Below are 144,179 nucleotides of genomic sequence, written 5' to 3' on the forward strand. Positions count from 1 at the left end.
CCAACAAGAAAGGACCTGGTCCTTGGAAATGAGGTGGGCCAAGTGAATTGAAGTGTCAGTGGGGAAACATTTAGGAGACAGTGATCATTGTATGATAAGGATGATGGTGGAGAATGATATGCAACAATTCAGAGTAAGAAAAATCAAATTGTGGAGACCTGAGTTAATGGGGCAAAAACAGAATTGAACAGGCTTGATGGGAATGTAACGCTGGAGCGATGATCAGTAATCGAACAATGGACCACTTCGAAGGAGCAAATGGTTCAAATACAGTTTAGTTATACTTCCACAGATGGAAAACATAGGGTTAAACAAATCCAGAGTTCCCCAGATGACCAGGGAGGCAAAAATTAATATTAGAGAGAAAACATGTCCTTACAACAGATGTAAGGCAAAAATTTCAATTGCGAATCAACAGGAATTTTAAAAAAAATTTATTCACAGATGTGGATGTCACTGGCCAGGTCAGTGTATTGCTCATACCTAACTGGCCAGTGAGCAGTGAAGAGTCAATCGCATTTCTATGGTTTGGAGGCAAATGTAGGCTATACCAAGAAAAGACAGCAGTTTAGTTCCCTAAAGGACATTAGTTGAGCCAGATGGGTTTTTCCTGATGATCAACAATAGTTTCCTGGTCATCATTAGACTCTTAATGACAGATTTTTAAAAATTAAACTTCTAGACTGGAAATAGAAGGCTGAGAGTTGTAAAGTTTATGCGTTGTTCAAGAATGGTTGTGAGGATAAACCCAATAATTATAGACCTGTCAGTTTAACTTCTGTGGTGGGAAAACTTCTAGAAACAACTATTCACAATAGAATTAATAAGTTAAATGGAAAAAAAATGTGGGTTGATTAGGAAGATTTCTAAAAGGGAAATATTTCACCAATTCACTGGAGTGTTTTTTGAAACAGTAATAGAAAGAGTCATTGCGGGGGTGGGTAATGCCATGGATGTAGTGTACATGGACTTCCAGAAGGTGTTTGCTACAGTGCCACACAACAGACCCATGAGGAATATGGTAGGTCATAGTATAAAAGGAACAGTAATAACATAGATCCAAAATTGACTGAAGGATAGAAACAGAGAAATGGTTCATGGATGTTTTCAGGCTGGAGGAAGGCTTGTAGTGGAGTTCCACAAGGCTCAGTATTGGGACCCTTGCTTTTCCTGCTGCCAGTTCATGACCTGGATCTCAGGGTGGGGGAGCAATTTCAAAGTTTGCAGAGGACAGGAAACCTGGGAGAATTGTAAACTGTGAGGAGGGCAGTGTGGTACATTCAGAGTAATGGCAGCAGCAGCAGTGGGAGCAATGTAAAGTGAACCTGGCAGCCCACTGGGGGGAGGAATAGACCAGATACCAGAGTTCAGAAAGTGATGTGGAACAAATGGGAGCATTTGATTGGTGAGTAAGTTCTTGTGGGTATTTCCAATCTACATTAAATTATTGGTCATTGGTAGGGACTTATTTGGTTTATTTAGAAAAATATTCTAAAGTTTTTAAACTTTAAAGGGTTTAGTTGTGGCAGGAGAGCTTGAAGCCATGGTTGCTCCTGGTGCTCCATGTGGGAGACTGGCCATATTTCCAGTATCTGGGACTAGCATGCAGAATGTGGGTCCAGCTGCAGGTCCTGAAAGCTCAGGTTTCAGAGCAGGAAAAGTGACTGGGGACACTGTGGAACGTTGTGGGTAGCTCATTTAGAGAGGTGGTCACACTACAGATGAAGGGACTTGAGAAGGAAGGGAACGAGTGACCTCTAGGCAGTCAAGAAGAAATGGGCAGGAAGTTCAGGAGTCCCTTGTGGACTGGCTCACCACTTGGGGATTCTGTAGAGAAGGGGACAAATAGGCACTATCTGGCTGTCAAGGTGACTCCAGGACGCTGTGTAACCTCCCTGATTACTAGGGTCTGGGATGTCGCTGAATGGCTGCAGAGCATCCTGAAGGGAAAGCATGATAAGGCAAGGGTCGTGTTACATGTTGGTACCAATAACATTGGTAGAAAGAGGGAATGCATCAAGAATTCATGGAGCTAGGTAGTAGACTTCTTTATTTCTTCATTTTTCTGCCTTTGTATTCTATATTTTGGTTTACTTTTCTGTGTTGTAAGATGGCATTGGAGAGTGGTTACACTATACAACACTTTTCATTGTATTTTGTGACAAGATACATGTGACAATTAACAAATCAAATCAAATAAAAAACAGGACCTCTCAGATTGTAATCTCTGGATTACTCCTTGTGCCACATGGAATTGAACACAGAAATAGAACAGTTCAGAAGAATGCATAGTTTAACAGTTGGTGGAGGAGGGAGCACTTCAGATTCCTGGATCACTGGGACCATTTCTGGGGAAGGTGGGACCTGTACAAGAGGGATGGTCTATGTTTGAACCACAGTGAGTCAAACATTCTTGCGGAATGGTTTCCAATGGTTTTGGGAGGAGTTTGAACTAATTCAGCAGGGTGAGGGGACACAGATTGTTAGCAGAATAAGGACACAGAATCAAACAGTAAAACAATCAAGGAGGAGAGTGTGCAGTTGTATTAATTTTCAAGGGAGTAAGGCAATTCTGGATGGGCTTTACCTTAACACCAGGAATATCACAGGCAAAATGGATGAGCTAAGGATGATAATTGACACATAAAAGCGTGATATAATAACCATCACAGAGATGTGGTTGAGGGAAGGGCAGGATTGGGAACTCAACTCATGTCAGGATATAGAATCTTCAGGTGAGAAAGAGGAGGGGGTAAAAGAGGAGGAGGCATTGTGTTATTAGTTAAGGAGTCACTTACTTCAGAAAGGAGAAATAATATCTTGGAAGGGACATCCATTGCAGTTTTGTCAGAAGAGCTGAGGAATAAAAAAAGGGCAGCCACATTATTATAGACCCCCAGAGAGTTAGCAGGAAATTGAGACACAAACTTTTCACAATTCGCAGAGATGTGTAAAAATAATAATAAAAAGGAATTATTCTAAGTGATTTCAACCTTCCCAACATTAACTGGGATAAACAATGTTAAGGGCTTCAATTGAGTGGATTTCTTGAAATGTGTATTGGAGAACTTTGGAGGTCACGATGTATAAAATCCAACAAAGGATGGAGCTGTTCTGGACTTGGTTCTGGGGAACGAACCCAAACAGGAGTTTAAGGTGATGGTGGGTAAGAATTTTAGTGACAGTGATCACAACATGGTACAATTTAAATTTCTTAAGGACAAAGAAATGGACAAGTTGCAAACAAATGGTTTTGGGTTGGGGAGAATGGATTTTAGTGAAATGGGGCAGGATCTGGCCAAGATAGACTAAGAACAGCTTCTAGTGGGAAAATTTACAGAATAGCAGTCGAGGGCTTTCAAAAAGGAAATGGGGAGGGTACCAACTCAATATGTTCTCTCTCCAGTACGAGGAAAGAGTAACAAGCCCAGAGAATCATGGATGACTGGAAATATTCAGGATTCATTGAGAAGCAAAAGAGAGACTTTTAGCCAGTACAAAGGGAACCAATCATCAAGTGGCATGATTGGAGTGCAGTAAGTGAAGGGTGGTGTTTAAGAAAGCAATTGGAAAAGGAAAGAGGGGATATGAGAAAGCTCTGACAGGTAAAAGTAGGGAAAACTGCAAGATATTCAATGAGTATAACAAGGAGGAGAGAATACCCAGGGTAAGATAAGTAAGCTTATTAGGGATCCAGGGGACAATCTATGGGTGGAGCCAGAGGACATTGATTGAGTGTTGAACCAATCCTTCACATCCGTCTTCACCCCAGAGAATGACGATGAAGGTATGAAACCCAGGAGGAGAGACTGTAAGGTGTTTTAGTAAATTGACAGACAGGAAGGTAAGGGAGGTGGTGTAGCTCTGATATTCAAGGACGACATCAGGGTGTTGCTGAGAGATGATATCGGTTCTCTGGAGAATAAAGTTGAATCCATTTGGTTGGAAATGAGAAATTCTAAGAAGAAAATGTCACTGATAGTAGTAGTCTATAAGCCACCAAATAATAACATCCTATCGGGATGGTGAATAAACAAAGAAATAACTAATGCCTGTAAAAATAATATGGCAATTTTCATGGGCGAGTTTAATCTGCATGTCATTTGGACAAGCCAGCTCGGTCAGGGTAGCCTTGAGGAGGAGTTTGTTGAGTATATCTGCAAAAGTTTTTTTGAACACTACGTAATGGAACTGACAAGGGATGAAGCTATCCTAAATCTGATCCTGTGTAATGAGACAGGAATAATTAATGACCTCATTGTTAGGGATCCTCTTGGAAGGACCAACCACAGTATGGTTGAATTTAGAATACAAATGGAAAGGGTGAAGATAGAATCCAATTACAGGATCCTGTGCTTAAACAAAGGAAACTACAATAGGGTGAGGGAGGAGTTGGCTAAAGTAGACTGGAAACAAAGACTTTATGGTGGGACAGTTGATGAGCAGTGGAGGACTTCCAAAGCAATTTTTCAAAGTGCTCAGCAAACGTATATTCTAGTGAAAAGGAAGAACTGTAAGAAAAGGGGTAATCTGCCATGGGTGTCAAAGGAAATAAGGCAGGTTATCAAATTGAAAGAGAAGGCGGTGTCAAAACGTGTGGTGGTGGAAAAGCACTCTGTCAGACAGCATCCAAGGAGCAGGAAAGTCGATGTTTCGAGTCTAAGCTTTTCATCAGGAATGAGGGGTGTGCCCATGGGGGCTGAGAGATCATTTGGAGGGGGGTTGAGGCTGGGGGGATAGGTATCTGGGAATGCAATATGTAGATGGAGGTGGGGGGTGATGGTGATAGAATATAGAACATAGAATATTACAGCGCAGTACAGGCCCTTTGGCACTCGATGTTGTGCCAACCTGTCATACCAATCTGAAGCTCATCTAACCTACATCATTCCATGTACGTCCATATGTTTGTCCAATGACAACCTAAATGTACTTAAAGTTGCAGGCAATGCATTCCATACCCTTACTATTCTCTCAGCAAAGAAACTACCTCTAACATCTGTCCTATATCTATCACCCCTCAATTTAAAGCTATGCCCCTTCGTGCTCGCCACCACCATACTTGGAAAAAAGGCTCTCCCTGTCCACCCTATCTAACCCTCTAATTATCTTATATGTCTCTATTAAGTCACCTCTCAACCTTCTTCACTCTAACGAAAACAGCCTCAAGTTCCTCAACCTTCCCTCCATACCAGGCAACATCCTAGTAAATCTCCTTTGCACCCTTTCCAAAGCTTCCACATCCTTCTTATAAAGTGGTGGCCGTAACTGTACACAGTACTCTAAGTGTGGCCGCACCAGAGTTTTGTACAGCTGTAGCATAACCTCATGGTTCCGAAACTCAATCACTCTGTTAATAAAAGCTAAAACACTGTATGCCTTCTTAACAACCCTGTCAACCTCTCAAGGATCTGTGTACCTGGACACCGAGATCTCTCTGCTCATCTACACTACCAAGAATCTTACCATTAACCCAGTACTTTGCATTCCAGTTACTCCGACCAAAGTGAATCACTTCACCCTTGTCCGCATTAAACTCTATTTGCCACCTCTCAGCCCAGCTCTGCAGCTTATCTACGTCTCTCTGTAACCTACAACATCCTTCGTCACTATCCACAATTCCACTGACCTTAGTGTTATCTGCAAATTTACTAATCCACCCTTCTACGCCCTCACCCAGGTCATTTATAAAAATGACAAACAGCAATGGACCCAACACCGACCCTTGCGGTACGCTGCTAGTAACTGGACTCCAGGATGAACATTTCCCATCAACCACCACCTTCTGTCTTCTTTCAGCAAGCCAATTACTGATCCAAACTGCTATATCTCCCACAATCCCATTCTTCCGCATTTTGTACAATAGCCTACTGTGGGGAGCCTTATCGAACACCTTGCTGAAATTAGATCGGAGAGGAGGTTGGAGCATGTAGGTGGGAAGGAAGATGGTCAGGTAGGACAGTTCAAGAGGGCGGTGCTGAGTTGGAGGTTTGGATCTGGGATAAGGTGGGGAGGGGGAAGATGAGGAAACTGGTGAAACCGAAAATGATCCCGTGTGGTTGGAGGGTCCCAAGGTGGAAGATGAGGTGTTCTTCCTCCAGGCATCAGGTGGCTAGTATTTGGCGGTGGAGGAGACCCAGGAGTTGCATGTCCTTAGTGGAGTGGGAGGGGGAGCTGAAATTTTTGGCCGTACAGCGGTGGGGTTGTTTAGTATGTGTGTCCCAGAGATGTTCTCTGAAACATTCCACAAATTAGCGTCCTATCTCTGCAAAGTAGAGGAGACCACATCGAGAGCAACGGACATAGTAAATGAGGTGTTTGGAGGTGCAGGAAAGTCTCTGCCAGATGTGGAAGGATCCTTTGAGGCCTTGGACAGAGGTGAGGGAGAGGTGTTGGTGCAGGTTTTACACCTCTTGGACTGGCAAGGTAAGGTGCCGGGAGTGAAGGATGAGTTGGTGGGAGGGCATAGACTTAACAAGAGAAAGAGGAGGCATACAAAGTGGTCAAGATCAGCAGGAAACTAGAAGATTGAGAAAGCTTTAAAGGTCAACAGAAAGCCACAAAAAGAGCTATAAAAAAAGTAAGATAGAACATGAGAAAAAAACTAGCACAGAATATAAAGACAGATCGCAAAAGTTTCTTTAAATATATGTGTGGGAAAAGATCTGCCAACCCATGATAGACCCACAAAAGCAAAATTGGCCAAACTGTACCAAAAACACACAGAATTCCCAAGCAGGCTCACAAGCCAAATCAGACAGCTCATGCAGACAAGGGAATACACTTTAAGCTCACTAACAATGACAGAGCACCACAGATATCTCAAAACCCTAAGGGCAGTTTCACAACCCAGCAATACCAAAGCCACACAAAGAGCAGGTCAGACAGAGAGGCATCAGTAAGGACATGGTCCAGGCATAGGACAATGGGAGCACCTCACCACTTCAGAGGTGACATTAACCCCTATCTGTGAAGAGGAATGGAATGATCGATACTGTCAGGATGTGCATTGTGTGAAGGAATAGGACATTCATCCGATAACTGTTTTCCAATTAGCATCTTTGTAACTACTCCATTTCCAGATACACTGTATTTTCCCCATTTCTTAACCTGCCTTATTATGAAGCATTATTATAAAACTGGTCTCATCCTCAGCTCTGGGAAGAGAAATTCTGATCTCCCTGTACAGACTGTCAGTTCTGTGTCAGCCTAGTCAGTTCCTCTTCCAGCGACATCATTTGTAAAAAACTGTCAATTTCACTTCGAGCTGTGTTTTTGTGATCTCGTACCTATTAGGCAAATTTCTCCGACAATATAAAATGAGAAAGAGTGGCTAAAATAAACATTCATCCTTTTGAGGATGAGAAGGGGCATTTAGTAATGACATATGATGAAATGACCGAGGCATCGGACAGGTATTTTATGTCCGTCTTCACAATGGAGGACACGAATAACATGCCAATGATTGACAAGGAGACAAAAGTAGGTGAGGACCTGGAAGCAATCATTATCACAGAAGAGGTAGTGTTGGGCAAGCTAATGGAGCTAAGGATAGACTAGTCTCCTGGCCCTGATGGAATGCATCCCAGGGAACTGAAAGAGATGGCGGGAGAAATTGCAAGTGCATTTGTGGTAAATTTCCATAACTTGTTGGACTCAGGGGCAGTTCTAGCAGATTGGAAAACAGCAAATGTGATGCAATTGTTTAAAAAGGCCAGCAGACAGAAGTTGGGGCATTATAGACTGGTTAGCTTAACCTCTATAGCGGGGAAGATGCTTGAGTCTATTTTCAAGGAAGAAATAGCAAGGCATCTAGGTAGTAATTGTCCCATTGGGCAGAAGGAGCATGGGCTCATGAAGGGCAAGTCATACTTAACTTATTTTTTGGACAATGGAGACCCAGTCGATGTGGTGTACTTAGATATCCAAAAGGCCTTTGACAAAGTGCTGCACAAGAGGTTGCTGCTTAAGATAAATATGCATGGCCTTACAGGTAAAGTATTAGTTGGTTAACTAACAGGAAGCAAAGAGTGGGGATAAATGAGTGCTATTCTGGTTGGCAGTCAGTAACTACTGGTGTGCCTCAGAGATCAGTGTTGGGACCACAATTACTCACAATTTACATGGATGATTTGGAATTGGGGACCACGTGTAGTGTGTCAAAATTTGCAGATGACACTAAGATGAAAGGTAGAGCAAAGTATGCAGAGGACTGTGAAATTTTGTAGAGGAATATAGATACTTTGAATGAGTGGGCAAAGGCCTGGCAGACGGAATAGAATGTTAATAAATGTTAAGTCATCCAATTCGATAGGAGTAACAGTAAAATGACTATTATTTGAGTGGTAAACATTTACAGCATGCAGCTGTGCAGAGGGACCTGGGTGTCCTTATGCATGAATCACAGAAGGTTGGTCTGCAGTTTTAACAGGTAATTAGGAAGGCAAATGGAATTTTGTCCTTCATTGCTAAAAGTTTGAGTTCAAAAGCAGGGAGGTTATGTTGCAGCTGTATAGGTTACTGGTGAGGACACATCTGGAGTACTGTGTGCAGATTTGGTCTCCTTACTTGAGAAAGGATATACTGGCACTGGAGGAGTGCAGAGGAGGTTCACTGGGTTGGTTCCAGGATTGAGGGAGTTGGCTTATGAGGAGAAACTGAGTAGATTGGGACTATGCTCATTGGAATTTAGTAGAATGAGGGGGGATCTTATAGAAACATATAAAATTATGAAGGGAATAGATGAGATAGATGTAGAGAGGAAGTTTCCATTCGGACGTGAAACTAGGACGAGAGGACATCACCTCAAAATTAGGGAGATCAGATTTAGGACTGACTTGAGAAGGAACCTCTTCATACAGAGGGTTCGGAATCTATGGAATTCCCTGCCTAATGAAGTAGTTGATGCTATTTCAATAAATGTTTTTAAAACTAAGACAGATATTTATTTGAACAATAAAGGAATTAAGGGATACAGTGAGAGGCCAGCAAGTGGAGCTGAGGTCATGAAAAGATCAGGCATAACCTTATCGAAGCGGGGAGAAGGCTCGAAGGGCCAGATGGCCTACTCCTGCTCCTAGTTCTTATGTTCTTATATTCTTATGACATAGGGAATCAGAAGGTATCGGAGGTTTTGGCAGGCGTAAAGGTGGACAAATCTCCAGGTGCAGATGAATTGTGTCCCAAGCCTCTGTGGGATGCAAGGAAAGAGATTGCAGGAGTACTGACACCAATGTTTAGTTCCTCTGTCCCACAGGAGAGGTGTTTAATTCCACTCTGTCCCTAAGGGGAGGTGTTTAATTCCTCTCTGTCCCACAGGGGAGGTGTTTAATTCCACTCTGTCCCTCAGGGGAGGTGCTTAATTTATCTCTGTCCACAAGGCACGTGCTAGAGGACTAGGGTACAGCCAGTGTGGTTCCAATATTTAAGAAGGTATGTTGAACCAGGGAACTACAGACCAGTGAGTTTCATATCAGCAGTGGGGAAACTATTGGAGAAAATTGTGAAGGAGAGCATCACTTTCTACTTGGACAGACAAGGTTTGAACAGAGATAGGCAGCATGGCTTTGTCAGAGGGAGGTCATGCCTAACTAATTTGTTTGAACTTTTTGAGGAGGTGACCAGGTGCATAGATTAAGGTAGTGCAGTTTGAAATAGTTTGTATGGATTTCATTAAAGCCTTTGACAATATCCCACATCAGAGACCTATCAAGAAGGCAAATGAACATGAGATACAGGATATTTTGATATGAAGTTGTATGAAGTGGAGAGTCTTGACAGAGGCTGAAGACAAAGCTTTAGTGACTGGAAGCCAGTGTCCAGGGTATGTCCCAGGGATCTGTACTGTATCTCCTATCATTTGCCATTCATATAAATTACATAGATGGCTGTGTGGGGGTTAGATTAATCAGTTTTGCAGATGTCACAAAGATTGATTGGTGGTTAACAGTGAGGCTGAGTGACTTGGGCTACAAGAAAGTTTCGATTTGAAATGAGTGGATACGTTGCAGATGGAATTGAACCCTGAAAAGGGTAAGGCAATACATTTTGGAAGAAGTAATTTGACAAGGAAATATTCAATTAATGGCATAACACTAGGAAGTTCTGTGGAACAAAGGGACCTTAGAGTGTTTGTCCATAGATCTCTGAAGGCAGAAGGGCATGTTAGAAGTATGGGGGGGAAGGCATATGGGACACTTGCTTTTATCAATTAAGGCATAAATTGCAAAAGTAGGGAAGCAATGATGGGATTGTAAAGGACTTTGGTGAGACCACAGCTAATGTGCAGTCTGGTTACTACATTAGAGGAAGGATACAATTGCACTGGATGGGGTACAGAGGAGACACACACACACAGGATGCTGACTGGGATGGAAAATTTAAGTTATGGGCATAAGTTGGATAGGCTTGGGTTGTTTTCATTGGAGCATAGATTATTGAAGGGCAGTCTGGTTGAGGTGTAAATTATGTGGGGCATGGATGGAGAGAATAAAGAGCAGCTATTCTCTTTAGTTTAAGGGTCAGTCACAAGGGTTTCAAGGTTAGGGGCAGGAAGTTTAGGGGAATGAGAGGAAAAATGTTTTTACCCAAAGTGTGATAATGGTCTGGAATGCCCTGCCTGGGATGGTGGTAGAGGTGAGTTGCCTCACATCTTTTAAAAAATATCTGGATGAGCAATAGGCACATTATAGCATTCAAGGTTATGGGCCAAGTGCTGGTAAAGATGAGTGGACTGAAGGTAAGGAGTTTCTCATGTGTCAGTTCAGACTTAATGGGTTGAAAGTCTTCTTTTGCACTATGTGATTCTATGATTGTATAACTCTCAGTTGACAAGTTGCTGGAGGGGGTGAATAGGTGGTAGATGAGGATCAATGCAGAGAAGTGTGAGGTGATGCATTTTGATGGCATTGAGCATTGGACAATATCAAATAAAGGATACAATTCTAAATGAGGTGCATTAGCAGAAGGACCTGCAGGTATATGTACTGTGAAGGTAGCAGAACAAGGGTTTGTAATAAAGCATTCAATGTACTTGACTTTATGATTTAGTGAGTTTTGAGAAGATTTGTAGCTCAGGTTGAGGTTTTGGATGTAGGTTTGCTCGCTGAGCTGCAAGGTTCATTTCCAGATGTTTCATCACCCTATTAGGTAACATCTTCAGTGGGCCTCAGGTGAAGCAATGCTGAAAATTCCTGCTTTCTATTTATATGCTTGGGTTGGTGATGTCATGCCCTGTGGTGATGTTATTTCCTGTGGTGAAGTCAATTCCTGTTCCTTTTTTCAAGGGGTGGTAGATGGGGTCTAACTCGATGTGTGTGTTGATAGAGTTCTGGTTGGAATGCCATGCTTCTAGGAATTCTCATGTGTGTCATTGTTTGGCTTGTCCTAGGATGGATGTGTTGTCCCAGTCGAAGTGGTGTCCTTCCTCCTCTGTATGTGAGGCTACTTGTGAGAGAGGGTTATGTCTTTTTGTGGCTAGTTGGTATTCATGTATCCTGGTGGCTAGTTTTCTGCCTGTTTGTCCAATGTAGTGTTTGTTCCAGTCTTTGCATGGTATTTTGTAAATGACATTAATTTTGCTTGTTGTCTGTGTAGGGTCTTTCAAGTTTATTAGCTGCTGTTTTAGTGTGTTGGTGGGTAGTTGTAGAAAACTAGCCACCAGGATATATGAACACCAACTAGCCACAAAAAGACATAACCCTCTCTCACTAGTAGCCTCACACACGGAGGAGGAAGGACACAACTTCGACTGGGACAACACGTCCATCCTAGGACAAGCCAAACAAAAGACATACATGAGAATTCCTAAAAGCATGGCATTCCAACCAGAACTAAATCAACAAGCATATCAAGTTAGACTCCATCTACCACCCCCTAAGAAAAGGAACAGGAAGTGACTTCACCACAGAAAATAACATCACCACAGGAAATGACATCACCAACCCAAAGAAACCCAAACATATAAACAGAAAGCAGGAATATTCAGCATTGCTTCAGCTGAGGCCCACTGAAGTTGTCACCTAATAGGGTAACAAAACATCTGGAAATGCACTTTGCAGCTCAGTGAGCAAACCTATATCCATGACTTTATGTTTATTGTTGCTGGAGATTTTAACCATGTGAATCTCAAGTCTGTGCTCCCTAAATTCTATCAGCATGTGGACATTCTGACAAGAGAGGAGAACACACTGGATCTGGTTTACACAAACATTCCCAACACATACAGGGCAGAGCCGAGCCCAGACCACATCTCTGTTGTGCTAATCCCAGCATACAGACCACTTGTCAGATGTGTCAAACCGCTTCTGAAGCAGGTGCAAACCTGGCCGGCAGGAGCCATTTCTGCTCTCAAACTGGTTTGAGCACACTGACTGACACATATTCTGGGAGGTGGCAACTGATGGCAACTCCATCAACTTAGAGGAGTACACGGCGTCGGTGATTTGCTACATTAGCAAGTGTATTGACGATGTCACCGTGTCTAAGACCATCATTTCTCGCCCCAACCAGAAGCCATGGATGACAGCAAAGGTGTGTGCACAGCTGAAGCCCCATGATTCAACCTTCAGAGCAGATGACAAGGCGGCCCTAACAACAGCGAGGGTCAACCTGACCCAGGCCATTAAAGAGGCAAAGTGTGCATCCTCACAGAGAATACACAGCCCCTTTCAGGACAGCAGCGATACATGGAGCATGTGGAAGGGCTTCCAGGCCATCACCAATCACAGAACAGCAATGCCTGCTTGTGCTGGGGGTGCCTCCCTCCCGGATGAGTTAACAACTTCTATGTACGATTTGAGGCATGAAATGTTGCGGCAGCAAGGAAGACCATTCCCCCCTCCCAATGATCAGGTGTTGTGTCTTACAAAACTCTATGGAGAGTCAATCCATGTAAGGCTGCTGGACCAGATAACAACCCTGTCAGAGTACCTTGAGGGTGCTCTGATGTCTGGCAGATGTTCTCACGGACATTTCTAACATCTCCCTGAGTTGTGCCATAGTTCCAATGTACTTCAAGTCCGCTACCATTGTCCCCATACAGAATAAGTCTTCAGTGTCCTGCCTCAATGCATATTGCCCTGCTGTGTTTCCATCCATCATCATGAAGCGTTTCGAGAGGCTCGTGCTGAGGCATATCAAGATCCTGCTGCCCTCCTCACTGGACACCTTGCAGTTCACGTATTGTCCCAACTGCTCAACAGATGATGCCATCTCCACCACCCTCCATCTAGCCCTCACCCCCCTGGACAAGGACACCTACGTCAGATTATTGTTCATAGACTTCGGTTCTGCATTTCAAAGCTGAGTCTGCTAGACTTGAATACCTCCCTGTGTAACTGGATCCTGGGCTTTTTGCCTGGGAGACATCAGTCAGTCCAGATTGGGACCTGCACCTCCAACGCCATCACACTGAGCATGGGGTACCCCCAGGACTGTGTGCTCAGTCCACTGCTGTTCACCCTGCTGACGCAGCTTGAATTATATTATTAAGTTCGCTGATGACTCAACAGTAGTGGGTCTCATTAGCAGGAACGACAATTCAGCATACAAAAAAGAGGTGCAGCAGCTAACAGACTGGTGCAGAGCCAACAACCTGTCTCTGAACATGGACAAAACAAAAGAGATGGTTGTTGACTTCAAGATGGCACAGAGCGATCACTCTCTGCTGGACATCGACGGCTCTCCAATGGAGATCATGAAGAGCACCAAATATTTTGGTGTCCACCTGGTGGAGAATCTCACCTGGTCCCTCAACACCAGCTCCACAGCCAGGAAAGCCCAGCAGTGCCCCTGCTTTCTGCGTAGGTTGAGGAAAGTCCAACTCCCACAGCTGCATCACTGCCTGGTTCGGGAATTGCACCGTTTCAGATCGTAAGACCCTATAACGGATAGTGAGGACAGCTGAGAAGATCAGGGTCTGATTTCCCTCCATTACAGACATTTACACCACATGCTGCATCCACAAGGCTTATTGCATTATGGAAGACCCCACACGTCTTTCATTCAAATTCTTCTCCCTCCTGTCATCTGGCAGAAGATACCAGAGCATTTGGTCTCTCATGACCAGACTGTGCAACAGTTTCTTCCCCCAAGCCATCAGGCTCCTTAACACAGTATGATTACACTTTATTCCATTTGTAATTTTTGGACAACTTTTTTGAATTGCTGCTAAAACAATGTTTATTTATGAACATTCATTGTTACATTGTAATTTGTCCACCACTGTGCCTATTGTCATGTCAGGAATTATTGTGCTGTCTTGCATGTTTTGAACTTTTCTATGCACTTCATACTGCCCTGTGTATGACTGTACTCTCGTGTAGTCTGTGTGTTCCCGTAGCACATGAACTGGAACTGGAGGAACACTGTCTTGTTTTTATTGTACCAGCTGTAAATGGTAGAAACCACAAATAAAGCTTCTCTACTCTACTAGGGGCAGAGAGCTCAAGAACAAGGAGGTGATGTTGAACTTGTACAAGACACTTGTTAGACATTGGCTGGAGTAATGTATACAATTGTAGGCACCACATTATTGGAAATATGTGAATGCACTGGAGAGTGCAGAAACAATTTACAAGAATAACAAGAATGAATCTTCAGTTATGAAGATATTGGTCATTCTGCTATAAATCGTTTCGTTAATGCGAATTCACAATAACATGATTGGCAAACTGGGGATAATGTTTCAATAACGTGAACTTTTAAAACATGTATTGGTTATAATGCGATTCCGGCCCCATAAGTTTAAATGGTGCTGCCATTATGCGATGTTTTTATAACGTGGGATTATATTAGAAAAGAACTATAGCGTTATAGCAGAACTGACTGTAAATTGATTACATTGGGACTGTTCTTCTTGGAGTGAAAAAGGCTGAGAGGATGTTTAATTGAGGTTTTCAAAATCATGAGGGGACTGGATAGCGTAGGTAAGAAGAATTTGTTCTGCTTGTAAAAGAAAAAAGAAAAAAGATTTAAAGTGATGTGCAAACAGAGCAAGCATGATGTGATTAACATTTTTCACTCTGCCAATATTTCAGGTCTGGAGTGCACTGCTTGGAAATATGGTAGAAACAGGTTAAATTGAGGCTTTTAAGAAAGTATGGGATGATTATTTTCACAGAAATGATGTGTGGGATATAGCCAAAAAGCAGGAGATTGGCACTAGGCATTACAATCCATGTTGGCATGATGGGCTGAATGGCCTTGGTGTGTGCAGTAGAAATTCTGTGATTCTACTAGGAGGAGTGTACCACTTCTCTGAGAGGTGAACCAAAAGTGGGAATGTTTATTTAATCATAAAAATTGTCAATTTGTTTCTCTTTTTTCACTATTATACTGAACAAATGAGACTTTAAACAGGTGTCTTCAATCAGTTCTAAAATCTTTGTTTACTAAATGCAAAATTTGCTTTGAACACATAGCCAAATGACTATCAACTGTTACTATGCAGAGCTAAACTATGTTTCTATAATCTCAAACAATACACATTTATACACACACAGAATGAGACGACACAGCTCTTCACAGCAATGAATGGAAATTAGGCAAAAAAACAAATTTTGAGAGTGCAAACTGCAGGAGTAGAATAAGGTGACTTTCTCGCAGTTCCTTGTTGATGAGATCACATTGATTTCTGCTGCTGAGCAATGAAAAATCCTCAGTTTGAACAGCAGGTCAGTTAGACTCTAACAGTCTCTACCTGACCTGCTCTAACAGCTGTAACAATGAACTTTTCAAAGTTTGTGAGAATTTCAGAAATATTTATTCATGGAGATTTCTCTGATTCTTAGGAAATAGTTCACTGAGAAGTTTCGTCAAGTTTTTTTTAAGGTTTGTAACGTTACTCACAGAAACAGCAAGGGAAGATTTTTCCCTCTTATTAGTTTATTCCAATAGGATAGTAATTTATTGCTACTTGTATTTAGGAAAGTGCAGTAAAAACTGTTTAAGTTACCATTGTGTCACTGTAGTCTTACCAGACCATAGGGGCTGCTCTCTCATTAAAGAGAGAAGCGACTGGTGGTGATTTAACCTGAGGGTCACCAGACCTCAGGCGAAGGAAGAGATTGAGAAGGAGAATCCTTCAAGGTAACCTCAAACTGGTGATGGGAACTGAACCACTGGAGCCTATGATGCCTTTCTGTGTCTGCATCTGCTTGAGCATGCTAGCCTTAAGTTACCATACTCCAGCGTCATTTTAATTACAGTAAATATAAAAGAAGATAATTAAGACAAAGTTCATCTTTTGTTCCCTTCATGTCTCCTGGGTTTCTGAAGGGGCTCTGGGATACTGACGCTAAGGCTGCCACAGCAGGGATTCCCATGCCTTATCCATCCTCCCCTGCTGCTAAAGCCGCCACATTTTCACCATTGCAAGGCGCAATGGAATGAGCAGACCAGACCGAACCAGACCTCCCAATCTACAATAATTCTACATAATTTCACAACTCTATTTTAATTGGTTCTGATTTGGATGTTGCTAAGCAATTTAACTGTTCCAACCCACATGTAGGTGGACTTCCCAAGGTGTGTACTTTCCTGGATACTGGCCTATGAGTTCTTTTACTCAATTTAGGTTTTGTGAGAGTCTTGAATCCACAAACCGGCATTAACTACAATGGTTTGCTAGCTCGGAATCTGAAGAAAATGTTAACTGATCAGTCAAGGCTTGTCTTTGTTTTGGGGTTTTGCTGTAAGCTGACCTCAAGTCCATTTGTTCAGGATATATCCTGAGTGAAGCTACACAGTTGCCTTCACTCAAGTAGTGTTCCCCAAGCTTAGTTGGACTGGCATTCCATTGGAATATCCTGTAATTTATGTGCTCCACTTGCTGCATTGTCCGAAGATAAAGCCAGTTATAGTGCCTGTTTGAAGTCCAGTTTGGTTTCAGCTGGTAGGCACTTTTGCATAGTTATATTATTAAGCCTATTGTCGTCACCATTAAAATATCTCCACAGAGACTGGTATTGCATCACCAAGTCACCCTTTAATTACACTGATCCAGCTTCTTCAGAGCCACCTCTCAGAGTAAGCAGGATATCTGACACTCCTGATTTTATGTCAGAGCTGAAAATGTGTTGCTGGTTAAAGCGCAGCAGGTCAGGCAGCATCCAAGGAACAGGAAATTCGACGTTTCGGGCAAAAGCCCTTCATCAAGATTCCTGATGAAGGGCTTTTGCCTGAAACGTTGAATTTCCTGCTCCTTGGATGCTGCCTGACCTGCTGCGCTTTAACCAGCAACACATTTTCAGCTCTGATCTCCAGCATCTGCAGACCTCACTTTTTACTCTGATTTTATGTCAGCCAGGGCTCCCTGATTGGACCAGATTAACAACCCCAAACAGGGAACATGTATTCTGTGAGGTCTATCTGCATGACCTTGTTACAACTGCTACACTCACATTTATTCCAATTGAATTCCATTTGCTACTATTTAGGCCATCTGACCAGTCTGTCTATACCTTCCTTTAACCTCAGGCTATCCTTCACACTATTCACCACCTGTCGGAGAAATTAGCCCAATAAATTACAAATCACAAAGCACAGTTCGAAGTGAAACTGACAAAAGTTTATTAGTATGGCGACACCGCGGAAGAGAAATTGACGAAGCTAAAACAGCACAGGTAGTCTGTCCAGGTAGCCAAGAATTCTCTTCCTCAAGCTGAGGATGAAGCCAGGTTTTATAGAAATCGTGTGCAATAAGATTAATTCAAATGGGGAAAGGTACAATGTATTTGGAAATGGAGTAATCCAGTTACAATAATGACAATTGAAAAACAGTTATTGGATGAATGCCCTGGTTCTTGATACAATGCAACATCCTGACAGTGTCAATGGGTCAGGGGATTCCAGTTCTCTTTGCAGGTAGGTGAGAATGTCTCTTTTGAAACAGTAGAGTCCATTGTCCTGTCCTGGGAGCGATGTCCCTGGTGGTGCCTCTCCATCTGACCTGTTCTTTGTGTGGCTTTGGTATTGCTATGTTATGAGACAGCCCTCAGGCTTTGGGACAGCTGTGTTGACCGGGTATTGTTAGTGTGTTTTTGGGAAGTGTACTCCCTTGTCTGCAAGTGCTGTCTGGTTTTGCTTGTCAGCCTGTTTGGTCACTGCTGAGGCATTCTGGGTGTTTTTGGTATAGTTTGGCCAAGCTTGCTTTCCTATGTTCTGTGTGGGTGGTAGGTCTTTTCCCACACCACCTCACCAATTTTGTTATGATCTGTGAATTTACTGATCAACCCTCTAATATTCAAGTCTAAATCATTTATACAACACTGACCTCTGTGGGACCCCAATGGATAGACCTTCAGTCAGTAAAAGAGATCTCAACCATCACCCTCTACGTCCTGCCACACAGCCAAATCTTATCCAATTTGCCAAATTTCCATGGTTATTACCTTTGCTATCAATCTCCCATTCCAAGTAAACTACATTAAAAGCATTGTCCTCAGCTACACACCTTATCACCTCTTTGGAAAATTCAAACAAGCTGATCATATATGATGACCTCTGAACAAAACCACGCTGACTGTTCTTGTTCCAATAGTTTCCCCACCACCCAGATTAGACTAATTGGCTTGTAGTTTCCTGATTTATCCCTTAATCCCTTCTGGAATAATAGTTCCATGTTGGCTGTCCTTCAGTCCTCTGGCACCTCTCCCGTGGCCAGACATAATTTTTGCTAGTGCTCCTATTTCCTCCCTTGCCTCACTCAACAACCTTGGATATATTTCATCCAGCCCTTTTCCTACTTTTAAACCGGCCGGAGAACACAGAACTCCTCTCTGTCTGTGCTAATGCTTTTAATTGTGTCATAGATCTTACCCCGTAATTTCAATACCCACATAGATTCTTTCCCCAGTCAACACCAGCACAAAATATTTATTTAGAATCCTACGTACATGCACAAATTACTGCTCTTTTCCTCATTATCTATTTATCCTAAATGAACCTGTAAAAGTTCTGCATGTTTATTAAACTTAAGGGAAACACCCTTAGCTAAGAGAGAGAAACTTTAGTTTCACTTTTGACTTTGAGTGGGTCAGTCCTGTGAATCCTTGGAACTGGACGGCTCTGTACAGCAGTGCTTCTGAGAAGTGAATGATAGATACAGTGAATTAGGTTAGCTCGGAGTAAAGAGCTAATCTTAGTCCCAGAACAGAAAGTGTACTTAAAGCAAGTATTCAATCCTCCCACTTCCTCCAAACTAAAGGAGTTGCCATGGGCACCCGCATGGGCCCCAGCTATGCCTGCCTCTTCGTAGGATATGTGGAACAGTCCATCTTCCGCAACTACACTGGCACCACCCCCCACCTTTTCCTCCGCTACATCGATGACTGTATCGGCGCTGCCTCGTGCTCCCACGAGGAGGTTGAACAGTTCATCAACTTTACTAACACCTTCCATCCCGACCTGAAATTCACCTGGACTGTCTCAGACTCCTCCCTCCCCTTCCTAGACCTTTCCATTTCTATCTCGGGCGACCGACTCAACACAGACATCTATTATAAACCGACTGACTCCCACAGCTACCTGGACTACACCTCCTCCCACCCTGCCCCCTGTAAAAACGCCATCCCATATTCCCAATTCCTTCGTCTCCGCCGCATCTGCTCCCAGGAGGACCAATTCCAACACCGCACAGCCCAGATGGCCTCCTTCTTCAAGGACCGCAGATTCCCCCCAGACGTGATCGACGATGCCCTCCACCGCATCTCCTCCACTTCCCGCTCCTCCGCCCTTGAGCCCCGCTCCTCCAACCGCCACCAAGACAGAACCCCACTGGTTCTCACCTACCACCCCACCAACCTGCGCATACAACGTATCATCCGCCGCCATTTCCGCCACCTCCAAACGGACCCCACCACCAAGGATATATTTCCCTCCCCTCCCCTATCAGCGTTCCGCAAGGACCACTCCCTTCGTGACTCCCTTGTCAGATCCACACCCCCCACCAACCCAACCTCCACCCCCGGCACCTTCCCCTGCAACCGCAGGAAATGTAAAACTTGCGCCCACACCTCCACACTCACTTCCCTCCAAGGCCCCAAGGGATCCTTCCATATCCGCCACAAGTTCACCTGTACCTCCACACACATCATCTATTGCATCCGCTGCACCCGATGTGGCCTCCTCTATATTGGTGAGACAGGCCGCTTACTTGCGGAACGCTTCAGAGAACACCTCTGGGCCGCCCGAACCAACCAACCCAATCACCCCGTGGCTCAACACTTTAACTCCCCCTCCCACTCCACCGAGGACATGCAGGTCCTTGGACTCCTCCACCGGCAGAACACAACTACACGACGGCTGGAGGAGGAGCGCCTCATCTTCCGCCTGGGAACCCTCCAACCACAAGGTATAAATTCAGATTTCTCCAGCTTCCTAATTTCCCTTCCCCCCACCTTGTCTCAGTCGGTTCCCTCAACTCAGCACCGCCCTCCTAACCTGCAATCCTCTTCCTGACCTCTCCGCCCCCACCCCACTCCGGCCTATCACCCTCACCTTGACCTCCTTCCACCTATCCCACCTCCATCGCCCCTCCCCCTAGTCCCTCCTCCCTACCTTTTATCTTAGCCTGCTTGGCTCTCTCTCTCTCATTCCTGATGAAGGGCTTATGCTCGAAACGTCGAATTCTCTATTCCTGAGATGCTGCCTGGCCTGCTGTGCTTTGACCAGCAACACATTTTCAGCTGTGATCTCCAGCATCTGCAGACCTCATTTTTTACTTAAAGCAAGTATAATAAATCTCCAGATGTTTGGTAGCTCCAGAAAGAAGCTATTATTCCAGTTGAAGTTGCAAGTGAATTAAATTACTGAGGTGCAAAATACAGCGACTCTGGTGTTGTATGAGTGATATTCTGAAAATTGTGAAGAAAGTTATTAACTACTCTAATACCCTTTTTGCCTTGATACTCCGTAATGGAATTGCCTCTGGAACTCTGGTAGACACATCCATTAAGGTTAACAAGTACTGGTTCCCACTTTTAGTTCTTGGGAGGGGACCTACACAATCAATTATAACTAGTGTGAAAGGTTCTTCAAATGCAGGAATTGGCAACAAAGGTGCCGGTTTTATAAATGCCTGTGGCTTACCTACTGTTTGGCATGTATGACACATAAGGCAAAAGTTAACCACATCCTTGTGCATTCCTTTTGTACCTTAGCCTGAGTCTTTCGTACCATTTTGTGACCTTCTACAGGTAGTTCATGTGCTACCCGTATTATCTCCTGTCTGTATGCTACCGGCAACACAATCTGGTGCACCTCGTCCCAATTCTCCTCTGGAACTCTCCAGTGTTCAAACAAGTAAGATTTTACATTTGCCTTTGCTGTATTCAGAGAATCCCTACAGTATGGAAACAGGCCCTTTGGCCCAACAAATCCACATCAACCCTCCAAAGAGTAACCCACCCACACCCATTCGGCTACCCTATTATCCTGCATTTACCCCTGCCTATTGCATCTAACTGACACATCCCTGAACACTATGGGCAACTTAGGATGGCCAATCTACCTTAACCTGCACATTTTGGATTGTGGGAGGAAACCCATGCAGACATGGGGAGAATGTGCAAACTCCACACAGACAGTCGTCCCACAGCATTGTAGTGAAGCAGTCTGTGAAGAGTGTTAAGAAGTGACACGATAAGAGGAAACAACTGATTGGTCAGACATAGAGAAGCTTCTCCCTCAAAAGAAAGAAGGCAGCTTACATAAGGTGGAGGAAGCAAGGGTCTTGCTCAGCTCTAGAGGATTACAGGCAGGCGAGGAGGGAACTCAAAAATGGTCTGAGGAGAGCCAGGAGGGGGCACGAAAAAGGCTTGGCAGGAAGGATTCGGGAGAATCCAAAGGCATTTTACACGTATGTGAGGAATAAGAGAATGATCAAGGAAAGAGTAGGGCCGATCAGGGATAGCATAGGGAACATGTGTATAGAGTCTGAGGTGGTAAGGGAAGCCCTAAATGAGTTTTTTGCTTTTGTCTTTACTAAAGGAAAGGACTTTTAGTGAATGAAACCATTGAGGAGCAGGTAAGCATGCTGGAACAGATAGAGATTGAGGAAGCTGATGTGCTGAAAATTTTGACAAACATTAAGATTGGCAAGTTGCCAGGGCCAGACCAGATTTGTCCTCGGTTGCTTTGGGAAGCGAGAAATGTGATTGCTTCACCGCTTGCGAAGATCTTTGCATCCTCACTCTCCACCAGAGTCGTACCTGAGGACTGCAGGGAGGCAAATGTAATCCCTCTCTTCAAGAAAGGAAATAGGGAAATCCCTGGCATTTACAGACCAGTCAGTCTCACGTCTGTCATCTGCAAGGTGTTAGAGAGGATTCTGAGGGATAGGATTTATGACCATCTGGAAGAGCATGGCTTAATTAAATGCAGTCAGCATGGATTTGTGAGGGTCAGGTCATGCCTCACAAATCTTACTGAGTTCTTTGAGGATGTTACTCGACAAGTTGATGAGGGCTGAGCAGTTGAAGTTGTATATGTGGACTTCAGTAAGGCATTTGATAAGGTTTCCCAGGGTAGGCTCATTCAGAAGGTCAGGAGGAATGGGAAACAGGGAAATTTAGCTGTCTGGATACAGAATTGGCTGGTTGACAGAAGACAGCGAGTGGTAGTGGAAGGAAAATATTCTGCCTGGAAGTCTGTGGTGAGTGGTGTTCCACTAGGGTCTGTTCTTGGGCCTCTACTCTTTGTAATTTTTATTAATGACTTGGATGAGGAGATTGAAGGATGGGTTAGCAAGTTTGCAGACGACACAAAGGTTGGAGGTGTCGTTGACAGTATAGAGGACTGTTGTAGGCTGCTGCGTGACATTGACAGGATGCAAAGATGGGCTGAGAGGTGGCAGATGGAATTCAACCTTGATAAATGTGAAGTGATGCATTTTGGAAGGTCAAACTTGAAAGTTGAGTACAGGATTAAAGGCAGGATTCTTGGCAGTGTGGAGGGACAGCGGGATCTTGGTGTGCAGGTACATAGATCCCTTAAAATTGCCACCCAGGTGGACAGGGTTGTTAAGAAAGCATATGGTGTTTTGGCTTTCATTAACAGGGGAATTGAGTTTAAGAGCCATGAGATCTTGTTGCAGCTCTATAAAACTTTGGTTAGATCACATTTGGAATACTGTGTCCAATTCTGGTCGCCCTATTATAGGAAAGACGTGGATGCTTTGGAGAGGGTTCAGAGAAGGTTTACCAGGATGCTGCCTGGAATGGAGGGTTTATCTTACGAAGAGAGGTTGACTGAGCTCGGACTTTTTCCATTGGAAAAAAAAAGGAAGAGAGGGGTCTTAATTGAGGTGTACAAGATAATGAGAGGAATAGATAGAGTTGATAGCCAGAAGCTTTTTCCCAGGGCAGAAATTGTTAACATGAGGGGTCGTAGTTTTAAGCTGTTTGGCGGAATGTATAGAGGGGATGTCAGAGGCGGGTTCTTTACGCAGAGAGCATGGAATGCGTTGCCAGCAGCAGTTGTGGAAGCGAAGTCATTGGGGATATTTAAGAGACTGCTGGACATGCATGTGGTCACAGAAATTTGAGGGTTCGTACATTAGGTTTACCTTACATGAGGATCAATGGTCGGCAACATCGTGGGTTGAAGGGCCTGTTCTGTGCTGTACTGTTCTATGTTCTATATTTATTCTATTTTTAACACATATAGTTTGTAAAGGCAAAAATGCATCCAAGAAGCAGGAGAATCAACTTTTCAGGTACAAGCCCTCCACCACTATCATAACCAGTTTCAGCCTAACTTCGATCACATCGTCCCAAACTTCAGCTACTAATTTTGTTCAAATCCCAATGAGGATCTGTAAAGCAAAATCACCAACTTTACCAAACAATGTTAAATTAAAAATTTATCAACAGGATTTCAGTTCTTGGAATCTTTAGACTCATGCTGTACATCTCTATGACTCTATGAGAATAAACAAATTACATATGAATTATTAGGCAAATCAAGGTTGTAATAAACTATACATCATGCATGGAATAACACTAGAACAAAGGATGCCTTGTGAATGTGGTGAGCACAGAAACATAGAAAATAGGAGCCGAAACAGGTTGTTCAGCTCTTCAAGCCTGCTCAGCCATTCATTATAATCATGGCTGGTCATCCAAATTAATTCCCTGTTCCCACCTTCTCCCCATACCCTTTGATTCCTTTAGCTGTAAGAATTATATTTAACTCCTTCCTGAAAGCATTCAATATTTTGGCCTCAGCTGCTTTCTGTGACAGAAAATTCTACAGGCTCAAGACACTCTGGGTGAAGAGATTTCTTACCTCAGTCCAAATTGGCCTACCTAGTATCCTTAGACTGTGACCCCTGATTTTGCACTTCTGGGTCATCGAGAACATACTTCCTGCATTTACCCTGTCTTGTCCTGTTCCAATTTTATAGGTTTTACAGGTTCTATGTTGAAAGTGTAGTTAAAGGAAAAGTAGGATTGATTATAGACCAAAAAGGGGATTTGCACTTGGAGGCAGGGTATGTGGCTGAGTGCTAAATGAATACTTTGCATTTGTATTTCAAACAAGGAGGATGCTGCCCAGGCCATGGTGACAGGGGAGAAACTCTGGCACGAGAAAAGTTAAAAATTATTAAAGAAGACGTCTTGGAGTGATAGTTGGCATTTGAAATTCACAAAGTACCAAGATGGGATAAAACGCATCCAAGTATTTTGAATGGAGTAGAAACTGTGGCAGCACTGACCACAATCTTTCGCTCTTTCCCTTTCTCCACTTCACTGGAGGTGCCAGAAGACTGGAGAATTACAAACCACGCCGGGTTCAAGAAAGGTTGTAATCCCAATAATTACAGACTAGTCAGTTTAATTTCAGTGGTGGGCAAACCTCTAAAAACAATTATGTATAATACAATCATAGTCATAGAGATGCACAGCATGGAAACAGACCCTTCGGTCCAAATTCTCCATGCCGACTAGATATCCCAACCCACTATAGTCCCACTTGCCATCACCTGACCCATATCCCTCCAAACCCTTCCTATTAATATACCCATCCAGATGCCTTTTAAATGTTGCAATTGTACTAGCTTCCACCACTTCCTCTGGCAACTCATTCCATACACCCTCTGAGTGAAAAAGTTACCCCTTAAGTCTCTTTTATATCTTTCCCCTCTCACCTATTCCTTCTAATTCTGGAGTCCCCCACTCCAGGGAAAAAAACCTTGTCTATTTATCCTATCCATGCCCTCATGATTTTATAAACCTTTGTAGTCACCCCTCAGCTCGAGAGAAAACAGCCCCAGCCTGTTCAGCCTCTCCCTATAGCTCATATCCTCCAACCCTGACAACATTCTTGTAAATCTTTTCTGAACCCTTTCAAGTTTCACAACATCTTTCCAATAGGAAGGAGACCAGAATTGCACGCAATATTCCAACAGTGGCCACAACATGACCTCCCAACTCCTGTACTCAATATTCTGACCAATAAAGGAAAGCAAATGCCTTCTACACTATCCTGTCTACCTGCAACCCCATGGGAAAAGGAGGGGTTCACTAGAAAGAGTTAGCAAATATTTCTCAAGGAAATGTTTCACTAACTTACTGAAGTTTTTAGAAGAGGTATCAGAAAAAGTTGATGGGGTTAACAGTATTAACGTGGAATTTGAGGAAAAGTTGATGGGGTTAATGGTATCAACATGGAATTTCACAAGTCATTCGATAAAATGCCTCCCAACAGAAATAAAAACAGAAATCACTGGAAAAGCTCAGCAGGTCTGGCAGCATCTGTGGAGAGATATGAGAGTTAACATTTCGAGTTGAGTGACCCTTCCTCAGATCAGAGGTCAATTGTAGGTCGTGGTATAAAAGGGACAGCAGCAATATGGATATAAAATTGGCAGAGCAATAGGAAATAGAGAGTAATGGTCAATGGATTTTTTTTCAAACTGGAGGTATATTTGTCACGGAGTTCCCCAGGGGTCAGTATTATAATCCTTGCTTTACCTAATATATTAATAATCTGGATCTTAAGAGTATGTGGGACAATTTCCAAGTTTGCAGAGGACACTAAACTTGGAAGAATTCTGAACTGAGGAAAATAGTTGGATCTCCACAAGGACACTGACAAGTTGGTGGAGTGGGCAGAATGGTGGCAGATGCAATTCAATACTCAGAAATATGGGATGATGAACTTTGGTCAGAATAACATTGAAAGAGGTTATAAAATAGGTGGTACAATTGTAGAGGGGGTGCTGGAGTGAAAAGAACTGAGCATAGAGTATAAAAATTGTCAAGTCATATTGCAGATGTACAGGACCTTACTCAGGTCACACTTGGAATATTGCATGCAGTTCTGGTCACCAAACTACCAGAAAGATATGGGTGCTTTGGAGAGGGTACAGAAACAGTTTATCAGGATATTGCCTGGTTTGGAGGGTATTAGCTACAAGGAGAGATTGGATGAACTCATTGTGTTCTCACTTGTTTAAAATCACACAACACCAGGTTATAGTCCAACAGGTTTATTTAAAAGCACTAGCTTTTGGAGCGCTGCTCCTTCATCAGGTGGCACCTCCAAATTTTGTTTTCACTTTAATGCTGGAGGCTGAGGGGCAACCTAATAGAAGTTTATTAAATTATAAGATACATTGATAGAATGGATAGTCTGAGACTTTTTTCCCTGGGTAGAAATGCTAATTACTAGGGAACATAGGTTTAAGGTAAAAGGAACAAAATTTAAAGGAAGTATGAGTGGCAGATATTTTTTACACAAGTCTGGTAAATCCCTGGAAGGCGTTGGCAGAGGAGGTGGTCGTACTTAATCAAAATGTTGAGTCAGCCAGCACAGATAGGCTGAATGGTGACAGATGTCAGGCTCAGCCTCAGATCGCATGTCGAAAAGTGTGGCGCTAGAAAAGCACAGAAGGCAGCATCCGAGGAGCAGAAGAGTTGACGTTTCAGGCATAAGCCATTCATCAGGGATGGGGACAGGGTGCTGAGAGATAAATAGATGTGGTGGGCTGGGGCTGAGGTGAAGGTAGCTTGGAAGATGATAGGTAGATGCAGGTGGGGGTGATGGTGATAAGTCAGAATGGAGGGTGGAGCAGATGGTTGGGAAGGATGATGGACAAGTGAGGTGTTCCACTATATTGATCACTGTATCGGAGCAACCTCATGTTCCCATGAGGAGATTGATCAGTTCATCAACTTCACAAACACCTTCCACCATGACCTCAAGTTCATCCGGACCAACTTGGACACCTACCTCCCCTTCCTGGACCTCTCCGTCCATCTCCGGCAACGGACATCTACTTCAAAACCACTAACTCCCTGGACTACACGTCCTTCCATGCCCCCTTTTGTAAAAACGCTATCCCTTACTCCCAATTCCTCCACTGCTTCTGCTCCCAGGAGGAGCAATTCCACTCTAGAACAGCCCAGGTGGCCTCCTACTTTATGGACCGCAATTTCTCATTTCACATCGTGAACAATGCCGTCCAGCGCATCTCCTCCACTTCCCATACCTCCTCCATCCTTGAACCCCACCCCTCGAACCACAACAAGGATAGAATTCCCTCAGTCCTCACCTTCCATCCCACCAATCTTTGGATATAATCCTCCATCATATCTGCCACCTACAGTCAGACCCAACCACCAGAGAGCTATATTTCCTTCCTCACCCCATCAACATTCCGTAGAAACCATTCCCTCTGCGACTAATTCATTAAGTTCATGCCCCTCACCAGCCCGCCCTCCACTCCCGGCACCTTCCCTTGACGCTACAAGAGGTGTAAAATCTGCACTTACACCTCCCCCTTCAACTCCATCCAAGGCCCCAACGGATCCTTCCACTTCCTGCAGAGATTTTCCTGCACATCCAAACACGTCAACTACTCTGTCCGTTGCTCTCAATGTGGTCTCCCCTACACTGGGGAGACAGGACACCAACTCGTGGAATGTTTCAAGGAACATCTCTGGGACAAACGCACCAAACACCCTCATAACCCTGTGGCTGAACACTTCAACTCCCCCTCCGACTCTGCTAAGGACATGCAAGTCCTGGGTCTCCTCCACCACCAAATCCTAGCCACACTATGCCTGTTATCTTCCAGCATGAGACCTCCAACTGCATGGGATAAGACCATAAGACCTAGGAGTGGAAGTAAGGCCATTCGGCCTATCGAGTCCACTCCACCATTCAATCATGGCTGATGGGCATTTCAACTCCACTTACCCGCATTCTCCCCATAGCCCTTAATTCCTTGTGACATCAAGAATTTATCAATCTCTGCCTTGAAGACATTTAGCTTCCCAGCCTCCACTGCACTCCGTGGCAATGAATTCCAGGCCCACCACTCTCTGGCTGAAGAAACGTCTCCGCATTTCTGTTCTGAATTGACCCCCTCTAATTCTAAGGCCGTGTCCACGGGTCCTAGTCTTCTCGCCTAACGGAAACAATTTCCTAGCATCCACCCTTTCCAAGCCATGTATTATCTTGTAAGTTTCTATTAAATCTCCCCTTAATCTTCTAAACTCCAATGAATACAATCCCAGGATCCTCAGCTGTTCCTCATATGTTCGACCTACCATTCCAGGGATCATCCTTGTGAATCTCCCCTTGACACGCTCCAGTGCCAGTATGTCCTTCCTGAGGTGTGGGGACCAAAACTGGACACAGTACTCCAAATTGGGCCTAACCAGAGCTTTATAAAGTCGCAGTAGCACAACGGTGCTTTTATATTCCAACCCTCTTGAGATAAATGACAACATTGCATTTGCACTCTTAATCACGGACTCAACCTGAATGTTTACCTTTAGAGAATCCTCGACTAGTACTCCCAGATCCCTTTGTACTTTGGCTTTATGAATTTCTCACCATTGAGAAAGTAGTCCATGCTTGTATTCTTTTTTCCAAAGTGCAAGACCTTGCATTTGCTCACATTGAATTCCATCAGCCATTTCCTGAACCACTCTCCCAAACTGTCTAGATCCTTCTGCAGCCTCCCCACTTCCTCAGTACTACCTGCCTGTCCACCTAACTTCGTATCTTCGGCAAACTTCGCGAGAATGCCCCCAGTCCCTTCATCCAGATCATTAATATATAACGTGAACAGCTGTGTCCCCAACACTGAAATATGCGGGACACCGCTTGTCACCGGCTGCCATTCCGAAAAAGAACCTTTTATCCCAACTCTCTGCCTTCTGTCAGACAGCCAATCCTCAGTCCATACCAGTAGCTCACCTCGAACACCATGGGCCCTCACCTTGCTCAGCAGCCTCCCGTGTGGCAGCTTATCAAAGGCCTTTTGGAAGTCTAGACAGACCACATCCACTGGGTTTCCCTGGTCTAACCTACTTGTCACCTCTTCAAAGAATTCTAACAGCTTTGTCAGGCATGACCTCCCCTTACTAAATCCATGTTGGCTTGTTCTAATCCGAGTAAAAAGTGAGGTCTGTAGATGCTGGAGATCAGAGCCGCAAATGTGTTCCTGATGAAGGGCTTATGCCCGAAACGTTGAATTTCCTGTTCCTTGGATGCTGCTTGTTCTAATCAGACTCTGCTCTTCCAAGAATTTAGAAACCTCATCCTTAATGATGGATTCTAGAATTTTACCAACAACCAAGGTTAGGCTAAATGGCCTATAATTTTCCATCTTTTGTCTTGATCCTTTCTTGAACAAGGGGGGTTACAACAGCGATTTTCCAATCATCCGGGACTTTCCCTGACTCCAGTGACTTTTGAAAGATCTCAACCAATGCCTCCGCTATTTCCTCAGCCACCTCCCTCAGAACTCTAGGGTGTATCCCATCGGGGCCAGGAGATTTATCAACTTCAAGACCTTTTAGCTTTTCTAGCACTTTTTCTTTTGTAATGAGGATCAATGCGGACCTCACCAGTTTCATCTTCCCTTGCCCCACTTCATCCCAGATCCAACACTCTAACTCTGCACTGCCCTCTTGAACTGTCCTACATGTCCATCTTCCTTCCCACCTATCTGCTTCACCCTCCGCTCCAACCTATCACTATTACCCCTCACTTGCACCTACCTATCACCTTCCCAGCTACCTTCCCCCCCAGCCTCACCCCAACAACCTCCTATTTATCTCTTAGCACCCTTGCCCCCTATTCCGAATGAAGGGTTTATGCCCAAAACATTGACCCTCCTGCCCCTCAGATGCTGCCTGACCTGCTGTGTTGTTCCAGCAGTACACTCCTCACTATCTCCTGATGTGAAGGAGCCAGGGGTGGGCTGGGGTACAGGGTGTGGTGCTGGAAAAGCACAGCGGGTCAGGGGGCATCCGAGGGCCTGGGGAATCCAAATTTCAGGCAAAAGCCCTTCATCAGGAATGGCCAAGTTAAAAACCACACGACACCAGGTTATAGTCCGACAGGTTCATGCGGAAGAACGAGCTTTTAGAGCGCAGCGCCTTCATCACGTGGTTGGTCTATTACCTTGGGTTGTCTGATCTTAAACTAACGCACCACCGCAGACCACGTGACCCAACCCTGCCGTTAGGCCCCGCCCCTGACCGTTAGCGCGGTCTGCGCATGTGTGTTTGTCGACGTCTCCCGGAAACAGCACAATCCGCGCGAGAGGCTCCAACCCCCGGGACAGGCCCCGGCCCCGGCCCCAGCCCCAGCCTCGAAACCGAAACCCCCGGGACAGGCCCCGGCCTCGAAACCGAAACCCCCCGGGACAGGCCCCGACACCGAGCCTCCGCTGCTCCTGAGAGAGGCCCAGGCCGCGGGCTCCGGGAGACGGTTAGTCCCGCCGTGGGCCGAGGCCATGGCCCCGCTGTGGTTCCTGTTGCCGATCCCGCTGCTGCTGCCGCTGCTGTGGTTGCTGAGCTCCGGCTTCCGTTATTACTGTAAAATGGGATTTTATTATTCCTGGATCATGGCGCTCGCTGTCCCGGTCATCCCACTCTGTCTGTTTCGGGGCCGCGACGTGGAGAACATGAAGTGAGTGGGGGAAGGGAGGGTTTGGATATGGCTACTGCCCCACCCCCCACCACCATCTCCCGATCCCCACCCCCCACCACCATCCCCCCACCACCATCTCCCCATCCCCACCCCCCACCACCATCTCCCCATCCCCACCCCCCACCACCATCTCCCCATCCCCACCCCCCACCACCATCTCCCGATCCCCACCCCCACCCCCATCTCCATCTCCCCACCCCCACCTCCCACCACCATCTCCCCACCCCCCACCTCCCCACCCCCCACCACCATCTCCTCACCCTCACCCCTGCCACCATCTCTCACCCCCCCGCCACCATCTCCCCACCACCATCTCCCCACCCCCCCACCACCATCTCCCCACCCCCCACCGCCATCTCCCCACTCTCACCCCCACCCCCCCACCACCATCTCCCCACCACCATCTCCCCACCCCCCACCACCATCTCCCCACTCCCACCTCCTCACCCTCACCCCCCGCCACCATCTCCCCACCACCATCTCCCCACCCCCCACCATCTCCCCACCCTCACCCCCCACCACCATCTCCCCACCCTCACCCCCCACCACCATCTCCTCACCCCCCACCACCATCTCCCCACCCCCCACCACCATCTCCCCACCCCCACCCCCCACCACCATCTCCCCACCCCCACCCCCCACCACCATCTCCCCACCCCTCAACACCATCTCCCCACCCCCCAGCACCATCTCCCCACTCCCCAGCACCATCTCCCCACTCCCGCCTCCATCTCCCCACCCTCACCCCCCACCACCATCTCCCCACCCCCTCCTCCATCTCCCCACCCCCACCCCCATCTCCATCTCCCCACCCCCACCTCCCACCACCATCTCCCCACCCCCCACCTCCCCACCCCCCACCACCATCTCCTCACCCTCACCCCTGCCACCATCTCTCACCCCCCCGCCACCATCTCCCCACCACCATCTCCCCAGCCCCCACCACCATCTCCCCACCCCCCCACCACCATCTCCCCACCCCCCACCGCCATCTCCCCACTCCCACCCCCACCCCCCCACCACCATCTCCCCACCACCATCTCCCCACCCCCCACCACCATCTCCCCACTCCCACCTCCTCACCCTCACCCCCCGCCACCATCTCCCCACCACCATCTCCCCACCCCCCACCATCTCCCCACCCTCACCCCCCACCACCATCTCCTCACCCCCCACCACCATCTCCCCACCCCCCACCACCATCTCCCCACCCCCACCCCCCACCACCATCTCCCCACCCCCACCCCCCACCACCATCTCCCCACCCCTCAACACCATCTCCCCACCCCCCAGCACCATCTCCCCACTCCCCAGCACCATCTCCCCACTCCCGCCTCCATCTCCCCACCCTCACCCCCCACCACCATCTCCTCACCCCCCACCACCATCTCCTCACCCCCCACCACCATCTCCTCACCCCCCACCACCATCTCCTCACCCCCCACCACCATCTCCCCACCCCCTCCTCCATCTCCCCACCCCCACCCCCATCTCCATCTCCCCACCCCCACCTCCCACCACCATCTCCCCACCCCCCCACCACCATCTCCCCACCCCCCCACACCATCTCCCCACTCCCACCTCCATCTCCCCACCCTCACCCCGCATCACCATCTCCCCCCACCACCATCTCCCCGCCCCTGCCCCCACCGCCACCATCTCCCCGCCCCTGCCCCCACCGCCACCATCTCCCCACCCCTGCCCCCACCGCCACCATCTCCCCACCCACCCCACCACCGCCACCATCTCCTCTCCACCCCCCCACCATCTTCCCACCCCCTGGCCACCACCCCCCCCAATTCCCCACCATCTTCCCACCCCCAACCACCATCTCTCCACCCCCACCTCTCGCCCCCACCTCCCCAACTCCTGTTCTTTGCACCGAGAAGGTCTCTTTCCCTCCCTTGCCTCCCCCTATCCCCACCTTGTGGGAGCTGGGATGGTCAGTTATTGCTGATTAATGTTTAGTAATGTGTTGTGTAAATTGTACCTCCTGTGAGTCTTGCATAATCTCATTGATATTTCATTTTGTTTTACTGTGCTGACATATTTGGCCAGTACTGGAAATCCAGCTGTTTATTTGACTGTTAAAGGTGGTGGGTACGTTTGCTGACATCAGAGCATTTATGCCAAGGCATGTGTTGTACCCATCCAAACAGTTTTGTGGAGATGCAGGTCAGACGGGGTGATCCAAAAGTGGCAGCGTGGAAGAAGGGAGATTGGGCCAAAGTGTTTTCTGCTTGCTGGGCCTCCTGGCCCCCACGTGCTGCTGCCCCAAATCGAGCTTACATGTGCTTCCTTGTGCATGTAAACCCTGCCACTGAGTGATTGCTGATTTAAAATTAGATTCCTACAGTGTGGACACAGGGTCTTCAGCCCCGCAAGTCCCTGCTAACCCTCCGAAGAGTAACCATCCAGACCCATTTCCCTCTGACTAATGCACCTTTCACTATGGGCAATTTAGCATGACCAATTCACCTGACTTGCACATCTTTGGACTGTGGGATGAAGCCCACAGAGACGTGGGGAGAACGTGCAAACTGCACACAGTCAGTCACCCAAGGCAGGGATCAAACCCAGTGAGGCAACAGTGCTAACCACTGAGCCACCGTGCCGCCCCAAAGTCCAGCTCTTCCAGACTGTTCTCCACATTGAATGCAGCAAGGATTTTAAATTGTTTAAAATCTGATTGAAGATTTGTAGCTCGGGTTGGAGTTTGGGGATGAATGCCATGCTTCTAGGAATTCTCTGGCTGTTCTCTGTCTGGCTTGTCCTATGATAGTGGTGTTTTCCCAGTCAAATTCATGTTGCTGGTTGTCTGAGTGTATGGCTACTAGAGATAGCTGGTCGTGTCGTTTTGTGTTTGGGTTGGATTTGTGGTATGGCTGTATGTTCTAACCTTTGCATAACTGCCTCTGCTATGAGTCCCGAGATTGGTGATCCCATGGGTGTTCTGTTGATTTGTACTATGGAACGAGGACATGCCACAACCAAAAGGACTAGCCAGTCTACCATACGTCAGGAGCGTCTCAGAACTGACAGCCAGACTACTGCGACCCTTAGGACTCATAACAGCACACAAGCCAACATCCACGCTCAGACAACAACTCACTAGAACAAAGGACCCAATACCCAGCATGAGCCAAACTAACGTAGTTTACAAAATACCATGCAAGGACTGCACAAAACACTATATAGGACAAACAGGAAGACAGCTAACAATCCGCATCCATGAACATCAGCTAGCCACAAAACGACACGACCAGCTATCCCTAGTAGCCATACACTCAGACAACCAGCAACATGAATTTGACTGGGAAAACACCACTATCATAGGACAAGCCAGACAGAGAACAGCCAGAGAATTCCTAGAAGCATGGCATTCATCCCCAAACTCCATCAACAGACACACATTGACCTGGACACCATATACAAACCACTACAGCTGAAACTGACACCCGGAAACGGCAAGAACATCCATCAACAGACACATCGACCTGGACCCCACATACAAATCACTGCAGCTGAAACTGACACCCGGAAGCAGCAAGAACAAACCACTATAAATACCGGAAGAAACATCAAAGCAGCGCTTCACACGAGGCTCCAACAGCACTGATGATGTTCCCTAGCCAGGGAACGAAACGTTTGCAGCAAAAACTTCCAGCTCGGCGAGCAGAACCACAACGATTTTAAATTGATTTTGTTGCTTTGAAAAACAAGATCAGAAACAGCATGAAGATCTAGGAAATGCAAAGCAAAGCTACTTTGACCTGCCTTAGTGAATGGTGGGGTTGGTGTGAAGGCATCCACCCACAGACCTATGGGTGCAGGTGCATTGTTCCTTGAAAGTAGAATCACAGGTAGACAGGGTGGTGAAGAAGGTGTTGCTTGCCTTCCTCGGTCCAACCTTTGAATATAAGAGTTGGGATGTCATGTTGTGGCTGTTCAGGACATTGGTGAGGCAATTATTACAACTTTGGTTACCCTTCTGTAGGAAAGATGTTGCTAAACTTGTGATGGTTCAGAAAAGATTTGCAAGGATGTTGCCAGGACGGGAGGTTTAAGCTAAAGGGAGAGGCTGAAAAGGATGGGGTTTTTCCCCCTGGAATGTGGGAGACTGAGGGGTGACCTTAGAGGTTTACAAGATCATAAGGGGCATGGATAGGGTACATAGTCAAGTCCTTTTCCTGGTTTGGGGGAAGTCGAGAACAAGAGGGCATAGGTTTAAGGTAAGAGGGGAAAAACTTAAAAAGGATCTATGAGGCAACTTTCACATGCAAGGGGTGGTGCGAGTATTGATTGAGCTGCCAAAGGAAGTAGAGGAAGCAGATATAATTACAACATTTAAAAGGCATCTGGATGGGTATAGGAATGTTTTAAAGGAATATGGGACAAATACTGGCAAACGGAGATTAGTATGGAGCATGCTAGGACATTTTGAGATCAAGAAAGAAGCAGTGTTAGATCTCTTGAAGAACATTAAGATGGATAAGTCCCCAGGGCTTCATGGTATCTACCCCAGATTATTAAGAATGAAGATTGCTTGGGTCTTGACCAAGATCTTTGTATCCTTGCTAGCCTTTGGAGAGGGCCTGGAAGTCTGGCGAGTTAGCTAATATTGTTCTGTTCAAGAAGGGAAATAAGGATAATCCAGGAAACTATAGGCCTGTGAGTCTCACTTCAGTCGTAGGGAAGCTATTGCAGCGAATTATTAGTGATAGGATTTATACGCATTTGGAAAGGTTTGGCCTAATTAGGAACAGTCAGCGTGACTTTATGTGGGGAATATTATGTCTTACTCGTTTGATTAAATCTTTCAAGCTGGTGACAAAGGTGATCAATAAGGGTACAGCAGCGAATGTTGTTTACATGGATTTTAGTAAGGCTTTCAACAATGTTCCTCATGGTAAGCTCACCGAGAAGATTAAGATGCATAGGACCCATGGTGACTTGGCTGTTTGGATTCAGAATTGGCTTGCCCATGGAAGGCAGAGAGGAGTGGTAGAAGAATGGTACTTTTTGGCAGGAGGTCCATGACTAGTGGTGTTCCGCAGGGATCGGTTCTTGGACCTCTGCTGCTTAAGATATACTTAAATGACCTGGATGAAAGCATAGATGGGTTATGTAGTAAGTTTGCAGCTGATAAAAAGATCGGTGGAGTTGTGGATAGTGTAAAAAGTTGTCAAAGGATACAATGGAATATAGATCAGTTGCAGATGTGAGCAGAGAAATGGCAGATGGAGTTTAATCCAGGCAAGTATGAGATGCTGCACTTTGGGAGATTGTGTTAAGGAAAAGTATCTAGTTAATGGCAGGGCACTGCATAGCATCGATGTGCGGAGGAATTTTGCAGTTCCATGCCACGCAGGCAGACAGAGTGGTAAAGAAGGCAAATTGCATACTTGCCTTTATTGTTTCGTGCATTGAATACAAGAGTCAGGATGTCATGTTGCAGCTTTGTATGACACTTAAGGGTTGTTTTCTCTAGAGTAGCAATGGCTGAGGGGAGATTTGATAGAAGTTAAGAAGAGTCCATAGGACTGACTGGATTGATGTTAGAGCAAGTCAGTATAGATTTGTGCTCTACTCTTCAATGATACTGTCAGCGTCACTTTTTGTTCTTGTCTGCACTAAACCACCTCTACAACACTGGATGACTTGTTCTGCTGCCTGCTGTTGGTTGTTTGATCTGTATCTGTGCTTTTGCATTTTGTATTGTGCTTGTACATCATTCTTCTGCTCTACTTTTAACATTTCTTCAAACTTTATTGTGTTTAGTTGACTTTTCCATCCAACTAGTCTCATTGTTCTCCTGCAAAGTAAAGTGTTTTAAGAAGTTTTCCTGCATATGAGCAACTACTGTAGAGAAATGCTAGAAGCACATTACTTTGTCTTGGGTTTAGAGATAAAAACAAAAAAAGTGATTAAACGGCATACACTCTGTGTTTGAAGCTAATTCATATGTTTCCCATCCTTTAAGGCTCTTAAAAGTGCTGTATGTCTCGAATTTGTTAGCAATACTAGCAGCTTTTGGACAATCGTGCTGGTCAGTTAAGTCATGGTCCTCACCTCAAGAACATAGATCATAAGGAGTAGGCTATACAACCCCACAAGCTTTAAATGCCATTCTAGATCAGGGCCTCACACCACTTTACCTATTCCCATGAGCCTTGATTCCTCAATAGTTAAAGAATACAATGAACATAATTCAAGAATGTTAATTATCGGTGAAAGTATTAGTGTTTTAATTTAATTATCCTGAAATATTGCTGGTCACTTTTTGTTCATTCATAGGGTGAAGATGCCACTAACTAGGCCAGCATTTCTTGCTCTTTGGAAGGGTGAGCTGCTGCCTTGACCTGTTTTAATGCATGATTGAGTAGAGTGAAAGCATTCATTAGGATCTCTTCTGCAACAGAAAAGACCTATTCAAAAAAGATGGGTTTCACCTGCTTGGAAGGGGACCAAATCCTCATGGGGAGATTTGCTAGTTCTATTTTGGCAGCCTGTAAACGTTTTTAGAGGGTGAGGGCTTCCCAAGTAACAGTGAAAATAGAAAGATGAGGATTGTTCTGAATAGAAAAGAGAATGTTAATTAGAAAAGACAAGCATGTGGGTGAACTAAATAACTCTGTAGAATTAACCTGCATTTATTTCAATGCAAGAGGCCTTACAGGTAAGGCTGATGAATTCAGAGCATGCTTAGGAACATGGGACTGTGATGTCATGGCTATTAAGGAACTTCGCTGAGGGGTAGACAGGCCTAGTATCTCAAATGTTCCAAGTTTTAGATACTATGGGAAAGATGGAAAGCGAGGAGTGGGAGTGGCATTTTTGCTTAAGGAAAATATTAGAGAAGATACTTACGAGAGATCATTTAGTGAAAATATATGGGTTGAAATTAGAAATAAGAAAGGGGGATGATCATCTTGGTGGAATTGTACTGTAGGCGCCCCAATAGTCAGAGGGAAATTGAGAAGCAAGTACAGTCGATTCTATTACAACGCCAAAGTTATGTTGTGCAATCCCGAGTTATAAGGAAATCCCACGATAGCCTTGCCATTTAAACTAATGGGGTCGGAATCATGTTATAGTCAATACGGGTAAGGAAAGTTCGAATTCTGCAAATAATTCTATAAATTCTTCAGTCATGTTAAAACCAATTTGCATTGAAGAAACACGTGTCGTAGTAGAACCGACTGTATGTAGAGAGATCTCTGATATATGTAAGAATAAAAAGACTATCACAGGGGATTTTAATTTTCCAAGCATTGACTGAGACTGCCATAGTTTTAAAGGCTTGGATGGTGAAGAATTTGTTAAATGTGTTCAAGAAGATTTTCTTTCAATATGTAAATCTTCCTACAAGAGAAGAAGCAAAACTTGACCTTCTCTTCAGGTAATAAGGCAGGGCAAATGACTGAAGTGTTAGAAGTAGAACACTTTGGAACAAGTGATCCTAACAGTATTAGTTTTAAAATAGTGATGTAAAAGGGTAAGGCTATAAAAGTGCAAGTTCTTAATTGGGGTTAGGCAAATTTTAATGGCATGAAATAAGAACTTTCAAAAGCTGATTGATCAGTGCAAGACTCCTATTATGTTCCTGTTAGAGTGAAGGGTCAGGCTTTAAGTGTAAATGGATGAATAAAGATATTGAGGTTCTAGTCAAGAGTAAAAAAAAATCATATATTAGATGTAGACAACTGGCAACAACTGAATCTCAGAATATAAAGTGTAGGAGCATTCTTAAGGAAATCAGGAAGGCAAAGAGACAACTTGAGAGAGGTTTGACGGATAAGGTTAATGATAATCCAAAAGATCTTACAAATACATTCAGAGCGAGACAGCAACCAGACAGAGAGTATGACTCCTTAATGATCAACGCGGTCATATTTGTTGAATCTCCGGAGATGGGAAGGTTATTTAACGAACATTTTGTGTTGGTTTTTACTGTGGAGAATGTCGTAGAGATTGGAGAACTTGGGGAAATAAACATTGATGTTTTCCTTTTCAGTAACGTGAACTATTTTTAAGTGCTGGAGGCCTTAGAAAGCATAAAGGTAGATAAATCTCCAGGACCTGATCAAGTGTATCCCAGGATATTGTGGGATATTAGGAAGAAATTTAGAGGACACTGAGCAAAGATATTTGTATAATCTAAAACCAGCTGGTGAGGACTCGTGTTATGGACCAGACCAGACTGCCTCCAAATATTTTAAGAAGGTAGCCTAGACCCTAACCTTTTCTTATTTTAAAGATAAATGTGAAGTGCCATGTTCCAGATGTGATGCGACTGGTCAAACTATTCTATATGAAGCAAAATGCATATTACCTAAACACTGCAGTTAAAATACAAGGAAAAGAAAGAAGTTAGAATAACTTAACGATTAGAAAACTTAACCAAATAATAGATACAGTACCTATTACTAATTAAGTTGGCAGATACGATCAAGGAAAACCCTAAAGCTTTATATATCAGGAATAAAAGAATGATTAGAGTAAGATTAGGGCCAGCTGAAAATGTGTTGCTGGTTAAAGCACAGCAGGTTAGGCAGCATCCAAGGAACAGGAAATTCGACGTTTCGGGCATAAGCCCTTCATCAGAAATGAGAGAGAGTAGCCAAGCAGGCTAAGATAAAAGGTAGGGAGGAGGGACTTGGGGGAGGGGCGATGGAGGTGGGATAGATGGAAGGAGGTCAAGGTGAGGGTGATAGGCCGGAGTGGGGTGGGGGCGGAGAGGTCAGGAAGAAGATTGCAGGTTAGGAGGGCAGTGCTGAGTTGAGGGAACCGACTGAGACAAGGTGGGGGGGGGGGGGGGGGAAATGAGGAAACTGGAGAAATCTGAGTTCATTCCTTGTGGTTGGAGGGTTCCCAGGCGGAAGATGGTGTTATGTTCTGCCGGTGGAGGAGTCCAAGGACCTGCATGTCCTCGGTGGAGTGGGAGGGAGAGTTAAAGTGTTGAGCCACGGGGTGGTTGGGTTGATTGGTCCCTGCGTCCCAGAGGTGTTCTCTGAAGCGTTCCGCAAGTAAGCGGCCCGTCTCCCCAATATAGAGGAGGCCACATCAGGTGCAGCGGATGCAATAGATGATGTGTGTGGAGGTACGGGTGAACTTGTGGCGGATATGGAAGGATCCCTTGGGGCCTTGGAGGGAAGTGAGGGAGGAGGTGTGGGCGCAAGTTTTACATTTCCTGCGGTTGCAAGGGAAGGTGCCGGGAATGGAGGTTGGGTTGGTGGGGGGTGTGGACCTGACGAGGGAGTCATGAAGGGAGTGGTCTTTGCGGAACACTGATAGGGGAGGGGAGGGAAATATGTCCCTGGTGGTGGGATCCGTTTGGAGGTGGCGGAAATGACGGTGGATGATACGTTGTATACAGAGGTTGGTGGGGTGGTAGGTGAGAACCAGTGGGGTTCTGTCTTGGTGGCAGTTGGAGGGGCAGGGCTCAAGGGCGGAGGAGCGGGAAGTGGAGGAGATGCGGTGGAGGGCATCGTCGTTCACGTCTGGGGGGAATCTGCGGTCCTTGAAGAAGGAGGCCATCTGGGCTGTGCAGTGTTGGAACTGGTCCTCCTGGGAGCAAATGCGACAGAGACGAAGGAATTGGGAATATGGGATGGCGTTTTTACAGGGAGCAGGGTGGGAGGTGGTGTAGTCCAAGTAGCTGTGGGAGTCAGTCGGTTTATAGTAGATGTCTGTGTTGAGTCGGTCGCCCGAGATAGAAATGGAAAGGTTTAGGAAGGGGAGGAAGGAGTCTGAGACAGTCCAGGTGAATTTGAGGTTGGGATGGAAGGTGTTAGTAAAGTTGATGAACTGTTCAACCTCCTCGTGGGAGCACGAGTCAGCGCCGATACAGTCATCGATGTAGCGGAGGAAAAGGTGGGGGGTGGTGCCAGTGTAGTTGCGGAAGATGGACTGTTCCACATATCCTACGAAGAGACAGGCATAGCTGGGGCCCATGCGGGTGCCCATGGCAACTCCTTTAGTGTGGAGGAAGTGGGAGGATTGAAGAGAGAAGTTATTCAGGGTGAGGACCAGTTCAGTCAGTCGAAGGAGGGTGTCAGTGGAAGGGTACTGGTTGGTGCGGTGGGAAAGGAAGAAGCGGAGGGCTTTGAGTCCTTCGTGATGGGGGATGGAGGTGTACAGGGACTGGATGTCCATCGTGAAAATAAGGCATTGGGGACCGGGGAAGCGCAAATCCTGGAGGAGGTGGAGGGCGTGGGTGGTGTCCTGAACGTAGGTGGGGAGTTCTTGGACTAAAGGGGACAGAACCGTGTCGAGGTATTGGGAGATGAGTTCGGTGGGGCAGGAGCAGGCTGAGACAATGGGTCGGCCGGGGCAGTCAGGTTTGTGGATTTTGGGCAGGAGGTAGAAAAGGGCGGTGCGGGGTTGTGGGACTATGAGGTTGGAGGCGGTGGATGGGAGATCCCCGAGGTGATGAGGTTATGGATGGTCTGGGAGATGCCCGGACCAATCAACCCAACCACCCCGTGGCTCAACACTTTAACTCTCCCTCCCACTCCACCGAGGACATATAGGTCCTTGGACTCCTCCACCGGCAGAACATAACAACACGACGGCTGGAGGAGGAGCGCCTCATCTTGCGCCTGGGAACCCTCCAACCACAAGGAATGAACTCAGATTTCTCCAGTTTCCTCATTCCACCCCCCCCCCCCCCCCCCCCCCACCTTGTCTCAGTCGGTTCCCTCAACTCAGCACTGCCCTCCTAACCTGCAATCTTCTTCCTGACCTCTCCGGCCTATCACCCTCACCTTGACCTCCTTCCACCTATCAATATCCATCGCCCCTCCCACAAGTCCCTCCGCCCTACCTCTTATCTTAGCCTGCTTGGCACACTCTCCTCATTCCTGATGAAGGGCTTATGCCCGAAACGTCAAATTTCCTGTTCCTTGGATGCTACCTAACCTGCTGTGCTTTAACCAGCAACACATTTTCAGCTGTGATCTCCAGCATCTGCAGACCTCATTTTTTACCCTAAGATTAGGGCCAGTCAAGGATAGTAGTGGGAAGTTGTGCATGGAGTCCAAGAAGATTGGGGAAGCACTAAATGAATGTTCTTCATCAGTATTCACAATGGAAAAAGACAATGTTGTTGAGAATACTGAGATACAGGCTACTAGACTAGACAGGATTGCAGTTCACAAGGATGAGGTGTTGGCAGTTCTGGGAAGTGTGAAAATAGGTAAGTCCCCTGGGCCGGATAGGATTTGTCCTAGAATTCTCTGGGGTGCAGAGAGGCAGATTTCAGAGCCTTTGGCTTTGATCTTTGTCGTCATTGTCTACAGGAATAGTGCCAGAATAGTGTCCCCTTGTTCAAGAAGGGGAGTAGAGACAACCCTTGTAATTATAGACCAGTGAGCCTTCCTTCGTTGTGGGTAAAGTATTGGAAAAGGTTAGAAGAGAAAGGATTGATGATGATCCAGAGAGGAGTACAAAGTTAAAAATCACACAACACTAGGTTGTAGTCTAGGTGATGAAGGAGCATCGCTCCGAAAGCTAGTGTGCTTCCCATTAAACCTGTTGGACTATAACCTGGTGTTGTGTGATTTTTAACTTTGTACACTCCAGTTCCAACACCGGCATCTCCAAATCATGACTACTAGAGAGGAGTAAGTTGATTAGGGATAGTCAACATGGTTTTGTCAAGGGTGAGTTGTGCCTAAGAAACTGAGTTCTTTAAGAACGTGCAAAGAGATGGATGAGGATAAAATGGTTGATGTGTATGTAGATTTCAGTAAGGCGTTTGATAAGATTCCCCATGGTAGGCTGTTGTACAAAATATGGAGGCATGGGGGGTGATTCAGTAGTTTGGATCAGAAATTGGCTAGCTGAAAGAAGACAGAGGGTGGTGGTTGATGAGAAATGTTCACCCTGGAGTTCAGTTACTAGTGGTGTACCACAAGGATCTGTTTTGGAGCCACTGCTGTTTGTCATTGTTATAAATGACTTGGATGAGGGTGTAGAAGGAGGAGTTGGTAAATTTGCGGATGACGCTAAGGTCAGTGGTGTGGTGGATAGTGCAGAAGGATGTTACAGGTTACAGAGGGAAGTAGAGAAGCAGGAGAGCTGGGTTAAGAGGTGGCAAGTGGAGTTTAATGTGGGAAAAGTGTGAGGTGATTCACTTTGAAAGGAGTAACAGGAATAGAGTACTGGGCTACTGGTAAGATTCTTGGTAGTATAGATGAGTAGAGAGATCTTGATGTCCATGTACATAGATCCCTGAAAGTTGGCACCCAGGTTGATACGGTTGTTAAGAAGACATACGGTGTGTTAGGTTTTATTGGTAGAGGGATTGGGTTTCGGAGCCATGAGGTCATGCTGCAGCTGTAGACAACTCGAGTGCGACTGCACTTGGAGTATTACATATAGTTCTGGTGACCGCATTATAGGAAGGATGTGGTAGCGTTGGAAAGGGTTCAGAGGAAGGTTACTAGAATGCTGCCTGGTACGGTGGGAAGGTCTTATGACGAAAGGCTGAGGGATGTGAGGCTGTTTTCATGAGAGAGAAGAAAGTTGAGAGGTGACTTAATTGAGACATCATCAGAGGGTTAGACAGGGTGGACAGTGAGAGCCTTTTCCCTCGGACGGTGATGGGCGACATAGCTTTAAATTGAGGGGTGGTAGATCCAGAGCAGATGTCAGAGGCAGTTTCTTTACTCAGTAGGGGCGTGGAATGCCCTGCCTGCAACAGTAGTAGATTTGCCAACTTTAAGGGCATTTAAATGATTTTTGGATAAACACATGGATGTAAATGGAATAGTGTAGGGTAGATAGGCTTCAGATTGGTTTCACAGAGCGGCATAACATGGAGGGCCGAAGGGCTGTACTGCGCTGTACTATTCTATGTTAACTGTCCCTATATAGTAACATCCCATAAACATTCCTTGGCTAAAAGGCAAATTCAGACACAGATTCTTACATGCAGTTTTCCAATCCAGGAAGAAAGAAAATCAAGAGAACATTCAGTGTAACAGCCAAGAGGTATTCATTGAAGCTTCCAACTCTTTTGAGACCTCCAAACAGTAGCTGAGCTACTGAAAAAAAAAAGCCCTTCCTGATGAAGGGCTTATGCCCGAAATGTCGAATTTCCTGTTCCTTGGATGCTGCCTGACCTGCTGTGCTTTTCCAGCAACACATTTTCAGCTACTGAAAAAAAACCAAAGTCCAGTAATCTGGATCTGAGAGAGCTGGCCACACTGTTTCCATTGTTCCAACTTTACAAAAAAACCATAAAGGCCTTGCAAGTTATTTACTTAAATCATTTTCAAGTACCCAGTTTGGCAGCTATTCCTTAAACCTCTCTTTAAAAGGTTATTTTGTCCTGGATTTTGTTTTTGAAGTGACAGCATCATCACACTGACGGGTGTCTAATGTTGTGCTTTTGTTTAAGAAAGGCTGTAATGGAGAAGCCTGGAAAGCCTAAAAGTTAAAGGGGAGGACCTCAAAAGTAGTGATCTTGGGATTACTACCAGTGCCACATGCTAGCCAGTGTAGAAATGAAAAAATAGGCAGGATTAACACGTGGCTTGAGCGATCATGTAGGAGGGAGGGGTTCAGGTTTGTTGGACATTGGGACCTGTTCTGGGAAAGGTGGGACTATTTCAAAAGGGACAGTCTACATCTGAACCAGACCGGAACCAATGTCCTTGGGGGAGTTTTTGCTACTGCTGTTGGGGAGGTTTTAAACTAATGTGGCAGAGGACTGGGAACCAGAAGAGAAAACAATTAGGCAGCGAGGTGGAGACTGTAAGAATCATGAAGATAGCATTAATAAAGGGAAGAATAGGCAGAGAACAGATGAGCACAAAAGAACTGGTGGCCTGAAACGCATCTATTTTAATGCAAGGAGTATAGTGTGTAAGGCAGATGAACTTAGGGCTTAGATTGGTGCCTGGGAGTATGACATTGCCATCACGGAGGTTGAAGGAAGGGCATGATGATTGGCAGCTAAATGTTCATAGGGAGGGAAGTAAAAGAGGGGGTGGAGTTCCATTGCTGGTTACGGACGATATCACGGCTTGGGTAGTGAGGCATTATGGGTGGAGCTGAGAAATCGGAAGGGTGCAATCACATTGTTGAGGCTGTATTACAGACGTCCCAACAGTGAGCGTGAGGTAGAAGAACAAATAGGTAAACAGATTATGAATAAATGTAGTGGTGATGGGAGATTTTAATTTTCCCAACATTGACTGGGATACACTTAGTGTCAGAGGTCTGGATGGAGTAGAATTTGTACGAAGCGTCCAGGAGAATTTTCCAGAGCAGTATGTCAATAGTCCGATGAGGGAAGGGGCCATATTGGACCTGGTACTGGGGAATGAACCAGGACAAGTGGTAGAAGTTGCTGTGGGGGATTTCTTTGGGAACTGTGACCACAATTCTGTAAGTTTTTGAATACTCGTAGACAAAGAAGAAAGTGGTCCTAAGGGAAGAGTACTAAACTGGGCCAAGGCCAATTATATCAAAATTAGGCAGGAACTGGGAAATGTGGATTGGATACAGCTATTTGGAGGAAAGTCCACATTTGAGATGTGGGAGGCTTATGAAGATAGGTTAATGGGAGTGCAGGATAGGCATGTTCCGTTGAAGGCAAAGAATTGGAAGGGCAAGATTCATGAACCGTGGATGACAGGAGAAATTGTACGACTAGCCAAGAGGAAAAGGGAAGCGTACATAAGGCCTAGGCAGCTAAGAACAGAATGGGCCCTGGAGGAATATTGGAAAAGTAGGACAAGTCTTAAACAAGGAAACAAGTGGGCTAAAAGGGATCATGAAATAGCTTTAGCAAGCAGAATTAAGGAATCCCAAAGCATTTTATTCTTATAAGCAGGTGGGTAACTAGAGAAAGGATTGGTCCACTAAAAGATAATGAAGGAAGGTTGTGTGTCGAACCTGAGAGAATGGGTGAGATTCTGAATGATTACTTTGCGTCACTGTTTGCTGAGGAGAGGAACGTGATGAATCTTGAGATTAGAGACAGAAGTTTGATTGGTCTGGACCACATAGGCATAAGTAGGGAAGATGTGTTGGGTATGCTAGAGGTTAAGGTGGACAAATCCCCAGGACCTGATGGGATCTATCCCAGGTTACTGAGGGAGGCGAGAGAGGAAATAGCTGGGGCCCTGACAGATATCTTTGTGGCAATGTTAAATACAGGTGAGTTGCCGGAGGACTGGAAGGTTGCTCATGTTGTTCCCCTGTACAAGAAGGGTAGTAGGGATATTCTGGGTAACTAGAGACCAGTGAGCCTGACGTCAGTGGTGGGGAAGTTGTTGGAGAGGGTACTGAGGGATAGGATCTATTTATATTTAGAAAAGAATGAGCTTATCAGTGATAGGCAACATGGTTTTGGGCGGGGGGGGGGGGGAGCGGGGGGAGATCGTGCCTTACCAACTTAACAGAGTTCTTTGAGGAAGTGACCAAGTTGTTAGATGAAGGAAGGGCTGTTGATGTCATATACATGGACTTCAGTAAGGCGTTTGCTAAGGTTCTCCATTGTAGACTAATGGAGAAAGTGAAGTCACATGGTGTGCAGGGTGTTCTAGCTAGGTGGATAAAGAACTGGTTGAGCAACAGGAGACGGTAGTAGTTGAAGGGAGTTTCTTGAAATGGAGAATGGTGACCAGTGGTGTTCCACAGGGGTCAGTGTTGGGGCCACTGTTGTATGTGATATACATAAACGATCTAGAAGAGGGCCCTGTTGGTATGATCAGCAAGTTTGCAGATGACACCAAGATTGGTGGAGTAGCAGAAAGCTTAAGGGACTGTCAGAATAAAGGAGGATGGAGAGTTGGGCAGAAAAGTGGCAGATGGCTTTCAATCCAGACAAATGTGAGGTGATGCATTTAGGCAAGACTAATTCTAGAGGGAATATACAATGAATGGAAGAGCCTTGGGAAAAGTTTTTGGGCAGAGAGATCTGGGAGTGCAGGTCCATTGTACCCTGAAGGTTGCTACACAGGTGGGTAGAGTGGTCAAGAAGGCATATAGTATGCTTGCCTTCATTGGACAGGGTATTGAGTATAAGAGCTGGCAAGTCATGTTAAAATTGTACAAGACATTGGTTCAACCGCATTTAGAATACTGCCTACAGTTCTGGGCGCCACATTACCAAAAGGATGTGGATGCTTTGGAGAGGGTGCAGAGAAGGTTTACGAGGATGTTGCCTGGTATGGAAGGTGCTAGCTATGAAGAGAGGTTGAGTAGGTTAGGTTTATTTTCATTAGAAAAAAGGAGATTGGGGGGACCTGATTGAGGTTTACATATTCATGAGGGGTATAGACAGGGTGGATCGAAACAAGCTTTTTCCCAGGGTGAAGGATTCAATAACACAAGGTCATGCTTTCAACATGAGAGGTGGAAAGTTGAAGGGGGATACACGCGACAAGTACTTTACATAGAGGGTGGTGGGTGTTTGGAAAGCGTTGCCAGCAGAGGTACCCTCAGTGCTTGGGAGCCTCCTGTGAAGCGCTTCTGTGATGTTTCCTCTGGCATTTATAGTGATTTGTATCTGCCACTTCCGGTTGTCAGTTCCAGCTGTCCCCTGCAGTGGCCAGTATATTGGGTCCAGGTCAATGTGCTTATTGATTGAATCTGTGGATGAGTGCCATGCCTCTAGGAATTCCCTGGCTGTTCTGTTTGGCTTGTCCTATAATAGTAGTGCGAAAGGACTTTTGTATTGTACAAAATCCCATGCAAGGACTGCACAAAACACTACATAGGACAAACAGGAAGACAGCTAACGATCCGCATCCTTGAACATCAAATAGCCACGAAACGATACGACCAGCTATCCTTAGGAGCCACACACGCAGATGACAAGCAACATGAGTTCGACTGGGACAACACTACTATTATAGAGGTAAAAACAATGACTGCAGATGCTGGAAACCAGATTCTGGATTAGTGGTGCTGGAAGAGCACAGCAGTTCAGGCAGCATCCGAGGAGCAACGAAATCGACGTTTCGGGCAAAAACCTTCAGGAATAAAGGCAGAGAGCCTGAAGCGTTCCACAAGTAGGCGGCCTGTCTCCCCAATATAGAGGAGCCTGAAGGTGGAGAGATAAGTGATAGGGTGGGTAGGGAGAAAGTAGCATAGAGTAGAATAGGTGAGTGGGGAAGGGGATGAAGGTGATAGGTTGGGGGGAGGGTGGAGTGGATAGTTGGAAAAGAAGGTAGGCAGGTAAGACAAGTCATGGGGACAGTGCTGAGCTGGAAGCTTGGAACTGGGGTGAGGTGGGAGAAGGGGAAATGAGGAAAATGAGTCCACATTGATACCCTGGGATTGAAGTGTTCCGAAGCGGAAGATGAGGTGTTCTTCCTCCAGGCGTCTGGTGGTGAGGGAGTGGTGGTGAAGGAGGCCCAGCTCTGCTGTCTCTTTGGCTACGTAGAACAGTTGATCTTCCGTAATTACACCGGCATCACTCCCCACCTCTTCCTCTGCTACATTGATGACTGCATTGGCTCCACCTCATGCTCCCGCGAGGAGGTTGAGCAATTCACAACTTCACCAACACATTCCACCCTGACCTTAAATTTACCTGGACCATCTCTGACACCTCCCTCCCCTTCCTGGACCCCTCCATCTCTATTAATAACGACCAACTTGACACTGACTTTTTTTTACAAACCCACTGACACCCACAGCTACCTGGATTACACCTCTTCCCACCCTACCTCTTGCAAAAATGCATCCCATATTACCAATTCCTCCGCCTCCGCCGTATCTGCTCCCAGGAGGACCAGTTCCACCACAGAATACACCAGATGGCCTCCTCCTTTAGAGATCGCAAATTCCCTTCCCACGTGGTTAAAGATGTCCTCCAACGCATCTCGTCCACATCCCGCACCTCCGCCCTCAGACCCCACCCCTCCAACCATAACAAGGACAGAACACCCCTGGTGCTCACCTTCCACCCTACAAACCTTTGCATAAACCAAATCATCCACCGACATTTCCGCCACCTCCAAAAAGACCCCACCACCAGGGATATATTTCCCTCCCCATCCCTTTCCGCCTTCCGCAAAGACCGTTCCCTCCGTGACTACCTGGTCAGGTCCACGCCCCCCTGCAATCCACCCTCCCACCCTGGCACCTTCCCCTGCCATCGCAGGAACTGTAAAACCTGCACCCACACCACCTCCCTCACCTCTATTCAAGGCCCTAAAGGAGCCTTCCACATCCATCAAAGTTTTGCCTGCACATCCACTAATATCATTTATTGTATCCGTTGCTCCCGATGCGGTCTCCTCTACATTGGGGAGACTGGGCGCCTCCTAGCAGAGCGCTTTAGGGAACATCTCCGGGACACCTGCACCAATCAACCACACCGCCCCGTGGCCCAAAATTTCAACTCCCCCTCCCACTCTGCCGAGGACATGGAGCTCCTGGGCCTCCTTCATCACCGCTCCCTCACCACCAGACACCTGGAGAAAGAACACCTCATCTTCCGCCTCAGAACACTTCAACCCCAGGGCATCAATGTGGACTTCAACAGTTTCCTCATTTCCCCTTCCCCCATCTCACCCTAGTTCCAAAACTTCCAGCTCAGCACTGTCCCCATGACTTGTCCTACCTGCCTACCTTTTTCCACCTATCCACTCCACCGTCCCCCCATCCCCTTCATCCCCTCCCCCACTGCCTATTGTACTCTATGCTACTTTCTCCCCACCCCCAGCCTCCTCTCACTTATCTCTCCACCCTTCAGGCTCCTTTATGTTGGGGAGACAGGCTGCCTACTTGTGAAACGTTTCAGAGAACACCTCTGGGACACCCGGACCAACCACCCCGTGGCTCAACACTTCAACTCCCCCTTCCCACTCCACCAAGGACATGCAGGTCCTTGGACTCCTCCATCGCCAGACCATAGCAACACGGCGGCTGGAGGAAGAGCGCCTCATCTTCCACCTAGGAGCCCTCCAACCACAAGGGATGAACCTAGATTTCTCCAGTTTCCTCATTTTCCCCCCCCCCCCCATGTCTCACTCAAATCCCTCGAACTCAGCACCTGCAATCTTCTTCCTGACCTCTCTGCCCTCACCCCCACTCCGGCCTATCACCATCACCTTGACCTCCTTCCACCTATCGCATTTCCAACGCCTCTCCCCCAAGTCCCTCCTCCCTACCTTTTATCTTAGCCTGCTGGACACACATTACTCATTCCTGAAGAAGGGCTCATGCCCGAAACATCGAATCTCCTGCTCCTTGGATGCTGCCTGGCCTTCTGCGCTTTTCCAACAACACATTTTCAGATCTGATCTCCAGCATCTGCAGTCCTCGCTTTCTGTCGAGGTTCTTAGCCAAGCTGCTATTGAAAAGGGAAATATTAAGGTAGGGAAGGCCCCAGGGTTCTGATGGGATCTATCCCAGAATATTGGAGGCAAGAGTGCAAATTGCTGGAACATTGACAAATATCTTTGTATGCTCTTTAGCCACAAGGGAGGTCACAGAGGACTAGAATTGCCAATGTTGTCCCATTGTTTAAGAAAGGTAGCAGGGATAATCCTGGAAAATACAGGCCTCTGAACATATGTCGGTGGTGGATAAGTTATTGGAAAAGAGCCTCGGGACAAGATCTACATGCATTTAGAAATGGATTTAATAACGATAGACATCATGATTTTGCAGGGGAAGGTGTGCTTCACTAACTTGATTGAAGTTTTTGAGGAGGTGAAGAAGATGACGAAGGGAAAAGCAGTTGGTGTCTACATGGACTTCAGTAAAGCTTTTTGACAAGGTCCCTCATGGCAGACTGGTACAAAAGGTGAAGTCACATGGTACTGGGGTGAGTTGGCAAAATGAATACAAAACTGGCTTAGTTATAGGAGAAAGTGGGTAGGAAGGATGCTATTTAGAATGGAGGATTGTGACTAGTGGTGTTGCACAGGGATTAGTGCTGGGACCTCTGATGTTTGTGATCTGCATAAATGATCTGGAGGAAAATGTAGCTGGTCTAGTAAGTTTGTGGATGATACAAAGATTAGTAGAATTGCAGATAGTGAGGAGGATTGTCAGAGCAGGATATGAATTAGTTGGAGGCATGGGCAGAAAAATGGCAGGGTTTAATATGGGCAGATGTGATGTGATGCATTTTGGGAGGTCAAGTACATCGGAAATTACTGTATATAGTGAATGGCAGAACCTTTAGGTGTATTGACATGCAGAGGGATCTGGGTATGCAGATCCACAGATCACTAAAAGTGGCAGCTCATGTAGATAAGGGAGTGAAATAGGCCAATGGCATGTCTGCCTTCATTGGACAGGGCATTGAGTATAAGGATAGGCAGGTAATGCTGCCGCTTTGTAGAACTTTAGTTAGGCCACAGATGGAATATTGCGTACAGTTCTGGTCACCACATTACCAGAAGCTGAGTAGCCCTGGCAAAACCCAATTTGGGCGTCACTGAGCAGGCTGTTTGTGATAGCATTGTTGTTGATATCTTCCATCACTGTGACTTTACTGATAATCAAGAATATACTGATTAGATGACAGTTTGCTGAGTTGGATTTGTCCTGTTCTGTGTACAAGACATGCCTGGGTAAATTTTAACATTGCTAGGTAACTGTCAGTGCTGTAGTTGTACTGAAGCTTCTAGACTCGGGGCTTAGTTGTGGAGCAAAGGTTTCCAATGATATTATGATTATTACAATTGTAATGTTGTCAGGGCTTGGAAACTCTGCAGTACTCAGTGCTTTTAAGTTGGTGATATAGTGTGTGGCTAATAAGTGCCCTTCTGGTGACAGTGGGTGCGGATGTTTCAGCCTTGTGATTTTTGCATGGATGTGCCCACCTGCATACTGCTGCAGTTGCTTTTGGTTATTTAGTGGTCCACTGCCATTCACAGCAGAGCATGTCAGGTCTGTGGATGTTGGAACTGATATGTTAGTTCTGTGATTGCTTGGCTTCATTTGTCCCATGCCATTTCTGCTGTTTGGAATGCAAGTTGCAACTTTGGGATGTCCCTTCAGTTTGTCTGTACTTGTTTGTCCAAGTTCTGTTTCTGTTAACCAGATTTCTTTTGATTTTTCTAGATTAGTCCGTAGTGTTTTGCAACACATCAAGAATTTGTATGGAATTAAACTTGAAGTGAAGGGGTTGGAAAATCTGGATGTCAAAGGTCCCTATGTCATTATCTCCAATCACCAGAGCTCACTGGATCTGATGGGTAAGGATGGACATTGCCAATAAGTAGCATTGTGGAGCAGTATTGCTTAATGTCAAGTGTGTTTGGCAGTTGGATTTTTAGTGGTTCATGTAATTCAAAAAGACAGCTTTCAATAGATCACAATGGCCTTTTACTGCCAAATACATTCTCTCCAGCTTTCTTTGGTGTCTCAGTTAGTTGGCATTCAGCCATAAGATTACACTTGCAGGTTATTCAGCTGGAGATGGCACCATCTCCAGCTGAAATTAATTCTTTCCTCATTGGACAGAAGTTATGAGCAGCGTCGAGAGTGTGGTGCTGGAAAAGAACAGCAGCATCTGAGGAGCAGGCGAATCGATGTTTTGGACATAAACCCTTCATCAGGAATCAGCATTGTCGGCTCTGATCTCCAGCATCTGCAATCCTCACTTTCTCTGGAAGTTATGACCTAGAGTCTATAGAACTACAAAAAGTTTGTGCTTAGTGTTAACTCAGTCATAACATTGGTCTTTAAATAGTTATTTAGTCTGTTATGTTGTGAATTTGACGACATAACATGTTTGAAGCAGATTTCCTCTTCCATGGTCTGCATGCCCCACATGTGCATGTTGCATTTTGTGGTGTTCCCCCTTCATTCTAGGGCTTCCACTTCCAAGAATCTGGTGTCTGCTGTTTCCAGTTTTGGAAGTCACTGTAGCACACGAGCCTCAGAAACAAAATTAGAAGCAATGCTGTAGCTGCTCATTAAGCTTTGATTTGTGTACTAGGTCATCTATATCTGTCTGTGTCTAAGCTCTGTGGTGAATCACCACTTAAATAGTGTGCTGCTTTTTAATTTTTTCTGAAGTTGTTGTGGTTCTGTTCACCGAGCTGGAAGTTTTTGCTGCAAACGTTTCGTTTCCTGGCTAGGGAACATCATCAGTGCTATTGGAGCCTCCTGTGAAGCGCTGCTTTGATGTTTCTTCCGGTATTTATAGTGGTTTGTTCTTGCTGCTTCCGGGTGTCAGTTTCAGCTGTAGTAGTTTGTATGTGGGGTCCAGGTCCATGTGTCTGTTAATGGATGTTCTTGCCGCTTCCGGGTATCAGTTTCAGCTGTAGTGGTTTGTATATGGGGTCCAGGTCCATGTGTCTGTTAATGGAGTTTGTGGATGACTGCCATGCCTCTAGGAATTCCCTGGCTGTTCTCTGTCTGGCTTGTCCTATGATGGTAGTGTTTTCCCAGTCAAATTCATGTTCCTGGTTGTCGGAGTGTGTGGCTACTAGGGATAGCTGGTCGTGTCGTTTTGTGGCTAGCTGATGTTCATGGATGCGGATTGTTAGCTGTCTTCCTGTTTGTCCTATATAGTGTTTTGTGCAGTCCTTGCATGGTATTTTGTAAACTACGTTAGTTTGGCTCGTGCTGGCTATTGGATCCTTTGTTCTAGTGAGTTGTTGTCTGAGTGTGGAAGTTGGCTTGTGTGCTGTTATGAGTCCTAAGGGTCGCAGTAGTCTGGCTGTCAGTTCTGAGACGCTCCTGACATATGGTAGTGTGGCTAGTCCTTTTGGTTGTGGCATGTCCTCGTTCCGTGGTCTATCTCTTAGGCATCTGGTGATACCATGGAACGAGGACATGCCACAACCAAAAGGACTAGCCACACTACCATACGTCAGGAGCGTCTCAGAACTGACAGCCAGACTACTGCGACCCTTAGGACTCATAACAGCACACAAGCCAACTTCCACACTCAGACAACAACTCACTAGAACAAAGGATCCAATAGCCAGCACGAGCCAAACTAACGTAGTTTACAAAATACTATGCAAGGACTGCACAAAACACTATATAGGACAAACAGGAAGACAGCTAACAATCCGCATCCATGAACATCAGCTAGCCACAAAACGACACGACCAGCTATCCCTAGTAGCCATACACTCAGACAACCAGGAACATGAATTTGACTGGGAAAACACTACCATCATAGGACAAGCCAGACAGAGAACAGCCAGGGAATTCCTAGAGGCATGGCATTCATCCACAAACTCCATTAACAGACACATCGACCTGGACCCCACATACAAACTACTACAGCTGAAACTGACACCCGGAAGCGGCAAGAACAAACCACTATAAATACCGGAAGAAACATCAAAGCAGCGCTTCACAGGAGGCTCCAATAGCACTGATGATGTTCCCTAGCCAGGGAACGAAACGTTTGCAGCAAAAACTTCCAGCTCAGCGAACAGAACCACAACAACGGACACCCGAGCTACAAATCTTCAACCAGACTTTTTCTGAAGTGCATGGTTTCACATTTCCTCATAATATAATCCATTTGCCAGATTTTAGCCCATTCACTTTACATATTTGTATCTCCCTCATTGTGTTCCATATGTCTGCTGACTCCAGTGATACACCATTTGCTACAACTTAAGACTTCAAAAAGACCAATTTATACCTGATCTGTTAACCAGCCAATCATCTTTTCCCATCCTATGTCCCACCCTAAGTGCCAGCTGGTGGACTACACCCCCAGAGTTATAAGGGAGATAGCTGAAGAGATCGTGGAGATGTTAGTGATGATCTTTCAGAAACCATTCGAATCAGGGAAAACCCCAGAGGATTGGAAAATTGCTAACATGATACCCCTGTTTAAAAAGGGAGTAAGGCAAAAGACAGAATATTACAAACCGATGAGCCTAACCTCATTCGTGGGTAAGACCCTGAAATCCATTGTGAAGGAAGAGATTTCTGAATACTTGAAAGTGTACGATAAATAGGGCAAAGTCAGCATGATTTCATCAAGGGGAGATCATGCCTCACAAATTTGCTAGAATTCTTTGAAGAAGTAATGAATAGGTTAGACCAAGGAGAGCCGATGTATGTTACCTACCTGACTTCAAGAAGGCCTTTGACAAGGTCCTGCACAGGAGGCTACTGAGTAAAATAAGGGCCCATGGTATCAGAGGCAAGGTGCTAGCATGGATAGAAGCTTGGCTGTCTGGCAGAAAGCAGAGAGTAGGGGTCCTTCTCAGGATGGCAGCCGGTGACCAATGGTGTTCCACAAGGCTCCGTTTTGGGCCCACAACTTTTCATTTTGTATGTTAACAATCTAGGCAAAGGAACTGAGCATTCTGGCTAGGTTTGCAAATGATGCAAAGATTGGTAGAGGGACAAGTAACATTGAGGAGGCGGGGAAGCTGCAGAAGGACTTGAGCAGATTAGGAGATAGGACAAAGAACTGGCAGATAGAGTACAACATGGGAAAGTGAGAGGTCATGCACTTTTTAGTAGGAAGAAAAGAGACATGGGCTATTTTCTAAGTGGGGAGAAAATTCGCAAGTCTGAAGTGCAAAGAGACTTGGGAGTTCTGGTCCAGGGTTCTCTCACGGTAAGCTTGCAGGTTGAGTCAATAGCTAGGAAGGTAAATGCAGTGATGGCACTTATTTTGAGAGGACTTGAATATAAAAGCAGGGATGTACTTCTGAGACTCAAAAGCTGTGGTCAGATCACATTTGGAGTAGTGACGCTGGAGCATGTTCAGAGGAGGTTCACGAGAATGGTCCCAGGAATGAAAAGCTTAACATATGAGGAACGTTTGAGGACTCTGGGTTTGTACTATAGGGAGTTTAGAAAAATGACGGGGTAATTTGCTTAAAACATACAGAATACTGAAAGGCCTAGGTAGAGTAGAATTTGGCTTGACCCCAATGGCCTTAGGGAATTCCAGGATTTTGACCCAGCAACAGTGAAGGAACAGCGATATATTTCCAAGTCAGGATGGTGAGTGGTTTGGAGTGGAACTTGAAGATGGTGTTCCACCTGTTGCCCTTGTCCTAGATGGAAGTGTCCATGAGTTTGGAAGGTGCTATCTGAGGATCTTTGAATTTCTGCAGTGCCTGTTGTAGATGGGGCACACTGCTGCTCCTGAGGGTATTGGAGGGAGTGGATGTTTGCAGTGCCAGTCAAGTGGGCTGCTTTGTCCTGGATAGTGTCAAGTCTCTTGAGTGTTGTTGGGGCTGCACTAATCCAGGCAAGTGCACACTCCTGACTTGTGCCTTGTTGTGGACAGGCTTTGGGGAGTCAGGAGGTGAGATACTTGCAGAATTTCTCAGCATCTATGGAGAGAAATCAGACTTAAAATTTCAGGTCAGGTGACCCTTCCAGAGACCCAGGCACTGGTCTGTCTGCATTCTAACAAATTTGCTCAGTACCACTTTAATTGTGATTTTTCTGGTTTTCCCTTCCTCTTCTGTTTTTAGATTTATAGCTACTGCTGAGATATTGCCTGTATCCTCTGTAGTGAAGATTGATGTGAAATACTTGTTCACCTGCTATCTCATTATTTTCCATTAGCTCACAGAGAGAGCTTACTTTGTGATCTTTCTTTCAAAATACTTTAGAAACCCCCAATTTCAGTTTTTATATTTCAAGCCTGTTTTCTCTTATCTATTTTCTCCCTACATTTAATGTTTTTTAGATTAATTGATGGGATGTGGACTTTTTTGGCTGGGCCAGCATTTATGGACCATCTCAAATTGCCCTGGGGATGGTGGAAGTTACCTTTATGCCTTGAATCTCTGCCGTCCATATTTGTAGGTACACCATATTGCTGTTAGGGAGGAAATATTAGGATTTTGACAGTGTTTGTAAAGGGACAGCAAAATATTTCCAAGTAGATATAATAAGTTTGAACTTGAAATGATGGTGTTCCTGTGAATTTGCTGCCTTTGTCCTTCTAGATTGAAGTAGCGATAGGATTAGAAAGTGATGCCTAAGGAGCCTTGGTGAGTGCCACTGGTGGAGGGAGTGGATGCTTGTGGATGTGGTGCAAATCAAGTTTGTTCTGAGTGGTGTCAAACTCTTGAGTCTTGTTGGAGCTGCACTCATTCAAGCAAGTGGAAAGTACTCAATCACACTCCTGACTTTTGCATTGTAGATGGTGGACAGACTCTGGGGAGTCAGGAGATGAGTTCATGCTCCTGAATTTCTAGCCACTGGCCTGTTCTTGTAGCCACAATGTTTACATGGTTGGTTCAGGTCGGCTTCTGGTCAATGATAACTTTTTCATTCACTGATGAGATGTAGACATCACCAATTGAGCCAGTATTTATTGCCCAGAGGGCAGTTAAAAAGCCCTGGGTCTGGAGACTCGTGATTTGGATGAGGGAATAAAATGCAGCATCTCAGTTTGCAGGTAATACCATGTTGGATGGGAGGGTGAACTGTGACTACAATACCGAGATCCTTCATCTTGATCAGGACAGCTTGGGCAAGTGGGCACATCAATGGCAGATACAGAATAATTTGAATAAATGAGGTTATTCACTTTGGCAGCAAAAACAAGAAGGCCGATTACTACCTAAATGGCTGTAAATTGGGAGAGGGGGGTGTGCAGCAGGACCTGGGTGTCCTTGTGCACCAGTTGCTGAAGGTGCAGCAGATCATGCAAGTTCAAGGTTGGATCTCTCAAACTTCTAATTTTTTCAGAAGTCTAATAACAGCGGGGAAGAAGCTGTGCTTGAACCTGTTGGTATGTGTGTTTAAACTTCTTTGTATCTTCTGCTTGAAGGAAGAGTTTGGAACAGATTCTAACTGGGGTGGGAGGGGTCTTTTGTTGCTGCAGAAAGGCAGCCAGAAGCGTAAATGAGTTAATGGATGGAAGATTGGCTTGTGTGATGGTCTGGGCTGTGTTCACAACTTTCTGTAGTTTCTTACGGTCCCGGGCAGAGCAGTTGCCATACCAAGCCGTGATGCATCCAGATGGGAAGTATTCTGTGTTGCTTCTATAAAAGTTGGTGAAGGTCTTATGGATATGCCGCATTTCCTTAACCTTCTGAGGAAGAAACAGCATTATTGTGCCTCCTTGACCATTGCATCGACGTGGTTGGTCTAGGACAGATTGGTTATCGTCACTCCTAGGAACTTGACTCTCTCGGTCATCTCCACCTCTGCTCCATTGTGGATAGAGGTGCGTCCTCGTGTTGATCGGTTCTTCAGTTTTGCTAACATTGAGAGAGATGTTGTTATCTTTGTACCACATCACTAAGCATTCTATCTCATCATTGTTTGATATCCAGCATACAACGGTGGTGTCGTCAGCAAACTTGTGGATGGAGTTTGGATGAAATTTGGTCATTGTCATTAGTGTACAGAGTACAGTATGCAGCTGAGTACGCAGCCTTATGTTGAGGATTGTTGTGGAGGAGGTGCTATTGCCTATCTTCACTGATTGCAGTCTGTAGGTCAAGAAGTTGAGGGTGCAGTTGCAGAAGGCAGAGCCGAGGCCTAGGTCTTGGAGTTTGGAGGTTAGTTTTGTTAGGATTGTCGTGTTGAAGGCGGAACTGTAGTCAATAAGTAGAAGCCTGACGTATCCTTATTATCCAGATGCACCAAGGCAAGTGTAGGGTGAGGGCAATGGTGTCGACGTGGATTTGTTGCTCTGGTAGGCAAATTGCAAGAGATTGAGGCAGATTAAGAGGCTAGAGTTGATGTGAGCCATGACTAACTTCACGAAGTACTTCATAATTATGGAGCTCAGACCCATTAGGTGGTAGTCATTGAGGCATGTTGCATGTGTTTTCTTTGGTACCAGATTGATGGTGGTCCTCTTGAGGCAGATGGACACTTCAGGTTGTAGCAAGGGGAAGTTAAAAAAAAATCAAAGCAATGGCCCTTTTAAAAAGGAGGAAGACAGACAAAGGTAGTGACCACGTGGGAAATGATTCAAACAGGGAAAGAAACCTACGCTACTGTCTGACCCAGCTTTGAACCTGCACATCTAATTCTGCTTGATTTTCAAGTATCTCTGGACATCAGAGTTTATCAAAGAAAAATTAACAAATAGCAAATTCACGGCTGACCTTGGAGAAACCTGTGTGGGGGAGGTCACAGCAGGGGAGCAGCTAAATGGTTTTTTAGACTGTAACCTTAATGTTTATTTCATAAAGCTACAATAGTAAGTAGAGTGGTTTTTGATTATGTATTTTATTGAGATCAGTGTCTTGTTGTGGTTCTGTTCACCGAGCTGGGAATTTGTGTTGCAGACGTTTCGTCTCCCGTCTAGGTGACATCCTCAGTGCTTGGGAGCCTCCTGTGAAGCGCTGCTGTGATCTTTCCTCCGACATTTGTAGTGGTTTGAATCTGCTGCTTCCGGTTGTCAGTTCCAGCTGTCCGCTGCAGTGGTCGGTATATTGGGTCCAGGTCGATGTGCACATCCACAGATGTGCACTCATCCACAGATTCAACCAATAAGCACATCGACCTGGACCCAATGTACCGGCCACTGCAACGGACAGCTGGAACTGACAACCGGAAGTGGCAGATTCAAACCACTACAAATGTTGGAGGAAAGATCACAAGTGCTTCACAGGAGGCTCCCAAGCACTGAGGATGTCACCTAGACGGGGGACGAAACGTCTGCAACACAAATTCCCAACTCGGTGAACAGAACCACAACATTTAAGAAAGGTGGTAAGGAAAAGCCAGGGAACTATAGACCAGTGAGCCTGACATCAGTGATGGGCACATTGTTGAAGGAAACCCTGAGGGACAGGGTTTATGTGTTTTGGAAAAAGTAGGGATGGATTAGAGGTAGTCAACATGGCTTTATGTGGGGAAATCATGTTTCACGAACGTGATTGAGGTTTTGAAGAAACAAAGATGATTGAGGAGGCAGAGCAGTGGACGTGATCCATATGGGGTAAGGTGTTCTGTGAGGTTTCTCATGGTAGACTGGTTAGCAAGGTTAGATCACATGGAATACAGGGAGAACTAGCCATTTGGATACAGAACTGGCTCAAAGGTAGAAGACAGAGGGCGGTGGTGGAGGAATGCCACCAACCAGGAGGTCTGTGACCAGCAGTGTGTCACAATCTGTGCTGGGTCCACTGCTTTTTGTTTTCATAAGTGCCTTAGATGTGAACAAAAAAAGTATGGTTAGTAAGTTTGCAGATGATCCCAAAATTGGAGGTTTAGTGGACAGTGAAGAAAATTACCTCAGTACAATGGGATCTTAAGCAGATGGGTCAGTGGGTTGAGGAGTGGCAGATGGAATTTAATTTTGAAAATTTGTGAGGTGCTGCATTTTGGAAAGGCAAATCAGGCAGGAGTTATACACTTAACGGTAAGGTCCTGGGAGTGTTGCTGAACAAAGAGACCTTGGACTGCAACTACCTTGAAAGTGTAGTTGCAGATAGATAGGATAGTGAAGATGTTTGATATGCTTGCCTTTTTTGGTCAATGCGTTGAATATAAGAGTTGAGGGTCATGTTGCGGCTGTGCAGGACATTGGTTGGGCCACTTTTGGAATATTGGGTGCAATTCTGGCCTTCCTGCTATAGGAAGGATGTTGTGAAACTTGAAAGGGTTCAGAAAAGATTTTCAAGGATGTTGCCAGAGTTGGAGTTTTGAGCAACGGGGAGAGGTCGAATAGGTTGGGACTGTTTTTCTGGAGGCAAAGGGGTGAAACATAGAAGAAAGATGGAGGCCATTCGGCCCTTCAGGCCTGTTCTGCCATTCATCACAATCATGGCTGATCATCCAACTCGATTGCCTAATCCTGCTTTCTCCCCATAACCTTTGATCCCATTTGTCTCACTGCCTCTTGAATGCATTCAATGTCTTGGCATCAACTATTTCCTGTGGGAATGAATTCCACAGCCTCAGCACACTTTGGGTGAAGAAATATCGTCTTATCTTCGTCCTAAATGCTCTACCCCGAATCTTCAGACTATGACCTCTAATCCTAGATACACATCCTCCCTGCATCTCCCTCTGTCGTCCTGTTTGAATTTTGTAAGTCTCTGAGATTTCCTTTCTTTTAATTAGAGTCTAATGATGATCATTCTTCTGAAGTCCAGTGAAAACAACCCTAACCTAGTCAATCTCTTGTCCTATGTCAGTCCTGCCATCTCTGAAATCAGCCTGGTAAATCTTCGCTACACTCCCTTGAGAGCAAGAACATCCTTCACCAGAAAAGGAGACTTGAAGCCTTGAGGGGCATGGATAGGGTGAATAGACAAGGTCTTTTTCCTGGTGTAGGGGAGTCCAGAACTCAAAGGCATAACTTTAGGGTGAGAAGGGAAAGATATAAGAGACATAAGAGCCAATCTTTTCGCTATGAGGGTGGTGCATGGAATAATCTGCCAGAGGAAGTGGTGGAGGCTGATACAATTACAGCACTTAAAAGGCATCTGGATGGGTATATGAATAGGAAGGGTTTAGAGGGATATGGGCCAAACAATGCCAAATGGGGCTTGATTTATCCAGGATATCTGGTCAAAATGGGCAAGTTGGACCAAGGGGTTTATTCCATGTTGTTCATCTCTGATTCTGTGACTCTGCCAGCTAATACTACCATTGGCTGGTCTGCACAAAATCAAAGTGCATGGGAGGGACTCCATCTGGGCTCGTCACTTTGTGGGTTCACTGTCAAGAAGGCTGCGCTGCAGCAGTTGCTGAGGAAACGAGTATGTCCAGGGCTGCCTGAGCAAGTGACACCATTTCATTGACTGTCTGTTTGAACTGAATGTAAAAAGGATATAACCCATCAGTGAGGGATATATTGTTATCTGCTGCTCTGTTCTGCTTCATTTTGTGATCTTAAATCATGCATGAATTTGACTGTGGTTTCATGATCATCATTAGACTCTAATTGAAAGAAAGGCATTGATGAAACTGCTGAAGATGGTTGGGCCTTGGACACTACCCTGAGGAACTCTTGTAGAGAGTTGTTTGGGAGATGAGATGATTGACCCTCAACAGCCTGATGTTTAATCCTACCTTGTTGCACAATGCCAGGTCCAATGTAGTCTGCATTTTTGACTCTGGAGCATGACCTGAGAAACAATCCTGAAAACATTCAGGTACAGAACTCATGTTCTCTGTTGATTCAATTTTAGATTTTAATTCACTATCCCTTCTTGTTCTGGTCTGTTTTTAGTTCCTAAATTAATATCTTTGTCCTTGGTCATAATGCTACTCTTTGATTTACCAGATCTTTGCAAATTTGATCCTTTGCTCTTACTGTTTAGTTTAAATCCTCTCTGCTTTCCTAATTATGGTTTCAACCAGAACTCTGACCCCAGCATGATTCAGACGAGGACAGATCCCATTTTTCCTTGTACTGGTGTAAGTGTCCTATGAGCCAGAAATCACTTCTGCGCACAGAAACATACCTTTAATGTGCGACCAGACATCCCAATCTGACCTAGTCTCATTTGCCAGCATTTGACCCATATCCCTCTAAACTATTATTTATATACCCATGCAGATGCCTTTTAAATGTTGTAATTGTATTTACCTCCACATGCACTACCCTCTGTGTGGAAAAAATGATTGTTTAGACCTTTTTAAAATCTTTCCCCCCTCGCTTTAAACCTTTGAACTCTTCCCTCTCCCTCAGAAAAAGACCTTGGCTATTCACCTATTCTGTGTCCGTCATGATTTTTTTTAGATTAGATTAGTGTGGAAACAGGCCCTTCAGCCCAACAAGTCCACACCGACCCACCGAGGCGCAACCCACCCAGACCCATTGCCCTACATTTACCCCTTCACCTAACACTACGGGCAATTTAGCATGGCCAATTCATCTAACCTGCATATTTCTGGACTGTGGGAGGAAACCGGAGCACCCGGAGGAAACTCATGCAGACACGGGGAGAATGTGCAAACTCCACACAGTCAGTCACCTGAGGTGAGAATTGAACCCGGGTCTCTGGCGCTGTGCCACTATGCCGCCCATTTATAAAGCTCTACAGTGTTACCCATCAACCTCTACTCAAGGGGAAAAAAGCCCTAGCCTATTTGGCCTCTACCTAGAGCTTAAACCATCCAGTCCTGGCAACATCCTTGTAAATCTTTCCTGCACCCACAACTTTTAACAACATTCTCCCTATAGGAGGGCAACCACAACTGTATTCAGTATTCTAAAAGTGGTCTCATTAATGTACTGTGCAGTCACAACATGATGTCCCAACTCCTATATTCAGTGTTCTGACCAATAAAGGCAAGCATACCAAACATCTATTTTTGTGAGTATTCTGTCCAGTTCTGAGTGTTGTACTTTGGGAAGAATGTGAAGGCATTGGAGAGAGTAAGTTTATAATCATTGTTCCATGTCTGAAGATTTTCGGTAATGTAAAATTTGGGACTATAATTCTTCAGACAAAGGAAAAAGAAGATGGATTTCTCTCTGTAGAGATGCACTTTTTAAAAAAAAAACTGCTGGCCAGTGGTAATTCTTGAAGGCAAAGATTGAATGTTGTCAAGTCTGTCAATCTAGTGTTCTTGCCCGTGCAAACAAGTCACTAAACACTTGGCTGTTTCTGCAGTTTTGGTTGGTGTTGTTTGCTCAGGAAATACCATATTGAGATGTTCTTTCAGTCCATCTTCCAGAAGAACTAGCAGGTCTCAGCAAAGGTGTTTGAGGTGCGTGCTGAGGAGCTTATTCTGTAAGAAGCTTTCCTTAATTCTTCAAGCGCCACACTGTTAAAACAGAACAGCTATAAAACCCGTCATAAATATTATTCCCTGACGTGAGTTCAAGCAAGATGAGTAATTATCTGGAAATGTGATTTCCCAGAAATTAGTAATACTAACAAAAGAAGCAAAGTGACATGCACGAAAGTTTTTCCATGTAAGTGAATGGTTAATGACATACACTGCCAGAGGTAGGTTCAGTCCTGACATTCAAGAGAGAATTAGGTTGTTCCTTTTCATAAAACCATGTGAAGGGGAAAGGCAGAGTAATGGTACTGAGATGCCCATTTGTAGTGCCAACCCAGACACCAGGCTGAAGGGCCATGTGCTGTACCAGTCTAACTGGTCAGTGCAGTAAACAACTAATGTCTGTCATTAGATAAAGCCAAGCAGTTAATAAATGTTTGACATTATGCATTTTTATATTTGTAAAGATGCTTTAAATAAAATTTCATTTACAGATGTAGGAATGTAAAGTGTTTCAATGTTTATGATAAAGTCTTTGAATTTTTTTCTGAGGGCATTAAATGTCTAGAACTCTGTGCCTTGGAGATTTGTGGAAAGTAGATTACTGAAAGTATTTAAATAGGCAGTAGAAACATCTTTGAAGTATGTGGGAGTCTATCTCTTTCTTTATTTGAATAATGGAACAACATTAACCATTCTACAGTTCACTAGCACCTCCCATTTGGCCAGTGGATTTGACAATTACTGCGATTAGGGCCTCTTATCTGATCCCTATCCTTCCTCAATAGTCTAGGATACATTTCTTTCAAGCTTGTAGATTTATCTATCCCCTTTTAGGCTGCAAAACTGTTAGTACCTCTGAACTCTTAATTTATTTGAATATTTCGGTCCTCCACCCTGATGACAATATAGAAATGTGCACCATGGAAACAACTCATCCTTGCTGACAGGATATCCTAACGTAATCTAGTCCCATTTGCCAGCATTTGGCCCATATCCCCCTCAACCCTTCCTGTTCATATACCCATCCAAATGCTATTTAAATATTATAATTGTACCAGTCTCCTCCACTTTCTCTGGCAGCTTATTCCATGCACACACCGTCCTATGTGAAAATGTTGCCCCTCACGTCCCTTTTATATCTTCCCCCCCCCCCCTCACCCTAAGCCTATGCCCTCTAGTTCTGGACTCCCCTACCCCAGGGAAAAAACCTTGTCTATTTATCATATCCATGCCCCTCATGATTTTATAAATCTCTGTACAGTCACCCTTCGGTCTCTGATGCTCCAGGGAAAACAGCCCCAGCCTATTCAGCCTCTCTCTTTAGCTCAAATACTCTAACCCTGGCAATATCCTTTCTAAATCTTTTCCAAACCCTTTCAAGTTTCACAACATCCTTCTGATAGGAAGGAGACCAGAATTGCATGCAATATTCTAAAAGTGACCAAACCAATGACCTGTACAGTCACAACAAGACCTCCCAACTCCTGTACTCAATACTCTGACCAATAAAAGAAAGCGTACCAAATGTCGCCTTCGTTATCCTATCTACCTGCGACTCTACTTTCAAGGAGCCATGAACCTGCACTCCAAGGTCTCTTTGTTCAGCAACACTCCCTAGGACCTTATCATTAAGTGTATAAGTCCTGCTAAGATTTCCCAAAATGCAGTACCTCACAATTATCTGAATTAAACTCCATCTGCCACTTCTCAGCCCATTGGCCCATCCTATTGTAATATGTAATATTGTAGCTTCTTTGCTGTCCACTACACCTCCAATTTTGGTGTCATCTGCAAACTTACGTACTGGACTTCCTATGTTCACATCCAAATCATTTATATAAATGACGAAAAGCAGTGGAACCAGCACCGATCCTTGCGGCACACCGCTGGTCATAGGCCTCCAGTCTGGTGGCATTCCTGCCACCACCATCCTCTGCTTTCCACCTTTCAGCCAGTTCTGTATCCAAATGGCTAGTTCTCCCTGTATTCCATGAGATCTAGTCTTGCTACTCAGTCTCCCATGGGGAACCTTGTCGAATGCCTTACTGAAGTCCATATAGATCACATCTACTGCTTTGCCCTTATCAATCATCTTTGTTACTTTAAAAAGCTCAATCAAGTTTGTGAGACATGATTTCCCACACACAAAGCCATGCTGACTATTCCTAATCAATCCTTTTCTTTCCAAATACATGTATTTCCTGTCCCTCAGGATTCCCTCCATCAATTTGCCCACCACCTTGGTCAGGCTCACTGGTCTATAGTTCCCTGGCTTTTCCTCACCACCTTAAATAATGGCACCACGTTATCCAGCCTCCAGTCTTTCAACACCTCACCTGTGACTATCGATGGTACCAATATCTCGGCAAGCGGCCCAGCAATCACTTCTGTAGCTTCCTACAGAGATCTAGGTTGCATCTGATCAGCTCCTGGAGATTTATCCACACATGTGCATTTCAGGTCATTCAGAACCACCGCCTCTGTAATTTGGACATTTTTCAAGATGTCACCATCTACAGAAGAACCTCGATTATCCAAACGAGATGGGCGGGCACTATTTTGTTCGGACAATTGATTATTCGGTTAATTGATTTCCTCTGGGGCTCAGAGTTTTGTGTTAAGTCTGCTCCTTGTTCAGGAGACTAAGCAGCAGCACACCACACATGAGCCCTGTCCACCCCCCAACTACGTCTGCCCCTGCTTTGCTTCTCTGCCTGACCTCCAACCCCCCCAAACTGGGGCAGCTGGACTAGACACCAACAGTCAGACTGCTGCTACTTTGTAGGGTAAGTCTCCAAATAGCACGCGCGTGCACTCATGTACACAGTTTTGAGGGGTTCCACCTTTGCCCTGTACAGGTCAGTGTTGGAGAGATTATCTGGGGAAAGGGGGTTTTGAGTTCACCCCTGTGTAGAACTCCAGAGAAAGTGTGGAGGGAGAAAGAGAGGGCGGGAGGGCAGTCATTTGGAGACGGTGCCTGGACTGTCCTCAGCAGCATTTCAGTGAGCCAAATTCATTGTACCTGTAAACAAAAGACATGATCAGGGTTGAAACAGCTCTTTGATGTAATGTTTCTACCAGAACCTCAAGATCTCCTTCGGATAATCCAATATTCGGATAATAGAGGTTCCTTTGTATTTCCCCACATTCTATACCTTCCATGTCCTTCTCTACATTAAACACTGATGCAAAATACTCATTTAATGTCTCCCTCCTCTCTTGTGGTTCAGCATATAGACTGCTTTGCTGATCTTTGTGAGACCCTATTCTCTCCCTAGTTACCCGTTAGTCCTTGATGTATTGAAAAAAATCCCTTTGGATTCTCTTTAACCCGATTTGCCAAAGCTATCTCATGTCCCCTTTTTGCCCTCATGATTTCCCTCTTAAGTATACTCCTATTGCTTTATACTCTTCTAATGATTCATTCGATCTCTCTTGTCTATACCTAACATATCCTTTTTCTTAACCAAATGTCAATTTCTCTCATCATCCAGTTTTCCATATACCTACCAGCCTTTCCTTTCATCTGAACAGGAATATACTGTCTCTGGACTCTTGTTATCTCATTTCTGGAAGTTTCCTTTGCCTGCGATCATGCCCCCAATCAGCTTTTGAAAGTTCTTGCCTAATACCATCAAAATTGGCCTTCCTCCAATTTAGGATTGCAACTTTTAGATCTAGTCTATCCTTTTCCATCACTATTTTAAAACAAATATAATTATGGTCACTGGCCTCAATGTGCTCCCTCACTGACACCTCAGTCATCTGACCTGCCTTATTTCCCAAGAGTAAGTCAAGTTTTGCTCCTTCTCCAATAGTTACATCCACATAATGAATCAGAAGATGTTCTTGTACATACACAACAAATTCCTCTCCAGCTAAACCCTTATCACTGAAGTCCATATAGGTCATGCCTACCACTTTGCCGTGATCAATCCTCTTTGTTACTACTTCAAAAAACACAATCAAGTTTGAGAGACACGATTTCCCACACACATGCTGACTATTCCTAATCAGTCCTTTCCTTTCCGAATACACGTATATCCTGTCCCTCAGGATTCCCTCCATCAACTTGCCCACCACCTTGGTCAGGCTCACTGGTCTATAGTTCCCTGGTTTTTCCTTACCACCTTTTTTAAATGGTGGCATCACTGATGAGGGGTTTATGCCCACAACATCAATTCTCTTACTCCTTGGATGCTGATACCCGTCCTGCTGTGCTTTTCCTGCAATCCCAGTCTGTGTTTGGAAAGTTAAAATCCCCTACCATAACCACCCTATTATTCTTACAGATAACTGAAATCTCCTTACAAATTTGTTTCTCAATTTCCCGCTGACTATTAGGAGTCTACAGTACAATAAAGTGATTATCCCTTTATTTCTCAATTGCATCCAAATAACTTCCTTGGATGTATTCCCAGGAACATCCTCCGTAAGTACAGCTGAAATGCTATCCCTTATCAAAAATGCCACTCCACCACCTCTCTATCCTTCATGTAGCATTTGCGTCCTGGAACATTAAGCTGCTAGTCCTGTCCATCACTGAACCACTTTTCAGTAATCCCAGTCCCATGTTCCCAACCATGCCCTGAGTTCATCTGCCCTCCGTGTTAGGCCTTTTACATTGAAGTAAATGCAATTTAATTTACCAGTCCTACCTTGTTCTCTGCTTTGTTCCTGCCTGCCCTGACTGTTTGACTCACTCCTTTTCCCCAAATGTACCAGTCTCAGATTAATCTCTTTCCTCACTATCTCCATGGGTCCCACCCCCAACCGTACTAGTTTAAATCCTCCTGAGCAGCTCTAGCAAATCCCTCTGCCAGTATATTAGTCCCCTTTCAATTTAGGTGCTATCTGTCCTTTTTCTGCAGGTCACTTCTACTCCAAAAGAGATTCCAATGATCCAAAAATGTGAGCCCTTCTCCCCTTCATCAGCTCTTCAGCCACACATTCATCTGCTCTATCCTCCTATTCCTACCCTCACTAGCTCGTAGCACCAGGAGTAATTCGGATATTACTACTCTCTCTGACCTTTTCAAATTCATGCCTAACTTTCTATAGTCTCCCTTCAGAATCTCATCATTTTCCTTCCCTGTGTTGTTAGTTCGAATTGTACAAAGACCTCCTGCTGGTCCCTCTCCCCCTTGGGAGCATTCTACACCCTCTGAGATATCCTTGGTCCAGGCACCAGGTAGGCAGCACACAACTTTGGCTGCTGACCGCAGAAAAGTCTGTTTGTGCCCCTGACTAGAGAGTCCCCTATCACAGTCAGTCGCTTGGAACCTGATGTACCCCTCATTACATTAGAGCCAGTCTCGATACCAGAAACTTGGCTGTTCATGCTACATTCCCCTAAGAGTCTATCACCCCTACATTTTCCAAAACAGTATGCTTGCTTGAAATGGGGATAGCTACAGGAAACGTCTGCACTACCTGCCTACCCTTCCTACCTTTTCTGGAGTTAACCCAGACTCCATAGACTGTATCTATGGCCTTTCTCCCTTCCTAAAACTGCCATCCATCACACCCCCTAGCTCTTGTAAATTCCTATTCCATGCAATCTGATAGGATTCTCAACCAAAGACACTTCCTGCAGACATAATCATCAGTAACATGGAAACTCTCTGTAAACTCTTACATCTGACAGGAAGAGCATATCATTCTTTGCTTCTTTATGATCTACAGACCCAGAAAATAGCACTGTCATTTTGTTCCAAAACAGTGCTTCAGGCTAACTTAGTACTTTTGATTAAATTTTAAAAATATAAACCATGAGACAGATCCCAATAAAACATAATCAAGGAAGAACTTGCTCCACCCACTCACAGCAAAGTTACAATTAAAACTATGCACTTATCTGTTTCTGTGCTGTGAACTCTCCCATGCAGGTTCCTCCAAGGTCAGTCGTGCGTTTCACTGTTTAATTTTTCCTGGACATACACTGATGTCCAGAGATACATGAACTCAAACAGCAGAGACAGTAACTACAGATTCACTGTTGTGCCAGTTGGCAGTGTCAGAATCGTTGTCTCTCTCCCTCACTGACCATGTGGTCGCTGCCTTTTTCTGTCGTCTTCCTTTTAAAGGGCCGTTGTTTTGATCCTTTTCCCCCCGAAGTTCCAAAACAATGCAGCAACATATAAAACAGTATTGCTGCTCCTGGAATTTGAGGAAATCACCTCCAACACCAAAATACCTCAAAAGGAGCAGCTCCAACAATCGCAATCTTTCCTGTCCTCCTGCAGCATTTTTCCCATTGTGAAGACTCTGCCCACATTTTCCAGTTTCCTCCACACAATGCTTTTGTGGTCTCAAATGAGCCCTACTCATTCCCTAACTAGTTTCTTGCTCTTAATATATCTTTTAAAAACTCTTTGGTTTTTATTTGCCTTTTATTCTATTTGTCAGTGCTTTTTCATTCACTCTCTTACTTTCCTAATTTCCTTTTCAAGATTCTCCTGCACTTTTTATGCTCCTCTAGGGACTCTGCCATATTAGACCTCAATAGCCATCATGTCCCTTGATATCCAGGGTTCTCTGTTCTTTGTTCCGCTCTTTCTTTATGGGAGCATATTTGCCCTAAACACTAACCTGAACACTAACTATTTCTTCCTGAATGCCTCCCTCTCCTTTGATATGATTTTACCTTGAGAATACCCGCTTCAAGTCCATCTGGGCCAGATTGTGACTTAATAAAATTATCGAGGAGAAAGTGAGGACTGCAGATGCTTGAGATCAGAGCTGAAAATGTGTTGCTGGAAAAGCGCAGCAGGTCAGGCAGCATCCAAGGAACAGGCGAATCGACGTTTCGGGCATAAGGCCTTCAGGAATAAAATTATCCTTTCTTGTTTCGAACTTTTATCCTCAGTCCATCCTTCTCCTTTTCTGCAGCTGTCCTAAATCTAAATGAGTTATGGTCACTACCTCCAGTATGTTCCTCTACTGAAAGATATTCCTCCATCTGCCTGGATTCATTTTCAAATATTAGGTCCAAAATCCCCCTCCCTTGATGGGCTTTTTATACATGCTGGCTAAAAATATTTCCCAAATGCAATTTAAGAATTTTGTTTCCTTCCTTGCACACTGAAACTATCCCATTTGATATTGAGTACTTAAAATCCCTGAATACTACTGCTAATTTTTCGTTCTTCTGAGATTTGATTTTGTTGTTGGAGAAATTGGAATGGGCAGTGTTTAAAGGTAAATCCACATCTGAAAAAGATCTAGAGAAGGGTCACTGGACCAGAAATGTTAACTCTGCTTTCTGACCACTGATGCTTCCAGTCCTGCTGAGTTTTTCCAGCAGTTTCTTTTTGTTTCTGACATTTTGGGAGGCTTTTAAAACCCAGTTGACCAGAGTTCAGGGCCAATGTGTTCCTGAGAAGATGAAAGAGAAGGATGGCAAAATTAAGGAACCTTGGATGAAGAGAAATACTGAGTTTAGTTAAGGGAAAGCATATGCAAGGTTTAGGAAGCAGAAATCAAACAAGGTCCTTGAGGATTGTAGGGGAAGTCGAAAATAACTTAAAGAAATTAGGATGGCTAGAAAGTGACATGAAATTTTCTTGATAAGTAGGATTAAGGTGAATCACAAGGGATGAACTTAGATTTCTCCAGTTTCCTCATTTCCCCTCCCCCCACCTTGTCTCAGTCAAATCCCTCGAACTCAGCACTGCCTTCCTAACCTGCAATCTTCTTCCTGACCTCTCCGCCCCCACCCCCACTCCAGCCTATCACCCTCACCTTGACCTCCTTCCACCTAGCGCATTTCCAATGCCCCTTCCCCAAGTCCCTCCTCCCTGCCTTTTATCTTAGCCTGCTGGACAGACTTTCCTCATTCCTGAAGAAGAGCTCATGCCTGAAACGTCGATTCTCCTCCTTGGATGCTGCCTGACTTTCTGCGCTTTTCCAGCAACACATTTTCAGCTCTGATCTCCAGCATTTGCCGTCCTCCCTTTCTCCTCAGTGGGGCAGGAACATGCTGAGAAAATGGGTTGGCCAGGGTGGCCAGGCTTGTGGATCTTCGGAAGGAGGTAGAACCGGGCAGTGCACGGTTCCCAGACTGAGGTTGGAAGCTATGGGTGGGAGATCTCCTGACCTGATGAGGTTCTGTATGGACTGGGAGATGATGGTTTGGTGATGGGGGATAGGGTCATGGTCAAGGGGGCAGTAGGAAAAGGTTGGCGTTTGGCGTTTGGCTTCAGCGGTGCAGAGGTCACTGTGCCCCCTTTATCTGCTGGCTTAATGGTGAGGTTGAGATTGAAGCAGAGAGATTGCAGGGCTGTGCGTTGAGCGGTTGGAGTCGGGCAGGGGGGTAGACAAGTTGAGGCGGTTAATATCCCGGCGGCAGTTGGAAATGAAGAGATCGAGGGCGGGTAATAGGCCAGCAAGGGGTGTCCAGATGGATGCAGTGTGTTGGAGTTGGGCGAAAGGGTCCTCGGAAGGTGGACGGGAATCCTGATTGTGGAAGTAAGCTCGGAGGCGGCTGAAGAAATCTTGTCTGGGATCGTCATATTCTCTTTAGTCACAGGTGAGGTCCCAAAAAAAACGGAAGATCAGGCAAAGTTATTCTTTTGTTGAAGAAGGGAAATGGAGATAATCTGGGAAATTACAGATTGGTGAGCCTGACATTAGTGGTAAGAAATTTATTGGAGAAGATCCTTAGGGATAGGATTAACTTGCACTTGGAGAATAGACTTTAGTAGTGGATGTCTTTAGTGGTGCAGGGGATGTCTTGTCTCACTAACGTGACTGAGCTTTTTGCCGTGATAATGATTTAGAGTGAAGCAGTGGATTTTAAGTACAAGAGCTTTTAGTAAGGCATTTGACAAGGTCCTTCAAAGTAGGCTGGCACAGAAGATCAAATTGTGTGGAATCCATGGCGAGTTGGCAAGTTGGATCAAAAATTGGCTCAGTTAGAGAAAATTTTCAAGGAGAAAGTGAGGTCTGCAGATGCTGGAGATCAGAGCTGAAAATGTGTTGCTGGAAAAGCGCAGCAGGTCAGGCAGCATCCAAGGAACAGGAAATTCGACGTTTCGGGCATAAGCCCTTCTTCAGGAATGAGGAAAGTGTGTCCAGCAGGATAAGATAAAAGGTAGGCAGGAGGGACTTGGGGGAGGGGCGATGGATATGTGGTAGGTGGAAGGAGGTCAAGGTGAGGGTGATAGGCCGGAGTGGGGGTGGGGGCGGAGAGGTCAGGAAGAAGATTGTAGATTAGGAAGGCGGTGCTGAGTTTGAGGGATTCCACTGAGACAAGGTGGAGGGAGGGGAAATGAGGAAACTGGAGAAATCTGAGTTCATCCCTTGTGGTTGGAGGGTTCCCAGGCGGAAGATGAGGCGCTCTTCCTCCAACCATGTTGTTATGGTCTGGCGATGGAGGAGTCCAAGGACCTGCATGGAGTGGGAGGGGGAGTTAGTGTTGAGCCGTGGGGTGGTTGGGTTGGTTGGTGCGGGTGTCCCAGAGGTGTCCACACCCCCCACCAACCCAACCTCCACTCCCGGCATCTTCCCCTGTAACCGTAAGAAATGCAAAACTTGCGCCCACACCAACTCCCTTACTTCTCTCCAAGGCCCCAAGAGATCCTTCCATATCCGCCACAAATTCACCTGCACCTCCACACACATCATCTATTGCATCCGCTGCACCCAATGTGGCCTCCTCTATATTGGGGAGACAGGCTGCCTCCTTGTGGAACGTTTCAGAGAACACCTGTGGGATACCCGCACCAACCAACCCAAGCACCCCGTGGCTCAACACTTCAACTCCACCTCCCACTCCACCAAGGACATGCAGGTACTTGGACTCCTCCATCGCCAGACCATAACAACACGAAGAACGCCTCATCTTCCGCCCGGGAACCCTCCAACCACAAGGGATGAACTCAGATTTCTCCAGTTTCCTCATTTCCCCTCCACCCACCTTGTCTCAGTGGAATCCCTCGAACTCAGCACCGCCTTCCTAACCTGCAATCTTCTTCCTGACCTCTCCGCCCCCACCCCATTCCGGCCTATCACCCCCACCTTGACCTCCTTCCACCTATCGCATCTCCATCGCCCCTCCCCCAAGTCCCTCCTCCGTACCTTTTATCTTAGCCTACTGGACACACTTTCCTCATTCCTGAAGAAGGGCTTATGCCCGAAACGTCAGATTTTCTGTTCCTTGGATGCTGCCTGACCTGCGCTTTTCCAGCAACAAATTTTCAGCTCAGCTCAGAGAAAACAGTAGTTGTGGAGAGAGGTTTTTCTAACTGGAGATCTGTGACCAGTAATGTTCTGCCAAGATCAGTGCCAGGGCCTCTGTTTGTGGTAGATGTAAATGATTTGGATGAAAATGTCAGTGGTCAGATTAGTAAGTTTGCAGCTGACATGAAAACTTGAATGAAAAGAGAAAATGCTGGAAAATCTCAGCAGGTCTGGCAGCATCTGTAAGGAGAGAAAAGAGCAGACGTTTCGAGTCTAACTGACCCTTTGTCAAAGCAGCTTTGACAAAGGGTCAGTTAGACTCGAAACGTCTGTTCTTTTCTCTCCTTACAGATGCTGCCAGACCTGCTGAGATTTTCCAGCATTTTCTCTTTTGGTTTCAGATTCCAGCATCTGCGGTAATTTGCTTTTATGAAAACTTGAATTGTGGGTGGTGAGGAAGTTGTCACAGGATATAGGTTGGTTGGAAAGTTGCACAGGAAATGATAGATGAAGTTTAAGTTGAACAAGTGTGAGATAATGCATTTGGGAGAATGTTTGTTTTTCTTTATCCATTCGTAGGATGAGGGTGTCACTGGCTGGGCTAGCATTTTTTCCCAACCCTAATTGGCCAAAGAAGCAATTAACAGTCAATCACATTACTGTAGGTCTGGAATCACATGTAGGTCAGGATGGCAGGATATTAATAATCCAGATGGGTTTTTCTGACAATCGACAATTGATTCATGGTTGTTCATTAGACTCTTATGTCGGAATTTTAAAAATTTAATTCAAATTCCATCATCTGCCATGGTGGGATGTGAACCTGTGTCCCCAGAACATTACCTGGGTCACTAGATTAATAATCCACCAATAATACCACTGGGCCATACCTCCCAGGCAGTGCAAGAGGAAAATGTACATGGAGGACCCTTAGGAATATTGATAGATGCAGAGTGATCTTGGAATGCAAGTCCATGCCTCCCTGAAAGTGGCACGACAAGTCGTTAAGGTGGTAAAGAAGACATATGATATGCTTGCCTTCATCAGTTGGGGCATTAAGTATAAAAGTTTGCAAGTCATTTTGCAACTGTATAAGACTTTAGTCAGACCATATTTGGTAGTGTGCGCTGTTCTGGTAACCACAGTTTATGAAGCTTTGAAGAGGGAGCAGAAGAGATTTACCAGGATGATGTCTGGATTGGAGTGTAGTAGCTATAAGGTTGGGCAAACTTGGATTGTTTTTGTGAGCATCAGAGGCTGAGGTGACCTGATAGTATATAAGATTGAGAGGCATGTATAGGATGGGGAGTCTGAGTCTCTTTTTTTTCCCCAGGGTGGGAATGTTAAATACTAAGGGGGTTAGATTTAAGGTGAGGGGGAAATGTTTAAATTTGTGTGAGGAAAGACTTTTGTTTACATATAGGGAGGTAGGTGTCTGGAACGTGCTGCCAGGGGCGGTGGTAGAAGCAGATATGAAAGCAATGTTTAAGAGGCATTTAGACACATGAACAGGCAGAGAATATAGAGATATGGATCTTGTGCAGACAGTTGGGTTTAGTTTAGAGTAACATCATAGCCGATAAAGATATGGTGGATCTCGGGGCCTTTTTTCCTGTGCTGCACTTTCATGTTATAGGTTTTAGTTGATCTGTATTTTTCCCTAACTGAGACTCGAGCCCAATAGCATGTTTGCTCTTGCTGTGTCATGGCCTCTAAACATACATCCATGCTACTATCCCTCTTCACTGCTATAGTTGATTCCTTGATCAATATTGCAACAATTCCACTACCCCTCCATCAACCCCCTCTATCTTTGTCTGAATACCCTATAAACAGAAGTGTGGAGCTGCCAGTCTTTCCCATATTTCAGCTAAGTCTTGGGTATGGCTGTAGTTGTACTCCCACATGTTTCTTTGTGCCCCCAGCTCATCTGTCTGTCTTCTCTGGTTTCTTGCATTAATATCCCTCTCTACTTTCTTGACTAGGACAGAGTGAGGACTGCAGATGCTGAGGAGTCAGTCAAAGTGTGGCGTTGGAAAAGCACAGCAGGTCAAGCAGCATTTGAGGAGCAGGAGAATCGACTTTCAGGCATATGCTCTTCATCAGCCTCAGCAGTACATCTCTGCTGTTGTAATTTAGCCCTCTTGAAATGAGTGCTGACATTGTATTTACCTTCCTAAGTGCCAATCAAACCTGCATGTTAACGTTAAGAGAATTCCAAACTAGGACTTCCAAGTCCCTTTGTTATTCAGATTTCCGAAGGCTTTCTGCTGTTGGAAAAAAATTTGTGCGTGCCTCTATTCTTTCTATCACAGTGCATAACTTCAAGTTCCTACACTATTCCATCTGTCACTTCTTTGTTCACTCTGCTAGTCTGTCAAAGTCCTTCTGCAGCCTCCCCACTCCTCAACAGTACCTGTCTGTCCACCTGTCTGTCAACTCAAACTTAGTTGCCCTCAGTTCATTTGTCCAGATTGATAATCTATAACTCTCCTCCACCAGTCTAATTTAAATCCACTCCAACATTAGCAAACTTTCCTGTGAGGATGTTTGTCCTGTTGCTGTTCTGATATAACCTGAACTCTTCAAGGAATGGTCCCACTGTTTTGGGAATCTGATGTCCTCTCTTCAGGGTGTAATGGTGATCGTTCAGAGAGGCGGATGGAGCAGATAGGTGGGAAGGAAGATGGACAGGTCATGACGGCCAAGTTGGAAGGTTGGAACTGGGGTAAGGTGGGGGAAGGGGAAATGAGGAAACTGGTGAAATCCACCTTGATGATGTATGGTTGGAGTGTCCTAAGGCAGAAGATGAGACATTCTTCCTCCAGGCATCGGGTGATGAGGGTGTGGCGATGGTGGAGGCCCAGGAACTGCACGTTCTTGATGGAGTAAGGGGGGGATTGAAGTGTTCGATCATGGGGCGTTGGTGTGGGTGTCCTGGTAATGTTCTCTGAAGCGCTCTGCAAGTAGGCATCTTGTCTCCCCAATGTAGAGGAGACCACATTGGGAGCAACAGATAAAGTAAATGATGTGTGGAAGTGCAGGTAAAACAGAATCGCAGCTGTCTGATTGAGGCTTAACTGCCCTCTGAACAGTTAAGAATAGGCAATAAATGCTGGTCTAGTCAGTGATGCCCACACCTTGTGAATAAGCAAAGAGAAAAAAACCTGTCTAATACCCCATGATGACACACTCCTCCAAGCAGGACACAGTGATCAGTGAAAAAGCACTTTCCCCGAATATATTTAAAAATCAAACAGCACCAGGTTATAGTTGAACAGATTTATTTGGAAGTACAAGCTTTCGAAGTGCTGCTGCTTTGTCAGATTGCTAGTTCCAAAAGCTTGTACTTCCAAGTAAACTGTTGGACTATAACCTGGTGTGGTGTGATTTTAAACTTATGTCCACCCCTGTCCAACACCAGCACCTTTCCATCATGGCTGAATATACTTAAAGGAAAGAGGGGTCATAGCTGAGGTATTAGCATTAGTCTGTCCCACAGATGATGCCACCCAGACCTTGGTAAAAAGGATGCAGTCCAGATACTGCAAGTTTTACCATTGAAAAGGAGACCTGGATAGGTTGATAAAGCACCAGGAGCTGCTAAGGTAGACCCAAAAATAGTAAGGAAAATAAGAGTGGGCATTGTGGAGACATTGATACAATTTTCAGTTTTCCTTACACACAGATGGCGCCAGAGGACTGTAGATTTGCAAATGTTACAACCTTGTTCAAATAAAAGGCTATAAATACAAGCCCTGTAACGACATGTTGTCAGGTCAACCTCAATGAATCAGAATTTTTGAGAATCGGGATCAAGTGGTTATGGGAATTATTATATAAAAAAGGAGAGTTGTGATTTTCCTACAAACGCTAAGAACCACCTAAATATTTTATTACAAGTGGCTGTGGTCATGGCTTCACTGAAATTTGCAATAATGCAGAGAAAGCAGGGAATGGGGTGAGAATACAGAGTAGCAGCTGGTGATAACGTGCGTTGATAACGTGCATGGCCTACTGTGTTGCAACTTCTATAATGCTTATTTAGATCTTGCTGTTCAATAAAATGTTATCTTTGCATCAGTTGATTGTCATTGTCATTCTCTTGAGGCAAGGAAATCATTGTGCTAAGTTTTGTTTCTCAGGCATGATGGAGATCCTTCCTGATCGTTGTGTTGCGATTGCAAAGAAGGAGCTGATGTATGCTGGCACTGTGGGGTTGGTATGCTGGCTTGCAGGCATCATCTTCATCAACCGACAGAAAAAAACAGATGCTAAAAGTGTGATGACTGAGGCTGCTCAGACCATGCTGAAAGAAAATGTAAGTAAATAAAACAGCTTGTTATTAAAGAGCTTCAATCTTGCATTCATTTTTTTCTGATTTGAGAACCAGCACAAGCATATTAAACAGTTAACAATATTTTACGAACAGTCTGAAGATATAATCTAACATTTTGGACTTCAAGCAGGCTGTCAACACAATGATCACAGTAGAATAAATAAATAGCTCAATTACAATAAGAATTAAATAACTTAAAGAAAAAAACAGCCATTAAAATACAAAAAAATGGCTTGTCTGCAATTTGTTTCACTGCCATTAATATAATAGCTGTCTAGCGCAGTTTCCACAATCTTATAAGGAATTGTTCTATTGCCCATTTTCACATACTTCCTCTTTTCCTATGCTGCCAAATTAATTACAAAGGAAAATTCATATTTTTGGGGGGAGTTTTAAAGTTAGTATTTACAAGCACTTTGACTGGCATGAGATTTCCTCCTATCTTCTTCTCTTTTGAAAACTGGTCAGTGTTTTGGTAGTGATAGGAGTTTGTTTACATTGGGAAAGTTTGATTGCTCAAAGTAAAAGTGCATTGCATTCAGTTTTCAGAGTATTGTGAATTTGTTTTGAGCTTGGAAAACAGCTTTTTTGTTTGAGTTAGTTCTGCAGAGTTCATTGTTTTGCACATCCAACTTCAGAGTTGCTTCTGAGAAAGGAGAGGATCATTTAGAATTGTTAAAAATAGGTTACCTCAGTTCAGTTTGTGTTCCAGAACAGAAGTGTTTAACTGTAGCCCAGAGAAGCTGTGGGCATTTACATTATGTGACAAAGCAAGGAAGAAGCTGCCCAATTCTCTCAACCCTGGAGTCAAAGTTTAGTCATACCTATCATGCCTATGTATGATAGAGAAGGGCAATCTTTCTGGCAATTCATTACTGAAATGGATGCTGTTTTGATTAATTAGATTATATTCTTACTGTGTTTAAAAATTGTGTGTAATGTGTAAATAATCTGATTATTCTATTTCTTCATTTCTTTGGCATAATTTGCTATTTTCTTCTAGTTAAACTTGAGACAAATGATGGGAAAATCTAATAATGGGTAAAACAACTGAAAAACAGTGGAGAATGTTAGTCTTTTTTAAATAAAAGCATTTAACATGATACAAACCTTGTTTATAAATCTGAGGGAAAAGCTCTACTTCACAGAAAAAAAAGTCATAAACAGCCAAAGAAACAAGAGATGGCACAAAAGTAAAAGAGGAAGCTTATAAAAGTGCAAAAAACAGCACAGTTCCTGCTGAATGGGAAAGATACAAAGACCGGTGGCTCAGTGGTTAGCACTGCTGCCTCACAGCACCAGGGGCCTAGGTTCAATTCCAACCCCTGTCTGTGTGGGTTTCCTCCAGTGCTCTGGTTTCCTCCCACAATCCAAAAATGTGCGGGTTAGGTGAATTGGCCATGCTAAATTGCCCGTAGTGTTCAGGGGTATGTGGGTTAGGAACATTAGTCATGTGGTAGGGCAATGGGTCTGGGTGGGTTACTCTGAGGAGGGTTACTGTGTATTTGTTGGGCCGAAGGGCACTGTAGGGATTCTAATTCAAATTCATAAACCAACAAAGGCTGGAAAGCAACTTATGGAAGCTTTTAAAAGTAATTATGGACAAAAAAAAAACTTGCAATGAACATTAAAATCAATAAGAACTGTTATGGTAAAAGGAAAGCGTGTGGTCAGGAGCAGTGCTGACCCACTACAGATTGAAAGTGGGGATATTGTCAGTGAATATGGGAAAATGGCAGATATGTTGGATAATCATTTTGCCTCTAGTTACAATTGAAAAAGAGATGGTTTGCTGGAAGGTTCGAGGAAATTAGTAGATCAGGGCAGGGGCTGTATAAAATTAACATGAACATTAAATTCTAAGAATGGCAAATGTTACGACATGGTGATGAACTCTTCTGCTAATTAAACCAAACACCCAGAAAAGCTCACTTTGCCTTTATAGTCTGTTAAAATATGAGTGACAGGGAACCTGGACTGTAGCTTTAGGGTACAGGACCTTGAGTGTAGGGAGGTTATGAATAATGCAGCGATCTCGAAGGAGGGTGCCTGTAAACAGAAGGGTGGATTGAAGTGTGTATACTTCAATGCCAGAAGTATAAGAAATAAGGTAGGTGAACTTGCAGCGTGGGTTGGTACCTGGGACTTCGATGTTGTGGCCATTACAGAGACGTGGGTAGAACAGGGACAAGAATGGCTGTTGCAGGTTCCAGGGTTTAAATGTTTTAGTAGGATCAGACGTGGGGGTAAAAAAGGGGGAGGTGTGGCATTACTTGTCAAAGATAGTATTACAGCAGTGGAATGGACGATGGAAGAGGACTTGCCATCTGAGGTAGTTTGGGCTGAGGTTAGAAATAGGAAAGGTGAGGTCACCCTGTTAGGTGTTTTCTACAGGCCTCCTAATAGTCCGAGAGAAGTAGAGGATAATATTGCCAGCATGATTCAGGAAAAGAGTGAAGGTAGCAGGGTGCTTGTTATGGGGGACTTTAACTTCCCAGATATTGACTGGGGAGAGCTATAGCTTGAGTTCATTAGATGGGTCGGTGTTTGTCCAATGTGTGCAGGAGGGTTTCCTGACACAATATGTAGACAGGCCAACAAGAGGTGAGGCTATACTGGATTTGGTTCTAGGTAATGAACCAGGCCAGGTGTTAGACTTGGAGGTAGGTGAGCACTTCGGGGACAGTGACCACAACTCGGTGACTCTTACTTTAGTGATGGAGAGGGATAAGTGTGCGCCGCAGGGCAAGAGTTATAGCTGGGGGCAGGGAAATTATGATGCAGTGAGGCATGACTTAGGATGTGTGGATTGGAAAAACAGGCTTCAAGAGAAGAACACTAATGAGATGTGGGGATTGTTCAAGGAGCAGCTACTACGTGTCCTCGATAAGTATGTACCAGTCAGGCATGGTGTAAAGGGCCTTGTGAGGCAGCTGTGGTTTAGTAAGGAATTGGAATCCCTTGTGAAAGGGAAGAAGGCGGCATATGTAAAGATGAGGCGTGAAGGTTCAGTTGGGGCGATAGAGAGTTATAAGGTAGCCAGGAAGGATCTAAAGAGAGAGCTAAGAGAAGCGAGAAGGGGACATGAAAAGTCTTTAGCTGGTAGGATTAGGGAAAACCCAAAGGCTTTCTATAGGTATGTCAGGAATAAAAGGATGACTAGGGTAGGTATCGGTCCAGTCAAGGATAGTAGTGGGAAGTTGTGTGTGGAGGCGGAGGAGATTGGAGAGACACTAAATCAATACTTTTCATCAGTATTCACTCAGGAACAGGACACTGTTGCTGATGTGAATATGGAGTCACAAATGATTAGAATGGATGGCCTGGAAATATGCAGGGAAGAGGTTCTGGGAATATTGGAGAGGATGAAAATAGATAAGTCTCCTGGGCCTGATGGCATTTACCCTAGGATCCTATGGGAAGCTAGGGAGGAGATAGCAGAGCCATTGGCCTGGATTTTTATGTCGTCATTGTCAACGGGAATAGTACCAGAGGACTGGAGGATAGCAAATGTGGCCCCCTTGTTCAAGAAAGGGAGTAGGGATAGCCCTAGTCTGACTTCAGTGGTGGGCAAAGTCTTAGAGAGAATGGTAAGGGATAAGATTTATGAACATCTGGATAGGAATAACGTGATCAAGGATAGCCAGCATGGTTTTGTGAAGGGCAGGTCGTGCCTCACAAACCTTATTGAGTTCTTTGAGAAGGTGACTAAGGAAGTGGACGAGGGTAAAGCAGTAGATGTTGTGTATATGGATTTTAGTAAGGCGTTCGATAAGGTTCCCCATGGTAGGCTAATGCTAAAACTACGGAGGTATGGCATTGAGGATACATTAGAGGTTTGGATTAGGAATTGGCTGGCTGGAAGGAGACAGAGGGTAGTAGTTGATGGACTATGTTCATCTTGGAGTGCAGTTACTAGCGGTGTACCACACGGATCTGTTTTGGGACCATTGCTTTTTGTTATCTTTATAAATGATCTAGAGGAAGGGCTTGAAAGCTGGGTAAGCAAGTTTGCGGATGACACAAAAGTCGGTGGAGTTGTGGATAGTGAGGAAGGAAGTGGTAGGTTACAGCGGGATATAGATAAGTTGCAGAGCTGGGCAGAAATGTGGCAAATGGAATTCAATGTAGCTAAGTGTGAAGTCATTCACTTTGGTAGGAGTAACAAGAAGATGGATTACTGGGCTAATGGTAGGCTACTTGGTAGTGTGGATGAGCAGAGGGATCTTGGTGTCCATGTACACAGATCTCTGAAAGTTGCCACCCAGGTAAATAGTGCTGTGAGGAAGGCATATGGTGTACTGGGCTTTATTGGTAGAGGAATTGAGTTCCGGAGTCCTGAGGTCATGTTGCAACTGTATAAGACTCTGGTGCGGCCTCATCTGGAGTATTGTGTGCAGTTTTGGTCGCCATACTATAGGAAGGATGTGGAGGCATTGGAACGAGTGCAGAGGAGGTTTACCAGGATGTTGCCTGGAATGGTAGGAAAATCTTATGAGGAAAGGCTGAGGCACTTGGGGCTGTTCTCATTGGAGAAGAGAAGGTTTAGGGGAGATTTGATAGAGGTGTATAAGATGATTAGGGGTTTAGATAGGGTCGACACTGAGAACCTTTTACCGCTAATGGAGTCAGGTGTTACTAGGGGACACAGCTTTAAATTAAGGGGTGGTAGGTATAGGACAGATGTTAGGGGTACATTCTTTACACAGCGGGTTGTGAGTTCATGGAATGCCCTGCCAGTAGCAGTGGTGAACTCTCCTTCTTTATGGTCATTTAAGCGGGCATTGGATAGGCATTTGGAAGTTATTGGGCTAGTGTAGGTTAGGTAGGATTCGGTCGGCGCAACATCGAGGGCCGAAGGGCCTGTACTGCGCTGTATCTTTCTATGTTCTATGTTCTAACTCCCAAATTCCACATTTAAAGGAAAAAAACATCAATTTATTCTTTAACTCTAAAAGTGAACATTAAACAATAACTATTTACAACACTAAACCTCCTTTCTCTTAAATTTAAAAATCTCTGAAAAATAGGTAATAGTCCAACAGGTTTAATTGGAAGCAGTAGCTTTTGGAGTGCTACTCCTTCATCAGGTGACAATCAAAGATGAAAACCACCAGATGGAGCAGCACTCCAAAAGCTAGTGCTTCCAATTAAACCTGGTGTTGTGATTTTTAACTTTGTACACCCCAGTCCAACACTGGCATTTCCAAATCGTTTCTCTTAAATGTTTGTTTTCTGCCTCCAACTCTATAGCAATATACTGTTCCCATAAAAACCCGTACTAAAATTACATCAACTTAATTTCAAAACCACCCAGCGGCTGCCATTGTCTGTGTCTGTCTTCCTCTGGCTGAAGATTTCCCTGGGTAGTATTCGGTCTTTTGCTGCAAAGATGTTTCATATGAAAAAGGTACCTTCGATAGAGTTTTGCTGGCAGTTACTCTGTCGATGGCAGTTGGTCTCTCTGTCTAACTTCCAAAATGTCTGCTGCTTTATACTCCAAACATCAGATCGTCTTATTGGTTTAAGTTTGGAAAAAACAAACTCAAACTCAGTTGGGTTTTAGTATTCTGGGGCCTAATTTAAACTGGTTAGATTTGAATTGTTGTCAAAACAACTTGGCTATCTAGTTCACAGCCAAATGTTACATATTTTCAATTTTCCAGTAAACTGTGAGACTGCTAGCTAATCATATGACAGATGCGAGTAATCCCTTGATGCAAAATCGCATTCACTCTCTTAAAGGTACAGTACGTGCCTTCAGTTTCATAACACAAAAGATTACAAACCAGTTAGCCTAAAATCTGTGGTTGGGAAATCGTTGGAATCTGTAATCAAGGATGGGGTAATTGAATATCTGGCAAATTTTTAGTTCATTGTGGAGAGCCAGCATGGGTTTATGATAGCTTACAGACGACTAACCTCATTGAATTATTTGAACTGATGACGAAGGTTGTTGTAGTGATTGGAACAAGGGCCAAGTGGATCTCAGAGTGTGAGATCCCTAATTGGTCCAGGTTAACAACCCCAGTCGGAGAGCCCTGGCTGACAGAGATAAACAGGAGTCTCAGTCTCTTCATTCTTGGGACTGGCTCTGAGCAACCTAGTCGGAATCCATGTACTATGCACGCGTAAGTAGAAGGTGACTTGATTATGGCGTATGTGCCCTCTTGTGGACTGTCTATACATGTTGTTTATATGGAGTCACAGAAGGCATTTGATAAAGAACCACCATTAACTAAGGGAGAAGTCCATGAATGTGGGCCAATTGTTGACAAGGCTGGAAAAATTGGTTCAGTGGTAGGTGACAAAATAGGGATAATGGGCAGGTACTTGAATTAGCAAGATGTGACCAGTGGTGTCTCATAAGGATCTATGTTAGGACTTCAAGTATTCACATTATTCATTAATGATTTGGATAATGGCATAGAAAGACATAGCCAAGTTTGGCACACAATTATGCAATAGTGTAGATCGTGTAAATGATAGCATAAAATTACAAAGGGATATTGAGAGATGAGATGAATGAGCCAAACTGTGGCAGATGAAACTCCATGTAAGCAAGTGTGAGGTTATCTATTTTGGATTGGAAAAATGATAGATTGTGGTACTTTCTAGATTGTATAAAGTTAAGTACAGTGCATATTCAAAGAAACTTGGAGCTCAGCTGCATAGACCTTTAAAATGTCATGAGCGGGTGCAGAAAATAATAAAGCTAATGGAATGCATGCTTTATAACCGAAGGACTGGAGTACAAGAATGAAGAAATTGTGCAATCGTAATATAAAACACCGGTTAGACCCCACTTTGGCCTGAGAGCAGTTTTCGGCACCACATCTTAAAAAGCATATGTTGACCTTTTTGAATGGAGTGCATTGTAGCTTTGCACATAACCTCTGGAGTCCAGGTATTGTAAGTTATGAAGAGAAATTTTAAAAGGTTAGGCCTATTTTATCTCTAATTTAAAAGGTTAAGTAATGATCTGATCAAAGTCTTCACATTATTAACAGGAGAAGACAGGGTAGACAAAGATAAGCTATGTCTACTGATTGAGGATTGTAGAAGTAGTATGAAGATCAGGACCAGACTGTTCAGGAGAGATGTTTGGAATGACTTCTTGGGTGCAGAGGTTTGAAACTGTCTTCCATAATGGCAGTTGATGCTTAATTTTAAATTGGAGATAGATACATTTTTGTTAAGCAGAGGGTTTTGGCTATATGAGTCAAAGGCAGGTGTATGGCCACAGATCAACCATGATCTTACTGAATGGTGGAATAGGCTCGAGGAACTGAATGGCCAGTTCTAATTCTAATGTTAAACTTGAATCTGCAGTATTACCTGCTTGTTTGTAAAAGACCATCTTATTAACACTGATAAGCATCAATTATTATCTGTCCAAAGTCTGAATTATCCAATAGTGACATCAACTGGGGACTCTAGGTGGGGATGTTTTTGGATTCACAAGCTTTGAGAGATTTGTCTGCCTTTGTAATTTAAAGGGTGTATGATGGTTCTCGGCATAAAGGAATCAGTGTTTTGAAGTTTATTGCAGTGTAGTTTGGAGAGGGTTTTCAACATTGCTAAGAATTTTCTCCAAGAGGAAGATTATTTAAGATTCTATCACTAGTTAAACTGAGGTTGGCAAGTAAGTTAAAGGTGGAAGTGAAAAGAGGATGTCAAAGGTGAGGTGCTTCAAGTGATCATCCAGTATTGAGTCAGGAGTTGGGATGTCACAACTGTTTGGAAACCTAAAAACAAAATGAATTTCATGGAAGAGAAATAAAGGTGAATTATTAGGGAAAGAAAAGCAGATAAAAATTAAAAGTAAATGGAATTAAAAATACCCGAACTCCAGAGTGGTGAGGAAATTACAGGACGAGTTGGCAATGGGCCATATTAGAGCAAAGGAAAACGAAGCCTACAAAATAAAGGAATAGGCAATCGGACAATGGAAGAGGAACTAGTTTGGAGAACAGGCAGAACGGTGCCAGAGTGAAGGAGAAATGACAGAACCAACAATATTTTGAAATTAAAATGCTTCATTGCAATAAGACAAGCTATATAAAACTAAATGGCTGGAAGTTAATGGAAGACTTCAGTAATAGGAATTGTTTAAGGAATCTTTAGAAAAGACGACATTGGGGAAGGAAATGGATAATAAGACCTCCCCTTTTGAACAAAGGTAAATTAATAAGGATACTAGGACATTTTACAGCAAGTCAGTCACTGATTCTGACCGCTACTTCTATTCCAGAGTGATTAATGAAGACAAAGATGTTAATTAAAGGTATTCACGAAGGCTGCAAACCAACCTTGTGATTAGAGTTGGAGAAAAGTGACTTGGTAAATGGAGTAGTGAAGCAAGTGCCAATAGAAGGAATTTATTGTATTCTGGGATATGAATGTTGTGGTTCTGGTCGCCGAGCTGGGAATTTGTGTTGCTGACGTTTCGTCCCCTGTCTAGGTGACATCCTCAGTGCTTGGGGGCCTCCTGTGAAACGCTTCTGTGATCTTTCCTCCGGCATTTGTAGTGGTTTGAATCTGCCGCTTCCGGTTGTCAGTTTCAGCTGGTCCGTTGCAATGGTCGGTATATTGGGTCCAGGTCGATGTACTTATTGATTGAGTCTGTGGATGAGTGCCATGCCTCTTGGAATTCCCTGGCTGTCCTCTGTTTGGCTTGTCCTATAACAGTCGTGTTGTCCCAGTCGAATTCATGTTGCTTGTCATCTGTGTATGTGGCTACTAAGGATAGCTGGTCATGTCGTTTCGTGGCTAGTTGGTGTTCATGGATGCGGATTGTTAGCTGTCTTCCTGTTTGTCCTATGTAGTGTTTTGTGCAGTCCTTGCATGGGATTTTGTACACAACGTTGGTTTTGCTCATGCTGGGTATCGGGTCCTTCGTCCTGGTGAGTTGTTGACTGAGAGTGGCTGTTGGTTTGTGTGCTGTTGAGTCCTAGTGGTCGCAGTAGTCTGGCTGTCAGTTCAGAAATGTTCCTGATGTATGGTAGTGTGGCTAGTCCTTTGGGTTGCGGCATGTCCTCATTCTGTTGACTTTCCCTTAGGCATCTGTTGATGAAATTGCGCGAGTATCCGTTTTTGGCGAATACATTGTATAGGTGTTCTTCTTCCTCTTTTTGCAGTTCTGGTGTACTGCAGTGTGTTGTGGCCCTTTTGAATAGTGTCTTGATGCAACTTCTTTTGTGTGTGTTGGGATGGTTGCTTTCATAGTTCAGGACTTGGTCTGTATGTGTGGCTTTCCTGTATACCTTTGTATACCAGACAGCAAGCCTGAGAGAGGCATGTTGGCCAGGGAACAGGGTGGCATGTTAAAGTGGCAGGCAACTGAAGCTCAGGGTCGTCTTTCTGTGTTTCCCCAAGCAGTAGACTAGATTGTGAGAAGTATAGATAAAGTGCTGCTTCAGTTGGAAGTTATATTTGGCCCCTTGGCTACTGAGGAGGGAGGAGGCAAATGTTACACCTTCTGTGGTTGCAGGGGAAGTTGCTGAGGGCCAACACCCCCCTCAGTATCCAAGGGCCCAAACTTACCTTCCAGCTGAAACAGCACTTTACCTGGACTTCTTACTAGGCACCTAAGGGAGATATCTGGGTTAGTGGTGCTGGAAGAGCACAGCAATTCAGGCAGCATCCGAGGAGCAGTAAAATCGATGTTTCGGGCAAAAGCCCTTCTCAGGAATAAAGGCAGAGAGCCTGAAGCGTGGAGAGATAAGCTAGAGGAGGATGGGAGTGGGGAGAAAGTAGCATAGAGTACAACAGGAGAGTGGGTGAGGGGATGAAGGTGATAGGTCGGGGGCGGAGGGAGGGTGGAGTGGATAGGTGGAAAAGAAGGTAGGCAGGTCGGACAAGTCATGGGGACATCGCTGAGCTCGAAGTTTGGAACTAGGGTGAGGTGGGGGAAGGGGAAATGAGGAAACTGTTGAAGTCCACATTGATGCCCTGGGGTTGAAGTGTTCCGAGGCGGAAGATGAGGCGTTCTTCCTCCAGGCGTGCGGTGGTGAAGGAAGCCCAGGACCTCCATGTCTTCAGCAGAGTGCGAGGGGGAGTTGAAATGTTGGGCCACAGGGCGTTGTGGTTGATTGGTGCGGGTGTCCCGGAGATATTCCCTAAAGCGCTCTGCTAGGAGGCGCCCAGTCTCCCCAGTGTAGAGGAGACCGCATCGGGAGCAACGGATACAATAAACAATATTAGTGGATGTGCAGGTAAAACTTTGGATGTGGAAGGCTCCTTTAGGGCCTTGGATAGAGGTGAGGGAGGAGGTGTGGGTGCAGGTTTTACAGTTCCTGCAGTGGCAGGGGAAGGTGCCAGGATGGGAGGGTGGGTTGTAAGGGCGCGTGGAGCTGACCAGGTAGTCACGAAGGGAGCAGTCTTTGTGGATGGTGGGGAGGGAAATATATCCCTGGTGGTGGGGTCTTTTTAGAGGTGGCAGAAATGTCGGTGGATGATTTGGTTTATGTGAAGGCGGAAATGTCGCATGAACCAACCTTCTTCTCAGGATGGCAACCAGTGACTAATTCTGCAAGGCTCAGTGTTGGGACCACAACTTTTCACTTATACATTAACAATCAGGATGAAGGAACTTAAGGCTTTCTGGTTAAGTTTGGAGATGATACAAAGATAGGTTGAGGTAACATTGAGACGTTGGGAAGGCTGCAGGATTTGGACAGGTTAGGAGAGTGGGCAAAGATGTAGCAGATGGAATACAACGTGAGAAAGTCATGCACTTTGAAAGGGCATGGAGTATTTTCTAAATGGGGAGAAAATCCTCAAGTCTGAAGTGCAAAGAGACTTGAGAGTTCTAATCCTGGATTCTCTCAAGGTAAGCTTGCAGGTTGAGTCAGTAGTTAGGAAGGCAAATGCAGTGATGGCATTTATTTTGAGAGGAATATAAAAGCAGGGATGTACTTCTGAGACTCTAAGGCTGTGGTCAGACCACATTTGGAGAATTGTGCTCAGTTTTGGACCTCCATATCTCAGGACGATTGTACTTGCTGTGGAGCGTGTTCAGAGGAGGTTCATGAGAATGATCCCAGGAATGAAAAGCTTAACATAAGAGGAACGTTTGAAGACTCTGGATATGTACTCTATGGAGTTTAGAAGGATGAGGGGGTAATTAACTGAAACGTACAGAATCCTGAAAGACCTGGACAGAGTAGAATTGGGAAAGATGTTCCCATTCAGAATGTTCCCTTCCTTTAGAGCAAAGAGAAGACCTTTTAGAGCAGAGATAAGGAGAAACTTCTTCAGCCAGAGAGCAGGGAATCTATGGAATTCATTACCACAGGAGGCCGTGGAGGCCAGGTCACTGAGTATGTTTAAGACTAAGGTTCTTGAGTATCAAGGGTTACGGGGAGATAGTGGGAGAATAGAGTTGAGAAACATATCAGCCATGATTGAATGGTGGAGCAGACTGGATGGGCTGAATGGTCTAATTTCTGCTCCTATGTCGTATGGTCTATTGTTTACTCTCTTTCCCCCCCACCCCATCGTCTGCATATAAACGAACATTTTCCTAGCTACCATCAGTTCTGAGGAAGGGTCACCGGACCTGAAATGTTAACTTTATCTTCCTTTCACAGATGTTGCTAGACTTGCTGAGCTTTTCCAGTAATGTCTGTTTTTGTAACTCTCATTATCTCTCTGCTTCATAAAATTTAGTACTAGCATCACAAATGATGGAATTTACCTTTCCTTGTGGGGTTTATAAAGCTACATTTAAATCTCAAATGCCTTTTTGATTTCTGCTCCAGGGGAAGTTGTCCCAATGTCTTGACTGTCCTCCAAATAGCAAATTTTTGAGGGTACCTTTTCCTCTCATTTATAATGTGCTTTGGGACATTGTGCTGTCATTGGGAACTGTTTTTCTTTGTGCTTCAAAAGAAAAGTACAGTCCTGGTACAGACTTTCGTATATTAGTTTTGTGCTGTAACTGAAGAAAATTTCTAGATAAGTACAAAAGAAAAGTATTGTCAGTGTTGAAAATACATGGATTGTGCTGTCTGTGAGGAAAAGTTAATATTTTAGTTCAATCATCTTTTTCCAGAAATTGTAATAGAGGAAACAATATATGCAGCATTCTGGTTGGGGAATTTAATGGAATTTTTAACCTTGTTTGTAGGTACTATTGGCTAATAAACCTATTTCAAGGTTATACTTTTGATGTTTAGCTTGACAATACTCTGATGTCACCTGTTTCCCTACAGATCAGATTGTGGGTGTTTCCAGAAGGAACCAGAAATCATGATGGTAATATGTTGCCATTTAAACGAGGAGCTTTCCACTTAGCCATACAGGCACAGGTAAAATCAGATAACATGTGCAAATGTTATATTGACTCAAATAGAAGCAGTGCCTACAGATGATGGTACAGTGTTGGGCAAGTCTGTGGAGTGTGCAAGAATCTCTCCTTGTCTGTATGCTGGAACCTTATAGAACCCAGCTACAATAGAGTATTCTCTGGGTTTAATCTGTGCTTCTCTCAGCAAACAAATAGTGCTGTTCATGTGCCTTTTCTCCATAACCTTTGATTACGAATCTTTCTATCTCAGCCTTGAATCTACATAATAACCCAGCATCAACATCCCTTTGTAATAAAGACTTCCAAAATTCACTACCCTATGAGAGAAGTCGCCCTCCTCATCTCTGTCTTAAGTGTGCAATTCCTTATTCTGAGATTCTGGTCCTAGGCTGTACCACAAGGGGAAGGCGAGCTCTCCGCAGCATCCCTTAGGAGTCGTTGTTTCTTAAGGTCATGTCTTACAGTCCAATGAGTACAGGCTCAACCTCTTATCATACCTCTATATCTGGGACGGGCCAATAAACCTTCTCTGGACTGTCTGTAATGCCAAAACAATTTATAGTATTTCAGCTGTGGTCTAACCAGTGTAGGTAGGAAGGAGACTAGAAGAACATAGCAAGCCAGGCAGCATCAGGGGTTGCAGAAGTCGATGTTTCAGGTGTAACCCCTCAGGACTGGATGTGAGTGTGGGGGGGGAGCTGCAGATAAAGGAGGTGGTGGGGACAGGGTGGTGAAACAGGTCATCTTCACCACTTGCCTTCCCAGGGGTTTTTGTCATCCCCGAACTTTATGATAGTACATTCGCTTTCTGCATCCAAGTTTTGTGGTCCTAATACTGATCCCTGTGACAATCCACTAGCAGGTTGCCATTCTGAGAATCCCCCCTTTTCCCAGCTCTGTCTTCTTGCTAATATACTACACCAGCACCACAGGGTAATATTAAATAACTGACATATATACCTTACGTGCCTTTTAGAAATTCAAATATATTGAATCTTCTGATTCCCTTTACCTATACTGCTTGTTAACTCCTCAGCAAGCTCATAATTTGTCAGGCATGATTTCCCCTTCACAAAACTATGCTGACTCTGTTTGGTTATATTATATATTTCTAAATGCTCTTCTATTATACTCTTTATGTAGACTGCAACGTTTTCTTTAATGTTAAGCTTACTAGCCTATGTTTACCTATATATTTCTTGACTCCCTCCATCTTTGAGTTAAGGGTTTTACATTGGCAGCTCTTTCAGTCGTAGAGTCGTAGAGATGTACAGCATGGGAACAGACCCTTCAGTCCAACCCATCCATGCTGACCAGAAACCCAACCCAATCTAGTCCCACCTGCCAGCACCCGGCCCATATCCCTCCAAACCCTTCCTATTCATATGCCCATCCAAATGCCTCTTAAATGTTGCAATTGTACCAGCCTCCACCACATCCTCTGGCAGCTCATTCCATACACGTACCACCCTCTCCGTGAAAACGTTGCCCCTTAGGTCTCTTTTATATCTTTCCCCTCTCACCCTAAACCTATGCCTTCTAGTTCTGGACTCCCCAACCCCAGGGAAAAAACTTTGCCTGTTCACCCTATCCATGCCCCTCATAATTTTGTAAACCTCTATAAGGTCACTCCTCCGCCTCTATCGCTCCAGAGAAAACAGCCCCAGCCTGTTCAGCCTCTCCCTATAGCTCAAATCCTCCAACCCGGGCAACATCCTTGTAAATCTTTTCTGAACCTTTGGGACTTCTCCAGAATCTCAGAATTCTGGAAGATTACTGTCAGTGCAGCACTGTCTGTGTAGCTACTTGTTTGAAAATTTGAAGATGCAGCCCATCAGGTACAAGAGACCAACTGGTTTTTAGCCCAATTAATTTCTCTGGTACTCTTTCTTGAGTGATAATTGTTTATTTCCCCTCTCGTGTCTTCTACTGTGAAACAGCACAGTGTTATTTCAGCTGCTCTGCTGTGTCCTGATTCCTTTTGGTTTCCCCAGCCTCTATCTTAGGTGCCTATGTTCAGTTAGGCCCCTCACTCCCCTCCATTATATTTGAAAAAGCTCTTGCTGCCCATCTTGATATGACTTGCAAGTTTGCCCTCAAGTTTATTTTCCCTCTTTTTGTAGTTATCTTGTTTTTTAAAAATTGCCCAATACTCTGGCTTATCCAAACCGTTGCCACACTGTGATTTCTCTTTCGGTTTGAAGTTATCCTTAACTTGCTTGGTTAAGCATGGTTGCTTATATATCTTTGTGAGTCATGAACTTTTAAAAATGTCAACTGCTGATCCTCAACTGTCTTTTGAGTTAAACTCCTTCCCCAGTCCATTCCAGGTTACTCTATCCTCACTCCTTTTTAGTTGCCCTTATTTAAGTTTAGGACAGTTGTTTCTGACTCAGGTTTCTCACTCACAAACTGAAAATCTGCCTATGGTCACTGTTTTCTAGGGATACCATTTAAACAATCTTGTTGCTGCCTCTGTCAATTTAATTTTGCCAATCTATATGAAGATTTAACTCTTTTTAGTGCCACCAGTTATCCCCTGATTTATTCTCTGTTCTACAAAATGGTAACTATTAGAGGCCCTATTGATCACTCCAACCAGTGTTATCTTCCCTTTGTTATTTCTTATCTCCACTCATGGATACTGCATCTTTCAATCCTGGATCATTTCTTGTTATCACATTGATTCCATCTAAAGCTATCACTCCATCCTATTCCCCCACCTGACTTTTTGAAAATCAACCTTTGCTTTAAAAATCTTCAAATACCATCTTCACCACTCTTGAGAAGATTGTTCCAAATACTCAATCTCATCTTTATCTTAAATGGGAGATCACTTACTTTTAAACTTGCCCCGTAATTATAATGTCTCTCACTAGGGAAGCATCCAATCAACATTAGTCCTTCTTATAGTCCAACAGGTTTAATTGGAAGCACACTAGCTTTCGGAGCGAGGCTCCTTCATCAGGTGATAGTGCTTCCAATTAAACCTGTTGGACTATAACCTGGTGTTGTGTGATTTTTAACTTTGTACACGCCAGTCCAACATTGGCATCTCCAAATTATCCCCCCTTGGTCGTCTCAGGATCTTGTATCTTTCAATAAGATCGCCTTATTCTTAATTAAAATGAATAGTGGTCCAGTCTTTCCTCGCAGGATCATCCCCACCATCTTGGGTATTAGTTAAAAGAATCATTTCTGAAATATTTGGCATTTCTTGAATGAGATCAAAACTGTACAGTACTCCAGATCTGGCCAGTCAATATTTTATACAACTGTAGCCAAACATCATTCCTGATGAAGAGCTTTTGTTTGAAACGTCGACTCTCCTGCCCCTCGGATGCTGCCTGATCTGCTGTGCTTTTCCAGCACCACACTCTCAAATGTATATTTCTACACGCCATTCCCCTTGCAATAGCCAGCAACATTCCATTTGTATTCCTAATCACCACCTGTACTAGTAAAGTAATCTTTTGTCATTCATCTACTAGGGCTCCATGAATTCTACAATCTTTCTGCTTTAGAACGTAGAACATAGAATAGTACAGTACAGAACAGGCCATTCAGCCCATGATGTTGTGCCAACCATTGATCCTCATGAAAAGGTAAACCTCATGTAAAAACCCTCCAACTTCTGTGACCATATGCATGTCCAGCAGTCTCTTAAATATCCCCAATGACCTCGCTTCCACAACTGCTGCTGACAACTCATTCCATGCTTTCTCAACTCTCTGCGTAAAGAACCCGCCTCTGACATCCCCTCTATACTTTCCGCCAAACAGCTTAAAACTATGACCCCTCGTGTTAACAATTTCTGTCCTGGGAAAAAACTTTCTGGCTATCAACTCTATCTATGCCTCTCATTATCTTGTACACCTCAATTAGATCTCCTCTCCTCCTCCTTTTTTCCAATGAGAAAAGTCCGAGTTCAGTCAACCTCTCTTCATAAGATAAGCCCTCCATTCCAGGCAGCATCCTGGTAAACCTCCTCTGAACCCTCTCCAAAGCATCCACGTCTTTCCTATAATAGGATGACCAGAACTGGACGCAGTATTCCAAGTGCGGTCTAATCAAAATTTTATAGAGCTGCAACAAGATCTCACGGCTCTTAAACTCAATCCCCCTGTTAATGAAAGCCAAAACACCATATGCTTTCTTAACAATCCTGTCCACTTGGGGTGGCAATTTTAAGTGATCTGTGTACCTGCACACCAAGATCCTGCTGTCCCTCCACACTGCCAAGAATCCTGTCTTTAATCCTGTACTCAATTTTCAAGTTCAACCTTCCACAATGCATCACTTTACATTTATCCAGGCTGAACCCCGTCTGCCACCTCTCAGCCCATCTCTGCATCCTGTCAATGTCTTGCTGCAGCCTACAACAGTCCTCTATACTGTCAACGACACCTCCAACCTTTGTGTTGTCTGCAAACTTGCTAACCCATCCTTCAATCTCCATCCAAGTCATTAATAAAAATTACAAACAGTAGAGGCCCAAGAACAGAGCCCAGTGGAACACCACTCACCACCGACTTCCAGGCAGAATATTTTCCTTCCACTACCACTCGCTGTCTTCTGTTGCCCAGCCAATTCTGTATCCAGACAGCTAAATTTCCCTGTATCCCATTCCTCCTAACCTTCTGAACGAGCCTACCATGGGGAACCTTATCAAATGCTTTACTGAAGTCCTTATACACATCCACTGCTTGACCCTCATCAACTTGTCCAGTAGCATCCTCAAAGAACTCAATAAGATTTGAGGCATGACCTGCCCCTCTCAAAGCCGTGCTGACTGCTTTTAATCAAGCCATGCTCTTCCAGATGATCATAAATCCTATCCCTCAGAATCCTCTCTCACGTCTGTCGTCTGCAAGGTGTTAGATTGACCAGTCTGTAAATGCCGAGGATTTCCCTATTTCCTTTCTTGAACAGAGGAATTGCATTTGCCTCCCTCCAGTCCTCAGGTACGACTCCGGTGGAGAGCGAGGATGCAAAGATCTTCGCAAGTGGCGAAGCAGTCCCATTTCTCGTTTCCCAAAGCAGCCGAGGACAAATCTGGTCTGGCCCTGGCCACTTGTCAATCTTAATGTTTGTTAAAATTTTCAGCACGTCAGCTTCTTCAATCTCTATCTGATCCAGCATGCTTACCTGCTCTTCAATAGTTTCATTCACTACAAGACAAGGTCCTTTTCTTTAGTAAAGACAGAAGCAAAAATACTCATCTCGGCCTTCCCCTACCTGCTCAGACTCTATACACAAGTTCCCTATGCTATCCCTGATTGGCTCTACTCTTTCTTTGATCATTCTCTTATTCTTCACATACGTGTAAAACACCTTTGGATTCTCCCTAATCCTTTCTGTCAAGCCTTTTTCGTGCCCCCTCCTGGCTCTCCTCAGACCATTTTTGAGCTCCTTCCTCGCCTACCTGTCATCCTCTAGAACTGAGCAAGACCCTTGCTTCCTCCACCTCACGTAAGCTGCCTTCTTTCTTTTGACGATAAGCTCCTCCGCTCTCATCATCCAAGGTTCCTTTATCTTTCCCCTTCTTGCCTGTCTCAGAGGAACACATTTATGCATCACTCGCAACAACTGTTCCTTAAACAGTCTCCACATGTCTATAGTGCCCTTTCCATGGAGTAATTGCTCCCAGTCCATGCTTCCCAACTCATGTCTGATAGCATCATAGTTTCCTTTTCCCCAATTAAATATCCTCCCATTGTGCCTGCTTCTCTCCTTCTCCATAGCTATGGAGAATGTGAGGCAGTTGTAGTCACTATCACAAAAATGCTCTCCAACCGCAAAATCTGGCACCCATTTCTATTTTTCCTGCTAGTTCACATTTTCCTGTGTTTGACCCTGTACCAAATTTATGCCCCCTCATTTAAACAAACTATAACCATTTGCAAACTCTGCCCTTTTCACTAGTTAACTTACTAACCTATCTTTGTCGTCATGAAAATTTCGCAAGAGGTTGGCCCTTGTTAGAGCATAGAACAGTATAGCCTCTTTGGCCCTCAATGTGCCAACCTTTTATCCTACTCTCAGATCAAGCCAAGCTACATACCGTTCATTGTACTATCTTCCATGTGCTTGTCCAAAAGTCGCTTAAATATCCCTAATGTCTCTGACTCAACTACCACTGCTGGCAGTACATTCCACGCACCCACCACTCTGTGTAAAGAAGCTACCTCTGACATCTCCCCTAAACCCCCCTCCAAACATCTTAAAATTATGCCCCCTGATGTTAACCGCTTCTGCCCTGGGGGAAAAAAGTCTCCGGCTATCCACACTCTTGACTCTCATCATCTTGTATACCTCTGTCAAGTGATCTCTCATCCTCTTTCGCTCCCTCAACCTTTCTTCATAAAACATGTACTCCAGTCCAGTCAGCATCCTGGTAAATTTAATCTGTTCTGTACTGTAAAGCTTCCACACCTATAATGAGGTGACCAGAACTGAACACAGTATTCCCAGTGTGGTCTAATCAGGGCTCTATTGAACTGCAGCATAACCTTGCGGTTCTTAAACTCTTTCCCCCAAATGAAAGTCAATACCCCATACACCACCTTAACAACCCTATAAATTTGGGTGGGAACTTTGAGGAATCTATGGATGAGGACCCCAAGATCTTGCTGTTCCTCCAAATTGCCAAGAATCCTGCCTTTAACCCTGTATTCTGTATTCAAATTCGACCTTCCAGAATGAAACGCTTCGCACTTTTCCAAGTTGAACTCCATCTGGCACTTCTCAGCCCAGCTCTGCATCCTGTCAATGTCCCGTTGCAATCTCCAACAACCCTCCACACTATCCACCACTCCGCCAACCTTTGTGTCATCGGAAAACTTTCTAACCCACCCTTCCACTTCCTCATCCAAGTCATTTATAAAAATTGCAAAGAGCAGAGGTCCAAGAACAGATCCTTACAGAACAGCACTGGTCAACAAGCTCCAAGCTGAATACTTTCCATCTACTACCACTCTGTTTACTATGGGCTAGCCAATTCTGTATCCAGACAGCCAAATTTTCCTGTATCCTATGCTTCCTTACTTTCTGAATGAACCTTATAAAACACCTTGCTAAAATCCATTTACACCACATCCACTGCTCTACCTTCATTAATGTATTTTGTCACATCCTCAAAGAATTCAGTAAGATTTGTGAGGCATGACCTGCCTCTCACAAAGCCATGCTGACTATCTCTAATCAAGCTCTGGTTTTCCAAGTAATCATACACCCTGTCTCTCAGAATCCTCTCCAATAATTCGCCCATCACAGATGTAAGACTGATAGGTCTGTAATTCCCAGGATTATCCCCATTCCCTTTCTTGAACAAGGGAGTAACATTTGCCGTCCTCCAATCAACTGGCATTAATCCGGTGAAGACACAAAGATCATCACCAAAGGTGCAGCAATATCTTCCCTCACTTCCTGTAGTAACCTTGGGTATATCTCATCTGGCCCAGGGTACTTATCTGTCTTTATGTTGTTCAAAATTTTCAGCACATCCTCCTCTTTGATGTCAACCTGTTCCAGCATATTAGTCAGTTTCACACTGTCTTCACAAACATCAAGGTCCCTCTCACTAGTGAATACAGAAGCAAAATATTCATTAAGGACTTTCTCTCCCTTCTTCAACTTCAGGCACAAGTTCCCTCTACTATCTCTGATCAGCCCTACCCTCCATCTGGCCATCCTCTTATTCCTCACAAGTGTACAATGCCTTGGGGTTTTCCTTAATCCTACCCTCTAAAGCTTTTTCATGCCCCCTTCTGGCTTTCCTAAGTTCATTCTTCAATTCCTTCCTGGATACCTTGTAATCCTCTAGAGCCCTGTATGATCCTTGCCTCCTCAACCTTAAGTAAGCTTCCTCCTCCTTCCTCTTGACTATATGTTTCACATCCCTTGTCATCCAAGGTTCTTTCAGCCTACCATCCCTCCCTATCTCAGTGGGACAAATCTATCCAGCAAGTACAATTGCAACATTTAAGAGGCATTTGGATGGATATATGAACAGGAAGGGTTTGGAGGGATATGGGCCGGATACTGGCAGATGGGACTAGATTGGGTTGGGCTATCTATTCGGCATGGATGGATTGGACCAAAGGGTCTGTTCCATGCTGTACATCTCTATGACTCTAAGTGCCCCCAAATAACCTCCACATTTCTGTCATGCATTTTCCTGAGAACATCTGTTCCCAACTCGCATGCCCCAGTTCCTGCATTGTAATTTCCCCTGCCCCAATTAAATACTTTCCCATACCGTCTGCTCCGATCCCTCTCCATGAGTTATAGTAAAGGTCACGTTCACTGAAATGCGCTGTCACCAAGAAATCGGACACCTGGCATAGTTCATTGCCAAGCACCAAATCCAATATGGCCTCCCCTCGAGTCAGCCTACCTACACATTTGAGTGTTGGATTGTGAATAATTGAGACTTCAACACTGATCACTGTGGCACACCACTCAATGCATCCTGCTAATTTGAAACCACTCTTCTGTACAGAAACATTTTTTTTTGGGTAAATAGAAATTCTAAAGATTATTTTCACAAAATCACAACACCAGGTTATGGTCCAGCAGGTTTGATTGGTGGCACTGCTCCTTCGTCGGGTGGTTGTGGAGAGTACAGTTGTGGAACACAGTTTGTAGCAGGCCTGTGTGATGTGATGCATTGAGGAGTACCTTGGTTGTTTGTTGGTTCTCTCGTCTGTTGGAGTGGTCATGTTGGTTTCACTTCTTTCGTGTATAAATCACAGAACTTTCTTTGGAAGTTGCATTCTTGGGTGCACTTTGGCAGTTGGTGTTGGCCCGGATGGTGTGTTGGGGATGTTGATTCCTCCTGTGCAGCTGTCTGTGCCGTGGTATTTGGACGGATTCTGATTTAGGGGGTGAGTTGGCAGAGTCGTACATGGATTTGTGCAGTTTTTTGAGCAAAGTACAATGTAACTGCAAGTTACTCTGCATGTAACTCTTGCAGAGTAACATTGTACTTTGCTCAAAAACTGCATGAATCCATGTAAGATTCTGTTAACTCATTTTTTTAGATTAGAATCAGTCAAAACATTATGGCGCAGACAGCAGCACACGGGGCTAACACCTTCAACACATTATCTGGGCTGACACCAATTGTTTACCTGAGAATGTAACTTTTTTTTAAAAAAAGTTTTGTGATTTACGTATGAAAGACGTGGAACTAACATGGTCATTCTAACAGATGAGAGAATTAACAAATAAGGTATTTTTCAATGTATAATTTCAATTACACCACACTATAAACTTTTGCTGTAAATTCTGTCTTACAATTGTGCCCTCCACAACCACCTGATGAAGGAGCAGTGCTCAGAAAGCTAGTGTGCTTCCAATTAAACCTGTTGGACTATAACTTGGTGTTGTGAGATTTTTAAGTTTGTACACCCTAGTCCAACACCAGCATCTCCAAATCATGCTTCAGAACTATTACTTGCCTTGTAATCTGAAGTCAACTGCTCTGTCTTTCCAGTTCAATTGAGAGACCGCTTTGAAACTAAAGGACTTGCTGCCATTTGGTGATTTTTAAAATTGCAAGTGTGACTCTTTTTACTTTAGTTTCTACTTTACAGATGTTACATTTCAGGAAAGTTGGGTGATTGTTACCCTTGTAAAAGTTGATCCTGATAGGGATTTACAACAATCCAGACCACAATTATTGAATTTTATTTAATCAGGTCTGTTGTGTTTCAGGTTCCAATTATTCCAGTGGTGTTCTCCTCTTACAATGACTTCTACAACAGGGCAGAGAAAAGATTTACTTCTGGTATGTTTCTAAGCTTGTCAACTTTTCTGTAGAATAGTGCTCTTCTTGTCAAGTCGTCTACATATATGCCTTTCTCATTAACTGGAAACATGCACCACGTGGAAACGTTACAGTTTCCTTACTGTTGGTGTAATCGACTATTTTCATTTAGCCTATGCTCTTAATCCTTCCCCTTATTTTTTCACAAATGGGTTTTATGCATCCAATGAGTTGTGGCCTTAATGATTTTAAACCCTACTTCCTTGATTTCCTCCATAACCTTGTAAAAAAAAAAGTGATTCAGTTTATTTGTATCAAAGTTTCTTTGTTTAAGAGCTGGATCATCCTGAGTCTTCAATCTATTTATTTTTATCACTGAATAACTACAGCTGAGCCCTTTTGTTGACTGTAGTCTTTTGACATGTTTAAAAATAACTGGCTGCTTAGTAAGAGTTCTTAACATTGTAGAATTGATTAATGTAGGAGACATCAGAGGTAGGTTCTTTACGCAGAGAGTTGTGAATACATGGAATGCATTGCCAGTGGTGGTGGAAACAGAGTCATTAGATTAGATTACTTACAGTGTGGAAACAGGCCCTTCGGCCCAACAAGTCCACACCGACCCACCGAATCGCAACCCACCCATACCCCTGCATTTACCCCTTACCTAACACTACGGGCAATTTAGCATGGCCAATTCACCTGACCCGCACGTCTTTGGACTGTGGGAGGAAACCGGAGCACCCGGAGGAAACCCACGCAGACTCGGGGAGAACGTGCAAACTCCACACAGTCAGTCGCCTGAGTCGGGAATTGAACCCGGGTCTCAGGCGCTGTGAGGCAGCAGTGCTAACCGCTGTGCCACCGTGTCGCCATCACGGGGACATTTAAGCGACTGCAGGACGTGCACATGGATAGCAGTAAGTTGAGGGGTGCATAGGTTAAGTTACTATATTTTACATTAGGATTAAATCTCGGCACATCATCGTGGGCCAAAGGGCCTGTTCTGTGCTGTACGTTTCTATGTTCTAATGTGTAAATGTAACAATTTGATCAATGATTTAGGATGCATTGCCTGGAAGGAAATTGGCTTAATGTTTAAAGACGAGAACATTTATGGGATAAATTGACCCTCTATTTCCTCTCAGCTATAAATGGGGCAGTAAAATCTCTGTTCCACCTCACTTTCTCTTCTCTATCCCCTCACCCCCCCACACACACACGCACACACACCATGAAGTGAGTGGCAGTAATGAATGTTCTGTGACTTTTCTTTATTTTCAGGAAAGTGTATCGTTCAGATTCTTCCTCCAATAGAAACTCGAGGCATGACAACAGACAATGTGCCGGACTTAACTGAGAGAGCACGCAATTTGCTTATGACCACATGGAATGAAATCTCTGCTCCTATCCTCAAAATGCATGGGGCCCAATGAAGTCACTATGTACTGATCTTTATGGAGTGTTTGCATCAGTGATGTTTGTGCTGAGGTCTATACTGATACTTCAGATCGTGTAATGAGTTTTACACTAAATGGATTTTCATGAAACATTAGGAATTACTCATTGATCAGCAAGATGCTGTCACTTATGATGGTAGTCTCTTGCTGGACAACATGGGCAGGGAATCCCAATCACTGGATTTAATACCTGAAGTGGGATCTCTTGCTTCCAAGTAATAGGAAGAAAATAGATGCTCTGTGAGCTGTTTAACTGCTGTCAGTTCTTCTAGCCAGGTGGCCACACATTCAGGTTATTTTCATTCATAGTGCAAGTACATTTCTCTTTCATTGTGCCCGTAAGCAAATTCCAGCACTAGTATTTGATTACAGTCAATGTTTAGATTGAGAAAATAGATTGAAAATTATTGCTGCCATTCACAATTGTACACCATGCCATTCTCTTATAAATTAACTCTGTGATAGACTTCAAAACTTAAGAATTTTTGTTTTGGTGCACAGAACTAGATAATTTTGTTTTTGAAACAGAGGCTATTTACACATTCTACATCCTTTCCTGAGCAGGCCTCTGTTTCCTTTCCTGTTTCTATTTGCTGCTTATCCAGGGAATTAGAATGTGTCGGTGCCTACCTGCTCTAAGTGAGGCAGAGTTACAACTATAACCTGCACTTGCCTTGATCCTATCAATATTGGTCAAGTTCTTTCATCCAAATGTATTTTATTGAGTTAACTGTGTAATGTATTTGTTGAGGTGAAAATGTCTTAAGCTTTGCAGGAGGCAAGTTCCCATAAATGATGTAATTACTGTTGCATTACTGATGAGCTCAAATCAGTGAGTTTCTGTACTGTGGTTAGGACCTGATGTAAAATTACAAATCTCAGTATTTACAATTTAATTGTACAGAACTTAACCTGCGGTAAACGTGTAAACTTGATTCTACAACACTTTGTGGCACTAGAAAGTAACACTGCCCCCCTCAATCTAGTGAGAGGTCAAATAATGTCGAGGCCACTTGGTCTTAATGGTGACTCCAAAGTATCAGTGTTTAGGGCCAGTAAGCTGTGTTCTGCAGCTTATCTTTGCTGTATTGCTTTTGAATGTCTGTTTCTGTACCATTTGAAATTGTCTTGGTAAAATATTAAATGATGATGCATGTAAATGTAATTTGCATTGCTTTAGGCTTTTATGTGAGAATATTTGATCCTTTTTAAAGTTGCCATTTTCAATCAACTCTTCAATAAGTATTTAGCGACAAGCTCATACCTTGCACTTTTCCGATTTCCCTCATTGACATTTTAGTTTTAGTCTTAATTCTGTGACAGCTGATTCAATGATCAATAAAATCATTTGGAGAATTATGTTTCAAGAGTTGAGAGTAATTACAAAGCATTTGTTTACCAATTTGCCTGAAATGTCACTATACCTCAATCTGCATTGATTCAAAATAATGTTATCCTTAGTTGTGATGTAAAAGTTAACCACCTGTATTCCACACACATGATTAGTGTAAAAATCAGTCAAATTCTTTACATGTTGATTTTCAGCTTGCATTAAAAATATGGAAAGTATAGGAAATACTAAAACCCCATGTCACTCAATATAGCAACATTTGGTAACTGACATCCCACAAAGTTGTTTGACAGGTTCCGTATCAAACATTGGGTCTGGTGGGAAGCTCTTTGAGTTGTTTTTTTTAGCTGGTGGGTTGTCATATCAGGAAGAGAGGAAGCACAATTTGAGTGTCTCTTGATTGGAGAGTTGAGTGGAAAGCCTCTATCATCCAGGCTGTTGGTTAAGACACAGCTTGAACTTGGTGTCTCTGGTATTTCTTTCAATGAGAGTGATTATAAATGAAGATGAAGTATGATTTGCTTTTCCTTTTTCCAGTGGAATTACTGATTTTCTATTCCTGTGAAGCTGAACTTCTCATGTAATAAACTTGGGAACCAGGAATCTGCTCCAATCAATGAGATTCAGTCTGCACTGTCCTCCTTACTCTCTTTATATCTATTGATTCCGTTAGATGAAAAAATAGTATCCATTTAAGTATACTAAATAACTCTGTATTCTTAGCATTTTCAGATTAATTCCAAATTTACAAAGTGTTCCCTCTTTTTGTACTTGGCTATTTACAATCAATATTGATCATTAAAGAGTAATGCAGATGCCCCAGTCCTGATAGTTATGATACTCCCAAGTTACATCCTGTCAACTTGAAAATATTCCATTTCATGTCCAATGTCCTGTGCATTAACTAATCTCTAATTTGTGTAAATAGTCTTACAGCACAGAAACAGGTCAATTGGCCCAATATGTCCAACTCCATGAGCTCTTGTCTTATGTACTAACATTTTGTGAGAGTCCTTATATGAACATATAAATTAGGAACAGGAGTTGGCAACATGACTCTTCAAGCCTGCTCTGCCTATCGAGATACTCATGGCTGACCTGATCACTCCATATTTCTGTTCATTCCTGATCATCTTTCACCCCTGTCCTAGTCTATCAAACTATCTACCACCTTAATATTCAAAGAATCTGCTTCCACTGCCTCAACCACTCCAATTAATTCTTCTTATCTGTGTCTTGAATGGCTGACACCTTATTTCAAAGCAACGGTTCATAGATCTTGATTCTCCGAATGGAGGCATCCTTTCCATGTTCTTCCTGTCAAAACCCTTAGCATTGTACACTGATAATCTTCAATAGATGGGAGCTTAAAAAGTGCCTTTTGTAAATCCCAACATTATATCTTCAAAAGTCTAAGTCAAATAGGATTTCCTTTTGTAAAACTGCATTGATGTGTTCTAACCATACAATGCTTTTTAAGTGTGATATTAATGCTATCTTAATACATTCCTACAATTTCCTGATTACAAATGTCAGGCTAACTGACCCCATTCTCTGTGTCTCTCCCCCTTTTGAATGGCGGATTTGAATTTGTTAACTTATCTGCTAGGACCATTCAGAATGACTAAGTTATTCATTTCATTGCATTTTTTAACCTACACCAAAAATGGCATGCAATGTGTACCATCACCAATTGCAGTACCATCTGTCTACTAATCAGCATTTTCTTCCTAATCTGATTTCTCTCAATTTAGGGAGATTTCACTGACATACTTTGGTTGGTTAGGTGGACAAGCGGTAAGTGGAATTCAGTCTGGAGAAGTGAAGTTATGGAAATGGAAAGGGTAAACAGGCAAGGAGAATACACCATAAATGAGATGTTAACAACATAGCTAGAGGCAGTAAATAACCTTTTCTGTTGGTCCCTGAAAGGAGCAGGGCAGGGTAGATAAAGTAGTAAAGAAGGCATATGGGATTTTTTTTCTATTTCATGAATATATCGAATACAAAAGCAGGGGTATGATGCTGGAACTACAAGACACTGGTTAGGTCAATACCGAAGCTTTGTGTACAGTTTTGGTCACCATATCATTGAAAGGATATAATTAATCTAGAGAGAGTACAGAGGAGATTTACAAGAATGTTGTTTGGGCATGAAAATTAGAGCTAAGAGTAAGCTATCTGTTAGCTATAATCAAATTGGCCCTAAAACCCATACAAACTAGACACACTCTGCAGTATTTCTAATACCTCTTTCTTGTGAACCTCAATCCCACCTAGTCTAGTAGCCTGTATCTCAGTAATCTCCTCGACAACATTTTCATTTTCTATAGTGAACACTGTCGAAAAGTATTTATTTAGTGCTTCCCCTATCTCCTCTGACTCCACACACAACTTCCCACTACTATCCTTGATTGGCCCTAATCTTACTCTTGTCATTATTTTATTCCTTAAATACCTATAGAAATACCTATATGGAAAGAGTTCAGAGGAGATTTACCAGGATGTTGCCTGGTATGGGGAGAAGGTCTTATGAGGAAAGGCTGAGAGACTTAAGACTGTTTTTGTTAGAGAGAAGAAGGTTGAGAGGCAACTTAATAGAGACATGCAAGATGATCAGAGGATTAGATAAGGTGGGCAGTGAGAGACCTTTTTCTTGGATGGTGATGGTTAGCATGAGGGGACATGGCTTTAAATTGAGGGGTGATAGATATAGTCATAGATAGAGTCAGTCATAGAGATATACAGCATGGAAACAGACCCTTCAGTCCAACCCGTCCATGCTGACCAGATATCCCAACCCAATCTAGTCCCACCTGCCAGGACCTGGCCCATATCCCTTCAAACCCTTCCTATTCATATACCCACCCAAATGCCTCTTAAATGTTGCAATTGTACCAGCCTCCAAAGTAGAGGACCCAGCACTGACGGCCAGAGGGGGTGGCCATGTTGATAAGGGATGATATTCAGTCCCTTGCGCGTGGGGACCTAGAATCAGGGGCTGTAGAGTCAGTATGGATAGAGCTGAGAAATTCTAAGAGTAAAAAGACCCTCTTGGGAGTTATCTACTGGCCCCCAAACAGTAGTCTGAATGTCGGATGTAAGTTGAATCAGGAGCTGAAATTGGCCTGTCGCAAAGATGTTACTACAGTTGTTATGGGGGATTTCAACATGCAGGTAGACTGGGAGAATCAGGATGGTATTGGACCTCAAGAAAGAGACTTTGTGGAGTGTCTCCGAGATGGATTCTTAGAACAGCTGGTGCTGGAGCCGACCAGGGAGAAGGCAATTCTGGATCTGGTATTGTGCAACGAACCAGAATTGATCAGGGACCTCGAAGTGAAGGAGCCATTGGGAAGTAGTGACCATAATACAATAAGCTTCAATCTGCAATTTGAGAGGGAAAGGGTACAATTGGAAGTGACAATATTTCTGATGAATAAAGGGAGCTATGAGGGAGGAGCTGGCCAAAGTTCAGTGGTGCAATACCTTAGCAGGGATGACAGTGGAGGAACAATGGCAGATATTTCTGTGTATAATGCAGAAGTTGCAGGATCAGTTCATTCCAAAAAGTAAGAAAGATCCTAGGAGGAGGCATGGGTGGCCGTGGCTGACGAGGGAAGTTAAGAAACATATAATGTTAAAAGAGAAAAAGTATAACGTAGCAAAGATAAGTGGGAAAATGGAGGATTGGGAAGCTTTTAAAGAACAACAGAGGATTACTAAGAAGGAAATACGCAGAGAAAAAATGAGGTATGAAGGTAAACTGGCCAAAAATATAAAGGAGGATAGTAAAAGTTTTTTAGGTATGTGAAAGGCAAAAAAATGGTTAAGACTAAAATTGGGCCCTTGAAGACAGAAACAGGGGAATATATTACGGGGAACAAAGAAATGGCAGAAGAATTGAATTGGTACTTCAGATCTGTGTTCACTGCGGAAGACACAAGCAATCTCCCTGAGGTAACAATGGCTGAAGGACCTGAACTTAAGGGAATTTATATTTGCCAGGAATTGGTGTCGGAGAGACTGTTAGGTCTGAAGATTGATAAGTCCCCGGGGCCTGATGGTCTACATCCCAGGGTACTGAAGGAGGTGGCTCGAGAAATTGTGGATGCATTGGTGATTATTTTCCAGAGTTCGATAGATTCGGGATCAGTTCCTACGGATTGGAGGGTGGCTAATGTTGTACCACTTTTTAAGAAAGATGGGAGAGAGAAAGCAGGAAATTATAGATCAGTTGGTCTGACTTCAGTGGTGGGAAAGATGCTGGAGTCTATTATAAAGGATGAAATTATGACACATCTGGATAGTAGTAACAGGATAGGTCAGAGTCAGCATGGATTTATGAAGGGGAAATCATGCTTGACTAATCTTCTGGAATTTTTTGAGGATGTAAATCTGAAGATGGATAAGGGAGATCCAGTAGATGTAGTGTACCTGGACTTTCAGAAAGCTTATGATAAAGTCCCACGTAGGAGGTTAGTGAGTAAAATTAGGGCGCATGCTATCGGGGGCAAAGTACTAACTTGGATTGAAAGTTGGTTGGCTGATAGGAAACAAAGAGTAGTGATAAACGGCTCCATTTCGGAATGTCAGGCAGTTACCAGTGGGGTACCGCAGGATCAGTACTGGGACCGCAGTTTTTTACAATATATGTTAATGATATAGAAGATGGTATTAGTAATAACATTAGCAAATTTGTTGATGATACTAAGCTGGGTGGCAGGGTGAAATGTGAGGAGGATGTTAGGAGATTACAGGGTGACCCGGACAAGTTAGGTGAGTGGTCAGATGCAGTTTAATGTGGATAAATATATGGTTATCCACTTTGGTGGCAAGAACAGGAAGGCAGATTACTACCTAAATGGAATTAATTTAGGTAAAGGGGCAGTACAAAGAGATCTGGGTGTTCTTGTACATCAGTCAATGAAAGTAAGCATGCAGGTACAGCAGGTAGTGAAGAAGGCTAATAGCATGCTGGCCTTCATAACAAGAGGGATTGAGTGTAAAAGCAAAGAGGTTCTTCTGCAGCTGTACAGGGTCCTGGTGAGACCACACCTGGAGTATTGTATGCAGTTCTGGTCTCCAAATTTGAGGAAAGACATTCTGGCTATTGAGGGAGTGCAGCGTTGGTTCACGAGGTCAATTCCTGGAATGGCGGGACTACCTTACGCTGAAAGACTGGAGCGACTGGGCATGTATACCCTTGAGTTTAAAAAACTGAGGGGATCAGATTGAGACATATAAGATTATTAAAGGATTGGACACTCTGGAGGCAGGAAACATGTTTCCACTGATGGGTGAGTGCCGAACCAGAGGACACAGTTTAAAAATACAGGGTAGACCATTAAGGACAAAGATGAGGAGAAACTTCTTCACCCAGAGAGTGGTGAGTGTGTGGAATGCTCTGCCCCAGAGGGCAGTGGAGGCCTAGTCTCTGGATTCATTTAAGAAAGAGTTGGATAGAGCTCTCAAGGATAGTGGAAGCAAGGGTTATGGAGATAAGGCTGGAACACGATACTGATTAAGGATGACCAGCCATGATCATATTGAATGGTGGTGCAGGCTCGAAGGGCAGAATGGCCTACTCCTGCACCTATTGTCTATTGATCCTTGTGACATTCCACTGGTCACAGGCCTCCAGTCTGAAAAACAACCCTCCACCACCACCCTCTGTCTTTTACCTTTGAGCCAGTTCTGTATCCAAATGGCTAGTTCTCCCTGTATTCCATGAGATCTTACCTTGCTAATCAGTCTCCCATGGGGAACCTTGTCAAACACCTTACTGAAGTCCAGAAAGATCACACCTACTGCTCTGCCCTCATCAATCTTCTTTGTTACTTCCTCAAAAACCTCGTGACTGTATGACTCTATGTGTGAAGTAAATACATTAGTCTATCCCATTAGGATTGGGAAAGAGGAATGAAAGAAAATTAGTATCATTACAAGAGAAAAATTGCTGGAATGAAAACAGGTAAATCCTGGAGTCAGATAATCTACATCTCATTGTACTAATGGAGGTCTCCATGGAAATAATAGATGTGTTTGTTGTTATCTTCCCAAATTTGACAGATTGTCGAACAATCCTGCAGAGATCTTCCAATAATAGACTGGAGGATAGCAAGTGTGGTTCCCCTGTTCAAAAAGGGGAGTAGAGACAATTCTGTTAATTATAGACCAGTGAGCCTTACTTCAGTTGTTGGTAAAGTGTTGGAAAAGGTTATAAGAGAGAGGATTTATAATCATCTAGAAAAGAATAATTTGAGTAGGGATAGTGAAGGGTAGGTTGTGCCTCACAAACCTTATTGAGTTCTTTGAGAAGGTGACCAAACAGGTAGATGAGAGTAAACCAGTTGATGTGGTGTTTATGGATTTCAGCAAGGTGTTCGATAAGATTCCCCACAGTCGGCTATTGTACAAAATGTGGAGGAATGGGATTGTGGAAGATATAGCTGTTTGGATCAGTAATTGGCTTGCTGAAAGAAGACAGAGGGTGGTGGTTGGTGGGAAATGTTCATCCTGGAGTCCAGTTACTAGTGGTGTACCGCAAGGGTCGGTGTTGGGCCCACTGCTGTTCGTCATTTTTATAAACGACCTGAATGAGGGCGTAGAAGGGTGGGTTAATAAATTTGCAGATGACACTAAGGTCAGTGGAGTTGTGGATAGTGATGAAGGATGTTGTAGTTTACAGAGAGACATAGATAAGCTGCAAAGTTGGGCTGAGAGGTGGCAAATGGAGTTTAATGCAGACAAATGTGAGGTGATTCACTTTGGTCGGAGTAATCGGAATACAAAGTATTGGGTTAATGGTAAGATTCTTGGTAGTGTAGATGAGCAGAGAGATCTCGATGTCCAGGTACACAGATCCTTGAAAGTTGCCATCCAGGTTGACAGGGTTGTTAAGAAGGCATACAGTGTTTTAGCTTTTATTGATAGAGGGATCGAGTTCCGGAGCCATGAGGTTATGCTACAGCTGTACAAAACTCTGGTGCAGCCGCACTTGGCGTATTGTGTACAGTTCTGGTCACCACATTATAAGAAGGATGTGAAAGCTTTGGAAAGGGTGCAGAGGAGATTTACTAAGATGTTACCTGGAGGGAAGGTCTTACAAGGAAAGGCTGAGGGACTTTAGGCCGTTTTCATTAGAGAGAAGAAGGTTGAGAGGTGACTTAATAGAGACATACAAGATAATCAGACGGTTAGATAGGGTGGACAGGGAGAGCCTTTTTCCAAGTACGAGGGGACATAGCTTTAAATTGAGGGATGATAGATATAGGGTAGATGTCAGAGGTAGTTTCTTTACTCTGAGAGTAGTAAGGGTATGGAACACTTTGCCTGCATCGGTAGTAGATTCGCCAAGTCGTCATTGGACAAGCATATGGACCTACATAGAATAGTGTAGGTTAGATGGGCTTCAGATTGGTATGACAGGTCGACGCAACATTGAGGGCCGAAGGGCCTGTCCCGCACTATAATGTTCTATGCTCAAAGCTTCCACATCCTTCCTATAATGCGGTGACCTGAACTATATGCAATACTCCAAATGCGGCTGTACCAGAGTTTTGTACAGCTGTATCATGACCTTATGGCTCTGAAACTCAATCCCTCTAACAATAAAACCTAACACACAGTGCGCTTTCTTAACAACCCTATCAACCTTGGTGGCAACTTTCAGGGATCTATGTCCATGGACATCGAGAACTCTGCTCATCCACACTACCAAAAATCTTTCCATAAGCCCTGTACTCTGCATTCCTGTTACTCCTTTCAAAATGAATCACCTCATACTTTTCCTGTCATGTTCTATGTTCGATGTTCTATAGTATATACCTTCAGCAATATGATTTTGTCAACCAGATGCCTGGTACACAGTGGACAGTCAACAATATATATCCTTTGTTTTGCAGACTGTTGGAGGTATCTGCAGGGTTTTGTCTTGTATGCATATATTTTGAATTGAAAAGGGAAATAGTTGTAATTCTGGATTACAACTTCGATATTAAGCAGCCTTCACACTTTTAAGTTTTCTTACATTTTGTGTGATAATAAATTGATTATTTTGACTTTATTAAGGAGATCTGGTGAAATTCTCTTTAATTCTGCAGAGAAGTACCGAAGGGAATCAAATTGTCCACTTTAGTGATTGAATTTGGATACTATTTTGGATACTGTTGGTGGAAAGCAACTTACCAGGGGCATACATTGAGGTGCAGGTCTCTGGCACAGAGTCTGTCCCTGTTGCAAAAAAGGGAAAGGGGGAAAGGAGGAGAGTGTTAGTCATAGGGGATTCAATAGTTAGAGGGTCAGATAGAGGGTTTGTTGGGAATGAAGGAGACTCACGGTTGGTGTGTTGCCTCCCAGGTGCCAGAGTCCGTGATGTCTCAAATCATATTTTTGAGGTCCTGAAGGGAGAAGGTGACTAGCCCAAAGTCGTGGCCCATATAGGTACCAACGACATAGGTAGAAAGAGGGATAGGGATGTAAGGCAGGATTTCAGGGAGCTAGAGTGGAATCTGAGAGCTAGAACAAATAGAGTTGTTATCTCTGCTTTGTTACCCATGCCATGTGATAGTGAGGTGAGGAAGAACAGGGAGAGCTATCAGCTGAACATGTGGCTGCAAGGATGGTGCAGAAGGGAAGCCTTCAGGTATATGGATAATTGGGGCTCATTCTGGGAAGGTGCGACCTCTACAAACAGGACGGTCTTCACTTGAACCAGACGGGTACTAATATCCTGGGTGGGAAATTTGCTAGAGCTATTAGGATGAGTTTAAACTACCTCAGCAGGGGGATGAGAACCTGTGGTGTAGTTCCAGTTCACAGGAGGATGTGAGTAGGGAGGGCAGGGACAGGGTTTCACAGTCACAAGAATGTGCTGTCAGATAGCAAGCTGGTTTGAAATGTGTCTACTTCAACACCAGGAGTATCTGGAATAAGGTAGGTGAGCTTACAGCATGGATAGGTACCTGGGACTTCGATATTGTGACCACTACTGAGACATGGATAGAGCAAGGTCAGGAATGGATATTGCAGGTCCCAGGGTTTAGATCTTTCATTAAGAACAGGCAAGGTGGTAAAAGAGGGAAGGTGTGGCTTTGTTAGTCAAGGATAGTATAACGGTGGCTGAAAGAACTTTTGACGAGGACTCATCCACTCAAGTGGTTTGGGGTGAGGTTAGAAACAGGAGAGAAGAGATCTCACTGCTGGGAGATTTTTTATAGGACTCCGCAAAGTTTCAGGGGTGTAGAGGAGAGGATTGGAAAAATGATTCTAGGTAGGAGTGAAAGGCAGAGAATGGTCATATTGAAGGTCTTTAACTTCCCCAACATTGACTGATAGTGATATAACTCCAGTACATCAGATGGATCAGTTTTTGTCCAATGTATGTAGCAGGGTTTCGAAGGGCCGACAAGACGAGAGGCCACACTGGGTCTGGTACTTGGTAATGAACCAGGCCAGGTGTTTGATTTAGTGGTAGGTGAGCACTTTGGAGAGAGTGACCATAATTTGGTTATGTTTAGTTTAGCGATGGAAAGGGATAGGTACATGCACAGAGCAAGAGTTATCGATGGGGCAAAGGCAATTATAATGCGATTAGGCAAGACTTAGGAGGCATAGAATGGGGTAGCAAAATGCAGGGGATGCAGACAATGGAAATGTGGAGCTGGTTTAAGGAACAGATATTGCGTGTTCTTGAAAGGTATGTTCCTGTCAGGCAGGGAGGAAGTGATAAGGGAAGGGAACCGTGGTTTACTAAAGAAATCGTATCTCTTGTTAAGTGAAAGAGGGAAGTTTATGTGATGTTGAGACGAGATGGTTCACATGAGGCGATGGAGAGTTACAGATTAGCTAGGAAGGATTTAAAGAGAGAGTTCAGAAGAGCAAGGAGAGGACATGAACAGTCTTTAGCAAATAGAATAAAAGAGAACTCTAAAGCTGTCTATAGGTATGTGAGGAATAAAAGGATGACTAGAGTAGGAATAGGGCCTGTCAAAGACAGAAGTGGGAGGTTGTGTGTGGACCCTGTGGAGATCAGAGAGGTGCTAAACGAACATTTCTCATCGGTTTTCACTCAGGAAAAGGAGAATATTGTAAAGGAGAAGGCTGATAAAAGGGCTAATAAACTAGAAAGGATTGAGGTTAGTTAGGAGGTGTTATCAATTCTGGAAAGTGAAAGTGGATAAGTCCCCTGGGCCGGATGGGACTTATCAGATGATTCTTTGGGAAGCTAGGGAGGAGATGGCAGAGCCTTTGGCCTTGATCTTTGAGTCGTCATTGTCTACAGATTTAGTATCAGAGGACTGGAGGATTGCAAATGTTGTGCCCTTGTTCAAGAAGGGCAGTAGAGATGACACAGGTAATTATAGATCAGTGAGCAATAGGTCTATTGTAGGAAAGGTTTTGGAAAGGATTATAAGAGATAGGATTTATAATCATCTAGCAAGCAACAATTTGATTTCAGATAGTCAACATGGTTTCATCAAGGGTGGGTCGCGTCTCACAAACCTCATTGAGATTTTTGAGAAGGTGACCAAGCATGTAGATGAGGGTAGGGCAGTTGACGTGGTATACATGGACTTCAGTAAAGTCTTTGATAAGGTTCCACATGGTAAGCTTTTGGAGAAAATGCAGAGGCATGGAATTGAAGGTGACTTAATAGTTTGGATTAGAAACTGGCTTTCTGAAAGAAGGCAGTGAGTGGTGGTTGACGGAAAATATTCAGCTGGGAGCCCACATACTAGTGGTATGCCACAAGGATCTGTTTTGGGACCACTGCTGTTTGTCTTTTTTATTAATGACTTGGATATAGTTGGATGAGTTATTTGCAGATGACACTAAAGCCGGTGGGGTGGTGGACAGTGTGGAAGAATGTTGTAGGTTGCAGTGGGACTTGGATAATGGGGTCCCAAGGAAACCCAAACACATAAATAGAAAGTTGGCTATACCACCAGTGTTTCATCTGGAGGCTCACTGAAGATGTTACCTGGTATGGTGACGAAATGTCTGAAAATGAACCTTCCAGCTCAGCGAGCAAACCTACGTCCAAAACCTCAACCTGAGCTACAAATCTTCTCAAAATGTGCTGATTTGGATAAACTGCAGAATTGGACTGAAAGGTTGGAAATGGAGTTCAATGCAGCTAAATGTGAGGTGATTCACTTTGGGAAGAATAAGAGGAAGGCAGAGTACTGGGTCAATGGGAAGATTCTTGGTGGTGCGGATGTGCAGAGGGATCTTGGTGTCCATGTACATAGATCCCTGAAAGTTGCCACCCAGGTTGGTAGTGCTATTAAGAAGGCATACGGTGTGTTAGATTTTATTGGAAGAGCGATTCAGCCATGATGCCATGCTCCAAAACACTGGTGCAGCCACACTTGGAATATTATGTACAGTTCTGGTCGCCCCATTACAAGAAGGATGTGGAAGCATTGGAAAAAATACAGAGGAGATTTACCTGGGCTGGAGGGAAGGTCTTATGAGGAAAGGCTGAGGGACTTGGGCCTGTTCTCATTGGAGAGAAGAAGGCTAAGAGGGGATTTAATAGAGACATACAAGATGATCAGAGGATTAGATAGGGTGGACAGTGAGAGTCTTTTTCCTAGGATGATGACGTCGGCTTGTATGAAGAGGCATAGCTGCAAATTGAGGGGTGATAGATTTCAGACAGATGTCAGAGCAGGTTCTTTACTCAGAGAGCGGTAAGAGCTTGGAATGCCCTGCCTGCCAACGTAGTTAACTCAGCCACACTAGGGGCATTTAAACAGTCCTTGGTTAGGCATAAGGATGATGATGGGATAGTGCAGGGGGAGGAATTTAGATTAGTCCACAGGTTTTTGCAACATTGAGGGCCAAAGGGCCTGTTCTGTGCTGTATTGTTCTATGTTCTAAATTTTAATTTAAACATTTATACTGATGCTGCTACTTTTATCCAAGGGGACTTGATTAATACATTTCTTTTAACTTTGAACATACATCTGTGATGAAAAGGTTATCTTCGAAATCAAACTATTTAACATAGAGCACCTATATAATCCATTGCGTTTATGCTCATCTATGAATAAATTTGACATTTGCAAACTCTTTCAAAACAATTTGTTGTCTTCAAGACCTGAGTTGAAATAACTAGAAGTTTTTTTTTAAACTCACACAACATCTTTGATAAAACATTTTTCCTTTAGGTAATTCTTAGCAGTTATTAGTGTGGAGGGATGCAAATTGATTAATGTTATATTGCAAGTCAATGGGAATGAGGTCAGGTTGTTGTAAGTATTGGAGGCTTGTCTCCTGATCTTTCCCAACACTTGTTAGCCTCAATTTATCCAAAATCAATTGTCTTTCTGTAATGGAGAAGAGATGTCTCATATCTTTTGTGATCTATGTCTCCTTACAAATATTCATATGTTGTAAGCCTGACAAAAAAGTGATCAGTTCTAAAGAAAAGTCAGACTGGAAGCAAAATATCAACTGCTTCTCTCTCCCCAGATGCTGCCAGACTTGCTGAGTTTCTCCAGCATTTTCTGTGTTTGTTTCTGCATAGTAACTTTGCAATTTATTAGAGTTCAAATTTATTACAGAGATATGTGGCCATCCATTTCTAGATCAGACTGAACCACATAAAGCAGTAACATTCCCGCACTCCTCTGGCAACTCCCATTGTTCCAGGATATCTTTGAAAGTAATGATAATCTCCAGGTTCTTTTGAACCGTGCTCCAAAGTCTGTTTCCCAGCTACCAACACTATCCCTCTCCTTGGTGAGATACCCTCAGTGACTGAGGAAACCTTGTGTACACATTTGATCTCAACTTAAGCTTCATGTTCATTCCGTCAGTAAGACTGCTATTTTACTTCTGTACATAGAAGCAGATAAATCTGGAGCAGGAGGAAGTTATTTGGCCTCTCAAGCCTAGTTTATCCACTCGATCAGATCGTAATTGATACGACTGTGACATCGATATTTTTATTTACCCACATACCTTTTGACTTCCTTATTACAAATTTCTAAATCAGCTTTTGACCTTGTGACACCATCCTACTTCACCTAATCTTGGCTCAACTGCTACTGAAAACCTCATTCATAGCTTGTTACCTCTAGGTTTGACTGTTCCAATGCATTCCTGGCCAGTCTCCTGCATCCTGCCTTTTGTAATGAGATTATCCATGGCGCTGGTGCCTACATCTTAACTGTCACCAAGGACTATTCTCCTATCAGCCCTATGCTCTTTGACCTATATTGCCTCCTGGTTAAGCAATGCCTCAATTTTAAAATTCCTATTCTCATTTTCAAACTTTGCACTGGCCTCATTCTTCTCTGTAAATTCTTCCAGTATTACAACTCTCACAAACCGATGTGCTCCTCAAATGCAGGCCTCTTGAGCATCTCTGTTTCCACAGCTTTCATATTGGCTTTGTACTTTCAACTGCCAAGCATCTAAGCACTTCAATTCCTTTCCTAAGCTTCTCACTTCTCTCCCCTTAAAATGTGCTCTTGAAAACCTAACTCTTTAATCCAGCATTTAGAACACTGGCATAATATCCCATCTGTTGCTCATTGTCACATTTTATTAAATCTCCTGTGAAGTGCCTTGGGATATTTTACTATATGAAAGTTTCTGTGCAAATATAAGTTGTTGCTTTATCTGCACTGCAGACAGACACTGACTTTTTAAAAAAATTTATTTTCCAAAGGAACAAATTGCAAACTATCAAAACAAAGAAAAAATGATAACTGGATAAGAATCTCCATTTGCCACACACATGTTATTCACTTGTGAAGAACCTTGCATCAATGAAAAGGAGTTTTAAATTAATGATCATAAAATAATCTCTTGTGTAATTCCAAGTCTGTTTTCTAAAAGGAATAATCAGTTCACAGATGTTGTTAAGGATAAATCTGTGCTGTCACTTCTATTGAGAAACCACCACAATCCTATGTCTACTTCTGAGCAGAGATGAAGAGTCTGCGGTGGATGTGTATTCCACTGTGCATTATTACTCATGGTATGGGTCTGTGGTGGATGTGTATTCCACTGTGCATTAATACTCATGGTACGAGCCTGCGGTGGATGTGTAGGTCACTGTGGATTATTACTCATGGTACGGCCTGTGGTGGATATGTAGGTCACTGTGCATTAGTACTCATGGTATAGGTCTGCGGTGGATGTGTATTCCACTGTGCATTATTGCTCATGGTACAAGCCTGCGGTGGATATGTAGGCCACTGGGCATTATTACTCATGGTACGGACCTGCAGTGGATGTGGAAGCCACGTGCATTATTATTCACGGTACAAGCCTGCGGTGGATATGTAGGTCACTGTGCATTATTACTCATGTACGGGCCTGTGGTGGACGTGCAGGCCACTGTGCATTATTATTCACGGTAAGAGTCTGCGGTGGATGTGTAGGTCACTGTGCATTATTACTCACGGTAAGAGTCTGCGGTGGATGTGTAGGTCACTGTGGATTATTACTCATGGTAGGAGCCTGCGGTGGATGTGGAGGCTATGTGCATTATTACTCACGGTACGAGCCTACGGTGGATGTGGAGGTCACTGTGCATTATTACTCACGGTACGAGCCTGTGGTGGATGTGGAGGCCACTGTGCATTATTACTCATTGTACGAGCTTGCGGTGGATGTGTAGGTCACTGCGCAATATTACTCACGGTAGGAGCCTGCGGTGGATGTGTAGGCCACTGTGCATTATTACTCACGGTACGAGCCTGCGGTGGATGTGGAGGCCACTGTGCATTATTACTCACAGTACGAGCCTGCGGTGGATGTGTAGGCCACTGTGCATTATTACTCACGGTACAAGCCTGCGGTGGATGTGGAGGCCACTGTGCATTATTACTCACAGTACTAGCCTGCGGTGGATGTGGAGGCCACTGTGCATTATTACTCACGGTAGGAGCCTGTGGTGAATGTGCAGGCCACTGTGCATTATTACTCACAGTAAGAGTCTGCGGTGGATGTGTATTCCACTGTGCATTATTACTCACGGTAAGAGTCTGCGGTGGATGTGTAGGTCACAGTGCATTATTACTCATGGTACGAGTCTGCGGTGGATGTGTAGGTCACTGTGCATTATTACTCATGGTAGGAGCCCACGGTGGATGTGGAGGCTATGTGCATTATTACTCATGGTAAGAGCCTGCAGTGGGTGTGTAGGCCACTGTACATTATTACTCATGGTACGAGCATGCGGTGGATGTATAGGCCACTGTGCATTATTACTCACAGAACGAGCCTGCGGTGGATGTGTAGGTTACTGTGCACTATTACTCACGATACGAGCCTGAGGTAGATGTTAGACCACTGTGCACTATTACTCGTGGTACAAGCATGCAGTGGATGTGTATTCCACTGTGCATTATTACTCACGGTACAAGCCTGCGGTGGATGTGTAGGTCGCTGTACACTATTACTCATGATACAAGCCTGCGGTGGATGTGTAGGTCACTGTGCATTATTACTCACGGTACAAGCCCGCAGTGGGTGTGGAGGCCGCTGTGCATTATTACTCACGGTACGGGTCTGCGGTGGATGTGTATTCCACTGTGCGTTATTACTCATGGTACGAGCCTGTGGTGGATGTGTAGGTCACTGTGCATTATTACTCACAGTACGAGCCTGCGGTGGATGTGGAGGCCACTGTGCATTATTACTCACGGTAGGAGCCTGTGGTGAATGTGCAGGCCACTGTGCATTATTACTCACAGTAAGAGTCTGCGGTGGATGTGTATTCCACTGTGCATTATTACTCACGGTAAGAGTCTGCGGTGGATGTGTAGGTCACAGTGCATTATTACTCATGGTACGAGTCTGCGGTGGATGTGTAGGTCACTGTGCATTATTACTCATGGTAGGAGCCCACGGTGGATGTGGAGGCTATGTGCATTATTACTCATGGTAAGAGCCTGCAGTGGGTGTGTAGGCCACTGTACATTATTACTCATGGTACGAGCATGCGGTGAATGTATAGGCCACTGTGCATTATTACTCACAGAACGAGCCTGCGGTGGATGTGTAGGTTACTGTGCACTATTACTCGTGGTACAAGCATGCAGTGGATGTGTATTCCACTGTGCATTATTACTCACGGTACAAGCCTGTGGTGGATGTGTAGGTCGCTGTACACTATTACTCATGATACAAGCCTGCGGTGGATGTGTAGGTCACTGTGCATTATTACTCACGGTACAAGCCCGCAGTGGGTGTGGAGGCCGCTGTGCATCATTACTCACGGTACGGGTCTGCGGTGGATGTGTATTCCACTGTGCATTATTACTCACGGTACGAGCCTGTGGTGGATGTGTAGGTCACTGTGCATTATTACTCACAGACCGAGCCTGCGGTGGATGTGGAGGCCACTGTGCATTATTACTCATGGTAGGAGCCTGCGGTGGATGTGTAGGCCACTGTGCAATATTACTCAGGGTAGGAGCCTGCGGTGGATGTGTAGGCCACTGTGCATTATTACTCATGGTACGAGCTTGCAGTGGATGTGTAGGTCACTGCGCAATATTACTCAGGGTAGGAGCCTGCGGTGGATGTGTAGGCCACTGTGCATTATTACTCACAGTACGAGCCTGTGGTGGATGTGTAGGCCACCGTGCATTATTACTCATGGTAGGAGCCTGTGGTGGATGTGGAGGCCACGATGCATTATTACTCACAGTACGAGCCTGCGATGGATGTGTAGGCCACTGTGCGTTATTACTCACGGTACGAGCCTGCGGTGGATATGTCGGTCACAGAGCATTATTACTCACGGTACCTGTCTGCGGTGGATGTGTATTCCACTGTGCATTATTACTCACGGTACGAGCATGCAGTGGATGTGTATGTCACTGTGCATTATTACTCATGGTACGAGCTTGCGGTGGATGTGTATTCCACTGTGCATTATTACTCACGGTAGGAGCCTGCGGTGGATGTGTAGGCCACTGTGCATTATTACTCACGGTACGGGTCTGCGGTGGATGTGTATTCCACTGTGCATTGTTGGTCATGGTACAAGCCTGCGGTGGGTATGTAGGTCACTGTGCATTATTACTCACAGTACGGGTCTGCGGTGGATGTGTAGGTCACTGTGGATTATTACTCACGGTCGAGCCTGTGGTGGATATGTAGGTCACTGTGCACTATTACTCACGATATGAGCCTGTGGTAGATGTGTAGGCCACTGTGTACTATTACTCATGGTACAAGCATGCAGTGGATGTGTAGGCCACTGTGCATTATTACTCACGGTAGGAGCCTGCGGTGGATGTGTAGGCCACTGTGCATTATTACTCACGGTACGAGCCTGCGGTGGATGTGGAGGCCGCTGTGCATTATTACTCACGGTAGGAGCCTGCGGTGGATGTGTAGGCCACTGTGCATTATTACTCACGGTACGAGCCTGCGGTGGATGTGTAGGTCACTGTTCATTATTACTTATGGTATGGGTCTGTGGTGGATGTGCATTCCACTGTGCATTAATAAAATGGTACGAGCCTGCGGTGGATGTGTAGGTCACTGTGGATTATTACTCATGGTACGGCCTGTGGTGGATATGTATGTCACTGTGCATTAGTAGTCATGGTACAGGTCTGCGGTGGATGTGGAGGCCACTGGGCATTATTACTCACGGTACGGGTCTGCGGTGGATATGTAGGTCACTGTGCATTATTACTCATGGTACAGGCCTGCGGTGGATGTGGAAGCCACGTGCATTATTATTCACGGTACAAGCCTGTGGTGGATATGCAGGCCACTGTGCATTATTACTCACGGTACGAGCCTGCGGTGGATATGTAGGTCACTGTGCATTATTACTCATGGTAAGAGTCTGCAGTGGATGTGTAGGTCACTGTGCATTATTACTCACGGTACGAGCATGCAGTGGATGTGTAGGTCACTGTGCATTAGTACTCATGGTACAGGTCTGCGGTGGATGTGGAGGCCACTGGGCATTATTACTCATGGTACGGGCCTGCGGTGGATGTGGAAGCCACGTGCATTATTATTCACGGTACAAGCCTGCGGTGGATATGTAGGTCACTGTGCATTATTACTCATGGTAAGAGTCTGCAGTGGATGTGTAGGTCACTGTGCATTATTACTCACAGTACGAGCCTGCGGTGGATGTGGAGGCCACTGTGCATTATTACTCACGGTACGAGCCTGCGGTGGATGTGGAGGCCACTGTGCATTATTACTCATGGTACGAGCCTGCGGTAGATGTGTAGGTGACTGTGCATTATTACTCATGGTACGAGCTTGCAGTGGATGTCTAGGTCACTGCGCATTATTACTCACGGTAGGAGCCTGCGGTGGATGTGGAGGCCGCTGTGCATTATTACTCATGGTACGCGTCTGCGGTGGATATGTAGGTCACTGTGCATTTTTACTCACGGTACAGGTCTGTGGTGGATGTGTATTCCACTGTGCATTATTACTCACGGTACGAGCATGCAGTGAATGTGTAGGTCACTGTGCATTATTACTCACGGTATGGGTCTGCGGTGGATGTGTATTCCACTGTGCATTGTTGCTCATGGTACAAGCCTGCGGTGGATATGTAGGTCACTGTGCATTATTACTCACAGTACGGGTCTGCGGTGGATGTGTAGGTCACTGTGCACTATTACTCACGATACGAGCCTGTGGTAGATGTATAGGCCACTGTGCACAATTACTCACGGTACGAGCCTGCGGTAGATGTGTAGGTGACTGTGCATTATTACTCACAGTACGAGCCTGCGGTGGATGTCTAGGTCACTGCGCATTATTACTCACGGTACGAGCCTGCAGTGGATATGTAGGTCACTGTGCATTATTACTCACGGTATAGGTCTGCGATGGATGTGTATTCCACTGTGCATTATTACTCATGGTACGAGCATGCAGTGGATGTGTAGGTCACTGTGCATTAGTACTCATGGTACAGGTCTGCGGTGGATGTGGAGGCCACTGGGCATTATTACTCATGGTACGGGCCTGCGGTGGATGTGGAAGCCACGTGCATTATTATTCACGGTACAAGCCTGCGGTGGATATGTAGGTCACTGTGCATTATTACTCATGGTAAGAGTCTGCAGTGGATGTGTAGGTCACTGTGCATTATTACTCACAGTACGAGCCTGCGGTGGATGTGGAGGCCACTGTGCATTATTACTCACGGTACGAGCCTGCGGTGGATGTGGAGGCCACTGTGCATTATTACTCATGGTACGAGCCTGCGGTAGATGTGTAGGTGACTGTGCATTATTACTCATGGTACGAGCTTGCAGTGGATGTCTAGGTCACTGCGCACTATTACTCACGGTAGGAGCCTGCGGTGGATGTGGAGGCCGCTGTGCATTATTACTCATGGTACGCGTCTGCGGTGGATATGTAGGTCACTGTGCATTTTTACTCACGGTACAGGTCTGTGGTGGATGTGTATTCCACTGTGCATTATTACTCACGGTACGAGCATGCAGTGAATGTGTAGGTCACTGTGCATTATTACTCACGGTATGGGTCTGCGGTGGATGTGTATTCCACTGTGCATTGTTGCTCATGGTACAAGCCTGCGGTGGATATGTAGGTCACTGTGCATTATTACTCACAGTACGGGTCTGCGGTGGATGTGTAGGTCACTGTGCACTATTACTCACGATACGAGCCTGTGGTAGATGTATAGGCCACTGTGCACAATTACTCACGGTACGAGCCTGCGGTAGATGTGTAGGTGACTGTGCATTATTACTCACAGTACGAGCCTGCGGTGGATGTCTAGGTCACTGCGCATTATTACTCACGGTACGAGCCTGCAGTGGATATGTAGGTCACTGTGCATTATTACTCACGGTATAGGTCTGCGGTGGATGTGTATTCCACTGTGCATTATTACTCACGGTACGAGCATGCAATGGATGTGTAGGTCACTGTGCATTATTACTCATGGTACGAGCTTGCGGTGGATGTGTATTCCACTGTGCATTATTACTCATGGTAGGTGCCTGCGGTGGATGTGTAGGCCACTGTGCATTATTACTCACGGTACAAGCCTGCGGTGGATGTGGAGGCCACTGTGCATTATTACTCACGGTACGAGCCTGCGGTGGATGTGTAGGCCACTGTGCATTATTACTCACGGTAGGAGCCTGTGGTGGATGTGGAGGCCACTGTGCATTATTACTCATGGTACAAGCCTGCGGTGGATGTGTAGGTCACTGTGCATTATTACTCATGGTATGCGCCTGCGGTGGATATGTAGGTCACTGTGCATTTTTACTCATGGTACAGGTCTGCGGTGGATGTGTATTCCACTGTGCATTATTACTCACGGTACGAGCATGCAGTGGATGTGTAGGTCACTGTGCATTATTACTCATGGTACGGGTCTGCGGTGGATGTGGAGGCCACTGTGCATTATTACTCACGGTACAAGCCTGCGGTGGATGTGTAGGTCACTGTGCATTATTACTCACAGTACGGGTCTGCGGTGGATGTGTAGGTCACTGTGCATTATTACTCACAGTACGGGTCTGCGGTGGATGTGTAGGTCACTGTGCATTATTACTCACGGTCGAGCCTGTGGTGGATGTGAAGGTCACTGTGCACTATTACTCACAATATGAGCCTGTGGTAGATGTGTAGGCCACTGTGCACTATTACTCATGGTACAAGCATGCAGTGGATGTGTAGGCCACTGTGCATTATTACTCATGGTACAAGCCTGTGGTGGATGTGTAGGCCACTGTGCGTTATTACTCATGGTAGGAGCCTGCGGTGGATGTGTAGGCCACTGTGCATTATTACTCACGGTACGAGCCTGCGGTGGATGTGTAGGCCACTTTGCATTATTACTCACGGTATGAGCCTGCGGTGGATGTGGAGGCCGCTGTGCATTATTACTCACGGTACGCGCCTGCGGTGGATATGTAGGTCACTGTGCATTATTACTCACGGTACAGGTCTGCTGTGGATGTGTATTCCACTGTGCATTATTACTCACGGTACTAGCATGCAATGGATGTGTAGGTCACTGTACATTATTACTCACGGTACGGGTCTGCGGTGGATGTGTATTCCACTGTTCATTATTGCTCATGGTACAAGCCTGCGGTGGATATGTAGGTCACTGTGCATTATTACTCACAGTACGGGTCTGCGGTGGATGTGTAGGCCACTGTGCATTATTACTCACGGTACGAGCCTGCGGTGGATGTGGAGGCCACTGTGCACTATTACTCACGGTACGAGCCTGCGGTGGATGTGGAGGCCACTGTGCATTATTACTCATGGTACGAGCTTGCGGTGGATGTCTAGGTCACTGCACATTATTACTCACGATACGAGCCTGCGGTGGATGTGGAGGCCACTGTGCATTATTACTCACGGTACGAGCTTGCGGTGGATGTCTAGGTCACTGCGCATTATTACTCACGGTAGGAGCCTGCGGAGGATGTGGAGGCCGCTGTGCATTATTACTCACGGTACGCGCCTGCGGTGGATATGTAGGTCACTGTGCATTTTTACTCACGGTACAGGTCTGCGGTGGATGTGTATTCCACTGTGCATTATTACTCACGGTACGAGCATGCAGTGGATGTGTAGGTCACTGTGCATTATTACTCATGGTACGGGTCTGCGGTGGATGTGTATTCCACTGTGCATTGTTGCTCATGGTACAAGCCTGCGGTGGATGTGTAGGTCACTGTGGATTATTACTCACGGTCGAGCCTGTGGTGGATGTGTAGTTCACTGTGCACTATTACTCACGATATGAGCCTGTGGTAGATGTGTAGGCCACTGTGCAGTATTACTCATGGTACAAGCATGCAGTGGATGTGTAGGCCACTGTGCATTATTACTCACGGTACGAGCCTGCGGTGGATGTGTAGGTCACTGCGCAATATTACTCAGGGTAGGAGCCTGCGGTGGATGAGTAGACCACTGTGCATTATTACTCACAGTACGAGCCTGTGGTGGATGTGTAGGCCACTGTGCATTATTACTCACGGTACGAGCTTGCGGTGGATGTGTATTCCACTGTGCATTATTACTCTCGGTAGGAGCCTGCGGTGGATGTGTAGGCCACTGTGCATTATTACTCACGGTACGAGCCTGCGGTGGATGTGTAGGCCACTGTGCATTATTACTCTCGGTAGGAGCCTGCGGTGGATGAGTAGACCACTGTGCATTATTACTCACAGTACGAGCCTGTGGTGGATGGGTAGGCCACTGTGCATCATTACTCACGGTACGAGCTTGCGGTGGATGTGTATTCCACTGTGCATTATTACTCTCGGTAGGAGCCTGCGGTGGATGTGTAGGCCACTGTGCATTATTACTCACGGTACGAGCCTGCGGTGGATGTGTAGGCCACTGTGCATTATTACTCACGGTACGAGCCTGTGGTGGATGGGTAGGCCACTGTGCATTATTACTCACGGTACGAGCCTGTGGTGGATGGGTAGGCCACTGTGCATCATTACTCACGGTACGAGCTTGCGGTGGATGTGTATTCCACTGTGCATTATTACTCTCGGTAGGAGCCTGCGGTGGATGTGTAGGCCACTGTGCATTATTACTCACGGTACGAGCCTGCGGTGGATGTGTAGGCCACTGTGCATTATTACTCACGGTACGAGTTTGAAGTGTCACAGCGCGTACCAAAAGTAATAATGGACTGTCACCAACGTTCATTTCTTTATCCTTTCTTACGTGAGGCAAGCTTCAGTCTTAAACAATGTATTGGCAAAATCTGTCGAACCTCAGCAGGAGAATAATTGCTTTGGGTTCTTTAAGCACTGCTTCTGAATTTGGCATCTGGAACCCTCATTTCAGATATAACTCATGCACCAATGAATCCAAATCTGTTCACAAAGTCCTTTGGACAAATGCTGCACATATACCAAATGAAAACACATGAGCTTTTTATAGATCTCCAACTGTACATTAAAACATGAATAATGTAATACCCTGAGTTGCACAGTTACTCAGTCATTTCTAAACATGTGTGAACATTTCGAGGCTTTGCATTTGCCAGCCTCCAAGACCAGTTGAGATGAGAACCAAGACAGGAATTCTAAAGCCAGCAATCAAGGAGGTCAACGATTTAAAGTTGGTTGTACTTGAACTGGGCTGAAAATGAGTTGCTGGAAAAGCGCAACAGGTCAGGCAACATCCAAGGAGCAGGAGAATCGATGTTTCGGGCATGAGCCCTTCTTCAGGAATGAGGAGGGTGTGCTGAACAGGCTAAGATAAAAGGTAGGGAGGAGGGACTTGGGGGAGGGGGCGTTGGAAATGCGATAGGTGGAAGGAGGTCAAGGTGAGGGTGATAGACCGGAGTGGGGTGGGGGCGGAGAGGTTAGGAAGAAGATTGCAGGTTAGGAAGGTGGTGCTGAGTTCGAGAGTTGGGACTGAGACAAGGTGGGGGGAGGGGAAATGAGGAAACTGGAGAAATCTGAGTTCATCCCTTGTGATTGGAGGGTTCCTAGGCGGAAGATGAGGTGCTCTTCCTCCAGGCGTCGTGTTGCCATGGCCTGGCGGTGGAGGAGTCCAAGGACCTGCATGTCCTTGGTGGAGTGGGAGGGGGAGTTGAAGTGTTGAGCCATGGGGTGGTTGGGTTGGTTGGTCCGGGTGTCCCAGAGATGTTCTCTGAAACATTCCGCAAGTAGGCGGCCTGTCTCCCCAATATAGAGGAGGCCACATCGGGTGCAGCGGATGCAGTAAATGATGTGAGTGGAGGTGCAGGTGAATTTGTGGCGGATATGGAAGGATCCCTTGAAGCCTTGGAGGGAAGTGAGGGGGGAGGTGTGGGCCCAAGTTTTGCATTTCTTGCGGTTGCATGGGAAGGTGCCGGGAGTGGAGGTTGGGTTGGTGGGGGGTGTGGACCTGACAAGGGAGTCACGGAGGGAGTGGTCTTTGCGGAATGCTGATAGGGGAGTGGAAGGAAATATATCCTTGGTGGTGGGGTCCATTTGGAGGTGGCGGAAATAACGACGGATGATACGATGTACCTGGAGGTTGGTAGGGTGATAGGTGAGGACCAGTGTTGTTCTGTCCTGGTGGCGATTGGAGGAGCGGGGTTCAAGGGTGGAGGAGTGGGAAGTGGAGGAGATGCGGTGGAGAGCATCATCAATCACATCTGGGGGGAAATTGCGGTCTTTGAAGAAGGAGGCCATCTGGGTTGTACGGTATTGGAATTGGTCCTCCTGGGAGCAGATGCGGCGGAGACGAAGGAATTGGGAATATGGGATGGAGTTTTTACAGGGGGCAGGGTAGGAAGAAGTGTAGTCGAGGTAGCTGTGGGAGTCGGTCGGTTTATAGTAAATGTCCTGTTGATTCGGTCACCCGAGATAGAAATGGAAAGGTCTAGAAAGGGGAGGGAGGAGTCTGAGACGGTCCAGGTGAATTTGAGGTTGGGGTGGAAGGTATTGGTAAAGTGGATGAACTGTTCAACCTCCTCGTGGGAGCATGAGGCAGCGCCGATACAGTCATTGATGTAGCGGAGGAAAAGGTGGGGGGTGGTGCCAGTGTAGCTGCAGAAGATGGACTGTTCCACATATCCTACAAAGAGGCAGGCATAGCTGGGGCCCATGTGGGTGCCCATGGCTACTCCTTTGGTTTGGAGGAAGTGGGAGAATTGGAAAGAGAAGTTGTTCAGAGTGAGGACCGGTTCAGTCAGTCAAAGGAGGATGTCAGTGGAAGGGTACTGGTTGGTATGGCGGGAAAGGAAGAAGCGGAGGGCTTTGAGTCCTTCGTGATGGAGGATGGAGGTGTACAGGGACTGGATGTCCATCGTGAAGATAAGGTGTTGGGGATCAGGGAAGTGAAAATCATGGAGGAGGTGGAGGGCATGGGTGGTGTCCCGAACGTAGGTGGGGAGTTCTTGGACTAAGGGGGACAGGACCGTGTCGAAGTATGCAGAGATGAGTTCTGTGGGGCAGGAGCAGGCTGAGACAATGGGTCGGCCGGGGCAGTCAGGTTTGTGGATTTTGGGCAGGAGGTAGAAGCGGGCGGTGCGGGGTTGTGGGACTATGAGGTTGGAGGCGGTGGATAGGAGATCCCCTGAGGTGATGAGGTTATGGATGGTCTGGGAGATGATGGTTTGGTGGTGGGAGGTGGGGTCATGGTAATGACTGTTCTTGAACTGGGGCATTATTGCAAAGTTTGCAGATGACACAAAGATGGGTGGAGGGACAGGTAGTGTTGAGGAAATGGTGAGGCTGCAAAAGGACTTGTACAAGCTAGGAGAGTGGGCAAAGAAGTGGCAGGTGGAATATAATGTGGGAAAGTGTGAGGCTATGCACCTTGGTAGGAAGAATAGAGGCATTCTATTTTTTAAACAATGAAAGCCATCAGGAATCTCAAGCATAAAGGGATTTGGGAGTCCTAGTTCAGGACTCTCAAGGTTAATACGTGAATTCAGTTGGCAGTTAGGAAGGCAAATGCAATGTTCACATTCATTTCAAGAGGGCTAGAATACAAGAGCAGGGATGTACTGCAAAGGCTGTATAAGTTTCTGGTCAGACCACATTTGGAATATTGAGCAGTCTTGTGACCCATATCTAAAGAAGAATGTTCTGGAGTTGGAATAGGGGATGGGGTAAGTGGGAGGAGGGTCTGAGGGTCCAGGGATGAAGAGCTTGTCATGAGGAGTGGTTGAGGGCTCTGGGTCTTTTATCGATAGAGTTTAGAAGGAAGGTGGTGGTGGCAGTGGAGGATCTCTGACTGAAACTTAGAGAATATTAACAGACCTGGATAGCGTGGATAGGGATGAAATATTTCCATTTGAGGGAGAGACTAGGACCCAGAGGGCACAACTTCAGAGTGAAGTGACAACTCTTTAGAACTAATATGATGAGGAATTTCTTCAGCCAGAAGGTGGTGAATCTGTAGAACTCATTGTTGCAGAGGGCTGTGGAGGCCAAGTTGTTAAGTGTCTTTAAGACAAAGATAGATAGGTTCTTGATGAGTAAGGGGATTAAGGGTTATGGGGAGAAGGCAGGAGAATGGAGTTGAGGAACACATCAGCCATAATTGAATGGCAGAACAGTCGTGATGGACCAAAAGGCTTAATTCTGCTCCTACGTCTTATAGAGAAGAGGGCAAGGCTAAATTTCTTGTGCAACTCAGTTTCATTAGTGCATCTCCGCCCTGAACCTCTGTAGTTCTTGCAGTGACACTGAACCTATGATGACATTGACTGGGCCTTTCACAATTTTAATCTAATGATAATGGATGAATAGTGATACATGTCTAAGGATAATGTGTAACTTTACAGCTGATGTTCCCAGGGCTGTGTTGCTGTTGAATTTATTCAGTGGCCTAAGTAAGTAGTGGAGGTAGTGACCTAGCGGTATTATAGAACATAGAACATTACAGCCCAGTACAGACTCTTTGGCCCTCGATGCTGCACCAACCTGTGGAACTAGTCTGAAGCCCATCTAACCTACACTATTCCATTTTCATCCATATGTTTATTCAATGTCCATTTAAATGCCCTTAAAGTTAGCGAGTCTACTACTGTTGCAGGCAGGGCATTCCATGCCCTTACTATTCTCTGAGTAAAGAACCAACTCTAACATCTGTTCTATATCTATCACCCCTCAATTTAAAGCTATGTCCCCTCGTGCTAGCCATCACCATCTGAGGAAAAAGACTCTCCCTGTCCACCCTATCTAACCCTCTGATTATCTTATATGTCCCTATTAAGTCACCTCTCAACCTTCTTTTCTCGAACAAACACAGCCTCAAGTCCCTCAGCCTTTCCTCATGAGACCTTCCCTCCATACCAGGCAACATCCTGCTAAATCTCCTCTGAACTCTTTCCAAAGCTTCTACATGTGGGCGGCACAGTGGTACAGTGGTTAGCACTGCTGCCTCACAGCGCCTGAGACCCGGGTTCATTTCCCGACTCAGGCGACTGACTGTGTGGAGTTTGCACGTTCTCCCCGTGTCTGCGTGGGTTTCCTCCGGGTGCTTCGGTTTCCTCCCACAGTCCAATGATGTGCAGGTCAGGTGAATTGGCCATGCTAAATTGCCCGTAGTGTTAGGTAAGGGGTAAATGTAGGGGTATGGGTGGGTTGCGCTTCGGCGGGTCGGTGTGGACTTGTTGGGCCGAAGGGCCTGTTTCCACACTGTAAGTAATCTAATCTAATCTAGTCTAATCCTTCCTTTAATGCGGTGATCAGAACTGTATGCAATACTCCCAGTGCAGCTGCACCAGAATTTTGTACAGCTGCAGCATGACTTTATGGCTCTGAAACTCAGTCCCTCTACTAATAAAACCTAACACATAGTGCACCTTCTTAACAATCTTACCAACCTGGATGGCAACTTTCAGGGATCTATGTACATCAAGATCTTTCTGCTCATCCACAATACAAAGAATCTTACCATTAATCCAATACTCTTTATTCCTGTTGCTCCTTCCAAAATGAACCACTTCACACTTTTCTGCATTAAACTCCATTTGCCACCTCTCAGCCCAGCTCTGCAGCTTATCCATGTCCCTCTGTAACCTACAACATCCTTCTGCACGATCCACAACTCCACTGAACTTAGTGTCACCCGCAAATTTACTAACCCCTCCTTCTATGCCCTCATCTAGGTCACTTACAGAAATGACAAACAGCAGTGGCCTCAAAATAGATTCTTGTAGTACACCACTAAACTCCAGGATGAACATTTCCCCATCAAGTACCACCCTCTACCTTCTTTCAGCTAGTCAATTTCTGATCCAAACCACTAAATCACCCTCAATCCTATGCCTCCACATTTTGTGCAATAGCTTACCATGGAGTACCTTTTCCAACACTTTACTCACAACTGAATTAAGGCCCATTGGCCTATAATAACCAGGGTTGTCTCTACACCCCTTCTTGAACAAGGGGACAACATTTGCTATCCTCCAGTCTTCTAGCACTATAGCTGTAGACAATGATGACATAAAGATCAAAGCCAAAGGCTCGACAATCTCCCCCCGGCTTCCCAGAGAATCCTACAATAAATCCCATCTGGTCCAGGGTACTTGTCTATTTTCACACTTTTCAGAATTGCTAACACCTCCTCCTTGTGAACCTCAATCCTGTCTAGTCTAGTAGCCTGTATCTGAGTATTCTCCTCAATAACATTGTCTCTTTCCAGTGTAAATACTGATGAAAAATATTCATTTATTGCTTCCCCTGTCTCCTTGGACTCCACACACAACTTCCACTACTATCCTTGATTAGCCCTAATCTTTCTCTAGTCATTCTTTTATTCCTGATATTCCTATAGAAAACTTCAGGATTTTCCTTGATACTATCTGCCAATGACTTTTCATGCCCCCTCCTGGCTCTTTTTAGCTCTCTCTTTCGGTCTTTCCTGGCTAACTTGTAACATTCAAGCGCTCTAACTGAGCCTTCATGTCTCATCCTAACATCAGCCTTCTTCTTCCTCTTCGAGAAGAGATTCAACTTCTTTAGTAAGCTACGGCTTCCTTGTTCATCCACTTCCTCCCTGACTCACAGGTACATACTAAATCAAGGACACGCAGTAGCTGTTCCTTGAATAAGCTCCACATTTCATTTGTCCCCATCCCCTGCAGTTTCCTTCCCTATCCTATGCATCCTAAATCTTGCCTAATTGCAACGTAATTGCCTTTCCCCTAGCAATAATTCTTGCCCTGTTGTAAATACCTATCCTTTTCCATCACAAAAGTAAGCATAACTGAATTGTGGTCACTATCACCAAAGTGCTCACCTACCTTCAAATCTAACACCTAGCCGGGCTCATCACCCAGTACCAAATCCAATGCGGCCTCGCCCCTTGTTGGCCTGTCTACATGCTGTGTCAGGAAACCGCTCTGCACACATTGAAAAAAACCTGACCCACCTAAAGTACTCAAATTATAGTTTTTCCAGTCAATATCTAGAAAGTTAAAGCCCCCCATAACATCTACCCTGTTACTTTCGCACCTGTCCAGAATCATCTTTGTTATCCTTGCCTCTACATCTCGAACTATTTGAAGGCCTTGGAAAACTCCCAATAGGGTGACTTCTCCTTTCTTATTTCTAATCTCAGCTCCTACTATCTCAGTAGACAAGTTCTCAAACGTCCTTTCTGCCACCATTATACTGTCCTTGACTAACAATGCCACACCTCCCCCTCTTTTACCATCTTCTCTGTTCTTACTGAAACACCTAAATCCTGGAACCTGCAACAACTATTCCTATCCCTGGTCTACCCATGTCTTTGAAATGGCTACAATATCGAAGCCCCAGGTACCAACCCATGCTGCAAGTTCACCCACCTTATTCCAGATGCTCCTTTCGTTGAAGTAGACACACTTCAAACCACCTTCCTGCTTGCTAGTGAACTCTTGTGACCTTACAACCTTATTTCTGACCTCACTGCTCTCAACCTCCTGGACACTGGAACTACAACTTGGGCTCCCAACCTCCTGTTGAATCCGGAAGAGTATTAACAAACTTCTCCCCTAGGATTTGCATCCTCTTGTTCAGGTGTAGATCACCCTGTTTGTAGAGGTGCCACCCACCCCAGAATGAGCCCCAATTATCTTGGTATCTGAAACCCTCCCTCCTGCACCATCCCTGTAGTCATGTGTTCAACTCCTGTCTCTCCCTATTCCTCATGTCGCTAGCATGTGGCACAGGCAACAAACCAGAGATGACAACTCTGTTTGTTCTAGCACTAAGCTTCCACCCAGCTTCCTGAATTTCTGCCTTAAATCCCATCCCTTTTCCTACCTATGTCATTGGGAACTATGTGGACCACGACTTGGGGCTGCTCCCCCTCCACCTCAAGGATCCTGAAAGCATGATCCAAGACATCACGAGGCAACACACCAACCATGAGTCTCTTTTGTTACCTCAGAACCCCCTATCTGTCCCCCAAACTATGGAGTTCCCCAATGACTAATGCTCTGCTCCTCTTCCCTCTTCCCTTCTGAGCAACAGGGACAGACTCTGTGCCAGAGACCTGTATCCCATAGTTTATCTCTGGTAAGTCATCCCCCCCAACAGTATCCAAAATGGTATATTTGTTATTGAGGGGAACAGCCACAGGGAATCCCTGCACTGCCTGCCTGTTCCCTTTCCATCCCCTGATTGTAACCCATCGGCCTTTTTCTTGTACCTGAGATGTGACAACCTCCATGTAACTCCTCTCAATAACCCTCTCTGCCTCCCGAATGATCCAAAGTTCATCGAGCTCTAGTTCCCTAAAGTGGTTCAAGGAGCTGGAGTTGAGTGCACTTCATGCAGGTGAAGTCAGCGGGACACTAATGGTGACCCTCACCTCCCACATTTTGCAGGAGACACACACAACTATTCTAAATTCGCAAAGAGACTGTAGAAAAATACAGGAAAAAAAATTAGTTCCTTACCAATCCAGTGCACAAAACCTTTCGTTTTGGTTAGAGGTGGATGATGGATGGGAGACACAACCTTAGTAGTGTTTCGGTAATGCAACCACCCAAATATGTTACTTCATTCACTCAGTAATACTGTGTTCTCTTCTGCTCAGCATGCTTCACTATTAATCCAGAAACTCAGCTAATGTTCTGGGGACCCGAATTAAAATCCTACCATGGCAGATGGTGGAATTTAAATTCAATAAAGAATCTGGAATTAAAGATCTAATGCTGACTAATTGGGGCGGCATGGTGGGTCAGTGGTTAGCACTGCTGTCTCAGTGCCAGGGACCCGGGCTCGATTCCAGCCTCGGGCAAGTGTTTGTGTGGAGTTTGCACATTCTCCCCATGTCTGCATGAGTTTCCTCCCACAATCCAATGATGTGCATGTTAGGTGAATTGGCTGTGCTAAATTGCCCAGAGTATTCAGGATGTATAGATTAGGTACATCTGTCAGGGGAAGGTATAGGATAATAGGGTAGGGGAATGTGTCTGGGTTGGTTACTGTTTGGACATGTTGGGCTGAAGGGCTTGTTTCCACACTGTAGGAATTTTATGATTCTATTGGGATTCTATGACTGTCGATTGTTGGAAAACCCATTTGGTTCACTAATGCCCTTTATGGAAGGAAATCTACCATCCTTTCCTGATCTGCTGTATATGTGACTCCAGACCCACAGCGATGTGATTGACTCTTAATTGCCCTCTGGGCAATTAGGGATGGGCAATAAATAGTGGTCTAGTCAGAGATACCACATTCTGTGAATAAATTTTTAAAAAGGTAAGTTGAGAATGCTGTCAAAGTAATCTTAGTATATTGTCTTAGGGCAGCTTGTAGATAACACAGCATGTACAGTTGTGGAATAGATCAAGACTAATGGATCAAGAATAGAATGTTCCTTCACTTGATCTGAATTCAACTTGACTCACTTTATAAATACAAATGGTTACAAGAGCAGGGGTCAGAGTCTAGGAATACTGCAGCGACTAACTCAACTTCTGACTCCCCAAAGCCAGTTCACCAGCTACAGGCACAAGTAATGAGTGTGACGGAATACACCCCACTTGCTTGAATGTATTCAGAACCAACAACAGACAGGAAGCTTGACACCATCCAGGACAAAGCAAACTGCTTGATTGGCACCATATAGACAAACGTCCACTCCCTCCACCATTGATGCTCAGTAGCAGCAGTATATATACACTATCTACAAGATGCACTGCAGAAATTCACCAAAGATACTCAGTCAACACATTCCAAACCTACAACCATTTCCACCTAAAAGGACAAGGGCAGCAGATACATGGGAACAGCACCACCTTCAAGTTCCCCTCCAGGGCACTCCCTATTCTGACTTGGAAATGTATTGCTGTTCCTTCAGGGTGTCAGGGTAAAAGGCCTAGAATTCACTCCCTAAGGGAATTGTGGGTCTACCTACAGCACTTGGGCCGCAGTGGTTCAAGGCAGCAGCTCACTACCACCTTCTCAAGGACAACCAGGAGCAGACTATAAATGCTGGCCCAGCCAGCAACACCCACATTCCATGAAAAGAAAAACTGTGACTAATATCCTAATGGAAAGGATAGGCAAGCCTGTGGATGGCAGATAAAAATCAGCAAGATTTAATTATTTCAAAATAATCAATTTATAAAGTAAGAAAGTAGGAGTAGAGGAATCCTGGTGTGTTTATATACGTCATTCATCATAATAGGAGAGATGGAGAGAGGAGTTAATAAGCAAAGTCTTTTACCTGGGATGGGGGGAGTCCAAAACTAGAGGGTATAGGTTTAGGATGAGAGGACAAAGGTTTAAAAGAGACCTAAGGGGTAACTTTTTCACACAGAGGGCAGTACGTGTATGAAATGAGCTGTTGGAGGATGTGGTGGAGGCTGGTACAATTACAGCATTTAAAAGGCATCTGGATGGGTATATGAATAGGAAGTGTTTAGAGGGATATAGACCAAATGCTGGCAAATGGGACTAAATTAGGTTAGTATATCTGATTGGCATGGACGAGTTGGACCAAAGGGTTTGTTTCCATGCTGTACGTCTCTATGATTCTATGACTCTATACAGAATCCTGGGCTTTATTAATGGGGAATAGAATACAAGGACAAGGTGGTGATGTTGGACTTGTATAAGGCATACCTCAGTTGGAGCATTGTGTATAGATCTGGGCGGCTCATTTTAGAACAGATATAAATGCATCGGAGAAAGTACAGAAGAAGCGTACAAGATTGGTCTCGGGGATCAGAAACTTCAGTTACCACAATAAATAAGAAAGGTTAGAGACTTGAAGAGGCCTGAAATCAAAGTTCTGAACTGAAGGAAAGCTGGTTTCAATAAGATCTGATATATCCCTCTAAACAGAGTGGACTGGGACCAAATATTTTTAGGTAAATTTGTGTCAGAGAAATGGGGAACATTGAAGGAGGAAAGAGAAAGAGTACCAGGCATGTCCAATGGTACATCTTGAATGAATATGAAGTTAAGCATAATGCTGACATAGTTACATTTACAGCTACACCCTCAAACAAACAGATGTATTACTAAACCGATAAAATGTATATAAATGAGAGACTTTCCATACAGTAAATGTCACCCATGCCACTAAAGTGCCCTGAAAATATTTTGTTTTCCCTCCCTAAATCCAACAAAGATAACAGTGGAACCAACAAATCTCGTGCACCTGGATGTCAAGGGAAATACAAGCTTCAATAAAGAGAAAAAAGGGGGCTAATGGCAGGAACTGAGAGCTCAAAACATCAGAAAACCTACAGCAGTGTAGAGTGTGCAAGAGAGAATTCAAACAGGAAATTAGGAGGGCAAAAAGGGTGCATGAAAGGATAATGGCAGGTTAAAAAAGGAAAATCCTAACTTAGTTTTACAAGTTCCTTAAGGGTAAAAGGCTAACTAGGGCAAAGTAGGTCCCATTAAACAGCACAGTGGTAACTTATACATGGAGCTGGAGGACATAAGCAGGATTCTCAATGGAAACTTTAATTTTGTTGTTTACTAATGTGAGGGACAACATGGATATAGAAATCAGAGATAAAGACTGTGATATAATGAAAGAAGTTAGCATTGACAGAGAGGAGACTCTGACTAAAATTGGGCCCTTGAAGACAGAAACAGCGGAATATATTACGGGGAACAAAGAAAGGGCAGAAGAATTGAATTGGTACTTCAAATCTGTGTTCACTGGGGAAGACACAAGCAATCTCCCTGAGGTAACAGTGGCTGAAGTACCTGAACTTAAGGGAATTTATGTTTGCCAGGAATTGGTGTTGGAGAGACTGTTAAGTCTGAAGGTTGATAAGTCCCTGGGGCCTGATGGTCTACATCCCAGGGTACTGAAGGAGGTGGCTTGAGAAATCGTGGATGCGTTGGTGATTATTTTCCAGAGTTCAATAGATTCGGGATCAGTTCCTGCAGATTGGAGGGTGGCTAATGTTGTAACACTTTTTAAGAAAGAAGGGAGAGAGAAAGCAGGACATTATAGACCAGTTAGTCTGATCTCAGTGGTGGGAAAGATGCTGGAGTCTATTATAAAGGATGAAATTACGACGCATCTGGATAGTAGTAACAGGATAGGTCAGAGTCAGCATGGATTTATGAAGGGGATAGCATGTTTGACTAATCTTCTGGAATTTTTTGAGGATGTAACTCTGAAGATGGACGAGGGAGATCCAGTAGATGTAGCGTACCTGGATTTTCAGAAAGCTTTTGATAAAGTCCCACATAGGAGGTTAGTGAGCAAAATTAGGGCGCATGGTATTGGGGGAAAAGTACTAACTTGGATTGAAAGTTGGTTGGCTGATAGGAAACAAAGAGTAGTGATAAAGGGCTCCATTTCAGAATGGCAGGCAGTGACCAGTGGGGTACTGCAGGGATCAGTACTGGGACCGCAGCTTTTTACAATATATATTGATATAGAAGATGGTATTATCAATGACACTAGCAAATTTGCTGATGATACTAAGCTGGGCGGCAGGGTGAAATGTGAGGAGGATGTTAGGAGATTACAGGGTGCCCTAGACAGGTTAGGTGTGTGGTCAGATGCATGACAGATGCGGTTTAATGTGGATAAATGTATGGTTATCCACTTTGGTGGCAAGAACAGGAAGGCAGATTACTACCTAAATGGAATTAATTTAGGTAAAGGGGCAGTACAGAGAGATCTGGGTGTTCTTGTACACCAGTTAATGAAGGTAAGCATGCAGGTACAGCAGGTAGTGAAGAAGGCTAATAGCATGCTGGCCTTCATAACAAGAGGGATTGAGTGTCGAAGCAAAGAGGTTCTTCTGCAGCTGTACAGGGTCCTGGTGAGACCACACCTGGAGTATTGTGTGCAGTTCTAGTCTCCAAATTTGAGGAAAGACATTCTGGCTATTGAGGGAGTGCAGCGTAGGTTCACGAGGTCAACTCCTGGAATTGCGGGACTACCTTACGCTGAAAGACTGGAGCGACTGGGCTTGTATACCCTTGAGTTTAGAAAACTGAGAGGGGATCTGATTGAGACATATAAGATTATTAAAGGATTGGACACTCTGGAGGCAGGAAACATGCTTCCCCTGATGGGTGAGTGCCGAACCAGAGGACACAGCTTAAAAATACAGGGTAGACCATTTAGGACAGAGATGAGGAGAAACATCTTCACCCAGAGAGTGGTGGCTGTGTGGAATGCTCTGCCCCAAGGGCAGTGGAGGCCCAGTCTCTGGGTTCATTTAAGAAAGAGTTGGATAGCGCTCTCAAGGCTAGTGGAATCAAGGGTTATGGAGATAAGGCAGGAACAGGATACCGGTTAAGGATGATCAGCCATGATCATATTGAATGGTGGTGCAGGCTCGAAGGGCAGAATGGCCTACTCCTGCACCTACTGTCTATTGTCTATTGTCTTTTGAGTGATTTGGTAGATTTAAAAGTATATAAACCTCCAGGGCTGAATGAGATGTGTCCCAAGCTGTTGGGAAAGGCAAGGGAGAAAATGGGGCCCTGGCAATATTCCTCTTTGGCCACAGAAATACCAGCGATCTCGGGGACAGCCATTATGAAACTGTTATACAAGAATTTGGAAGACATAAACCAGGAAACTACAAGCAAATCAGTCTAACCTCATTCCGAATGAAACACGTCTGATTACAGGCTGAAAAGAACAGGGATGTTGTAGGATAGGACCAATGGTGTCAGCAGGAACCATTGCTCTGTATACATCTTCTTCCTCATGCTTCCACTTACTACAGCAGCCTCTCAACACAGATACTGGTCTATGGTACATCCTGTATGGACATGAAGTCAGGCATTATACTGGCACAGTTATATTTAGATCTACACACACAATCAAAACAGATGTATTACAAAACCAATAAAATTGTATGCAAATGCAAGACTTGTTATACGATGCAATATCACCTAAGCCATTAAAGGGATTTTGTTTTCTCTCTCTAACTCTGTCTCCATGTTGTCCCAGCTTCAGCAGCTTAGGTGGAGGAAGCCTGCCTGACAATATAGCCTGTTGACCTTGGAGGTTTTGGGACCTTGGGAGCATTGAATTGACCAGACATGCTGAGGGCCTTCTGGCCAGAGGCAAGTGGACCTTTTCTGACTTCAGGTTCCAGGGATCAGAGGGTTAGGTGGGTGGAGGTGCTGACCACCTTTTGACTATCTTGAGTATTTTTGAGGGGCCTCTGTGTTGTTCCTCCTCTGTCTGGGTGCTTCCTGGCACACCCTGTCTCACTGCCTCTCCAACATACAATGAGGGTGGCTGGATCTGGCTTTCTGTGGCAGTTACCTGCCCGTATATGGAAGCAGCTAGTCAGTCGCATGACTTGCTTCACTACTGCAGCTTCTGGGCAATGAGGACCACGGTGTCCCACATATTTATCTGCTGCTGCTGTTGTCTTCTTTTCATGTGGTCAAATTCTCTGATTGCCAACACTCAGAGACAGAAGGTGAAGCAGGAAGCAGGCATTGCAAAAGAATTGCAAAAGTTTGTCCATTATTTTGAAAGCCAAGGAGAAAATTTTGGAATAGTTTAAAAAGCAGAGATATACTCCAAGGAAGAGAATGAGAATGTCTGCTTATCCCAACATCAAAAAGCCTCTGCTAACATGGGTGAAGGCATCCTGAGCAGAGAACTTACTCATCTGAGCAGGAAGCTGGAGTCATGTTGAAGAGGCTGACTCACAAGGAGTTTACCTGCACAGACTCATTGAAAACAAGGCCAGGCATGGTCTCTTATAAGGTAGGTACTTTCTATTATGACAGTTGTTTGGTAATTTTGCCATAATTTATCAGAATTTTAATAGTCATTGATAACCTGTTTGAGTGAAGTTCTATTTTATTGTCCTTTCTCTTTGCATACCTTATGCATTCAAATTTTTTTTGCATCTTTTGCACAGCCCATCTGCATTAAACCCTTTCATTTGTTCTTACCTGCTTCAGCACAACCAAAATATCTCACATAGTTCCTACTCCCTGCCCTTTTCATTACCTCCAAGATTCCAGCTTTTCTCACCAACTTTTGCAATTCTTTTGCAATGCCTGCTTCCTGCTTCACCTTCTGTCTCTGAGTGTTGGCAATCAGAGAATTTGACCACATGAAAAGAAGACAACAGCAGCAGCAGATAAATATGTGGGACACCGTGGTCCTCATTGCCCAGAAGCTGCAGTAGTGAAGCAAGTCATGCGACTGACTAGCTGCTTCCATATACGGGCAGGTAACTGCCACAGAAAGCCAGATCCAGCCACCCTCATTGTATGTTCTCAGAAATATAATCCATTAACTAGTTATCTTACATGAATAAATAACTAACATTTAAGTCTTCCTATGCATTGCCACCATCCAATTCCATCTGACCACCTGTCCAAAATTGAGGATTGGATCAATTACAGTCTCGCAAAGTTCATCACGGACAATTCTGATTTGGTTTTCACCAGCACCACTCACGTGATTCCGACGTCACTTCCACCAACCTCCCTGGCTGTTTCTTAAGGAGGTTGATTAATTGAGGTAAGATTTGCTAAGTTAGAAAGGTAGCCATGATGTAGAGGTACTAGGGTTAGACTGGGGTGGACAAAGTTAAAAATCACACAACACCATGTTATAATCCAGCAGGTTTATTTGGAAGTACAAGCTTTCGGAGCACTGTCCCTTCATCACGTAGCTACCTGAAGAAGGAGCAGCACTCTGAAAGCTTGTACTTCCAAATAAACCCCTGTTGGACTATAACCTGGTGTTATGTAACTTTTAACTAAGTTAGAAAAGACAAGAAAATAAGGCTGTATATGGGTTGTAACAACCAAGCACAAAGTACAAGCATAAGAATATACCAACAGATAAGGTCAGATAAACAATAAAAGGACATAGTTAAAGCTTTGAACTTATCTGGAGTACTCATAACAAAAAAATCATGAACTAATAGCATAAATGGAAAGAAATAAATATGATCTGTTAGCCATTTCAGAGAAATGGTTTCATGGTGATCAGATTGGAATATTCATACACATTTGACAGTATTTTGGAAGGATGGGAAGAAAGGAAAAGCTGATGTGGTACCTCTGTTTTAGTGGATAAGATTGCTACAGTCATATGAGATTACCATGATCAGAATCTGGGCGGTACAGTGGCACAGTGGTGAGCACTGCTGCCTCACGGTGCCAGAGACCCGGGTTCAATTACTGCCTCAGGCGACTGACTGTTTGCACATTCTCCGCATGTCTGCGTGGATTTCCTCCGGGTGCTCCAGTTTCCTCCCACAGTCCAAAACTTTGCAGGTTCGGTGAATTGGCCATGCTAAATTGCCCATAGCGTTAGGTGTAAATGTAGGAGAATGGGTCTGGGTGGGTTGCGCTTCGGCGGGTCGGTGTGGACTTGTTGGGCTGAAGGGCACACTAAATAATCTACTCTAAAAAAAGAGCAAGACAGAGAATTAATTTACGGATATTAAGATATAGCAAAAGAATGTTACTTGTGGAAATATTCTTTGATCCCTGAACATTAATTGGATTATAGGGCAGAGCAAACATGAATAAATAATTAGGGGCCTGCTGAAAGTGTACTGCAATAATCATGGGCAATTTTCAACTTCACATAAAGTGAACAAATCAAATTGGCAAAAATAATCAGGAAGAAGAGGCCATAGAGTTCAGTCAATTTCTTAGATGAGTAGGTTTTAGAGTCAATCAGGGAGCAAGCTATTTTGATCCTGATCATGTCAAATGAGACTGGATTAATTAATGATATCATAATAAAAGACCTCCAGGCAGTAATCATTATAACACAATAGAATTTCACATTCTGCCTGAGAGTAAGAAACATAGGTCTATGATCAGTGTCTTAAGCTTAAATAAAAGCAAGGTATGATAATAAAGTTGGCTAAAGTGAAAGTGGGAAGCAGTTAAATGTAGACAGTTGAGAAAATGTAGCAAATATTTAAGGAAATATGTCATTGCGATCAAAATATGTATCAAAATATATGAGGAAGAAAAATTATAAGGATACGCTATTGATGGTTAACTACAAAAGATCAAAGATTGAAAGAAAATGCATGCAATACTTGTAAAGATTAGTTGTGGGTCAAACGAATATTGGCTATTTCCTCCAAGAGTTCATAGACTTTGAAATTCTTTCTCACTAAGAGCAGTGATGGCTGAACTGTTGAACGTAATAAAGAAGGAGTAAAACATGTTTTTGATGAACCATGGAGCCAAAAGGCAGGGAGGGTAGCCAAGAAATTGGAGTTACGGCCACAATTTGATCAGCTACAATTGGACTGAATACCAAAGTAGACTTTAGGGACTGAATGGCCTACTCCTGATCGGAATTCTTATGACCTTATGCTCCTTAAAGGACTACAACCTAGAAATTGAATCTCAATTAATCCTGGGTCTTCCTTTTCAGTGTCATGTACCTGCATTATATGGACAGCAACAGTTCAAAGAGGCAGCTCACCACCAACACAAGGTAATTCGAATTGACAAAAAATGCTCAGTGACGTCCACATCCCGTGAATGAATTTAAAAATCTGTGGCTGCTTTATACACCTCCAAATGAATGAAATGCGATAAATTCTGGATATGAAAATCTCACAGTTAAAAGAATATTCGACTTGAAATTTGGTGAAGCCAGTTCAGGCAATCCTTAGATTTGTTTAAAATAGACATTATGGCTCTTGCATATGTCAATTAAGGATATTTGTGGGAGTTAGCCTGCTATACTCAGGATTCAAACAGTGAATGCCACCAAAAAATATATACTGGCATTATTAAAGGTCTTCTCTAGGAGTGAATCTGCAATAAATCTGATTTGCCACTTTGAGGTTGTTACCACTGAGACAAGAGGCTGTTCTGTGAAAGTGCAATGCATCCCACAGCTCAATTAATGTCACTGAAGCCCATAGCCTCTTTAGATCTGCTCTCAAACCTTCTATTCAGATTTGCCTGTGAACCATTGGACAATTACCCCAAAGTGGGACATTTTTCTTTCTATCTAGAACTACTTTTAGTCAATCCTCTGCTTGTTGTCCACCTCTTCTCTATCCCAAATTGTGACAGTTGTTGAAAACATGTTGCTAATCCATGCAAGAAGAAGCAATCTGAGTTGTAATGATTAGTGTATATCCAAGTGTTATTATTGTCACATAACAGGAAATTAGTGAAATTGCAATTTGGGCCAGGATAATTGGGTGAGGCTAAAGTCATTGATAAATGGTTTATCCAATTTGCAAACACATTGTATTAGTAATATATGATGATAAACAAGCTTTGTCACTTTAAATACTGAGAATCAGCATCAACTCCAAGTGTGGGAGCTATATTGCTCTGACAGTTTCAATTCCATCGTTCGTCTGTCCAAGTCTTTGTGAGGTGATCCTTAGTGAGAAATACGGTGTCCTGTAACAATTTTAAAATAAGAAAGTCTATCAAGCCAATAATTTTTTTGCATCCAGAGCCAAGCTCCTAACTCCCCACAAACCCCGACCCCATAATTTATAATTTGCTGTGACCAGAGCCCCACTCCAACTCCTACAAGTATATTAGGTACGTTAACAATTCCTTCCTGTGGGAAGATATTTGATGAACCTTTGGATCAACACTGTTTCAAATACTTCATTGTGATGAAAGCTCATGAATCTTGAGTTTGAATTCTATTCAGAAAATTCACTGCAGTAAAGGCAGCTAACTGTACATTGGCCTTTATAGGAAGAGGTTTTGAGTAAAGTAGCAAGGATGTATTACCTTGATAAGAGCATGCCTGGAATATTGTGTGCAAATTTTGGTCTGCTTATCTAAGGAAGGGCATTTTTGCTACAGAGGGAGTGCAGTGAAGATTTACCAAATTGATTCCTGGGATGGCAGGACTGATGTATGAGAAGAGATTGTGTAGATTAGGATTGTATTCACTGGAGTTGAGAAAAATGAGGGGGGAGTCTCATTGGATCATATAAAATTTTAAGAGCTTATCTATGCCCCTCATGATTTTATAAACCTCTACATGGTCACCACTCAAACTCCGACTTCCAGTGAAAAAAGTCTCATTCTATCCTGGATCTCCTTATTAGTCAAACCCTACAGTACCTGTAATCCTTGTAAACTTTTCTGCACGTTTTCCAATTTAATCGTATCCTTCCTGTAGCAGTCCGACTAGAACTGGAGAAAATACTCCAAAAGAAGCCTCATCATGATGTCACAATTCACATACTCAGAAGGTCTGAGCAAAGGAGGCAAGTGTGCCAAAGGCTTCTTTACACTATGTCTACCTGTGACACAACTTTCAATGATTTATGTATCTGAACCCCAAGTTCTCAA

At 44.5% G+C, this 144,179-nt stretch overlaps 1 protein-coding gene and 1 long non-coding RNA gene across 2 annotated transcripts in view; one reads left to right on the plus strand and one right to left on the minus strand.

The window, feature by feature from the left end:
* Window positions 1–30,521: 30,521 nt before the first annotated feature.
* agpat2 (1-acylglycerol-3-phosphate O-acyltransferase 2 (lysophosphatidic acid acyltransferase, beta)) lies at window positions 30,522–102,974 on the plus strand. The gene is made up of 6 exons (XM_060841689.1): window positions 30,522–30,936; window positions 52,006–52,139; window positions 77,877–78,052; window positions 90,289–90,384; window positions 100,104–100,176; window positions 101,440–102,974. The coding sequence occupies exons 1-6, from the start codon at window positions 30,761–30,763 to the stop codon at window positions 101,589–101,591; spliced, it is 807 nt and encodes a 268-aa protein (XP_060697672.1). The 5' UTR covers window positions 30,522–30,760; the 3' UTR covers window positions 101,592–102,974.
* Window positions 102,975–143,068: 40,094 nt separating this feature from the next.
* LOC132825981 (uncharacterized) overlaps window positions 143,069–144,179 on the minus strand; it is a 21,276-nt gene continuing 20,165 nt past the window's right edge. The window contains exon 4 of the long non-coding RNA XR_009645831.1: window positions 143,069–143,264. This is a non-coding gene — a long non-coding RNA (uncharacterized LOC132825981). The remainder of the gene's footprint in view (window positions 143,265–144,179) is intronic.

Source organism: Hemiscyllium ocellatum, chromosome 21, assembly GCF_020745735.1.
Source record: "Hemiscyllium ocellatum isolate sHemOce1 chromosome 21, sHemOce1.pat.X.cur, whole genome shotgun sequence".
In the NCBI taxonomy this organism is placed as follows: Eukaryota; Metazoa; Chordata; class Chondrichthyes; order Orectolobiformes; family Hemiscylliidae; genus Hemiscyllium; species Hemiscyllium ocellatum.

What these genes read in the sequence shown, in the direction of transcription:
- agpat2 (XM_060841689.1), top strand. Translation starts at nt 30,761, where the DNA reads ATGGCCCCGCTGTGGTTCCTGTTGCCGATCCCGCTGCTGCTGCCGCTG. An exon ending in AGACCATGCTGAAAGAAAAT is followed by an intron (nt 78,053 to 90,288) that starts GTAAGTAAATAA and finishes GTTTCCCTACAG; the next exon opens with ATCAGATTGTGGGTGTTTCC. An exon ending in AGAGAAAAGATTTACTTCTG is followed by an intron (nt 100,177 to 101,439) that starts GTATGTTTCTAA and finishes CTTTATTTTCAG; the next exon opens with GAAAGTGTATCGTTCAGATT.